At 38.2% G+C, this 121,298-nt stretch overlaps 3 protein-coding genes and 1 non-coding gene across 18 annotated transcripts in view; 1 reads left to right on the forward strand and 3 right to left on the reverse strand.

The window, feature by feature from the left end:
* LOC101925922 (inositol monophosphatase 1) overlaps window positions 1-22,416 on the reverse strand; it is a 24,331-nt gene extending 1,915 nt beyond the window's left edge. The window contains exons 1-9 of the transcript XR_006700435.3: window positions 22,281-22,416; window positions 19,460-19,546; window positions 18,635-18,768; window positions 17,120-17,224; window positions 14,201-14,246; window positions 11,797-11,905; window positions 8,872-8,980; window positions 2,506-2,657; window positions 1-1,122 (exon numbers count right to left, since the gene is read on the reverse strand). The exon at window positions 1-1,122 is cut by the window's left edge and continues 1,915 nt beyond it. This is a non-coding gene — a transcript (inositol monophosphatase 1). The remainder of the gene's footprint in view (window positions 1,123-2,505; window positions 2,658-8,871; window positions 8,981-11,796; window positions 11,906-14,200; window positions 14,247-17,119; window positions 17,225-18,634; window positions 18,769-19,459; window positions 19,547-22,280) is intronic.
* A 4,093-nt stretch (window positions 22,417-26,509) lies between these two features.
* Window positions 26,510-28,769, reverse strand: SLC10A5 (solute carrier family 10 member 5). The gene has a single exon (XM_073999053.1). The coding sequence runs from the start codon at window positions 28,696-28,698 to the stop codon at window positions 27,367-27,369; it is 1,332 nt and encodes a 443-aa protein (XP_073855154.1). The 5' UTR covers window positions 28,699-28,769; the 3' UTR covers window positions 26,510-27,366.
* Window positions 28,770-35,134: 6,365 nt separating this feature from the next.
* On the reverse strand, window positions 35,135-66,420 carry ZFAND1 (zinc finger AN1-type containing 1). Of its 15 annotated transcripts, none has more exons than XR_012416479.1 (9): window positions 54,767-54,842; window positions 51,751-51,793; window positions 50,801-50,840; window positions 48,540-48,667; window positions 48,357-48,448; window positions 47,466-47,587; window positions 44,152-44,225; window positions 36,759-36,914; window positions 35,135-36,661 (listed from the first exon to the last, which is right to left on the reverse strand). XR_012416479.1 is itself a non-coding variant. In XM_073999057.1 (9 exons), exons 6-9 carry the CDS (start codon window positions 48,391-48,393, stop codon window positions 36,491-36,493), a joined length of 486 nt encoding a protein of 161 aa, XP_073855158.1. In that variant the 5' UTR covers window positions 48,394-48,448; window positions 48,540-48,667; window positions 50,801-50,840; window positions 51,751-51,793; window positions 53,959-54,117; window positions 54,789-54,842; the 3' UTR covers window positions 35,135-36,490. The 15 variants fall into 15 exon arrangements, 13 of the variants coding, with proteins under 13 accessions (XP_073855158.1, XP_073855157.1, XP_073855156.1 ...); XR_012416480.1 differs by having other exon boundaries at window positions 54,687-54,842; XM_073999057.1 differs by lacking the exon at window positions 44,152-44,225 and adding an exon at window positions 53,959-54,117 and having other exon boundaries at window positions 54,789-54,842.
* Window positions 66,421-66,508: 88 nt separating this feature from the next.
* Window positions 66,509-96,015, forward strand: CHMP4C (charged multivesicular body protein 4C). Its single transcript, XM_005563628.5, has 5 exons — window positions 66,509-66,841; window positions 87,884-88,061; window positions 90,181-90,295; window positions 93,301-93,454; window positions 93,639-96,015. The coding sequence occupies exons 1-5, from the start codon at window positions 66,652-66,654 to the stop codon at window positions 93,701-93,703; spliced, it is 702 nt and encodes a 233-aa protein (XP_005563685.1). The 5' UTR covers window positions 66,509-66,651; the 3' UTR covers window positions 93,704-96,015.
* Window positions 96,016-121,298: the final 25,283 nt, after the last annotated feature.

The following is a 121,298-nucleotide window of genomic DNA, read 5'->3' on the forward strand; positions in this document are numbered from 1 at the left end:
ATGACCACTAAGAAATATTTTTAAAGGCTGAAGAGAATCCAGCGGCAATGAAGTTAATTAACAAGACTAAGAGAAAAATAAATAGTTCAATATTAACAATACAGTATATTTGCCAGCACAATCAAATCAGTATAAACACCTACTGAACTTAGTAAAATGTTATATTATATCTAATTATGTCAGATATCTGATGAGAGTGCTTTGTATTATAGAAATAGTTTCTTCTCTCTTATACAGGACTTTAAAGCAAATCCAAACTGACAATTTAACTGTTTTGGAAAATGTATTCACTGCAGAAATGCCCACAATAAGCAATGCTATCTGATGGCATGGTAATGTGAAACATAAAAAATTTAACTAGATAATTTTTATTTCAAACCTGAAGCAAAAATACAGAATGCTGAGTTCATTACTTTATGTATCTATTATAACTAGGAATTACTACCTTAAAAATATTCATTCTCACAATGTTTGTTTTTAGTTGCCCAGACATATAATGGGCCAGGTGCTATATGAACACTGAAGAATAAAACACAAAAGGTTCTCTGCAAAGAAAAAAATGTTGGCCTAGGGTACTCAGTATGTCCTTACAAATTTAATTATATATGGTTTTTGAAACTAAAGAGAAATGTTTTTCCGAACAGTTAACTTTCTAAGTGGGTGTCTCTGCACCTATATAGTAAGTCAAAATTTCAGGGGACCATAGATATTTAGAAACACAAAATTGCTAATTGACTATTTCAGTTGATATTATATTTATCAACTGTACTTCCTGGGTATGTTTTCTAAAGTACATCCTTACGTGCAAAATGTTTTAAATCAGTGAAACAAACATTATGTCAATTCTTGCAAACCTAGTCATAGTAAAATAAGGAAAAAGTTCCAAATTTTTAACCTGGTCAAAGAGAATCTAAACCAAGCATATCATACATCCAAAACACATATCCATCGATGAGTCACCAAGTCTGGGGAAAAGCAACTGGGATTGACTATGAGGTTGCCGTAATTAATCTTCATCGTCTCGTTGCAAAGGTATAACCTGAATTTCTTTGGCTATCCTTTCTGCTAATATTCTATTATTTGCAGCAATTACTCTTCGTGACATCAAATCAAATGGTCCACCTAAGAGCAAACAAGTATGAAAAATAGTTTTATCTGGTACAAAAATAATTCATTTAAAAAAAGTATAGCAATATGTACTATGGTCACATAACATTTTAATACTTTCAGTTTTCTTAAACAAAAATCTACTCTGTTACATTTCTACAACGTATAAGCTTAGACAATATATAACTAAGTTTCTAAGCATAATTTTTGAGCAAATAATGAAGTCATACCAGTTAGAAAATGTCATATTTTCTCTATTTCTATTTTTGTGCATTCTTATTACCTCTTTATTGTTTAAGAATCTATGGACAGGGCCGGGAGCAGTGGCTCATGCCTGTAATCCCAGTACTTTGGGAGGCCAAGGTGGGTGGATCACGACGTCAGGAGATCAAGACCATCCTGGCTAACATGGTGAAACCCCGTCTCCACTAAAAATACAAAAAAAAAAAATTAGCTGGGTGTGGTGGCGGGCACCTGTAGTCCCAGCTACCTGGGAGGCTGAGGCAGGAGAATGGCGTGAACTTGGGAGGTGGAGCTTGCAGTGAGCCGAGATTGCACCACTGCACTCCAGCCTGCATGACAGAGCGAGACTCCATCTCAAAAAAAAAAAAAAAAAAAAAGAATCTATGGACGACAGAAAATGTGAATCCAATGGATTTTCATACCACTGTCCTTCCCAATTCCTTATTTCTTTGTTGCCTTTCTCCCAGATCACTGGTCAATTCTTTCAACCCAGATTCACCCTTCAGTTTAAAATTTTCACGATCAGTTGAAAGCAATTATTTAATTTCTCTAGTCTCAACACAGAAAGTGATGGTGGAGGAAGTCCATCATCAACTATCACCATTGTCACCTTCAAAGAGCTCTGGGTATAAGCCTCAGACTCAGTGACTGTCTGGGCCAAGGGTGTCCAATATTTTGGTTTCCCTGGGCCACACTGGAAGAATAAGAATTGTCTTGAGTCACACATAACATACACTAGCACTAATGACGGCTGATGAGCTAAAAATAAATTTTAAATCGCAAGAAAACTCATTATGTTTTAAGAAAGTTTACAAAGTTGTGTTGGGCAGCATTCAAAGCCATCCTGAACCACATGTGGCCCATGGGCTGCAGGTTGGACAAACTTGGTCTAGGCTTTTTCTACAGCCTTTCAGGAGTACCTGAAACTCACATTAGAAAAGGATTAGCCATTTATCATTGTAAGTCTCACATTACCATTACCTCTTATCCTTACCTCTATCTCCTAAAGTTTATTTTGATTTTGCACACAATTACATAGCTTGTTTCTGCTTCAAAAGCTGCAGTATAACATATATCAAAAAGTTTTTTAAATTTTACATATGGAGAAAAGTATAACAGATGTGTGGAGATCTGCTTCACTCTCCATAATTCTACCTGTAACATCCATTAGTACGCCACCAGCTTCAGTAACAATAATGCCAGCTCCTGCAACATCCCAACAGTGAATTCCCATTTCATAATATGCATCTGCTCCACCAGTTGCCACAAGGCACATATTAACAGCTGCTGTTCCAACACTCCGGATCCTAACAAATAGAATTTAGAAATAAAATTGGAAAAAATAATCCATGCAAGTAAGATATTCCTCCTTAACTTCACTTTAAGTGTCAACTGGAGAAACTTGGAACAGTCTAGAGGATAAAGATTTTAAGAGGTGATATCTAATTGTAAAATAAAAATATGTATAAATCTAATTATCATGGTATATTATATAAATCACAAAACCCTCACAAAGCAATACTTTAATAAGATAAACATTAAAACAATAATTTTTCATAAAAAATAAAGATAATGGTTAATTCTACAATAATGAAATGCAAGTATATTAATATTTGTCTAAATCCAGCTACTAACGCTTATATTATTTTACACACATATACACATACCCACAATGCAAATAGTCTCTAGGAGGTGTAAAATATCATGGTACGGGTCATTCTCAACTGGGTGTGCGTCATACATGTGCCTAAAGCAACAACAGCATGCCAGGCTCTGCACAGACCTAACCCTGCCGTGGAAAATTACTGTAGGTTTGCCCTCTCATAGCACCTCTTCCTTGAATTCAAGTTAAGTTGAATATGACTACACTTGATAGCAATTGTAGCAATAATTTATTCAGTAAAGAATCATCAATGTTAAAATTAATGGGTGAAAGTCTGATATTTACAGAGTGTCAAAGTGTCTCTCCACAAGATACATAATAAGTACAATATAAAAATAGCATCTTTACAATGGTCTACCATTACCAAGTGATCCAAGTTATTATCGCTCAAAATGGGACAAAAAGAAATGTGCCTGATAAAATGCACTGAGAAGGACAGAACATTACTTTTGTGGCATTCCTGCCAAAAATCCATGATCCAAACATAATCATTAGGAAACTAGACAAATTCAAATTCAAGAGACAGACTGCAAAATAACTGGCCTATACCTCTGAAAAACGTCAAGGTCATAAAAGACAAAGACTAAGCAAGTTCTAAATTAAAGGAAATTGATGAGAAATGACAACTAAATGCAATCCATGACTCTAGACTGGACGTTGGATTAAAATGTTCAAAATTTGAATAAAGTCTTTATATTAGATTATGTATCCATGTTAATTCCCTTTTATCATTGTACTGTGGCTATGTTACACAATGTCCCTTTTATTAAAGACATACACACTGAAATGTGTATTTAGAAGACAAACGTCATCATGTCTGCTAGTTACTTTCAAGCGGTTTTTACACAAATTCTTTCTGCAACTGTTTAAAGCAATGGTAATAAGGGAGTGAGTTCTGTTCAATGAGATCTTTCACAGTTTATTTAAAAACATGGGAAACTGATGACTAATGTGGCATTTGTTTTATATCTCAAAAATAAAAACCAAAAAATTGCACCTAAGTACATCCTTTATGCCAAAGAAATTTTAAAAAGGATTAGAATAACATAATGTCATTGATTTGGCATGTTTTCCGTCATATGTTTTTGAAGCACATCAAATCTGAGAAAGTACTAGTAAGTGCACCAAATTGCCACAGATGTTTGTTTCCCAGATAAATAAAATCAAATTAACTTTAGTGGCAGTTTTTTAGTTATAAAGAAAAGTGCATTTCCCCACTTCTCACATGAGATATGTGATATTTGATATCTCATATCATAGAATGCAAATACCAAGGTCTTTCATAATTAATTCCCTGGTATTCTATTCAGATACAGAATCCTAGGCTAGCCGAACAACAGTGATACCTACTAGTGGTGCTTCCGTCACTTCTAATGAGCATCATGGGATCTCAAGCAAGCGGTCTTGCAATCAGCAAGAGAATATTCTTTTATGGAAAATATTATGAAAGGATTACCAAACAGATTACTTAACTACCAGGTAATTAAGACTACGGTGTAGATTCTGCACTATGTGTTCTGAATCTTATCTTATGTGGTCCTCCTATACAGCTGTGGTCCACCTATATAGCTAACATGGTATATTGTAAAAAGGATTACGTTTGATGTCACAAAGATTTGAGTTTGCTCCCATGTCATGTCATCAAATAAAGATTCCAATTTATTTTAGACAAATGTAGTAATGACTACAGCTAATATTTGTAATGACTACAGCTAATATAAGATAGCACCTAGCAGAGTGCCTAGCATATAAAATGTCCATAATAAAAATAGCTAATTTTATGATAAAATTATTCTCTAAACCATAATGTCAGAAAATATCATATACCATACATAGTGGATTTCATCTGCATGAATTCCTGAAAATTAAACAAAGGAAATGGATTCAGAATAATGTACTTTGCCTCATAAATGTTGGTTCTTAGGAACTTATTAGACTGTTTCTGCTTGTTTAAAGCATTCATTCAGATTATAACTCTCTTTAGTTTAATTGTTTTGTATAAGTAATTCTGAAATCCCATTGCAAAACTGAAGAATCAGCTGAATGCAAAAGATTATAAAAGCAATCAGTAAGTTAGTACTTCTTAGTAATATTTTCCTGGTTATACTTTTGAAAAAAATCTGAAGTAAAAATTAGTTTTTATTTCAGCCAACAGCAAAATTAAAGGTTAAAGTTGTAAACCTCTTGCAGTTTTTTTATGAGTAACATAACCTTTTTATAGCCTGTGGTTACAGTCCTTGCTTCAAGACAGCAGAGTGTAGCAGCAAGTTTATTGCCTTTCCCTCAAGGGCATCATTCTGGGAGGTTCTGTAGCTATTTGACAGAGACTCTCTTTTACTTTACTCATTACTATATAGACCACATATGCATAGTACATAATTAGTTTGTACATAGTCCACTATATTTTGAAGGGTCTGACTCCTAAGAGAAGTGCAATATTGAAGAAAGAGAAATGATCTGGGAGCCAGGATTCTAGTCATACTTCCATCCAGCTGTGCCATCTCAAGCAGCCACATCACCTACTTGAACCTCAGTCAACTCATCTACAAAATAAGGCTGGATTATTAGATATCTTTGATCAGTTCTAAGACTCTTGTAACTCAGTGATAATTTTCACAAAGAAAAAGATAGAAATATTAGGTGGTGAAAATATTACCTGCTGTTATTCACAATCACCATATTTTGTTCAATAAAGGATTTTTATGATTTTTCATATAAACAACTATGGTCAAAGAAATAATATTTAATGGCCGGGTGCGGTGGCTCACGCCTGTAATCCCAGCACTCTGGGAGGCCGAGGCAAGTGAATTACAAGGTCAAGAGATCGAGACCATCCTGACTAACATGATGAAACCCCGTCTCTACTAAAAATACAAAAAATTAGCTGGGCGTGGTGGTGGGCACCTGTAGTCCCAGCTACTCTGGAGACTGAAGCAGAAGAATCACTTGAACCCCCGAGGCAGAGGTTGCAGTGAGCCGAGCTTGCGCCACTGCACTCCAGCCTGGTGACAGAGCGAGACTCCGTCTCAGAAAAAAAATAAAAATAAAAAATAAGATAGTGTTAACTGTACTAAAGTGACAGACCTCAAACCTTTAGCTTTTCTTGAAGATTTAAGGATAAAAGTAAGGATAAATATTTCCTTTTAATTTCTTCATTTATTAAACTGTCATTATAGAGGGACTCTGAGGTTTGGAGAATAATAATGGCATGCCAATTTGGAACTCCCTATACATCTCCTGGAAAATAATAAAATGAAATCAACCAGGAGGAAAAATAAAACCCGTAGGACCCATTCCATCAGTTAGAAATCAGGAAACACAAACTCTCAAACTACATCTAAGTAGAAGAAAAACAAACATATACATTCTAACAGAGCACCGGAGGCCCAAAGATACACAGAGTAGGGGAGAGAAGGCAGAAAAGACTTTGTGAGGAAGAACAGGGAGGAGCAGAGGACCCACAGGGAACAAAGACAAAACCACCCTCAGAAAAGAGTCAGTGAGACAATAAACACAAAAACAGAAACACTGAGCACAGATCAGCACTTGGTAATTCATAGTCCTGGCTACAGGTAAGGGGCTAGAAAACATGCAGAACCTGACCAGGCAGCCTCAGAGAAGCTGTGATTCTGAAGGAGAATCAGGTAAGATAGCAGAGATGGTACTCCTTGGAAACAAGTGAAGGAAAAGTAGGAACTAAGAGTGAAAACTTAAGGATCCTGCAGAAATGAATGATAAACAAAAGACAAGCCAACTCTATCTACAACCAGTAGATATTCATAAAAGAAAACGCACAGGAGGGCACAACTGGCAAAATAAGATATTCGGAAAGCAGGAACCCTAATCACAAAATGAAGTGAAAGTAGAAAAAATTAGACCACATTCACACAAAACTACTGCAAAACATCAGATGCTGTTAATAAAATGATTTTGTTTTTTCTTTTTGTTGTAAAGTCTCTCCCCCAAAACCAACAATGAAGGGGAATAAAATGAATATCAATCCAATCCGAATTAAATACTTTCAAACAAAAACTTGTGAATACTGAAAAAAAAGTTACATCAGCGATACAGAAACTAAGAGCAGAAATGGACCAAAATACATACATAAAACAAGATGGCTGAACTCAGGAAAGAAATGGGGGGGGGGGAATAAAAGACAAAACTATGTCAGGAATGAAGAATAAATTACAAGGTGCCAATAAAAGAATAGATGAAAAGAAAACTTAATAAAGAGAAATTAGGAAAAGCAATAAAAGAAAGAAGTAAAAAGAAACAGAGAAAATGGCTGAAATGAAGACACAAAGGAGATGGAGCATTCCTACTGGTGTCTTTAAAGAAAAAAATAACAGAAGTGCACGAGTACTTAAACTATATCTTAAGGAAACTTCCTAGAAATTAAAAAGACATGAGCCTATATACTGAAACAGATAACTGACCCAGAATGAGCAATTCTAAGATACATCCTTTAAAAACTGTTAGCCAACAATTAAGGGGGGGGAAAAAAACAGCCTCCAGTTAAAAGATAAAAGCCAAGAAAAATTAGATTTGCATCAGATTTCTCAAAAACAATATAGAAAGCAAGGCAACAGTGAAAGAACATTTTCAAGAAATGTATACTTTCATTAAGGATACTATACCCAGCCAAGCTGTCCTTCAAGTCTCAAGGCCACAGAAAAGCATTTTGGAAAATACCCAAACTCAGGGAAAACTGTGCACATATCCCCCAAGGAATCTACTAAAGGATGAACTTCTACTAAGAGGGCTATGCCCTCATGAATGGATTAATCCACTCATGGGTTAATAGATTAATGAGTTATCATAGGACTAGGACTGGTGGCTTCATAAGAAGAACAAAAACCTGAGCTAGTATGCTTAGCCCCACCATGTCACATTGTGTGCTGCCTCAGGACTCTACAAAGAATCCCCACCAGCAAGAAGGCCCTCATCAGATGCAGCCCCTTGACCTCGGACTTCTGAGCCTCTATAACTGTAAGAAATAAATTCCTTTTCATTATACATATACATTACCCAGTTTCAGGTATTGTGAGCAACAGAAAATGGACTAAGACAGACTCGTGTTGTGAAAATTTAATATAACTCTTCAGTAAAAGAGGAAATACAAGCAAATTACAGAATTCATGAAAAATAATTATAATGAAAATAAGTATCAGTATTTATGGGATATAATGAAAACAGTGATCAGATGAAAATTCATAGCCTAAATACCTACATCAATAAACATAAAGGAATTAAAATAAATTTTCTAATCAAAAAGGAAAAAAAAGGAAACAAAGTAAACCAAAAGAAAGCACGAGGATGAAAATAATTGCACAGAAAAGAAAAAACCATCTAAAGTTAAAATCCTGATTCTTTGAGAAAAAACAAGGAAAAAAGCACAAATAGACAAAATAGGTGACAAAGGGGAAATAACCACTGATATAGAGAAGCCAGAAATTAATTACAAGAGTCTATCTTACAGACTTCTATGCAAATAATTTGAAAACTTAAAGGAAGTAATTTCATAGGCTGTGGAAATGTTCCAGATCAAATAAGGCTAAGGAGACACGACAACTAAAAGTAATAATGCTGACTCTAGACTGAATCCTACTCTGTTGGAAGGCAAATCTATAGAAAACATTAGCAGATTAACTGACAAAACTGAATATGGATGACAAATTAGATAAAAAGTATATTTATGAAATCAATGTTTTCATGGTTATGGAACAGAATCTCCCTATTCTTCAGAAACCATGATGTATATAATTCATTCTAAAATGGTACAGGAAAAAAAAAGGTGTGTGTATGCACGTACACATGTATACAGAGAGAGAAAGAGAGAATAATGGTAAAGAGCTTACCCATGAACAGGAATGCAAAAAAGTTTTTCCATATTAGAAAGAACAATTCTTACAGTCTCTGGTGTTCTGGAAGAGCCCAACTCAGTCACCAAGAGTGATTTGGTAATATCTAAAAAGAAAGAGTTAGGTTTCAATATTTAGAATTCGGGAAAGTATCTGACACTTGTAATTCAGAAGAAGGCATTTGTATCCCTCTTCCTTGTTTTATCGTGTTTCTTTATAAGCGTTTAAATAATAAAATACTGATTAATTAATTATCCCCAAGTGATCCTTTTTACAAGCATCAGAGTCCAGCTGCTTAGGCCCTTCCTGAAAAAGTATATAATGTAACCAATTTGCCTACATACACAATACCTTTAGTGGGAAACAGCAAATGCCTTAAATATTTAAAAAGGAAAAAGGAGAGATTAAATTCAATAAGGGATTTATGTATAGATTTGAAAGAAAACAAATTACAGTAAAATTACAGTAAAAGTAAAAATTTTACTTTACAACAAAAGTAAAATTCTCTGACATCCATTTACAAGACTGACAGGTTATCCAAGGTTTTCCATTTGAAGCTCAGGACACACCAAACACCCCACATCTCACCTCCTCTCACCAGTTGAGATGTATGTTCACCAGCTGTGGCTGTGTTTGAGCATTTCTGTAACTGTTGTACTACTTCTAATAGTTACATAATTTAGGGCTGGGTACAGTGGTTCACACCTGTAATCCCAGCACTTTGGGAGGCGGAGGTGGGCAGATCACGAGGTCAGGAGTTCGAGACCAGCCTGTCCAACATAGTGAAACCCCGTCTCTACTAAAAATACAAAAAATTAGTTGGGCATAGTGGCGCGCACCTGTAATTCCAGCTACTCCAGCGGCTGAGACAGGAGAATAGCTTAAACCCAAGAGCGGAGGTTGCAGTGATCCGAGATCACTCTACTGCACTCCAGCCTGGGTGACAGAGCAAGACTCTGTCTCAGAGGAAAAAAAAAAAAAAAAAAAAAAGGGTTACATAATTTAGTACTTTGTAAAGTGAAGAACGACTATGCAAAGGAAAAGAGTTGTTTCTATGAAAGCTACCATATTTCTTCAGGTCTAAGATTTGTATTTTCTCACATGTTGACATCTAGAAAAATAAGAATGCATCCTCCATTTCATGGGGTCTTAGATTTTAATAAAAAGGAAACAGCCTAAAAATCTGCTCTTAAATTAAGTGTTTGATTGAGGGGAAAAAGTATAAAAGCCTAAAAAGATTCTAAACTCAAATTGTTTTGCAAGTACTTTTAAGTTCTTGCTGCACTGAAAAGAATCTCAAAGTGCAAACTGTGGAAAATGTTTGATGTGGTTTATGGAAGAACAGTAAGTCAAAACTTCAATAAGCTGTGATAAAGAAAAAGAAAAGTTTTAATCTGCAGAATGCCAGTACCTTTAAATTATCAAGCTCAAAGAGGCATTTAAAATATACCAGCACACAGTCTCACTCCCCTGGAGTTAAATAATTACCACTTGAAGCCACTTGCTATGGGGGCTCTAGACTCATTGATGCCAAGCAGCCATAAAATGCCATACACCCTATAATTCAACAGTGGATAGCCAATCACTAAGCAATGTTATTTCTGTAAACAAATGAGAATTCCTGAAGTACAACTTTTCTAATCATCCCCTCTCCCAGTGTGTCCCTTTTTCTTTAAAAACCTGAGCCTCTGCTAAGTTCTCTGGAGCACACTCCAAGGTAATCTAGAAGTGTGTCCTGGGCTGCAGTCCTCAACTTGGGCCCAAATAAACTCTCTACATTAATTTTGCCTGCGCTTCCTTTTTTGAGGCCGACAGATGTAATAGAGAAGGAAGAACTTAAATTGCCATTTGGCTCATATAAAATATGTCTCCTTTTCAGTGATTCCCAGCTTTAATGGGCTTTTTTCCCCCCCATTTACTTCGTAGTAATTGGTCCTAGAGGCATCAGATCAGAAGAATTCTATAAAGAATATTAGATGCAGTAGATAAAACATAAACCATGAACTCCACAAGGACAGTGTGAAAGGAAAATAAATCTGAGGACCCAAAAATCACTAAGCCAAGGGAAAAGTCAAGCTGGGAACTGTGTCAGGCAATCCTGCCTCCCATTTAATTCCTAAATAAGACACCTACAAAGGCAAAAGAGCTACATACCTCCCTTACAATTTCCCCACAAGGAAATTCCTTGTGGACCTCAAGATCTTTACCCTAAAACAGTTCTGGCTGAATTTTGCCCTGGCAATGTAGACTGATAGCTTATCTTCACAGGTGTGGGACAGAAAGTCATCCCTCTGCTCACCTGAGACAAATTCATATCTGATCGCTTCCTCTGCCCTATTGTTTATGTAAAAATGCAGATTCACTGAGCCAGACTCAACTGTGTATTTAAAGGCTGATTACAGACTTAAAAGAATGTAATCATTTGTCATTTATCTACCTATAACCTGAACACCGCCCCCTTCCCCACTTCTAGTTGTCCTGCCTTTATGTACATCTTACACATATTGATGTTTCATGACTCCCTAAAATGTATAAAAGCAAACTGTATCCCAGTCACCTTGGGCACATGTCGTCAGGACCTCCTGAGGCTGTGTCATGAGTGCATCCTTAACCTTGGCAAAATAAACTTCTAAACAGATTGAGACCTGTCTCAGATATTTAGGGTTCACAATCGGAAGCCAGTCTTAATCATCTTCCTATCTCTATCACAAAATATAATGTTGAGCCTGAAGTGTTTGCTCAATTACATTTCTTTCCCTACTTCCACTCCACATTCAAAACTGAAGTAAAAAAGAATAAAGAGATAATAAACACAATTTATGAATCAGTTAACACTTGGAGAATTCCACAGGTGAACATTAAAAAACAATAAAATATTGAGTACACAATATGAATAGCACCAAAAATTGGAATTAACCCTACCTTCTTGTTGTGAAACTTGTAGTTTTTGACCATTACAAAAGGCACCTTTTCCTTTTCTGGCAGTGTACATCTTGTCTTCCACACAGCTGTACACAACTCCAAATTCTATCTGCAGAGGAAATCAAGTTTCCTTTACCAAACCTAAGTATTTTTCACATACTTTTTTCTAAGAAAATAACAAGGCAAGCTGGTATACCGACTAATAACAATGGACTGAAATGGCTAAACTGTGGGATACTTAAAATGTTAATTTCCAGACTAATTAAGAGAAAGAGGTCACCAGAACTGATATTCTTGACTCTCCTCCCATCCAAGTCCAGCTCTAAGAACACCCACCTTACCTCTCTTCCTCCTGCCTCAGAAGACAGGGCTTTCCTCGTTTCCAAGTGAACACTTCTCCGGTGTTAGGACTCCTACCCTCACAGACATTCTCTCAAAAACTGCTCCATCAGCTGATTCCCTCGTCTCTTGGATTTTTCTTCTTACACCTTCTCATTAAATTTCTCTCCTCCTTACAAAACTTTTGAAATGTTATTCTACCCTTTTCCCTTCCCTGCCAATGAGTAACTTTGCATCTCTTATTCTCCTCTTAATATATTACAATGTGGCTTCTGCCTAAATCACTCATTCTTCTGAAAGTCCCACAGAGAATATAAACAAACTTTGTTTATTGCCTCAAATGCCTTGTCTGACGAATTGGAGCCTGCTGGCTCAACACTTATTCAATACTTAATTTACTACCTTCATGTTCCCAGCATTATTCTCTTAGTTCTACCTCACCTACTAATTCGTCTCAGAGTTATGACTTTAGAACATTCTTTTCTGCCTCACCCTGAAAAGTTAGGCACCTCAGGCTTTTTTCTTCCTTCTCCCATTGCTTCAATTTCCCTTTTAGCTCTCCATATTCACACAGGTTGGTTCTTTCCAGTCCACAAATTCATTTTGGCTCCCATCAACCTCATAATCGGGGGAAGAACCTATGGTTCCAAACTTAGTCTTGCAGAATTTCAAAGACAAAATCACTCATTGCCTGATCACCTCCCATTCCTTCCCCATAAATCTCTTTCATATTTAATCTTAAAAATACTTCCCAATTTTGCATTTCCTTGGCTATTCTCACTGCCTATACTTAGTTCAGAATCACCCACACCCCAGTATAATCTCTACATTGCTAGAATTATCTGTCACTTTCCACTTCAAAACCTCTACTGGTTCCCAACTACCTAGAAACAAAAACAATTTTCTTGCATGGACTGGCCACAGTGCCTCACAGTAAGGCCAAACTAACCTCTGTCCTGGCCACTTGGAGCACTTCCCTCTCCATGAACATCTCACCGTTCCCCACACATATCATGGTCTTCAATTTCTCCAAGCTGTTCTTTCTGATTAAAACGCTTTTCTCTTCCCACCCACTCCCACCCCCCTGCCGCCAATCTGGAAAACCCCTAGTTTTCTAAGGGCCGACTCACATGACCAACTTCTAAGACCCCTGCTGTTATGAAGATTTTACCAACCCACTCTCAGAAGAACTGGTGACATCATGTGTTCCCACAGTATTTTTTTTCACGGTTCCACCACATATCATCTCACCTGTTCACACATCTAACTTTGTGCTGAGCTGTGAGTTCAATGGCAGGGCCAGCACATAGCCCAGAGCTGATTATATACTGAATGCTCACTTAGCTTCTTCTGGACATTCTCACTAATTAATACAACCCTGAGGCTAAGCTGTCATTTGTCTAATTTGTGTTTTACGTTCAGAAATGTTATAACTGCTTTTATACATGTTGATTTTACATTATGAAAAGTTCCTTGAAGATAGGTAGGTAAAATGTTAGTAACCACTCTTCAGTGTTTGACCAACTAAGTAGCCAAATGCAAGGAAATGCTATAGCTATGTGTTTTATTCTGCCAGACTTTAGACATAAGTATTTGGACATAAGACATAACCTGAACTATGTGTAGGTTCCTAAGGAGAGTCTGTATTTTCCAGCTATGCTTTGGCCCCTGCTACTTGCTGGTTTCTAAATGTATTTCTTAACTAACACCTACTAAAGCATTCCCAGCTCAAATCTCACCTCTTCCACGAAGCATTTTGGATCACGTATCAACTGCTATCCCATCTGACTCTATCACATATATAATGGTTACTAAATACTGAGTTGTATTTCAGTTACTTGTGTATATTTTCTCCTTACAACTCCTGCTTCTTAGAATACATTAAATTTTATTCAATGGAAATGTACCATGAAAATTTTAACAGTCCTGTAGCTTATATTCAAAATAATGCAGTTATATAAATCAAATATATAGACAAACCTGAATTTATTATGAAAACACATTTACTTTTTCTCAGAAAATGAGAGCAAGGCATATAATCAAATATACGTTTAAAAAAACATACCTTTTTATTTACAGCAAAGCCAATTGAAACAGCTACAAAAGGAAATCTTTTTTTAAAAAAAAGGACAAAACACAAATTAACCAACATAGAACTTTTGCTAATAAAATTAATCTTTTCATAATATAAGTGTTCTTAAAATTTTTCCTATAAGAAGTCTCATCTCCACTCCCCACAAAATCTAAGATGCAGAACAGTTTGTACAGTATACAACCCTTTGTAAACAGGACAAAGTGGAGGTATTATACACACATACCCACACACACACACACGTTCACACAGGACGCTTCTACAGGCATGAAACATCTCTGAAAGGATTCACAAGAAACTCCTAACAGTGGTCATCTCCAGAGATGGATCCTGGGAAACCCGAAATAGAAGTGCGAAGGGCATTTTGCACCGCGTTTTCTATCTTTTGAAGGTCAAATTCTATGAATATAGTAGCTATGTAAAAATATTTTTTCATGGCCGCACACAGTGGCTCACTTCTCCCAGCACTAATTTAGGAGGCCAAGGCAGGAGGATCACTTGAGCCCAGGAGTTTGAGACCAGCCTGGCTGGTCAACATGGCAAGATCCTGTCTCTACAAAAAAAAATTACAAAATTATCTGAGTGTGGTGGTGCATGCCTATAGTCCAAGCTTCCCCAGTAGGCTGAGGCAGAGGATCCCTTGAGCCGAGAAGGTGAAGGCTGCAGTGAGCCGTAATCATGCCATTGCACGCCAGCCTGGGTGACAGAGACGCTGTCCCCCTTTAAGAAAAAAAAAGCCAAAATTGTAAAAACTTTTAAATCAATTTGGTTAAAAAAGAAAACCATAAAAACTTTTAAATCGATTTGGTTAAAAAGCATATATTTTAGTGATTTTTTCTTTTTCTTTCTTTATCTTTTTTTTTTTTTTTTCTGGAGACGAAGTTTAGCTCTTGTTGCCCAGGCTGGAGTGCAAAGGCATGATCTCAGCTCACTGCAACCTCCACCTCCCAGGTTCAAGTGATTCTCCTGCCTCAGCCTCCCAAGTAGCTGGGATTACAAGCACGTGCCACCACACTCAGCTAATTTTGTATTTTTAGTAGAGACAGGGTTTCTCCATATTGGTCAGGCTGGTCTCGAACTCCCGACCTCAGGTGATCCACCGGCCTCAGCTTCCCAAAGTGCTGGGATTACAGGCATGAGCCACTGCGCCTGGCCTGTGATTTTTTTTCCCCTATGTCCTAGATCATGATAAACACAAATACTGCAGTGGACAAAATAAATGACTGTCACTTGTCTCTACTCCAACAGCAAACTTTAGGCTTGGCCTCTGAAAAGTAGACTTTGAGCCAAAATTTTTCCATAGCTGCATGATAGTCTGAACACAGGTTGTAACTGCTGACTCACAAGACAATTAAGATCAAGGAAATAGACAAGATCAAGGTTCAACTATTGAAACTAAAGCTATTGAAAATAAAAACTTTTAAATATGTAATAAAGTTTCTAACAAAAATAAGATATGATACACAGTGTATTGTACAGTCTTTTCTTCTGTGAAAACATATTAGCATCTTTCCACATTTAAAAGATACAACATTCTATCACATATAGATTCTAAACCTTAGCTTTGTAGACTTCAAGAATTGTATATATAGTACGGATGTGTATGACTACATGGGAACTTCAAATATGACATCTATATGTAATCCCACCAGAAGCAGCTACTAATTTTAACTCTCACGGGCAATTCCATCAGGCTTTCTTCTAGTAATATCATATACTTACTCTGTGCCAGGCACTATACTAAGTTCTTATATGAATGTACTATTCGTAGAGTTGAGTTGCAATTCTACGAGGCAAGTACTATTAATATGGCCTTTTTATAAATGTTTTTTAATACTGTGGCCTAGAAAGGTTAACTAACTTGTCTAAGGTGAAAAAGCCAGCAAAAAAGCACCAGAATGCAAGTCTATTGATCCTAACATCCAAGCAATTTTTTTTTTTTTTTTTTTTTTTTTGCTGGTCCCGGCCCCAACCCCATCCCCCTAAGGGCTAAGGGGAGGGGCCTCCCCTGCACTTTTTAACCCTGCTTTTCACTCCTGGACTGAACTCATTCTATGTCGACAACACTCTCCAAGAGTGACTGCATTAGTTTTACTAAAATACATTTTTTTTAACATAGTTTAAATTTTTAAAATTTATTTTTATTTTATGAAAACATATTTTTGGCCAGGTGCAGTGGCTCACGCTTGTAATCCCAGCACTTTGGGAGGCTGAGGCAGGTGATCACCTGAGGTCAGGAGTTCAAGACCAGCCTGGGCAACCTGGTGAAACCCTGCCTCTATTAAAAATAGAAAAATTAGTCGGGCGTGGTGGCAGGTGCCTGTAATCCCACCTACTTAGGAGGCTGAGGCAGGAGAACCGCTTGAACCTGGGAGGTGGAGGTTGCAGTGAGCCGAAACCGTGCCATTGCATCCCAGCCTGGCCAACAAGAGCGAAACTCCATCTCAAAAAACAAAACAGAAACAAACAAAACATATTTTTACATAGTTACTACTAATAGATCCATATTAGTAGATCCCTATAAATCTATGGTATGTGCCACTCAAAGAACAGAAAATGGCATTCAGGGCAAAGTGCCCTTCCCACTCTCAAAGCAGCAATGTTGTTTGCTTCCCTTTTTAGATAGCGCCAACAGCGGGAAAAAGAATGGTGAACAGGGCACTTGGCACCACAGGACAAGATCACATTAATATTTCTTTACCTCCTCCATATCTGATAAGTCTGCATAATACATTTTGCTCCACTATTACATTTTATATACACTTTATTAGAATAAAGAAGCATAAACAAAGTATACAATTTTCTAAAGTGTACATGTTCCTAAACAGAGTATCTACAGGTCAATCCAGTTAATATGCAAAGAGTAATTATATTAGAAATTTAAAAACATACCTATGTACAAAGTTAGTTGTTCCATCAATAGGGTCAATGATCCATGTGGGGTTGTTGGTTAAGATACTTTTTTCCCCAGCTGCCACAGATTCCTCACCAATGAAACTAAAAGCAAGCAGGACAAACTTTTAATCTTTACATTGATTTCAACAATTTCCAAATCATAACATTTCCTTAGCTACACAGAGTACTATAAAACATAGCAGGCCAGGCGTGGGGGTTCACGTCTGTAATCTCAGCACTTTGGGAGGCTGGGGCGGGCAGATCACCTGAGGCAGAAGTTCAAGACCAGCCTGGCCAACGTGGTGAAACCCTGTCTCTACTAAAAATACAAAAATTAGCCAGGCATGGTGGCAGGCACCTGTAATCCCAGCAACTTGGAAGGCTGAGGCAGGAGAATGGCTTTAGCCTGGCAGGTGGAGGTTGTAGGGAGCTGAGATTGTGCCACTGCACTCCAGCCTGGGTAACTGAGCGAGACTCTGTCTCAGGAAAACAAACAAAAACAAACAAACAAAAAAACATAGCAAAAGTCTGTACCCTACACTTTTCTATTGTTGCTTCTTCTTCCTTCAGGTAAAGACTGATAAATGTAAGGAAGTTTTAATTTCTTTCCCGCAGAAAAATTTCAAAATTCAAATTCTAAGATGTTATACCAGGGTAAGGTGCGTCCACACACACATTTGCAGCAGACGAGAAATCATTAAGGAAATGTAATGATGTTTAAAATAGGGGCCAGGTGTGGTGGCTCATGTCTGTAATCCCAACACTTTGGGAGGCCAAGGCGGGCAGATCATGAGGTCAGGAGTTCGAGACCAGCCTGACCAACACGGTGAAACACTGTCTCTATTAAAAACACAAAAATAAGCCAGGCATGGTGGTGCATGCCTGTAATCCCAGCTACTCAGGAGGTTGAGGAAGGAGAATCACTTGAACCTGGGAGGTGGAGGTTGCAGTGAGGCGAGATCGCGCCACTGCACTCCAGCCTGCGTGACAGAGCGAGAATCTGACTAAAAAAAGGTCCAGACACTCTCTAATATTCTCCTCCCTTCAAGAGGCAGAGCCTAATATCCCTTCCTTGAGTGTGAGCTATGCACAGATACTTGTTTCTAACCAATAAAGTGTAAGTGACAGTATACAAAACTTTGGAGACTTGTTCACAAAATGCCCCTCTAATTTGCATCTGGTTCAGACTGTTTCTCCCTCCCTGTGCCACCTGCACCGGACCAGATGTTAGCTTCCACGTTGTGAGTTACTCTGTAAAGAGGCTACATGGTAAGGAACTGAGAGAAGCTACCAGCAGACAACTCCCCCAGGAACTGACATCTGCCAACAATCACATGACTGAATGGATCCTTGAGTTCCAGTCCAACCTTCAGTTGACTGCAGCTCTGACCAACACTTTGACTGTAACTTCATGGAAGACCTTAGCAAGACCCATGTAGTCAAGCTACTCTCATATGCAGAACCCCAAAGGTGAGATAATAAACATTTCCTGTACAGAATAAATCAAAATACCTGTGAGATGGATACTTTTCCTTTATGGAAGAGATAAGCATTTTTTCAACTTTTTGGTCTGTAGCAGTTACCAAATCAACTGGAGAACTTTTCAGCATAACATTCATTTCATTTTTTAGAGCTTCACAAACTACCTAAAAAGAGGTTTTGGTAAGCAAATAGAAAAGGCATAATTTTAAACAAACAGATAAAAATACATAAATGGTTTAAGACATTCAATCTGTCTTAAATAATATTCTTTAAAGACATTCTTAAAAATGTCTTACATCTATAAAATAAGCCTTTAATAGTTACGTCTTTCTAAAAACAAAAATTATATAATCTTACATCTTATTTTAGATTCACAACTGTCATCACAGAAAATTTGATCATATAAAATCAGGGTATATGCTCTATTTCAAGTATTTAGTAAAATGAAAATAAATGTAGATTGATCAAACTATGTATTTTATTTAACAAGGCAGGCTGAGTGTGGTGGTTCACACATGTAATCCCAGCACTTTGGGAGACCAAGGTGGTCCAGGAATTCAAGACCAGCCTGGACCCTCATCTCCAAACAAAAATTTAAAAAATGAAAAGTAGCTGGACATGGTGGCTCATGCCTGCTGCAGTCCCAGCTACTCAGGAGGCTGAAGTGGGAGGACTGCTTGAGCCCAAGCCTGGGAAGTTGAGACTGGAGTGAGCCATGATCCCGCCACTACATTCCAGCTTGGGTGACAAGCAAGACCGTTTCAAAAAAAGAAACCAAACCAAAACAAACAAAACAAGGCAACAACACAGTGTCCCCACCAATCACATTATAACTGACAAAATCTTAGCTCATACCTCTCCAGCTCGTCTTGCTAGAGTTACTGCATAATCCATGCATTCCTGCCAAGGATCCGCCATCTTCTGAAAATATTTGACAAATATCTGTACAAAGTAGTTACAACTGTCTTAGTACTCTTAATTATAGAATAGTTAGTTCACAAAAGCATCTTAATTAGAAACAGACTGTCATTTCAGGATTCACCCCCTGCCCTAGAGTTTTTCCCAAGATTTATACCTATACCCAGTAAAAAACATTTCTCACCTAAATTACCTCATTTCTATATTAAAATATTTTCATAATAAAGACTATTCTATGAAATTGTTTCCCAGTGTGTCCATACCATATTACACTTTAAAAAAAAACAAAAAACAAAAAACATTCGTTTGGAGAATAGATAAGAAACAACGCAAGAAATACTTTAAAAGTTAGCATAATATTTGGGAGGAGAATAAAGTGAAAACAAGAGAAAGAACACTGGGAACACTAAAAAAGAACCTTGAAGGGAAACAGCAAAAGGTACTCAAAAAATTACGTGTAAAGATGAAGAACTTAAGGCTCAGAGATGAGAAATAATTTTCCCAAAATTACAGACAACTGACACAGAACTTGAACTCAATTCTGATTTTAAAGTCCATTGCTCTTTGTATTATAACATTCTGAGAAAGGAAAATTCCAGGACCAAAAAAATAATAAAAAAGCAAATTTGTTTCCCTGAGTTTCAGAGAGGGGGGAAAAAAAAACGAACATGTATTTGTGTTCCAAACTGTCCAGCTTTCCACTGACTTCTGAAGACTAAAATAACTCACCACTGGCTTGATCACACTCTGAAGTCTGCATCTAGCACAGTAAAGCTTTTTAAGCTGTCAGACTAAAAACTGTGGCACCATTTAAAAAGCAACCCTAATTTTGTCTCCTTTCCAATAGAAAATAATAGACACAGAGTCACATCTTGAAGACTATTCATCTTGGGGCCCACATTATAGGAAAGAGGACAGGAGTGGAAAGGAAGGGCAAAAGACCCACACGCCAAATTTCTACCTGATAAAACATTTTTTAAAATTTTGTTTTAAAGGAAGCCACTCTGTGAGTCATATAAGCAACTCCTTCAAGCTCTTCACGAATTGTTTCCAAACTTTTTTTTTCCACTCTTACTCCCATTCTGCTCCACTAGTCTTAACAGAACTAGATGTTCTCAAGCTGTACCTGCTTTCCTGCCAGAAACAGCTCAAGCCACTCACACTCCTGCCTTCTAACAGCACTAATGTAACTCTACAAATTCTTCAGGACCCATTTCAAAAGCTACTGTCTCTTCTAGGGATTCTCCACCCAGAAGTCACTATGTCCTTCACCCTTCAATAGATGTTTACTGAATACCTATTATATGCTATACACTGCACCATGGGGAGGAAAATCAGGTCCTGTTCACACTTTCCAGGAGGGACTCAATATTAATAAAAAACTAAAGACTACATGCAAAATAACAACTGGAATAATAAAAGTTAAGGAGGAGAAGTGCAATCAGAAGCGTCTAAAAGGGAGGTTTCACCTGGACTTAGGCATCAGATCAGGTTTCCCTGAAGACAAGATTAAACCAAGAGGAGAAGAACAAGTGAACACGCATGAACTCACTCAACTGCAGGATGCCTGGTGCATGAAGACTAACTGAAGGGCCTAAGTGTGACAGCTCAGACTAAGGGAAACAGGAGGAATAAAGCTGGGGAGGTAGTGGGGATCATCCCCTACAGGGGTCCTTACGGATAAGACACTGATTGAAGAGGCTTCAGGAATCACTTCATTGTGGCTACTGAATAGAAGGGTAGAAAATGGGTGTGGATACAGGGTTAGCAGATTTACATTCAGGATGCAGTGGTGGGAGGATACCTGATGATTGGCTGAAACCTGGGAGGGAAGCTTTGCTGTTAGAGAAGTTAAGAGAGTCAAGAGATACCTGTTTTGAGGAAATCAGTAACAGATTGGCTACAGAGTACCAGGGACAGGAAGAGTCCAGATTTCCCACTCTGGCAACTGTATGGATAATGGTCACAGTCTACTGAAACAGGGAGCAAGAAAAAAAGAGTCAAGTTTGGGATATAGGTAGGAGTTTGAGAGATCAGGAGTTTAATTAGCAGAAGATGAGAGGCCTCTGTAAAATCAAAAGATGTCAGTTATGCAGCTAAATCATGGATCCGTAAAATCAAAAGATGTCAGTTATGCAGCTAAATCATGGATCCTGAGCGCACAGGTATGGCCTGCAGATAGAAACATGTAAGTTACTTGAGCAGACAGCAACTGAGGTCCTGAGTCTGGACATCGTTGGATAGGCATGACTGACAACTGCGTAGAAATGTGATCCCACAAAATCAGTATGATCCAAATGGAGCAGACTGACTGTGGAAACCCAGCAAGGACTGTCTTCAGATTCATCTTGGCCTCTGTCCAGCATTCCTTTCTCCTGTATATGGGGCAAGACCCCTACTGAAATGGGGGTCTTAAGATCTACAACCAGACAAGGTAGGTCAGAGAATTTCTTCATGGTCAGTTCTAAGACAGAAAGGTGGGCCAAGATTCCTGTCAAGGGCTATGGGAGTTATGAGCCAGGAATGGTGGATGAAAACCATATATATATACACACACACACACACTTAAGATATATACACACTATATATATACTATATATAAGTAAATATACTATACATAAGAATATTTATATACTATGTATAAAGTATATAAGTACATTTTATATATCTTTTTTTTATATAGTTATATATAACATATAGTTATATCTCTATAAATCACAGTATATTTATTGATGGGCAGGGTCCGTAGTTTACTCACTTTCATTTTCCCAAAGCCATAAACACCTGAACTGTTTCTGCTGTTTCAGTCCTGGTCACAGCCTTCCAGTGTGGGAGCCAGGCCACCTGTCCCAGCAGCGCGACTGCGGCAGCACAGGACCTGGGCGCTGCCCCATCACTTAAGAGTGACTACCTCGGCCTGGGGATGCACCAAGTTTCTCGGAGCTTTTCGGAGTTGGGGACATGAAAAGGGGCAATTATTCTATAGAAGCCGCCACAGAGGTTAAGTGAGGTCGCGTAAGCGAACCGCTACTCCAATGTCGGAACTGTTCCTGGTCGCCCAGGGTAGCTCCGGATAACGCGGCAGGCAGGGGTCACCCAAAGGCGGCCTCCGCCCTAGGCGCCTACCGCGCACAGCGCTCGCCCCCGCCCCTGCGGAGGGAAGGGGCCGCTCGGGAAACACACAGCGCCCGCAGAACCCGGAGGGTGTGGCGAGGGGAGCGTGAGGAAAATAACGGTCTCACCTTGGGTTGGAGGACGTCCGGCTAGCTCTGTGCCTGGTGTTACCACGCTCGGCTCTTCCGGAGGTAGAGGAGCTACTCGCAACAGGAAGTTCCGCCTTTAAAAACTCGGTTCCTGAGGGGGCGTGGTTGCTTTGCTGGGCCCCGCCCCGAGCTGCGCCCTGCGAGCCTCTGCCAGGCCCGGCCGGGTTCTGATCCGTGCTGGAGCATCAGACACTGCCTCTTCTTTATCGCTTCCGGTTCTTTTCTCCTGCTTGCCTTTTCATCTCTCAAGTTTTAAAAATTACTTCTCTATTTTGCCGTTTTCTTCTTTCATCCTCCATTCATTCACAGTTTCCCATTTAGCTTGCTTTCTTCTTTCTCCCATTTACTCTATAGTACTATTTTGACAAAACCCAGATTGCAGATATGATTCCGATTGTGCAGTTTTTAGGTGCTAACCTAAAGCTGGTAAACCTATACTAGATTAAAAAATAATAATAAAAATAACTGATCACCAGGACCATCTGCCCAATTATTGATAATTTTCTTACATACTATTTATTGAGGACTTACTATGCTTCAATCAATTGTGTGGTGTTTTTTTGTTTTTTTGAGACGGAATTTCACTTTTGTCGCCCTGGTTGGAGTGCAATGGTGCGATCTCGGCTCACTGCAACGTCCGCCTCGCGGTTTCAAGCGATTCTCATGCCTCAGCCTCCTGAATAGCTGGGATTACAGACGCCTGCCACAACGCCCGCCTGATTTTTGTTTCTTTTGTAGAGACAGGGTTTCACCATGTTGCTCAAGCTGGTCTCAAACTCCTGGACTCAAGTGATCCGCCTGCCTCGGCCTCCCAAAGATTATAGGCATGAGCAACTACGCCTGGCCGAATTGTGTTTTTATATGCATTATTTTCCTTAAAGTTTTAACAGTTTCTTGAAAAAGGTATGATTAGCTTTGTCAGACAGATGAGGAAACTGAGGCTCAGGGTAGTTAAGTGATTCGTCCTCAGGTCACACAGCAAGAGCAGAGAGTGAAACACACTGAGTTCAAAGTTTTGGGGTTCAGAAAATGATACCCCACAATAAAGGCATCAGAAGCAGCCTTAGAAGCAAAAATTTTTCTGACTCCTTTTGCTCTCCTATCTCTGGTCCCACATTCTTCCCTAGACTAGTCACAGAAACTAGAATTCCTCTTTCTCACATCAGGTCCCAGAAATCAGGATCCCTTTTTTATAAAGCCAGCCATAAAACGTTAAAATACTACTCTAGGCCGGGCAAGGTGGCTCACGCCTGTAATCCCAGCACTTTAGGAGGCCGAGGTGGGTGGACCACGAAGTCAGGAGATGGAGACCATCCTGGCTAATATGGTGGAACACCATCTCTACTAAAAATACAAAAAAATTAGCCAGGCGTGGTGGCGGGCGCCTGTAGTCCCAGCTACTCGGGAGGCTGAGGCAGGAGAATGGCATGAACCTGGTAGGTGGAGCTTGCAGTGAGCCGAGATCACACCACTGCACTCCAGCCTGGGTGACAGAGCGAGACTCCATCTAAAAAAAATAAAAAAATAAAAAATAAATAAATTATATATATATATATAAAAAACTGTAGCATTCTCCCTGTTTCTATGTAAAATCTGACCACAAAGAAATTATATGACTCACCCTGTCTGAGTTTAGGTCATAAGACCCCCATTCCAAAGAGGGTCCTATGGAGAGAGGCCAAGAAGAATCTAAGCAGACAGGTCTTACTGGATTTCCCCGTCTAATAGCATTAGATTATACCCTCTTTGTCCAACCATATTCTACACAGCTGTCCATACATTGTTGAAATTAAGCATAAAATGGACTGCCCCCTTATACCTTTGGGTCTTCATTCTGAAGGCTCCCAAGTCACATAAAACTATGATGAAATAAAATCCTTTTCTTCTATTTATCTGCCTTTGTTGGTTGATGTTCAGCAAACCTTCAGAGGACAAAAGGGAAGTTTTTTCTTTGGCCCTACAAAAGTTTACACACTGGGAATATATGGCACAATCAGATCACATTATATGAGGTACAAGGACTAGTTATGGTCTTAAAATGTTTTTTCTTCTTGAAAGAGTTGGCCAGGTGCAGTGGCTCACGCCTGTAATTCCATTAACTTTGGGAGGCCGAGGCAGGTGGATCACCTGAGGTCAGAAGTTCAAGACCAGCCTGGTCAACATGGTGAAACTCTGTCTGTACTAGAAATACAAAAATTAGCCCGGCATGGTGGTGGGTGCCTATAATCCCAGCTACGCAGGAGGCTGAGGCAGAAGAATCGCTTGAACCTGGGAGGTGGAGGTTGAAGTAGCTGAGATAGCACCATTGCACTACAGCCTGGGTAACAAAAGTGAAAACTCCATCTCAAAAAAGAAAGAAAGAAAGAGTGACATCGTGGTACATACATCATCATAGTGCAAAAAGCATCGCACAGATATAAGATGTCCTAGCTACAACTGGACCAGGAAAGTAAGTTAGTTATTTGGCTTTTCGCTTTAGTGTTTCTCTTTATTTAATCAAAAGACAAAATGTCACCAATATGTTTCAAATGAAATGTCATAGAGACGAGTGATTTGGACTGGACTCAATTCTCACACCTCACAAGGACCAACACACGTCTTTAATCAAAAAAGAGTGATGCTTTAGGTATCTGGCTTGGATGCCTATCAAATGATACTTTAATTTTCTTAAATTAAAAAAAAAAAAAACAAAAGGCTTCCAAGGCTAGTTTTTCGGTTCTTCATTGCCAATCTTCTTAAAATAAAAATATTGCCAACTGCATGCTGACAAGTGTTCATTCGTAACCAACTAATATTTCCCAAGTTTTGGCAGAAAAGTCATCAGTCATCTAAGTTCATGTAAATGAATACGGTTTCAGTGACTTGAAAAAACTGCTAAAATCAGCATAAACAGTTTGAAGTAAAATAAACTAAATATCAAATAGCTTATCCCTTCAAATTAAAACTTTTCAAGCTTCCTATGTCAGGTGAGCAGGAAGTCCAGTTTTTCCAAGAGGCCTCACCTCAACGTCTACTTCACATTTGTTCTCAGGTAACTCAGTATTTTTCAGTCTGAAGAGGCTGTTCTGCTTCCAAATGCCTTACTGAAAGTGAAGGAAGTAAAAATCTGCTGATGCACAGGGAAGTCTTAGTGTTCAGGCTCGAATATAGCAGGGCTGGAAACTGGTCTCACAAATCTAAAGGATCTTTTCTCTGATGCTCTGAAGGTAGTTCACATGGCTGCAGAGACCTCAGTACAGGATGCATGGCCCTTGAGTTCCCAAAGGGGCAGTTTTTAAAACTACAGTCCCATCTGCAGCCATTGTTCCTAAACCTAAGAATATCTGCTGTGCCCAGGTGGTTGTGGGTGGGAGGGGACAGCAACACAAACTCTGCTTCCTGGCATGATGTCCAGCTCCTCACTCTTCCAACCTTCCCTAAGGAGACTTCCCTCTTGGAGGGAGCAACTGAAAACTTCTTTAGTGATTATGATATATCCTAGGTATTTAAAGAAGGAACACCTATATAGCAGACATTTGGTAAATTCTCACTCAGTGAATGAATTTGTAAATTTCTATTTGGAGCTCTCATTAGCACATCAAAATGAGTATGTTTTAAAGTAAATGTGGCATCTCTGCCCTCAGAGCTGAGCTTTCTCCTGTCTTCCATCTTAACCTACCAAAGGCATTACTGTTTACCCTGCAACACGGGGTCAGCTCTTCGACCTCGTTTCTCTTCTGTCTTCTTTCTTTCTTTATAGTGAATGCATTTCCTACAGAAACAGCCTATAATTCAATTGCCAGTGCTCTTCTCAATTCTCAGTGCTATCACTTTTTTTTTTTGCACTATATTGCTTCTTCCCTAAACCTTTCTAAATTGGCTTGTGGCCTCTCTCTCCACCCTCTACTCACTGTCAGATTAATTTTCCTAAAATCTAACGTTGATCATATAGGAGACCACTGAAAGTATCATATTCACATCACAGCCTACAAAACATTCTCAAACCAACACAGTTGCAAAGTTGTCTCCTTCCGGCCAGGTGCAGTGGCTCATGCCTGTAATCCCAGCACTTTGGGAGGCCAAGGTGGGCGGATCACGAGGTCAGGAGATCGAGATCATCCTGGCTAAGACAGTGAAACCCCGTCTCTACAAAAAAAAAAAAAAAAAAAAAAAAAAATTTGCTGGGCGTCCCAGCTTCATGGGAGGCTGAGGCAGGAGAATGGTGTGAACCTGGGGGGCGGAGCTTGCAGTGAGCCGAGATCGTGCCACTGCACCCCAGCCTGGGTGACAGAGCGAGACTCTGTCTCAAAAAAAAAAAAAAGTTGTCTCCTTCCTCTGAACTTTTGTGTTATAATTTCCACCACTCATTGAGTACTTAGCATGTGCGGATATGTGTGTGTGTGTGTGTATGTGTGTGTATATATATAGATACACCCACATATACATATATGTGTGTGTGTGTGTGTGTGTGTGTATTCTCTACCCCTAATGTCAGATTTTTAATTAGATTATAAGTGGCTTAAGAGCAGGTATCATTGTAGTTATTCTTTTACTCTCCCACAGTGCCCTACCCAGAGTAGGAATTCAGTAATGCTTTAATTGTTAGATTAGGGAATTTCTTTTCCTTTTATCTTGTAAGAAAAAGATACATCTTTTCTTAGCCTTGTAAACTAGAATGATCAGTAACATTTCACATCCAGAACACATGGCTACTGTAAAAGGAGCCACAGAAGCTAAATTGGCCTTGGACTGTGGAAAAGACAGCTGAATAATGGCAAGGGCTAAGAAACTATTTAACATCCCACTTTCGATAGCAACAGTTTTACAAACAGGAAGAGGCAGCATACAAACTTTAGCAAAGGAGTACCCAAACAGCAAACCCAAAGCAGGAACTAAGAGACCCAATAGAATCACCTCTAGGTTATCTGTTTTTAAGAACATTAATCCCACTGCGAAAGTTAAATAAATTCCTACAAACATTAAAATAAAACTCAGAGGTCTAATTATTCTCTCTAAGAAGCTTGCTTTTTCAGGTATTCTACGCTTGATGACTATTCCAATTGATACCGGTACAAGTATGAAAAGGAGTGTTGACACAATTTTAGAAACAGGAATATGGAATGTACCTGACAACCCTAATATCTTACTGTATATATAAGAATTGACAGGCATCATGATCAAAGCCAAAAATGTTGATGTGCAAGTCATCAAAATGGCCAATGTGAAATCTCCATCTAGAAGCAGAGCAAAGAGATAGCCCCCACCCCCTCCTGGACATGTGCAGGTCATTACAACTCCAAAAGCTTGCGCCTCACGCAATGCCACAATCTGAGACAAAAGAAATCCACAAAATGGCATCAGAAAAAACTGTGTAGCTGCCCCAAGAATTACTGGCAAAGGTCTCTTCCATACTGTTTGAAACACCTGTAATTCAATCTTGCAACCAAATGCACACTTATTCAATAGTATTAGTGGTAATATAAGCATTAGGATATTTCTATCAATAGGCATTGATGCCTGGAGAAGACTGTCCTTTTGTTTGAGCACTTTGACTTTCACATTCTTGATTTCTTCAATGAGTCTTTCTTGCCTACCTTCGGAATCCCAGAGTTGAATAGTCACATTTGTTTCTCCTTCTTCATCTGTCACCAGATTTATGGTAAAGTCTGTAGCATCTGATGAGATCTTCTTGGTCACATTCACCATTTGTAGTATTTTAGGATCTTCTATTTTCACAAAGAGGTGGCTGGAATTAGGCTGTTTATCTTCGTATCTTGAACTTACAATGATGGTTTCTTCAGTCTTTGTGAAAAATAGTATTTCCGTCTTCTCTATATTCAGAAAACTGAGAGATGACATCCTTGCTTCTTCTATAGTCACAAGCAGCAAAAGTAGAACAATAAAAAGTTTTCTAATCATTTTGAAAGCTGACATAAATCATATATGCAAAATCTTTTTTAAAAAATGAAAGAACATTCTTCATGCAGGTGTTCCAGTGACAGACTGAGGGTGAGTTAGATAACAGTTGTTTTTGCAGGATCAAAGTCCAGTAGGAGGGACTGTTGTACTTTTAAACAAATATATAGCCATCTAGGCAGCAACACAACTGGTTTAACTTGTGATTAAGACAATTAAAAAGCCCTGGCATTTAGCAGATTCGATTTATCACAACAGAAATCTAATCTCTTCCTCTTGACTTCCTCATTTCTGCTTATGCAACAAAACAAAACAAAACAAACAAATAAAAAAACAAACAACAAAAAAACCAGCCCTCTATTTACTTGAATTTAAAGCTTAGGGTCATCATTCGTTAGTTTTCTTGTTTAAAAAAAAAAAATTTTTTTAAAGCAGTCAGGATCAAGAAATCTGTAATAGATACTGAGGACACCTAGAGTTCAAGTGTTACTATTTTCTTCAATCAAGTCAAAGTCAAATAAATACTCACTGAATGTCTGTTTGCCTAGGGCATGGAGTTGGGAGCTGGCCACCCCATAATGATTAAGCCAGATGCAGTTGCTGCTCTCCTGGAACTTAGTGGGGTGACCCAATATCACAAGTTAGAAAACTGCAGAGTCCAGACACAGGCCTTGGCAGCATCCCTTGGCTGCTAATAGTTTTCCTACATCTCTGAAGGATGATTGAATCTGTCAAGCAAAAGCTGACACTGATTTTTGTATACTTAAGTAGGAAAATAATTTCCTGAATGGTTACCAGATCACTTGGGAACATAGGGAAAGTAGGTAGCTGGTGCCATGGCCAAAGGTACAGGCTGGTTAAGGGACCACAGCTCCTGGATACTTGGACCCTGACGCAATGGGGCAATGGAAAGACACTGGCATTGATTCCAATCTCTTATTCCTTCTTTGTAACACTAGTCTCTGTTCAGTTAGGGGCAAGGGCATTCAATTGACCCAATTTGGTCATATCCCTCGGTTGCCAGGAATGAGAAAAAGCATCAGGCTTTTTGGGTTTCAACCCATAGACTCACACAATTGTACATTTCCCACACAAGGAGTGGGTGTACTGATGCTAAGCAGCAAACCAACCAACCAACCAAACAACTGTTTACTATTAAGCTTACAGATGTAGTAGTCTCCAAACACATGACCGTTTCAGCAGCTCTTTCATGTAATCATGATGCAATGTGTTCAAGGTAATGCCAGTTCATATTAAGTATTTTAGATCATTTTGTTTTTCAAAAATGTGAAACTGTTTTTGTCATTTTAACGAGTTTTATAAAAGTATACCGTTTATGTTGGTTAATCTTTCAAATGCAATAGACCTTAGATCTCATAAATTTTATTAATATGTACCACATTAAGAAAAACAAGATCCACTGTACCAATGGTGAGAATAGGGAATGGGACTGTTCATTGATATTTCAGTTAAAACGTCCCTATTTTAAAATGACAAAAACAAAACAAAAAACAAAAATGTCATAAAACCTAATTTATCTTTACGGTTATGTGACCAAATATCTTGACTCATAACTTTTGTTGCCCAGGTCGAAGATGTGAGTATATCAATTTTTCTTTCCCTTCAGGACTCTATCTGCAACCCTTTTAGTTCTTTGGTTTCTCCAAGCCCTTTCATTTGAAAACTGTGAAGAATAAAGCCTGACAAATTTAGGAAAACTTTGATAATCTATCATTCATCTATATAAGGGTTCTTCAAAATTTTCAAGGAAAATATGTGTTATAAAAAAGTGTGAATTTCAAATTTTTTTTGCACCAGAATAAACTGACTTTTTATAACATGTCTCAACAGGATCTAGTGAGGGACACTAACAAAGATAAGACATTTAGAAAGAGCTCTTTTATCAGAGAAACATGAATTCTGATAAAATTGAAACAAGAACACACATCGAATTTATGGTGAAGTTTGGGTGGAAGAATGGTGAAATCACTGATGCTTCACGTAAAGGTTATGAGGACAATATCCCAAGGAGATCTGCAGTTTACAAATGGATAACTCATTTTAAGAGACGAGACAATGTTGAAGATGAAGCCAACAGCAGCAGACCATTCACAGCAATTTGTGAAGAAAAAATTAATCTTGTTTGTGCCCTCATTGAAGAGAACCAGCGATTATAGCACAGACAATATCTAATATGGTTTGTCTCTGTGTCCCCACCCAAATCTCGTGTGGAAGTGTAATGAGAGGAAGTGTTGGAGGAGGGACATCTAGGGAGGAGACTGGATCATGTGCATGGTTTCTGATGGTTTAGCACCATCACCCTAGTGCTGTCCCATGATAGCGTTCTCATGAGATCTGGTTGTTTGAAAGTGTGTAGCACCTCCCTTTTCACATGCTGTCTCCTGCTGGCCATGTGAAGATGTGCTTTCTTCCCCTTCTGCCATGATTTTAAGTTTCCTGAGGCTCACAGACATGCTTCCTGTACAGCTTGTGGAACTGTGAATCAAGCTTCTTTTCTTTATACAATACCCACTCTCAGGTAATTCTTTTTTTTTTCTGACTGAGTTTTGCTCTTGTCGCCCAGACTGGAGTGCAGTGGCGCTGTCGCGGTTCACTAAACCCTCTGCCTCCCAGGTTCAAGTGATTCTCCTGCCTAAGCCTCGTGAGTACCTGGGATTACAGGCGTTTGCCACCACGCCCAGGAAGGTTTTGTATTTTTAGCAGATACGGGGTGTCACCATGTTGGCTAGGTTTGTCTCGAACTCCTGACCTCAGGTGATCCACCCGCCTTGGCCTCCCAAAGTGCTGGGATTACAGGTATGAGCCACTGTGCCCGACCTCAGGTAGTTCTTTATAGCAGTGCGAGAATGGACTAATACAATATCCAACACCATAGATGTCTCAGTTGGTTCAGCTTACACAATGTTGACAGAAAAATTAAACTTGAGCAAACTTTCCACGTGATGAGTACTGAAACTATTGCACCCAGATCAGCTACAGACAAGAGTATTTTTGTTCTCTCTGTGGGTTTTCTACTTAAAATTTCAGTTGCCTTTCAATAAAAATTTTAAACAAGTGGGATCAAGATCCTGAAGGATTTCTTCCAAGAACTGTAACAGCAGATGAAACATGGCTTTACCAAAATAATCCTGAAGATAAAGCACAAACAGAGCAATAGCTACCAAGAAGTGGAAGCGGTCCAGTTAAAATAAAAGTGGACTGGACAGTCAAAAGCAAAGGTCGTAGCAACTGTTTTTTGGGATGCTCAAAGCATTTTTCTTGTTGACTTTCTGGAGAGCCAAATAACAATAACCTGCTTATTATAATGGTGTTTTGAGGCTGGGTACAGTAGCTTATGCCTGTAGTCTCAGCATTTTTGGAGGCCAAGGCAGGAGGATCCACTGAGGCCAGGAGTTCAAGACCAGTCTGGGCAACATAGCAAAACCTACCTCTACAAAAAGAAAAAAAAAAATTATGAGAGTGTTTAGAAACAGGCAAAGTTTTAGCAGAAAAATGCCCAGGTAAGCTTCACCAGAGATTGCTTCTCCACTAGGACAATGCTCCTGCTTATTCCTCTCATCAAACAAGGGCAATTTTGAATTTTGACGGTAAATCATTAGACATCCACTTTAGAGTTCTAATTTGGCTTCTTCTGACTTCTTGTTTCCTAATCTTTAAAAAAAATAACTTCAAAGGGGCACCCATTTTTCTTTAGTTAATAAAAAGACTGCAATAATATGATTAAATATCCAGGACCATCATTTATTGTGGAATGGACTAATTGGATGGTATCATTGCTTACAAAAGTGTCTTAAACTCGATGGAGCTTATGCTGAAAAATAAAGTTTATGTTTTGTATTTTTATCTGTTTTCTTTTTTGAGAAAGGGTCTCACTTTATTGCCCAGGTTGGAGTACAGTGGCAAGATCATGGCTCATTGTAGCCTCGACCTCCTGGGCTCCAGTGATCCTGTTGCCTTGGCCTCCCAAAGTTTCAGGATTACAGGTGTGAGCCACCACACTTGGCTTTTTTTTTTTTTTTTTCGAGACGAAGTCTTGCTCTGTCACCCAGGCTGGGGTGCAATGGTATGATCTCAGCTCACTGCAACCTCCACTTCCCGGGTTCATGTGATTCTCTTGTCTCAGCCTCCCAGGTAGCTGGGATTACAGGCGTGCACCACCATACCTGGCTAGTTTTTTGTCTTTTTAGTAGAGATGGGGTTTCACCACATTGGCCAGGCTGGTCTTCAACTCCTGACCTCAAGTGATTCACCCACCTTAGCCTCCCAAAGTGCTGGGATTACAGGCTTGAGCCACTGTGCCCAGCCCTGGCCTATTTTTATCTTTCAGTTTTTCCATGAACTCTTTGAAGTTCCCTAGCATTTGCTGCCTGATTTTTTAAACTAGAACCCATTTGTATTATATTGTTATTTCCACTACTTACGTAAATTTAAAACACTTTTACTCTCTTTGTGGATTTCCTACTTAAAATTTTGTCTGCAAGCAGGTGGAAAGATGCTAGAGTGGAGTGGGGAGAGTGAATCTTTAAAATTTTTGTAAGCATCCTCAACTGAAAACCCTAATAGAAAGCCTGAGAAAGTTGTCTGCTGAGTAATTTAGAAATAGAGCACTAGAAACTGAGTCTTTTCTTTCTCCCACACCTTGTTCTCTTTAGGAGATGGCTCCTGCTGCAGGCACCAGTCCCAGTACTAAGGATGCTAGCTCCTGTCTCCACCAGACAAGTTTGCTCCACTATCTGGGACCACACCTAACTTACCACCAGTAAGCCTGCTAATATTAATGAGTCCTTCCATCCAGACTGCCTTGCCTTTTTACTATCTAATCATTGATAGGACTTCTTCATTCTCCTTAGGTTTAACTCAAGTCCTGTCAGCCTTACTTCCCCACTTCTCAACCTTGTTATTATTTTTCTGGCATAGTTTTAGTCAACTGCATGACCATGTGTTGATCTTCTTGTATGTGCAAGCAATTGTGATAAACATTACGGTATTAGTTGTCATTAAAACTTATTGGTATCTAGGGATATATTTAAGTTTTATACTTTCTGATAAAAGGGTTATTGGAACATAAGCACACTTATTATCTACTAAATTAGCATCTGCTACACTACTTTGCATATAAGTGCAAGCATAGCACATTTTATGGCGCTCCATTTTATGTTGCATCAGATTAAATCAAATGCAGTCTTTTTTGCTTTGTCACCCCGGCTGGAGTGCAGTGGCACAGTCTCGGCTCACTGAAACCTCCGCCTCCCAGGTTCAAGTGATTCTCCTGCCTCAGCCTCCCCAATATCTGGGATTACAGGTGCCCATCACCACGCCCAGCTAATTTTTGTATTTTTAGTAGTGACGGGGTTTCACCATGTTGGCCAGGTTGGTCTTGAACTCCTGACCTCAAGCGATCCACCCACCTCGGCCTCCCAAGGTGCTGGGATTACAGGTGTGAGCCACCATGCCGGGCCTACCAGAGCCATTTTTCTAATAGCATGCATTTACTTTGTGTATCTGTGTCACAGTCTGGTGATCCTCTCAATATTTCAAACTTTTTCATTATGATTACGTCTGTTATTGTGATCTGCAATTCATGATCTTATACTTGTAGATGTGGTGGAAATGGCAAGAAAACAAGAAGTAGAAGTAGAGTTTGACAATGTGATTGAATTGCTGCAATCTCTTAACAAAAGCTGAATGGATGAGGTGTTGCTTCTTATGGATGAGCAAAGAGTGGTTTCTTAAGAGGGAATCTCGGACAGACATTGTGGCTCATGCCTGTAATCCCAGCACTTTTGGGGGCTGAGGTGGGCGGATCACCTGAGGTGGCGAGTTTGAGACCAGCCTGACCAACATGGAGAAACCCTATCTCTACTACAAATACAAAATTAGCCAGGCGTGGTGGCGCATGCCTGTAATCCCAGCTACTCAGGAGGCTGAGGCAGGAGAATTGCTTGAACCTGGGAGGCGGAGGTTGCAGTGAGCCGAGATCACGCCATTGCACTCCAACCTGCGCAACAAGAGCAAAACTCCATCTCAGAAAAAATAAATAAATAAATAAACAAACAAACAAATAAATAAAATATGAGGGAATCTCCCCCTAGTGAAGATGCTATGAACATTGTTGAAATGATAACAAAAGATTTAGATATTCCATAACCTTAGTTGATAAAGCTGTGGTAGGGTTTAAGAGGATTAACTTCAATTTTGAAAGAAGTTCTACTCAGGAAAAAAATGTTATCAAAAGCATTGCATGCTACACAGAAATTTTCCTGAAAGGAAGAGTCAATCGATGTGGCAAACTTCACTGTGGTCTTGTTTTAAGAAGTTGTCACAGCCACCCCCTTCTTCTGTAATTACCGCCCCAGTCAGTAGCTATTGAAATTAGGCAAGACCCTGCATCAGCAAAAACACTACAAATGGTTGAAGGCTCAGATTATTAGCATTTTTTGTCAATAAAGCATTTTTTATTTAAGGTATATACTTTTTTTAGACATAATGCTATTGCACATTAAACAGACTATAGTATAGTGTAAACATAATTTAATTTTTATATGCCTTGGGAAACAAAAAAAATTTGTCTGGCTCAATATACTGCAATATTTGCTTTGTGTGGTAGTCTGAAACTGAACCCACAATATTTCCAAGGTATACCTGTATGTATACACATCTTCATTGTATTAATCATGGCAATTAGAGACAAATCTCTACGTTTCATGGGAACTCAAATAACTATGCTAATGAATGAAAGTATAAGAACATAATAAAAGTTGGAAATTATCTCCATTCCTCACATAAAAATATGAAGAATTAGAAAGGAAATAAACCAAATGAGCAATCCAAGTTTATTCCTTTTAAGTAAACCTATAGCCACTACATATGTCCATGACAATTAGAATAGAAAAAAACAAAAGGACAACTAGAAATAATTTCTATTCTGTCTATATAGTAGTAGTTTTGGGGGTATAGATAGTAAACACTAGTCAAGAATACTCGTCTAAATTTGTTGGTAAAATGTAGTCACCATTTGGCATGTGTTTTGCTTTGGTATATAATGAAGTTGAGCTATCCCATCTTTCTTCTCATATGTAATATAGTCACACAAACAAAAAAGATGAATCTCACTAGAGGTGAGTCTTTATCAGAAATATGCCCCAATCTAGTTAGGTAATAGAAAGAAAATTCTTTTCTTCTCCTAGGTCTAAGATTCTTCATGTAAAAATTATAAGACTGAATAAAGATGACCTCTAAGTTTCTATAATTCATGTACATATATCAATTTATACATCATGACGTACATAGACAGCAAGGCTATACTTTCTGGCTCCATGATGCTAGGCTTGGCCACATGACTTGCTTAAAGCAAGTATGATACATGCATCTTTTAAGAGAAAACTGAAGTGTATTTCAATCTCTTTCTCTCTCTGCTAAAACAATGACAGTGTCCCAAAAGAGAGTCCTTCCTTCACCTTTGATCATGGTGAGAAGATGACACAGAGCAGTACCACAGCCAATCAACAGCTGACATCACCCACCAGGAAATACACCTTTGTTTTTGTCACTACAGCATAACCTAATGAAAACTAATATAAGAATTTGCTAATAACTGAGGATCAGTACACAGTTAAACTTAAAACAAAAAAATTCTAATAGAAAACTCATAATTTAAAATGTGACATAAGGGGAAATAAGTTAAAAAGCAACTTTAAAAAATTACAAAAACAGTATCTGTAGTAAAAGAAACGGACTTAACCATGTAATAGAATTTTCCTTGTGATTTCTGACTTGAATTATTGAATGACTATTCCAAGTAAGATTCAACATTTTTACAGAATTGTTCTTCATCATTAAGATATTCCAAGATTATATTTCCACCATTATATAAAGGACAATCCTCCTTAGCAATCCAGGTTTCCAAAGTATGATCCAAGGGTAAGGCTTCTCCTGAAGCAATGTGACACAGCCTTAATTTCTGTGAAGGGAGAAGTAAGTCATACTATAGTAAATGAACACGCTTGAATGGAACATCATAAAACCTTTACGGAAATAATACTATAACGAGATGTTACCTTAGCTGTTAATTTGTTATTGTCATTTTTAAGACTGGCTAGAGAAGCGGCAAAGTCTATGGCCTTTCCAATGCTCCATCGGTGGCAAAAGAACATTGGTTTGCTCTTCTCTTTGCTCCCTTTAGGTAAGAAAACCTGAAAGTAAATTCTTTCTGTCTGTAAAAAGAAAAAGTTAAAACAACCATTACATAGACAAAATAGACATCAGTTTTTGTCTGGTATCAACCCTTCCTCTCCTCTTCTGGTCAGAGCAGAATTACTCTCTAACAAGGTATCTGCTATTTGGAATACTAATCACAGTAGCCAAAAAGACACATAAATGCATGGGCATAGGACCAAGACCCTGGCCAGGGTGATCTGTGCAAAGACTGGCATGTGGCCTAAGTTAGGCCAATCAGGGTCTGTTCCTGGGATTTTATGTTCAATAGCTTAGGAGACAAAGAGCAGTCTCATTTATTTATTTATTTATTTATTTATTTACTTATTTATTTATTTATGAGATGGAGTTTCGCTCTTGTTGCCAAGGCTAGAGTGCAATGGCACAATCTCAGCTCACTGCAACCTCTGCCTCCAGGGTTCGAGTGATTCTCAAGCCTCAGCCTCTGAGTAGCTGGGATTACAGGCACGCACCACCGCACCTGGTTAACTTTTGTACTTTTACTAGAGATGGGGTTTCACCATGTTGGTCAGGCTGGTCTTGAACTCCTGACCTCAGGTGATCCACCTGCCTCGGCCTCTCAGAGTGCTGGGATTACAGGCATGAGCCACCACACCTGGCCTCTCCTTAATTTTTTTAAGTTTTATCAAATTAAACCTGGAGCTGCCTGCAGTGAACCCTGTCACCTCACAGTCATTCCTGAACCAATATGGAAAAAGTTTCCTCAAATGGGAAAAAATGAGGTCAATGGAGAAAGAGAAATAACAAGAAAACAGATGAACTCTTTCAACATAATCTGAGTTCCTGAATTTATTCATCCCCTAAGACCAGATCAATTCATTATTCCCCATTATATGAGGGAAAAAGTTTGTTTTGGTTTTCCTAGTTGGAATCAAGTTTCTGTCACTTGCAATCCAAAGATTTCTAACACATATAACATTTCTTTTTGTGTGAAAGACCTCACTATGTATTTAGACAGAAGGACTTTTTGGAACAAGGAAACATTAAAAAAAAAAAAAAAGAAAAAGAAAAAAAGATAGAAAAAGACCTCCAAACTCCAAGTACCTTATCAATGAAAGAAAGGACTTGGAAAGGATTTCTCTAGTATTCTATATCCTATCTGCCCTCTCCTTATATTGTATTTTCCTGCCTAATTAAAAAATGGATGGCTGAGCATGATGGCTCATGCCAATAATCCCAGCACTTTGGGAGGTCAAGGAAGGCAAACTGCTTGAGTCCAGGAGTTCAAGACCAGCCTAGGCAACACGGTAAAACTCCATCTCTACAAAAAGCACAAAAAATTAGCTGGGTATAGTGGTGTGTGCCGGTAGTCCCAGCTACTTTGGAGGCTGAGGTGGGAGGATCACTTGAGCCCAAGAAGGTCAAGGCCACAATGAGTGGTGAACGTGCCACTGTTCTCCAGCCAGGGCAACAGAGTAAGACCCTATTTCAAAAACAAAAACAAAAAAAAAGCAGGAAAGAATGAGTAGGAGCAAAAGTCTTGGCCTTTTATTCTTCACTGATTCCTAAAAACTGCTTTTTAAAAGTGCTGGCTTTACAGGTCAATTCTTGCTAAAACAAAAATTTTGGCATAACTGGAGCATCTCTAAGTTGTGGGGGAAAGATCACAATTATTCTGAGAAATAATAAACTCAACACAATTCCCATCTCAGCACTAAGGGATTTGGATCTGTTGAAGACAAATCCAACAGTAGGGTGTGTTATTACAGGTAACAAGTATTAAAAGAAAAAACAAGAATCACTGGAAATTCAAACTGTGAGCCACCTCTATAATCAAATATTACTTGCTCTAAAAACAAAGTAGCAAGAAGATAAATACAGAAAGAGACAATAAGATATAGCCTTATCTTTTTTTTTTTTAAAAAAAGATAAATATGTATGAGGATCAAAAATGAAATGGAAATGCAAGGTGATAGGCTGGCTGAGTCACAGACTCTCAGGGCACCAGAAGAAGAGGAGGTCAGCTTATAGGTAAGGAGGAAGTAACAGCACCACAGGGAGATATGTATAAAGCTCCTGGGTCAGGCTCCCTGCTCGGAAGCAGAGGAGTGTGTGGGACCTCTGCTCCAGGAGGGGCAGCTAAAGTTACTGCTGAATGCTGACTTAAGTATAAAATTGCTAGACAGGGATCTGTGAGTGAGAGGAAGGACAGATATAGGAAGAACCTCCTATTCGAGATGAACATGTTAAATTTAGTAACTGAAATTTCAAAACAAACTGAAGATTAACTCATTATGGGCAAATGAAGACAGCTGAACTTTAAAAAGACATTAAAAAAAGGTATTTAGGATGCACAACTAGATAAAAAAGGAAACAAGAAGTTATAAAACCAAAATAGGCACAAATAAAACATAAAAGACATGAAGATCCAAGTCAAAAAATGAAAATTAAAAAATAGTTTCTGGAGTAAAACACTCAAAATTTATTATAGATAAGCTTCTATAATCCTCAACAGAAAGGCCTAATGTATTATAAGATGGATACGAGGAAGTCATCCAGAATACCGCATGAAGAGATACAAGATAGAAACAATTATAGGCTGGGTGCAGTGGCTCACAATTGTAATCCCAGCACTTTGGGAGGCTGAGGTGGGCAGATCACTTGAGGTCAGGAGTTTGAGGCCAGCCTCGCCAACATGGCAAAACCCTGTCTCTTAAAAATACACAAATTAGCCAGGTGTGGTGGCACACGCCTGTAGTCCCAGCTACTCAGGAGGCTGAGGTGCGAGAATTGCTTGAACCCAGGAAGTGGAGGCTGCAGTGAGCTGAGACTGTGCCACTGCACTCCAGCCTGGGTGACAGAGTGAGACTCCGTCTCAAAAAAAAAAAACAAAAACAACTATAGATCCCCAATGTATGTCGACGAGAGATTCAGAAAAGAATAAATGAAGTAGCACTATTTAGAGAGAAAATGAGTACAATTTTCCAAAAAGTCAAAATCTACAATGTGGCAAACCGAATAATTAAAATAAATCCACACGTAGAAACATTCCACAGAAATTGGAAAATATCACAAGAAATCTTAAAAGCTACCAAAAAAGACAGACTACTCATAGAGTAAGACTGACACAGATGTTCCTCCAATAATAGATGACAAAGTATATTTAAAGTGATGAGAAAGTTTAATAGACAATCTAGCTAAAAGTAAGGGCAAAATAAGGGCATGTGCAAACAAACAAAAAAAAGACAGATAGAGTTTATTACCAGAGACCTTTACTGAATGAACTGCTAAAGAATGTAATTTAGCAAAAATAAAAGTGAGCCCTAAGGAAGGAGAAACGAAAAAAAAAAAGTGTTGGTAAATTTTAATAGCTATTAATTTTTATGTTAAAAAAAGATGATGGGATAGGAGAGGGTCAACTGGATAAAGCATTTCAAACTCGTATTCAGGAGGATATACTACCAACTAACTTTAGGCTTTGAGAAAAACACTGATATTTAATTATATACATTAAGAATGTAAGCACATAGCTGTTACCACCATTATCATTTTAGGATATTATATTGGAGATTATAGACAATGTAGTATGAAAAAGGAAATAATGAGTATAATTACTGAAAAAAATTAAAGCTATTCTTATTTGTTAATGAGGTATAATTTTTAACTAGAAAATTGAAAAACACTAGTAGAAAAAAACTTCTAAAATTAATAATATTTTGATGATGTAGCTGAATAATATGAGTATACAGAACTCAAGATTTTTTTTTCTCTTTATTAGTAACAAGTACTTGGCAATAGAAGTAGGGAAAATATTCTGTTCCCAACCTAAACAAAAACCATAAAATATGTAGCAATGAAAATAAGGAATACAACATAAAAGAAGAAAAATATAAAATATTACAGAAGGGAATAAAACATCTGAATAAATAAAGACATATAAGGTCCTTGAAGAAAGACAATGTCATAAAAATGTCATTTCTTCCAAAACTAATGTATAGCATATAAAGCAAATCCAATGTGAATCCTTCAGGAACGGTTCTGAGTCAGGCCAAAAGCCTAGAATTGCTAGTAGATACTGCTGGGAATTCAAACTGTACTTCACCTAACTTCATAGAAGTAAGACTATGCTGTGTTATCTGTTGCTTTTTATAATCATACTCTCAGTTTCCACATTTTGCTTTTAAAGAGTCTAACTTCTTTAACAGGCTATGTTGAAGTCTGTTATTCACAACCTTGCCCCATTATGGTAACCTAGAAATCCTAAGAGTGGTATTTTTCAAAATCTGGATATAATAATCATAACATTCAGAAGGATAAATAAATGCTAATAAAAATACTAAGAAAAAATGGAAAAATACGGATGGGACTTGCATGATCTGATATAGAACATTCTATAAAGCTATTGCACCAAATCAATTTGGTATTAACTTATGAGTAAAAAATGAGTAGACTGTAATAGAAAATTAAGAAATAAATCCATATACAGAAAATAAAATGTTCAACTTTTCATGAAGGTGATATTTTGGTATTTCAATCCAATAAAACATAGATAACTTATTAAATAATCAGTGATGGCAAAACTACCTAAACAACTGGAAGAAAATAAAATTAAGCCCTTAGCTCACATCATATGCTAACCAAAAAAACAGGTGGATTAAAGATTAATCCAAAACAAGCCAGGCTCAGTGGCTCACGCCTATAATCCCAGCATTTTGGGAGGCTGAGGCAGGTGGATCACCTGAGGTCAGGAGTTCGAGACCAGCCTGACCAACACGGTGAAACCCTGTCTCTACTAAAAATACAAAAATTACCCGGGCATGGTGGCGCATGCCTGTAATCCCGGCTACTCAGGAGGCTGAGGCAGGAGAATTGCTTGAACTCAGGAGGCAGAGGGTGCAGTGAGCTGAGATCGCACTATTGTGCTCCAGACTGGGCAATAAGAGCAAAACTCCGTCACAAAAAAAAAAAAAAAAAGGCTAATGCAAAACAAAACCAACATACAAAACCCAAAGGAAAACCACAACAGGAATGAAAGAAAAGACAGAACTTGGAAAATTTAAATGTAAAATATTGCTATGTCAATTAGAAATGTAAATAATATCAATATACTGATAGCTTTGAAAAACAATTTACAAATAATGATTATAGATAAAGGATTAACATCTTTTATAGTCTGAGAGCTCCTATAAGTTGACCAAACAAAACAAATAGAAAAATATCCCAAAAGAAAAATGACCAAAGGATACTATTCAATAACAATTCAGAGAAGGGCAATTCCAAATGCCTAAAAAACATATTAAAAGTTGTCCAAACTGAATAATAGTCACAAAAATACAAATTAAAGCAATTATGAAATATCTTTGTATAGCCACCAGACTGTAAAATATTAAAAAGAATGCTAACAGTTACTGGAACCCATGGAGAAAAAGGGTACTCTCATGTTTGCCCACAAGAGGCAGTATACGGAACTGGTTAGAATGGCAGGCTCTTACCAAGTTAGTGCTCTTAAAAATACTTAACTCCAGATTACTCATCTGTGAAATTCGGACAAAAATATATCTCAGAAGAGTTGTAAGTACTAAAGGTGATTAAAAAACTAGAGCCACAAAACCATGCTTAGTATAGGCAATCCGTCAATGAAGTTCGATTTGAAATGTGAATTGTAATTTCTTTGTAAAGTTGTTTGACAATTTTTATTAAAATTTAAAATATGCATACCATTTGACACAGCAAACACACTCTTGGGAATTTATCTCACAGAAAGAAAAGTACCACACAGGCTACTTAGCACAGTAGCCAAAACTGGAAACAAAGTGAATGCTCATTAACAGAAAAATGACAAAATAAGCCACAGTACACCCACACCACAGAAGAGGACGCAGTTGGAAAGAAAATGATTTAGGGCCACACCAACTCACTTGAGGGAATTTCTACTAGGCATTAAGGAGAGAAAGATATATAATCTACCCCAAACCTGCTTTAGTTTTATTTATAGCCCTAATGACTACACAAACTATTATATATTTAATATCTGTCTCAGCCCAGTGGCATATAAATTCCAGGAACTCTGGATTCATAAGGGCAGGAGGGATTCTGTTTTATTCACTACTGTATTATCAGGTCTTGGTATATAGAAGGCATTTTTTTTTTAAGTGTGTTGACTAAATGAATGATACCATTTTTATAAAATAATGACAGAAAAATATTCTTTATGCCTTTGCATACATATACAAGTAGAATACATTTTCATTTATGTAAAATGATATACACACATATATATACACACACATAATACATACTTACACATATATGTATATACATGGATACAATACACAGGTATATATTATACATTTATGTATAAACACATAGACACCCACATATATCTCTAGTATGTCTATATTTATACACACACAAACATTAATAATAAAGGGAAAAACTTTTATCTACAAACTTTATAGAATGCTTTATGATATATTGTTAAGTGTGTGAAAAAGGTGATTTGTGAAACCAGACTGCCTAGTTTCAATTCGTAGTTCTCCACTTACTAGCTATGTTAATAGAATGTTACTCTTTTTGGGTAAGAGTTAATAGTGCATACCTTATAAACTTGTTGCAAGGATGAAATGTTTTAGAAGACTGTCTCAAAGTAAGTCTTGTAGAAGTTTTCACTGTTATCTTTCAAGTAATAGAAGAATTGCAAAGTAATGTAAGTATTACTGAATACCTAAGACCAGGTCTTCTCAACTTTGCCACTATTTACATTTTAGGCCAAGAAAAAATTCTCTGTTGTCGGCCTTGTCCACTACAATGTATGAATTTAACAGTATCTCTGGCCTCTACCAACTAAATACCAGGAGCACCCCATTCCCAACTGTGATAACTAAAAATGTCTCCAGACATTGCTGAATGTCCCCTTAAGGAGCAAAACTGCTCTCAGTTAAGAACTGCTGCTTTGTGGGATGGAAATGGATGAGAGACACAGGAGTATGTATGCTTTTTCTCCATATGCATCTTTCGATAGTTACACTTGTTAAAAGCTTGTACTACCTTTGCAATTTAAAAAAATCAAATAAAATTTCAAAAAAGGAAAATATCAGGGGTAGTCAATAAAATAAGAAAACTGTAATCAATCGTCTCTAAGCCATCAGAACAAATTCAATACAAAAGGAAAGAGAAAGAGTCAAAGAAAAAGGGGGATGAGAAGAAAATATATGATGGAAGAAATATGTTCAAATACACCAATGACCATCATAAACAAGAAAGGATTCAACTCACCTACAAAAGAGAGATACTATCAAACTGGTTTTAAAAAAACAAAGTCCAGCTATATGCTGCTTACAAGAGACACCCTAAAATGAAACAACAACAAAAGTTGAAATATAAACGGATGAAAAAATTACGCACTTGTTAAATATTCACCAAAAGAAAGCTAAACAATATTATAATTCAAAATAGGATTAAAGGCAAAATTCATAAAGAACATATAACAATGAAGAAATTCTATGCACTTGATAATATATAACCCTACAAACCATTAGAGTTATATAAAAAAATTAGCAAAACCACATCCATAGTAGAAGATTTTAACCTGAGAAAGTGATAAATCAAGAGGATCAAAAATTAAGTACACACATACACATATGGTACATATAGACAGAGAGAGACAGCAGATGATAAAGCAAACAGGGCAAAATATAAATAATTGGTACATTTGGGTAAAGAATATGGAAAAGTTATTTGTACTATGTTTGTAACTTGCACGTGTTTGAAATGGTATCAAAATAAAGATACTAAAAAAGTATATTGTTACACCTAAACAAGTATATTAAAAATACTCAAGCCTGTAATCCCAGCACTTTGGGAGGCCGAGACGGGCGGATTACGAGGTCAGGAAATCCAGACCATCCTGGCTAACACGGTGAAACCCGTCTGTACTACAAAATACAAAAAAAAAACACTAGCCGGGTGAGGTGGTGGGCGCCTGTAGTCCCAGCTACTCTGGAGGCTGAGGCAGGAGAAGGGCGTAAACCCGGGAGGCGGAGCTTGCAGTGAGCTGAGATCTGGCCACTGCACTCCAGCCTGGGAGACAGAGTGAGACTCCGTCTCAAAAAAAAAAAATAAAAAATAAACAAACTTGCCGGGCGCAGTGGCTCACGCCTGTAATCCCACCATTTTGGGAGGCCAAGGAGGGCGGATCACGAGGTCAGGAGTTCAAGACCAGCATGACCAACATGGTGAACTCTTGTCTCTACTAAAAATACAAAAATTAGCCGGGTGTGGTGGTGCACACCTGTAATCCCAGCTACTCATGAGCCTGAGGCAAGAGAATCACTTGAACCCAAGAGGCGGAGGTTGCAGTGAGCTGAGATTGCCCCACTGCACTCCAGCCTGGGCGACAGAATGAGATTCTGTCTCAAAACAAAACAAAACAAAAATAAAATAAATAAATTACCATTCTATGTGAAAGGCTGGAAAAAGGACATTAGGGAAAAATCTAAACAAAGCAGAAGGAAATAATGAAAAAGCAACAATTAGTGAAACAGAAAACAAACGCAGAGGTCTTTAAATCCGAATCACGGTTGTTTGCAAACACTAAGGAAAAATAAGGATAAACTTGTAGCTATTCTGTCTAAAGGGGAAAGAAGGAAAAGTACAAATGAAAAATATTAAGAAAGAAGTAGAATGACTAAAGACACACAGAGACTCTGAAGTATAACAGAATAACTTGAACAACTTGATAACAATAAACTGAAAAATCTACATCAAACAATTTTTTGGAAAAATATTTACCAAAATTGACTTCAGAAGAAATAGATTATCCAGATAAAGAAAGGTGTAACACATTGGCATAGTATTCGAAATTCTCCAAGAGTTACTACAACTGAGTGTTACGAAACCTTCGAGAACAAATGATTCCCACCCTCTACAACTACCTCAAAGAATAGAAGACAGAAAGCTGCTCAACTAATTTTTGAGCATAATCTTGCTATTAATGTCACGAATACACACTAAATAATATGTTAGCAAATCAATTTATCAGTGTATTTTAAAAGAATTATATACCAGAGTCAAGTGATTTATCCTGGAATATTTGATGATCTAATGACAGAAACCTGATTGATAAAATTTATTACATTGATGAGGAAACAATGATCTTACTAGATGTAAGAAAAAAATTTACAGTAAAGTTTAATATCCATTCATAATGTAAATTCCTAGCAAACTAGGAATAGAAAGAAATAATAATATCAAGAAAAAGGCTACTAACACTAACTTACAGTATATCTAATACTTGAGGAAACTTTAGATACATTTGCATTAAAGTCAGAAACATGATGATTCCTTCTATTGCCCATATTATTCAACATTGTTCTGAAGATCTCAACATTAAGACAAACAATGATAATGAGCAAAAGAGAAGAGAAAATCTGCAGAAAAAATCTACAAAAATTGGTATTTGGAGAAGATATAACACCAAAGAAAATAGCCCAGAAAAATCTACAAAATATGGGAACTATTAGGAATTTATTTGCCAGATAGAAGGTCAACATAACATTAACCAACAATAGTTAGGAAAATGTAATTTTTTAAAAAAGGTATTATTTATAATGACAGCAAAAATTATAAAGAGCCTAGGAATAAAACTAAGAAAAGGTATATAAATATTTATGGTAGGCATTATAGAATGTTACTTCTATAATTACACATAAAAGAAAACCTAAAGAAAAGTTGGAAAGATATACCACAGACATAGATAGAGGAGTCAAAATTCTAAAGATGTCAACTGTCTCTAATCTAAAATTCAGCATAATTCCTATCAAAATCATAAATTCACAGAACAGGGCAAAGTGATCCTCAAATTTTTATGAAGGAATAAATGGCCAAAAATAGACATGGTTGAAAGCACTAATAGAAAGAGTCAAATGAGTACAACCACTGACAACAGGAAGTTGACCTTATCTAGTAAAGCTGAAGATCAGCAAAGCCCATAATCCAGGTTTTCTATTTCCAAGTATATTCCCTAAAGTAGCATTTTTTAAACTGGGAGTCTCAATCCATCAGAGGTTGGAAAATCAACCTAATAGGTTCTGACTAACAATCTTTAAAATAGAATAACAAATATCATAATATAACACATATTAAGGGTAAGTACCACTCAACTAAATTGTGTTAGGTATTGGGTTGTTATATAAAATAACTGATATTGTGAAGTTTTAAAAGAACAGTCCTAGAGAAACTCTTCTACATATACACAAGGATGGTCACCACAGACAGTTTATAATAGCGAAAAATTGAAAAAAATCTGAATTTTGTTGACTACATGTCTCAGTATGGATAAACGTTAACAGCACATCCCAAGTGGGAAAAAGAAAACCAACACGAAGAAGGATACATATGGTTCACTGTCATGTCTACAAAGTGAAAAGACTCATAAAACTATGTATGATTTATGCTGACATATACCATGCAACATTAAGAATGATACATACTAGGTTTAGGTTAGTTGTTAATTGATGGGAAGGAGGAACACAAAGAGGACTTCAACTATATTTGAAATTTTTGTGTTTTAAAAAATCTCTAAGACCAACCTGTGGTAATGACTTATCACCATCAGCATGCATCTTTAATTTCATCAATGCAACCTTTGCAGCTGTTTCACTATTTTTGGCACCTTTCCGTCGTTTACTTGCTGTTTCTCCTGTCTTGGAATCTAAGAAGTGTAAGCATGTAATCACATAAAACTTTCACATTACAAATAGAGTTTCATTAAAAAACACTTATTAATTATGGCCCTGAAACATATATAAATTACACACAAGAGAGATATACAGAGACCACATTCATTGTATAGGTATTGTATTTACATGGTCAATGGAAAAATATCATTGAGATTGATCTAAGCAATCACCACATCAAAAAATTCACTATAATGTGCTTCTTTCCAACTTAAGCCTACTCAACCTAAAGCAGTCATTAATGCTTCTACAGACAACCTTAGATTTGCATATGCAAGATTTTAATAAAGGTACTATCCTTAATACGGAATAAAAATTCTGAGCTAACATACTGGCAGAAAGACTGATTTAAGTCACGGATACATTTGTTTCTGTTTCTGGTATCTCTTATTATCAGCAGTATTCACAGCACAGCTGACTAGGTTTAGAGTTTAGTCTGTAGAGAAAGCAGCTGACTACTTTAATCTCATGAATACAATTTCTAGCCCGATGGTTAACTAGCTAATCTAAGTGGCTCAGCAAAAGAGATAAGTACTTACGGTGGAGTACTTCCAAATAATTTCCAAATTTTCATTGTTCAGGTAGACCTCATAAGATATACTGTCACAAGAATATCATCAAAATGCAAGTTAATACAAATACCACTAGGGCTATTAATGATGCCTCCCGTAACTGGAAAGTAGACATAAGAAGCAGGAACTCTGGAACTAGGAAAGCAACAAAACACACTTTCTAGATACTTACCAATAATGTCTTTAACAAGCTTCTGAGTGGCAGCCATTCGAGGCTTTGGGATTTCCAGTTTTTCACACTCATGATCTGACTGATGACGGTGTCTATGAGCAACAGAAGAGTGACACTAGTTCATGTGTTTGTATAGGACTTAAACAGATATACAAAGTGTGAACAGCCTAAGTGATCAATCACCTCAGGCAAAAATTCTTCTCACAATGAGGACATATAACTGCCACAAGTTCTCTCTCAGCACAGTCTTTGAATGAGCATGGGTAAGATGTATGTTGATCTGTCTTCAGTCTCTCATTGATTACAGTCACCTGAAAATGCAAAAAGGACGAAATGTATTACATTTCAGACCTAAACCAAATCAATGTGTCTATTCTAGAAGGCGGCATTCATATTATTTTTGCTTAAACTTATTAGAGCAAGTTACTTACTCTCACATAAAGATTATAATGAATGTTTTGTGTGACAAATGATTACTATGCTGACTGTTGCACATTTTCATAATTTTCCTACTGTGTTATATTTGTCTTCTAAGTCAAGTTGAAATGACTATTTAATTACGCTGTATAATTTTAACTTGCTTTGTAACAGTCTCATACAAAGATGCTCCCATGATGTGCTCAGGTAATTATCTCATCAACCCTCAAATGGCAAGTCAACCTAATTTCCACACTAATTTTAGGAGATGAAACAACTCAGAGAATAAAACACTTAAAAATATTTATTTATTCCTGAGATAAAAGGTTAAAGACAGTTTTCGTAACCATATATTATTCTTTATGCCCTATTTCATATTTTTATTACCAGCAAATACTCCACTACAGGAAGAAAAGATTTTATAAGACTAAAAAAAAAAAAAAAGTCTAGATCAGCCAGGCTATTCTGAGCATTAACAAACCAAGTTTCTAAAGATGAGTAAACTTAGGGAAATCATTGCTTGAAAACCACAACCAAAGGGAATTTCTTTTTATAAATAATAGTTACACCTTATTGAAATTAACTTAAGTATCTTTTTGAACTTGTTGCAATGGCCTAATGATGTTTCAGTATTTAATTAATAGAATCTAATTATCTGAGAGACAGTCAGAGAAATCAAATTATATCCTAAGAAAAAACAAAACACAGGATATATTTATAAACTGCAAGAAACATCAGTAAGTTTTATTGTATGACTGAATATTTCCTCCAATTAACGCTGCATAAAATCAACATGCTAGGTAATTTTAATTTTCCTCAAATAGATCAAGTAAACTTCAAAGAATCAAATTTTGACCGATCATTTAAACTTGAAAGAATCAGATTTCAACTGAATCTCATGTAACATTAATAACTTTCTATAACTGAGAAAACGGATGTGAAAATATTTGGTAAAGCACTTGGTAAATGGTGGGCAGGAATAAATGTCCACTGAAAAGTGTTAGAACACATTGAACATGGTGGGTTTAGCTTTCTCTCTTCCTCTTGGAATTGAACTGCCTTCAGGAGAAAGCCTAACCTGGTCCAGTACTGCTGTGACTGCTGGGCAAGTCTCCCTAATTCTGGATTTTCTTTGCAAACCCATTTGGCTCTATGCTGAGCTTCATCATTCAACTTATCTTTACCAGTAATAAGGGTAATATTTTGACCTCTATATGCCAGACCTTTCTTAACTTACGATTTGTACAAAATTAGGGTAGGAATTTTATGACTATAGGTTTCTTCCTGGTTGTCTTAGGCCGACTGAGCCAGAATGATTTACTACCACAGACCCTATCAGCGGGCATCAGTGAAAATGAACACAACAGTGAAGGACACAGTGAACTGGAGGGAATATACAAGGAGGACATTAACTTAAGTGTATATTTATAAATATATAGCCTTAGATAGGTGCGGTGGCTAACGCCTATAATCCCAACACTTTGGGAGGCCAAGGCGGGTAGATCACCTGAGGTCAGAGTTTCAGACCAGCCTGGCCAACATGGTAAAACCCCATCTCTACTAAAAATACAAAAGTCAGTCGGGCGTGGTGGTGCATGCATATAATCCCAGCTACTTGGAAGGTTAAGCCAGGAGAATCACTTGAACCCAGGAGGCAGAGGTTGCAGTGAGCCGAGATCGCGCCACTGCACTCCAGCCTGGGCAACAAGAGCAAAACTCCATCTCAAACAAAACAAAACAAAACAAAACAAACAAATAAATATATAGCCTTACACTGTAAGTGGGCTACCTAAACAAATGTTAAGGAATAAGAATTATGAGGATAAAAATTTACAAATACCAAGTAAAACAATTTTTTTTTCAAACAGAAAAATAATATAAATGAAGCAAAAGCCTGTTTACCTAATCAGTTTAGTGTGCCAAACTTTAATCTCCGTGACACTGACTGGCTTTAAATCTAATCAAATTCAGAATAAAAGTACATAAATACAAATACATTTTATCAGATCGGAAAAATATTAACATACCTCAGGACAACCATGAGACTCCCTGCTTCTGTGTTCAAGGCTTAAATAATAATGGCAAGTGTTTATTTAAATAACATGCTTAGAGATAACTGCAGTAATTTGTGATATTTTAATGTTCAGTATTCTTAAGATACATTATGCTCATACTACATCAATAACTTTGAATATGAGAAAAAACTGAAATGTCAGATAAATTAAAGATGGAGCATCTATAGTCTCAAAAGTTTTAAAACACAAATATTCAATTTCAATGAGTAAAAACAATTCACCACACTAAATTACGTTTACTTTGAATACTTTAGGGTACATGAAAATATAAACGTATCTTTCAGCTCTTTTTATTTCTAAAAGATCATCAGTAGTAAAATGTGAAGAGTGTTCTAATTCCAAATAATTTAAAAATATACATTACTTTTATTTACTTCCAACAAATCATTTTGAATTACATTCTGAAAAAAAATCATTCTTTCAGTGCCCTATTTTGTAAAACAAATGCTTGACATTTTAAAGTTTAACTGTAAGGAAAATCCATTTTCCAAAATTCTTGATTAATTCCCAGGTTTTACTTGGCATGTAATGTAGTCAAATGCTGTGATTCCTATTTTAAGGCATTTAGAGGTTGGGCTCTTTTCATTTTATTAATTAAAATAAAGAGTAATAATTATAACTAGATTTTTACCATATTCTTTATATTATGAATATTATTTTCTCCTTGTAATTAAAAGACAAAAATATAACTTTTATATAAAATTCACATACATAACCCCACTTTTGGAAGTTTAAAAATTAGTCACATATATGAAGAAGTAATCAGAGCCTATAACTATACAGAATATCAATAATCAATGGCTAAAGTAACAATTACTTTAAATCATTCTACTTTTCAGAAATAATCTCATATTAATAAACATTAAAATTACTCCCAAATCCTACATGAAAACTTAACTTACCAAAATATTCCTGAACAATCATCACACACAAACGGAAGAAAATCTAAAATTGAGAGAAAATGTATATACTGGTCAGTATCTGATTTTGATTTAGTTTTCTTAAGCAAGAAAGCAACCTCTATGGAAAAATTTCCCATTTTGATTAATATCCTAGTGTAGCAAGCACTATGTAACCACTCTAAGAAAAGTAATCACTTCAATAACTGTGACAGAAAGCAATTGGATTAACAAAAGGTATTAACAGATGTTGCTTGTACCTTTACTAAGTCAGACAAAAATAAGTTCTAGTGGTTTTCTTTTTCTTTTTTTGTTTTGTTTCCCAGATTTACTAGGTGTTGTTTTTGATGACTGTATACTGCAAAAATTCCGCATTTGGAGTTAAAAACCTGGGATTCAATTCTGATTCCACTGCTTACTAATCTAACAATGCTAGGCAAGTTACTTAACAATAAAGCTTTGGATATATATATATTTATATATATCCAATAAATATATATTTATATATATATATATATCTGTGTACTAATATATATCTGCGTGTGAACAACATATATATATATCGCCAAAGCTTGACTATATTCAAATACATTTATATTTATATATACATCTATAAGATTTATGGTATTTCAAATATATATAATTTGATGTAATATATAGTAGTATAAAGTATATGTGTGTGTATTTCTATATATGTATGTAAATAAACATATACAAAACCAAAGCTCTATTATTGGGTAAGAAAAAATAGAAAGATATAGACAGGTAGATACAGAGGTATAAAGAGATAAGCACATCCTTTCTGTGTATATATGTGTGTGTGTGTATCATGTGTGAATATATCTATATCTGTATCTATGCTGTAGGCCACACAGACCTCATAGTGTACTTATAAAAACCAAATGAGATATATATAAAAGATCAGAATAGTAATACGGTAACTATAATTAATAAGAATAATACAACAATTAACTTCTTTTGAGTACACTCAACTCAGAACAATACTGCAAGGCGTCGTGTGCGGTGGCTCATGCCTGTAATCCCAGCACTTTGGGAGGCCGACGCGGGCGGATCACCTGAGGTTGAGAGTTTGAAAACAGCCTGGCCAACATGGCGAAACCCCATCTTTACTAAAAAATTTTAAAAAACACACAAAAAAATTAGCTGGGCATGGTGGTTCATGCCTGTAATCCCAGCTACTCAAGAGGCTGTGAGGCAGGAGAATTACTTGAACTCAGGAGGCGGAGGTTGCAGAGAGCCGAGATGGCGCCACTGTGCTCTATCCTGGGCCACAGAGCCAGACTCCATCTCAAAACAAAACAAACAAACAAACAAACAAAAAAGAACAATACCGCAGTGACTGGGTGGAGATGTTTAATATTTTGAGACTTTTAATAATGAAGTATTAGATGCAAACCAGAAGGACCCAGGGGAAAGAGTTAAGTCAAGACAATTTCCCAGCACCTGATACCATCCTTCAATCCCTCCAGAAGGGAGATAAAATTTAGGATATACACTTGATATAGTCTAAATCTTAACTGCTTTCCACTAGTCTCAAACAGATAGGCCTGGCCTCATCTCAGTTATTGACACTAAAGAGATAAATAGCTGGAAAGGAAAATGAACTATGTCATGAATGGCATATAATGTGTATTGGGACTCACTAGCGGGGGATCAGGCATAGACACACATAATTTACAGTCAAAACCCAAATGGGATGGGTGCAGCACAGCAACATGGCACAAGTATGCATATGTAACAAACCTGCACATTATGCACATGTACCCTAGAACTTAAAGTATAATAAAAACAAAAACAAAAACAAAAAAAAACCCAAATGGCTAAGCTTCCACATGAAAAAAGTCACACTGTCTTGTTATTACAGCCAGTGGTGAAAGATACATAGATAGAGGGCTATAAGTAACAAGAACCTAGAAGGGATTGTCACCTGTGCTATCATGCATGCCCACAGTAGAAATCACCAATCAATTATGGAACTCCACTGAAACTGGGCTAAATCTCAGAGTCCCTGACACTGTATTCAGGCACTTGATACCAATGACTGAAGTGGCAAGGGGAGATTAAACCTGTTTGCTACCTTATGTAGTGTGTGAAACCTAGTAACAACGACTGAGCAGTCTGTGTGGTTCTAACGCTCCAAAAACTTGCCTTTTCCAGGTGTATAGCATCCTGAAGCCAGTGCCACATTACCTTGGAGTAGGTATATCCCAAGGTCTCTCAGTACAATGGGGAGAGCTCATCGCCATATTATTAATTCTCTCTAAAACGCAGCTTACTAGTTGGAAAGGTCTTCTGTGTAAATGACTGTAGTTTACACCCTTATGTGGTCCAAGCACCAAAATCAATAATCTGTAAATGTTTGTTCAAACAATAATAATGAGAATCAGGGAATGACAGAGCTAGGAGAGCATGATGACCATTTGGTGGAATAATCTGAGGATCAGGATGCCTTTGAGAATTTGATAAAAGCTAAGGAAGTACCTTCTTCCGGACACAAATCCACGTGAATACCAGTTGGGCGAGCTGATCTCGCCCAACTCCTCCTGACAGCTAAGTAACAGATAAGTAAACAAAACGTTTGGGAAAGTGGCTGGCCGTAGGTCGCAGTGGCAAAGCCAAAAGACAACACTCTCAGACCAATCCTACGCGTCCCATCCCAGCGCTCAGCAGGGTAAGTGTGCGCCACGTGACCCAGCAGTGGGCTTCGTGCACTGCTCGGACACGGCACACTCGAAAACCAAAATGAACATGCAAGGTACGTTTTCAGGAAAGGAATGGCTTCCTTCCAAGGATACCACAAGTCATTTCAAAGCCTCACGGCCAACAAACACACGCACCAACCGATCTCACTGCAGCCCCAGAAGAAACGCTCCCACCCCGCTCCTCAGGCTCTGCCCAGCCTTGTGGCCTCCCCTCACCCGCCGCCACCATCCGCGGAGCCAAAGCGGAGCCCCGGTATCCCGTGGCCGGGGATGGGGGTTGGGGGCTCCCCGATCACCTCGCCGCCGGCAGTGCTCCACCTGGCAATGCTGCCCGATGTCCAACTCCGCCATCTCTCCGGGGCCGCAAGGGGCGGGACACAGCCTGACGGGCCGGGCAATGAGCGCGCGCGGCGCCTGACGGGAGAGTGGCGGACCCAGAGGCGGAGTCTACAGGTGGGGGCGGGGCCCGGAAGCCAGCTGTTCGCTGTGTTCTAGGTGCGTTCGCAGTGACCTGGAAAGGCCACTTTCTGTAAGTGTTCTCGGAGCGGAAGGCCTCTCGCCCAGTCCTTAAAGAAATACTCACCTGCAGCTGGGCGCGGTGGCTCACGCCTGTAATCCCAGCACTTTGTCAGGCCGCGACGGGCGGATCACCTGAGGTCAGGAGTTCGAGACCAGCCTGACCAGTGTGCAGAAACCCCCGTCTCTACTAAACATACAAAATTAGCCGGGCGTGGTGGCGCATGCCTGTAATCCCAGCTACTCGGGAGGCTGAGGCAGGAGAATCGCTTGAACCTGGGAGGCGGAGGTTGCAGTGAGCCAAGATTGGACCATTGCACTCCAACCTGGGCAAGAAGAGCGAAATTCCGTCTCAAAAAAAAAAAAAAAAAAAAGAAATGCCCACTTGCCTTTCTGAACGATTGCGTACCGCGGTTCCCTGCTTACAACCACGAAAATCAGTAACGGCTTCACAGAAATTGTCTTTTATTTATTTTTTTAAAAGTTAATATAACTCCAGGAACCAGAACAGTGCCTGGCACACAGTGTTGCAATCATCAAGCAGAAGAGACAGACACTGGTTATTCAATTCCTGAGCCACCCCTCAACCAGTGTTACTTGATTATGTAGTGTAACATACATGCCCCTTGCAAAACAGTCATCAGGGGTTTTTAAAAGTTAAGTTAATGTTTCTTTTTCTTTATCTTGTCCTTTTTTTTTTTTTTTTTTTAATTCTGTTGGTGGGTGGGTGGGGGGTGGGGAGAAATCTTAACTCCTGAGACCTTGAATGTGTACTGAACCTTACAGAGTTCCTCAAAGAACTCAGACTCATTTAGCACAACTACCTGAAGAAAGCTTATGGGATTCCACTGGGAGGTAGGGGAGTATCAGGTGTCTGGTGAGTCACTGCAAAGGTACTGAAGGAGAGGTACTTCTCAGTGGGTTACATATGAATGCCATTCCACCAATGTGATGCCAGGCACCACTCAGTGTGGATGGGTGACAATCACCCAGCACTTTTGACGGGAACTAGAAAAGTATTCTATGCCTCCCATATCCTTCTGGGGATTCCCAATCATTAATCATTGAGGTAGGGGGAAGGGTGACACTAGGAAAGAGTAATCATTACTTCTGCATTTGCTCTTGAGTCAATCTATTTAAGATTTCCATCTCAGAATTGCTTGAGTCTCTGGAGAAACTTTAAATTTTAGAGCTGTAGGTAACCTAAGATGTCATCTGGCTATCCCAGCCTCCATAGCTTTTCTTTTATTAAGATGAGAAAACCAGTTCATAGACATTAAATGATTGGCTCAATTTAGTGGATGAACCAGGACAAAAAATGCAAGTACTAAAGACTTCTGGTATTCTTGGATCTAGGGATCAGCCGCTTACCTAGATTTTATGTTTAAGTTGATCAGATCAATCAATAACAGGTTTCTTGGAATTTTACTAGGTGTTTGGAATGTTCTAGATAGGTGGCAAATATATGTTTTGTCAGTCCAATTATTCTGGATATATTTTTATTTTTTTCAGTTCTTGGACACCTCATGGAACATCAGATGATTAGAGTAGCCAGGATTGCAGTTGCTGTCACTGCTTTCTCTATTTAGTCTCCTTTGCTGGTTTCTTCTCTAGGTGCTACTTAAACACATCTATTTCACTATGTTTATGTCTTTGGTCCATTTATCAATTTACATCCTCATACAAGTGAAATTCCCATGGCTGGCCGGGCGCGGTGGCTCACGCCTGTAATCCCAGCACTTTGGGAGGCCGAGGCGGGCGGATCACAAGGTCAGGAGATCGAGACCACGGTGAAACCCCGTCTCTACTAAAAATACAAAAAATTAGCCGGGCGCGGTTGTGGGCGCCTGTAGTCCCAGCTACTCGGGAGGCTGAGGCAGGAGAATGGCGGGAACCCGGGAGGCGGAGCTTGCAGTGAGCCGAGATCGCGCCACTGCACTCCAGCCTGGGGCGACAGAGCGAGACTCCGTCTCAAAAAAAAAAAAAAAAAAAAAAAAAAAAGAAGAAAGAAATTCCCATGGCTTCCATATTAAAGCCTCTCATACCCATATTCTCAGTCCCGAGAACATTTTACCAAACGTGAAGTAGCTATTTCCAACTGTCTGATAGATCTATCTATGTGTCGTCATTTGTCATGGTGTCTTAAGTCCAAAATGGGATACTTTCCTACCATATCATCCCCTTTCTAACAAAGGCAGCCTACCACATACTTGTTTCATTCAACCGGTCAATCTTGGATTTATTCTCCACTTCTCCTTTCTTACTTCTCATGGAAGTAGCCATTAAACACTAGCAGTTCTCCCTCAGATATGTCTCTTAGGCCAGGCGCGGTGGCTCACGCCTGTAATCCCAGCACATTGGGAGGCTAAGGCGGGCAGATCACCCTGAGTTCGGGAGTTCAAGATCAGCCTGACCCACATGGAGAAACACTGTTTCTACTAAAAATACAAAAATCAGCCAGGCGTGGTGGCATGCGCCTGAATTCCCAGCTACTCAGGAGGCTGAGGCAGGAGAATCGCTTGAACCTGAGAAGAAGAGGTTGCAATGAGCCGAGTTCAAGCCATTGCACTCCATCCTGGGCAACAAGAGAGAAACTCCATCTCAAAAAACAAAAAAAAGAGCTTAGTCTCTGTAGTTATCCTCAGTGACTACCCTTTAAAAAAAAGTTATGATTACTGAAGAATAACATTTAAAAATTAAAATTAAGAGGGGGAAAATGCCTAATGTGTTGTTGTACATTTGAAAAGAGGGCAGTGATGTTTATATTAAAATTCCATATTATAGTGATTATTTACCATAAGTTATATTATTATGTATAGATTTTAAATCTGTCATATGAAAAATTTCTGCTAAATATAATATTAATAAATGTGGATAAAATAGAACATAGTTGTTAATTGAGATTATTATCCCTTAATGTGAAATTTACAAAGTGTTATAAACTAGCAAGTGTGACTTTGAATTACAGGTCAGAAAATATCTCTCTTTCCATCCCACTGAGGGCAGGGTGTACTTTACCACCTCCTTAATTTCGAACTTGGTCATTAACTTGCCTTGGCCTACAGAACATTGGCCAATTTGACCCAGGTAGAGGCCTTACATGAGGTTTGGCTTGGCCCTTGTGCTCTAGTGCTCCATCCATGAGAGGAACATGCGGCAAGTAGCTACTGCCCTTCAATCTGGGCCCTAGAATGAACACATGTGGAATATACCCAAACCCAGCCCACAAACTGGAAGCAAGTTCAGTCAATCCATAAACTGAAGAAGAGCTACCAAGCCAAGTCTTTTTCCAGCCCAGTGAGATCTCATTAGACCTGCAGATCTGTGAGCATGAGTATAAATCCTTTTGTTGTATGTCCTGAGGTTTTGGGGTGTTTTGTTACACAGCATCATCATGGCAATATCTGACTAATATACAAGCAATGAATAAAACAAATAAAAAGTGAGATATTCCATAGTTCACATGACAGAATCATTTTTCCTTTCTGGATATCAGTCTGTCTTGCACATCATGTTCAAAATCAAATCTTGAAGAGTCTAAATTCAAATTTTAATAATAACAGCTGCAATTCTTATTATTACTTACTATGTACCAGGCACTTAAAAGGATTATTTTATTTAATCTTCACAACAACACTTTTAGATACTATTATCCTCATTCTATAGAATAGCTTATAAAAATGACTCAGCTCCTGCCTCCCTCTCTCCCACATATAAAACTACTCTCTCCTTTCGTGTCTCCACTGACTTCTTACTTATTTGGACTTACTAGTTGTCCTCCTGCCCAACCTCAGGGACCAGTCTCATAGTCTGGAATGCTTTCTTCTCTCCTCACATTTGCCTGGTTATCTCCTCCTCATCTTTCAGCTCTCAAAAGAGGGATCTAGTACCTGCCCCAAGTTGGATCAGGTCTTTTGTTCTATGTACTGATTTCTCATTGTTGCTTTAACAAATTAGCATCAACCTAGTGGCTTTAAACAATACAAATGTAGGCTGGATGTGGTGGCTCATGCCTTTAATCCCAGCACTTTGGGAGGCCAAGGTGGGCTTATCACCTGAGGTTCAAGACCAGCCTGGCCAACATGATGAAACCCTGTCTCTACTAAAATACAAAAGTATTAGCTGGGCATGATGGCAAGTGCTTGTAATCTCAGCTACTCAGGAGGCTGAGGTGGGAGAATCACTTGAACCCGGGAGGTGGAGGTTGCAGTGAGCCAAGATCATGACGTTGCACTCCAGCCTGGGCTAAAGAGCGAGACTCAAAACAAAAAAACAAACAAAATAAAGTAAAACAAAACCCACAAATATTATCTTAAAATTCTGGAGGTCAGAAGTCCTAAAATCAGCGTATTGACAGGGCTGCATCCCTTCTGAAGGCTCTGGGAAAGATCCAATTCCTTGTCTTTTCCAGCTTCTAAAGGTTGCCCAAATTCCTTGACTCATGACTCCTTCCTCAGTCTTCAAAACCAGAAAGTGGCATCCTCAAATCTCTTCCTCTTCCTCACCAAACCTTCCCATTTTTCCTTTTGCCATGTCTGTCTCTAACCCTTCTGCCTTCCTCTCTTAAGGACTCTCGTGATCACATTGGGCCCACCTAGATATTTCAGGATAATCTCATTTGATGAGCCTTAACTTAATCACACCTACAGAGTCCTTTTTGCCGTGTAAGGTGACAGAGTCACAGGTTCATGGATTATAATGTATACGACTTTGAGGGCCATTGTTTTAACTACCGCAATATATATTCTCAAATTTCTCATAGTATTTCCATAGCATTTATCACAATTTCTGAGTTTATTTTTGCATGATTATTGATTAATATCTGTCTCCTCTTTGTCACCTGAGAACAAAGACTGTGTCTTATTTATTACATCTCTATCTCATTGCTCAATGCTTGGCATATGGTAAAACCTCAAAAAATATCTGTCCACTGAATCAATGAATGAACAAGTCAACACTGATATACACTGCCTCCCGTGTGGTTATACTTTCAATCAGTATTAATAAATATGTAAAATTCAGAACAAAGAACATGAACATGGTAGTTTGTTCACTGTGGTTGGCCACTCAAAACCACTGGGAATATTTTGCTTGGTTCTGAGAACCATACTTCAAATGTGAAAGAGGCAAATTGGGGCATATATTTAAAGGAGGGCAGCAGTATGGCAAAGGAACTAAAAACCATTACGTAAAACTGAGAGTTTATAATGTTTAGGGCTGAAGCAGTAGGGATGAATAAGGGTGTCAAGCAAAGGAAAACCTATAATCAAAACTGCAATCCCTACTATTATCATGGCAGCAGTTATGTGTGTGAGTTTTGAAAAGCATGGTTTTTTTAAGCAATAGTTTGCCTTCGCAGGTAACTTTGTAACATTTTCTCAGGTAATTATTCTTTAGAAAGATAAATTTAGTACTTCTGATAAGCATACATAAGATTATTTTGAAATGATGTCTTAAATTGCATTTTGGCACTAATGGGATATTCAAAATAATTAATCTAACTATAGAAAAAAAATCTAACTATAGAAAAAAAATAGCAACAACACCTACTATTAACTTTACTCCTTAAAATTCTCACCAATGAAAAGAATCAAATATTTAAAAATACGAACTAGTTTCTCAAGGGTATATTTCCTTCTTCTTCTTCTTCTTCTTCTTCTTCTTCTTCTTCTTCTTTTTTTTTTTTTTTTGAGACCGAGTCTTACTCTATTGTCCAGGATGGAGTGCAGTGGCACGATCTTGCCTCACTGCAACCTCTGCCTCCTGGGTTCAGGCAATTCTTTTGCCTCAGCCTCCTTTCTCCTGCCTCAGCCTCTCGAGTAGCTGGGACTACAGGCTCGCGCCACCACGCCCGGCTAATTTTTTTTTTTTGTATTTTTGGTAGAGACAGGGTTTCTCCATGTTGGCCAAGCTGCTCTCAAACTCCTGACCTCAGATGATCCACCTGTCTCGGCCTCCCAAAGTGCTGGGATTACAGGTGTGAGCCATCTTGCCCAGCCTAGAGAGTATATTTCTTATAAGAGGAAGTCATTGCCTCCTTCTCTAATGCTAGGTGCAATATCTGTCCAAAGTTTTTTGTTTTTTGCCCAAATTAAGATGGGCCAGACATTTTGTGAGAGTCTTTGCATACCGGTTCTGAGATTTGATGCTTTGATTCGTTTTTGTATTATCAGAATGATAACACAGATTCTTGGATCTAGGAAATGTGTTTCCAAATATTTTCATATGCTGTACCATCATTTGGATATTTTACCACTTACGTTGTATTTCTTTATGCATTCATTTATTCAACAAATATTGATAGAGTGTCTACAGTGCGCCAGGCTCTGTTATAGGAATTGGGAAAATACTGGTGAAAATAAAACAAATAAAAATTCCCGCTCTCAGGGCCAGGATTCTGGGGATGGTGGGGAAGCAATGGAAAATAAGAATTTAAAAATGCAAAACAGTGTAAGATAGATAGTGGTAAGTACTATGGAGAAAAAGCTGAGAAAGAGGATTAGAGTTCTTTTGGGGTACAGAAGTGAGACAATAGGGTTGCAGTTTCTGATATGGTGGGACAAAAATGTGATAAAGATCTAAAGAAGGTGAAGAAGGGAATGAAATAGGTGTCTGGTGGCAGGTTTCTAGGCAGAGGAGCAGCCTGTGCAATGACAGTATGCTTGGTGTACTCCAGCCAAAGTGAGGACACTGGTGTGGCTGGAGCAGAGTAGATGGGGATGTATGGATAGGGAGACAGAGGTGAAGTAAACTTAGGGGTCAGTATTATTTCATGTAGGAGCTTGAAGACATTTGTGAAGACCTTCGCTTATAATTGGAGTGAGGTGGGAAGTCACTGGAGGTTTTCGTCTCCGTCTCCATCTGTTTGCTATGTAGGGAGGCTGTAATAGGGTCAAGGTATTTGTAGAAGAGTCAGAAGTCTAGTGGGATAATCTGGGTGAGAGATGACAGTGGTTTGAAGCATGGTGCTAGTTATATTGGTGGTGGCCAGTGGGCAGGTTTCCATCATAGTTAGAACTCACGGGATCTACTGATGGATGGGATGTGGGTCAAGGTTGATTCCAAGGTTTTTGGCCTGAGAAAAGGGAAGCCTAGAGTTATTAACTAAGAGGTAGAGGAGCAGGATTGGAGAGATTAGGTGTATTTCTTGATTAGGTACAAATCTCATGTGATTGTACTCAGGTATAGTGAAACTCTAGAGGTAAAGGAAAGTGTAGAAATCAATTTTAAGTAGGTAGTACAGTAAGAGTAGCATTGAAGTGGGGGCTATATTTCACTTCATATCCATTAAATGGTTTACATTTAAGTCTAATGAAGTTCAGGATTTTTTTTTTTTTTTTTTTTTTTTTTTTTTGAGATGGAGTCTTGCTCTGTTACCCAGGCAGGAGTGCAGCAGCATGATCTTGGTTCACTGCAACCTCTGCCTCCCAGGTGCAACCATTTCTCTGCCTCAGCTTCCCGAGTAGCTGGGATTACAGGCGCCTGCCACCATGCCCGGCTAATTTTTGTATTTTTAGTTCTCTGCCTCAGCTTCCCGAGTAGCTGGGATTACAGGCGCCCGCCACCATGCCCGGCTAATTTTTGTATTTTTAGTAGAGACAGGCCTTCATCATGTTGGCCAGGCTGGTCTCGAATTCGTGACCTCAGGTGATATGCCTGCCTCGGCCTCCCTCCCAAAGTGCTGGGATTACAGGCGTGAGCCATCGTGCCCAGCTGAACCTTAGGATCTTTAACTTCTTTCTGATCAAGGATGAACAAAGGTATGAAACACACGAATAAAGAGCTATGCAGGCAAAACCCAGTCATAGGCACCATCTACCTTCATTATGAGTTATGATAATCAAACTTTTAATTTTGCAAAATTGTAATTTTTTAAATCATAGCGACTTTTGTACTCAAGTGTGACTGAGTATTATATACGATGGATATTTGGTTCTAAGAAACAGAACTGCTGATAAAAAGAATGTGTACACGCTTGTTGAGCTGCTTAATAAATAACTATTTGATGATGGTTCTGCAGTATGTTTAAAGGCAATCCTTCTTCTGTTGCTTTAGAGAGTTCATTTGGCATTCTAAAAATGGACATAATTTCAGGGGGTGGCCAAAATGTATCAATTAGCCTGACAGCTAGGTCTTTTTAACAGATCTATAAATTTCCAATTTCCTTTGCCCTCTTAACCATGGTAAATCATCCTGAACAAGATCGTTCTTTTGAACAACAGCCTCCTTATTAGCTGAGATCAATTGAGATTAGAAAATGAAAAATACACTAGATGCTAAGAACTCTTTATGAAACCACATTTGTAGGATGAGTATTGAATGAAGATTAATGTGTTATTTTTGGCTTCTAAATCACTGATTTAAAAATTTATTTTCTACATCCCACTGCTGGATTAAACACTAATATATATTTGGTTGGTTTACTTGCTTGCAAGTATTATCTTTTCCTCTTTGAGCTTATGGATTAATGGAAGGAAATGATTTTTAATTTAATTGTATCTTGCTTTGCACACCACATGTGTTTCTGAAAGAGCTACACACTAAATTGGTTAAATTGATTATTTTTTCCTATTGAATTACAAATTAATGACTAGCTTCTTTGTTTTAATGTCTGATTGATTTTCATTTGCTTTTTGAATAAAATACAGGATTCTTAGCACATCATGTGATCTGGACTTATGTGATCTGGACTCTGTCTACCTTTGTAGGCGACCTCACCACACTCTCCTACTCTCCTCTTCTATCTCTAAGCCCCAGCGACACTGACCTTTTCTCAACCCCTAGTAATTCAGACTCAAGATTTTTGCACAAATTGTTTAAAAGTTTTAATTCTCCAACATTCTTTGCTTTATTAAAAATTTAGTACACATAGTACATTGCTTTCTTAATTCTCCATCTTCCCTTAGCTAGAAAGTAGGCTCCAAAAATGAATGTATTTTCGTCTTTTTATTCACTGCTGAAACTCTACATCTAAAAGTGATGAATAAATGAATGAATAAATTGATAAATGAATAAGGAATTCCTTATAATGGAATAAAAACTTCCCTTCTCTAAAACCAGGTAACTTCTATTCATCATTCAAATTCTAGCTTAAATGTCACTTTTTCAGGCCACTCTTCTATGACCCTAAGACAAGATCGAGTTCCTCTATTATTTATTCTTATAGATCCTATACTTTTCTATATAGTTTATTAGAACTCCAACTTATAAAGTTTATTATTTGTGAGATAATTTGCTTAATTTCTGTGTTCTCCCCTAAGCTGTAAGCTCTGTCGGGACAGAAAATGTTTCTTACTCTTACCTGTATCCCCAACACTAGCACAATGCCTGGATCATAGAGACACTCAATAAGCATCAGTTGAATGAAACCATAGATGTGTGGATTAAGCAACTCCTCAGTTATAACTTTGTCTCTCTGTTCTACTGTCCAATGTTCTCACAACAAAAAAAGTAATTAATGAACCCCAAAAGAATGCCTTAGTATTCTGGATAAGTTCTTATTTCAATGCACTCCTCCATGAATTCAATAATGCTTGGAGGATCCCTTAAAGATAATGCCTAATAATTACCTCTTCACCCCATGCTATTTAATTAAACAAATACTTAATGAGTTTTTCCTCTAGTCCAAGTTGCACAGAGGGAAATAACATCATGTAAATAGTGAAAAGACCATGCGTTTTCAAACAGAAAGATCTCTTTCACTTTTGCTGCCTATTAAATTTGGTTATCAACTGAGCCTTGGGTTCTTCATCTGTCAAACAGAAATAGCAATACCTATTTTGCAGGGTTTATGTAAGGATTAGTGATAAGTATATGTATATTGACAAGCCTGACACATAGTCAGTGCTCAAAAGATGGCGGCTGTTATTACTGTCACTGGAAAGTAAGCTCTTAGAGGGCAGACTACACTTACATTCCCCGTACCTTACACTCAATAAAGGCTGGTTAAACTGACTAGCAATGGGAACCATAGCAGAATATGTGCTACTTCTCAACTCTCAAGGGCCTTAAAATTCTAATCAAGAAAATACACTCCAAAACATATTCATGAAATATTCAGATAATAAAGAAAAACAATACTTATTACAACCTATAATATACATGAAATTAGAGCAAAATGTGTGTTATAGACCATACATGCTTTACATGGCCAGCCAGGAAATGATAGGCGGTGGCTGGCTGCAGTTACTGTGAAATGATGAGTTCACATTTTTGTGTGTTAGAAGATGCATACCGTAAGCCTCCTATGAAAGTGTTCAATTTCTTTGGCAAAATTTTATGCTATCTATGCCAATGTTGGATAAACAGATTAACTTGTGGCTTTATGTTTGTATGCTTGCAGACAAAATTGGGTTATCGATCTTGTGTATCAAGGTGAACTTGTCAGAGGAATGGGTGTTTTTTTTTTTTTTTTTTTTTTCTTAAACAGTGGCTGGCTAACCATTACAAATAGGTTCTGATGATGTTGGGTAATACTGCTCAAATAGGGCTGTATTATGCAGAGCACATGGCAATCCTTGAAAACTAAAACAGACAATTCCACTTCTTTGTAGTGTGCTTGGCACAGGTTTGCAGTTGTATTGCATCATCTATAAGCATTACATATGGCTGTCCTTTCATCTTACCAAATTCTTTGCCAGCAGATCTAATAGATGGGACTGAGAAGTGAGCATGAACAAAATAATGTTTCTCTTCTCCAGGATATTCTCTACTTTTTGTTCCTTAGGTATCTATGTAATGGCATTTGACACAGAGCCAAACACAAAGGCAGCCCCATTTAAGGTTTTTGATACATTGACGATCATTCAGAAAACTTCAGATTCCTAGTTATAGAATTGAGTCCAACCACCAACACACTTCAGAAGTCCTGACGTTAGGAAAAGAGATGGCCACCATCTTTAACCCACTTCAAGTCCTGTAAGGATGATCTAGAATCTACTTTGTGCCAACTAGCGGCCAGGCACACATCAACCTGCCCAGACTACCAAATGCAGAAACAAGCCCAGTAGGAGCAACTGCTCCTAGGTTGCCCACACACCTGCATCCTAGTGGCAACAAATATCCTGGAAGCCTTTGTGTCCACACACTCATACCTACATGACATACGCTTAGAGGAAAAGATCTGAATATTCTTATTCACAAGAACAGAGGCCTGAATACAGGAACACTATGCTCACGCACACACAAAAGACACGCATGGAATAAAGCATTTTGCGTATCCAGCCTTGCGCACTTAACACTTTCAGGTCCTGCACAAGACCCCTGGACATCGGTTTGCTTTTCTTTGAGCCGTTCACAAACTAATTCCTCGTTCCTGGGAGAGTCCCTAGTGTGGTTTAAGCCAGCTTCCCACGGTCTTTGTCGGTCTTTTCAACTTTTCTCTGCTCTCCCTCAACTCCCAGAGGGCCGGGTGGCGCCGGCCAGCCGACGTCCCAGCGGTGCCCTCCCCGCCCAGCCGCTGTGCCGCGGGGCGGGGCCGAGTTGGCAGCCAGGAAATGCCCTGGAGTGTGTGTCACCTGTCCAGGACGACTTGTTGATTCCCAGGAGCGCCGCCTTTCCGGTCTGGGTCCCCGAGAGGACTGCTTTGCTCACCTGTCCCCTCGGCACGGCCCGGGGGAGCTCCCGACAAGTCCCCGGGATCGCTCTCCCTCCCAACTCCACAGCAATGAGCAAGTTGGGCAAGTTCTTTAAAGGGGGCGGCTCTTCTAAGAGCCGAGCCGCTCCCAGTCCCCAGGAGGCTCTGGCCCGACTTCGGGAGACTGAGGAGATGCTGGGCAAGAAACAAGAGTACCTGGAAAATCGAATCCAAAGAGAAATCGCCCTGGCCAAGAAGCACGGCACGCAAAATAAGCGAGGTAGGCTGGGATCTGGCCCACAGGCAGGAGCCCATCTGCCTTTAGCCCTTCCCTTGGGGACAATCGGCCCACACCACTGAGGTCCCCAGATGGCCGGGTTTGCTCTTGCAGTCTTTTCTTGGGACTGGTACTGACTCTTAGGGCCCTGACTAGGGTGAGCTGAGCTAGACGCTGGCACTTATGGCAAAATGTAAGCGGCCGCTAAAAATCCCAGTAATCAAGATGAACAATACTTTAATGCAATACCTAAAGGACTCAGAACCAATGCCAAGAAAGAAATGATGAAGAAAATATCAAAATTTTAAATAAAGATAGGATTGGTATTTTTTTTTTATTTGCCTCTAGGTCTTATATTGTTATGTACAACACTTCTTTATTTAAAATTATTTTTTATAATGTGATGATTTGTTCATCGTGGATTTTTTAATATTAATTTTGAATTTTAAAAATATTGCATTAAAATATTATCTGTCTTGATTACTGAGTGTTTTTGCACCCCTGTAAATTTTGCTCCTGGTTCAGCTTTTTCTAGGCCAGCCTTGCTGACTCCAACACTAACTATCAAGTTTTCTGCTGTATGTTTGTATATTAAATTACACATTTTAACTTGCACGTAAATCTTCAGCAAAGCATATTCTAGCGCATTGTGGTTTACCTTGCTCTTCAGCTGTGGAAAGCTTTAGTTGGATGTTCGGCAGTTGAAGTCTTAAAAAAAAAAAGAGGAATTAAATATTAAATTTCCTATCACTGACTTTTGGCACACACCAGGGACTTTGAGTTAATAATAATTCTTAATGTTCCTGTTGCACCTCGAACACCTGTTCTTTGCCAGAGTTAATTGATTGCTTCAGTATACAGCTCCTTCTATAGGAATACCACCAAACAGCACCTGTGGCACAGATAAAAACTCAGTGAGAAGTTGAAGTGATTTGCACTTGTAATACAGGTTAATGGCAGACCCAGAAAAGGAAGTGGCAATATAGGACTCTGCTTACCACCAAACCCAAATATTTGCATCCTCAAGTTGGGCTTCTTTAGTCATAATGAAACCTTGGGAAGATTTTGGCTCAAGGATTTGGCTACAGGATGCTGCCACTGTTTAATGCAGGAAAGGAAGGATGTCTCAAGGAGCTGACCTTGAGAACTCTGCCTCTTCCCGTAAAAGTGTGACAGCTGAATTTATGCCTACTTACTACCAACAATAAAAAGGCTGTTTTATTGCGTATAACTTTTGCCCATATTCTAGCCTGTTTTAGAGGTAAGTACTGATTTCTACTTTTACTTTGTGTCTGAAAATATTCTGGGAAGTTATTCAATGGCAATTTCTAAAGAAAGACCATGTCATTATGGCTTGCTAAAAATGTTGTTGGTCATTTTGTAACTTGGCCCTTCCTCTTCAGTTTGATACACACTCTGACATTTGTTTAGTGTCTGTCAAGGGCTTTCTTCCCTTTGCCATCTATTTGGATCTGTGTATAGCTTTGTCTACCATGGTTGCTCAGCAAATATTGGTGGTGGTTGTTGTTTTGAGACAGAGTTTAACTCTTGTTGCCCAGGCTGGAGTGCAATGGCATGATCTCAGCGCACCGCAACCTCTGCCTCCCAGGTTCAAGCGATTCTCCTGCCTCAGCCTTCCGAGTAGCTGGGATTACAGGCATGTGCCACCACACCCAGCTAATTTTATATTTTTATAAATATAAAATTAGTAGAGACAGGTTTTCTCCGTGTTGGTGAGATGGGTCTCGAACTCCCGACCTCAGGTGATCCACCTACCTTGGCCTCTCAAAGGGCTAGGATTACAAGCATGAGCCACAGCGCCTGGCCAACGTTGGTTTTAAAAATCTGAAAAATTGACCATTTCCTTTTAGGAAGTGGTAAAAATGTAAATTTGCTTTCAAAGATAGAGTGCAAAATAATATGGGTTTTATTGATTTTTTTTTTCAGAAGTACCCTTCAATTGGCAATGCACAAAAAATGATCTCAGTTTGACTTTATGAATAAAGACAAAAAATTTAAAGACAGTGCTAACTAAGACTATCAATCTAACTTCCTTAAATCAAGAAAGTTATAGATGCAAGTATGAAGAGCACATAACTTGGGGTTTTTTTTTTTCTTTTTTTTTTTGAGACACGATCTTACTCTGTCGCCCAGGCTGTAGTACAGTGCCACGATCTCAGGTCACTGCAGCTTCCACCTCCTGGCTTCAAGTGATTCTCCTGCCTCAGCTTCCCAAGGAGCTGGGATTACAGGCGTGCACCACCACGCCCAGCTAAATTTTGTATTTTTAATAGAGATGGGGTTTCACCATGTTGGCCAAGCTGGTCTCAGACTCTGGACCTCAAGTGATTCTCCTGTCTCTGTCTCCCAAAGTGCTGGGATTACAGGTGTGAGCCACTGCGCCCAGCCCTAATTTTTAATAGAAAAGTCATTAACTTTGTCCTCGGAAGCTTCACTGGTGTTAGTGTCTGGAAACTCCCAGAGCTTCTAGAGTGACTCTAGGAGTAAGAAGAGGCTGATTAGCATGAGGTCATCTGTAATCTAAGCTATGGAAAGAATTCAATCTTAGGCCCATGCATTGGTAACACGCTCAGTATCAGTACCTTCCAAATAAACCGGATAACTTCATATACTTCATAACTTTGCATACACAGTTACTGTCTTCTATTAGCCACCAAGTGATATAAAATAGTAAAATAAAACCTGATATACTTAGTACTAAATGGTCCCTGTGTGACACAATGCCGTTGTTAGAATGGCTGTAATTTAAATGATAATCAGGGTGACATAATTTATGTGCAATTGAAGTTTTATTATTAGAGATAGCTGGTCAGCTAATGTATTCTCTGAATGGCCAGCTAACATTATACCAGAGAAGGCCACACTCCTAGTCACTTCAGATTCTTCAAAGATCAATTTCTCTACAACAACAGAAGCTTTGACAGCATTCTAAATGTCAAAAATGAGTTTGACTGGTAAAATGAAAAACTTTTAATTAGCATAATAAATGTTAGAAATGGGGCGGGACATGGTGGCTCATTCCTGTAATCTCAGCACTCTGAGGGGCTGAGGTGGGCACATTACTTGAGGTCAGGAGTTTGAGACCAGGCTGGCCAACATGGTGAAACCCCATCTCTACTAAAAGTACAAAATTAGCCGGATGTGGTCGCGCATGTCTGTAATCCCAGCTGCTTGAGAGGCTGAGGCAAAAGAATTGCTTAAACCTGGGAGGTGGAGGTTGCAGTGAGCAGAGACGGCACCATTGCACTCCAGCCTGGGCGACAGAGTCAGACTATGTCTCAGTAAACAAATAAATAAATAATAAGTAAATAGATAATTGTTAGAAATGGGATCTCACTGGTGAATTTTTTTTGAGACAGAGTCTCACTTTGTCACTTAGGGTGGGTTGCAGTGGTGTGATCAGGGCTCACTGCAGCCTTGACCTCCGGGACCCAATTGATCCTTCCACCTCAGCTTCCTGAGTAGCTAGCACCACAGGCATGCACTACCACACCCAGCTATTTAATTTTTTTTTTTTTTTTTTTTTTGTATAGGTGAGGTCTCCCTATGTTGCCCAGGCTGGTTTCAAACTCCTGGGCTCAAACAATTCTCCTACCTCAGCCTCCCAAATTGCTGACAAGAGCCACTGGGCCTGGCCTCACTGGTGAAATTCTAGGTATTTTAAATATGTGGATTGCTAAAACAGTTTAGAGACACTTCCAATACCCTCGCCACCCCACCCCCAGGTATAAACAGGACGTGAATCTACTAGGTGTATAATTAACTTAACACTAGAATGGTGCCTGAAACTAGATCTCAAATCAGTGCAGTGTTCAGTCTTTAGTTTAGGTGGGTTTCTGATGGAGTGCACCTCTAACAGGGCACAGCACCTACCAGGGAATGTTGCTGTCTTCCTCAGTGAGCCTTTCATGCAGGGTGAATGGGAGCACCTAAAAGTACCTAGAGTTGGGACTTCATTGAGCTCATGGGACAGGTTGGCAAATTATTGTTATATGCTTGCCAGTGTATGTTTGTTTAATAATGTGTATGCAGAATTTAGTCTGAAATTTGCTTTCATTACAACTCATAGCAAGGTAGTACAGGGGTAGCTAATTCTTCTCCCTTCAAATTTATTTGGCAGTTACCATCATCATCTACCAAAAAGAACCTGAGTAAACATGAACAAATTGATTTTGCAACACTTACTATCCAAGGCTCTGTTGATCCAAAAGAGTAACAGTTGGAGCTTGAGTTATAATTTGGTTAAAAACTCTAGGAGGCCAGAGATTCTTGAATGCAGTTTATTTAGATTACTATGCTATAATTCTTGCTTTATAGGTAGCAGTCTACTTTGTGGAAAAGCAAACTTTTAATATATTATTTAATTTTTGTTCTACTTCTTCTGAGCACTGTATCTTAAAGTCACCTGGATGCATGGGGCCCACCCCCATTTATTCTGATATAATTGACTGGAGTGGGGATCAGGCATCTATTTTTTTTTAAAGGGCCCCCACCTGATTCTGACCTGTGGGCCAGGGTTAAGGATGGGGAGCCTAAATCCATAGGAATGTTAATGAGGTGGAAAAACAAGATCTGTTGCTATACCAGTGCTTCTGACTTCAGGGTCTAAAGGGTATCAATATCTCAGCACACTGTAGAACTCTCCTGCCACACTGATCACACTGATCTGTCAATACACACCTTACAGGTCACTATTCCAACTTTATTTATTTATTTATTTATTTTTCGCTTAAATATAATATCCCTATCTATTTTTTTACACATTTAATGGAAAGTATCTTGGTGTTGTAGTTAAGAGCCTGGGCTTCAAAGCAGACAGCCAAATAAAGTCTTACGTTTGATTTCCATCCCTGCCTGGCCACTTAGTAGCTCAATGACCCTAGACCAATAATTTGGCTTGTCTAATCCTGTTTCCTTATCTGCATAATGGCAACGATGACATAAATCCTTGGAGTTGTGGGGATGAATGACATTATTGGGTAAAGCATTTAGTGCAGTGCTTTAGAAACATTAGCTCTTGGTATAAACTAATTACATTTTAAAAAGCTGTACTTGGCCCAGTTTTTGGCCACATTTTGTCTTCTGGAATACCATCAAATAAATCTACTTCATCTGTCCTATGAAGGCCTTTCACATATTTGATGACAGCAATCAATTCTTCAAGTCTCCTGTTTCTTGCCTACCTTTTCCACCCTCTCAATGACCCCTTACCCTGCTGAGGTTTTCTCACTAGGGGCAGGTCAAGGATGAGGCAGGTGAGATGCCTAGGACACAATTGTGTGACCCTGAGAGTGAGTGCCTCCTTGTAGTTTGCACCCTACATGCCTCTTTTTCCCTCTCATCCTAGTCCTAGCTCTGTTGCTTGCCTTATCCCAGACTTAGCAGCAACTTCAAATATGTAACTATGTGAAAATGAGTGGATCTAGTCTGGCATTATTTGTGGGCTGATTAGGATTAAGGGTTGAAATGGAGAGAAAGCAAATTTGGCCAAAACCTCTACTCAGTGTCATTACACACGATTCCAGTGAAAATTGGGTTCGGAGGCTGTTCTATCTCTTCATCAGGTGTCCCTTTGGTGAAGTGAGTCTCCAGGACAGAGTCCTCTATTGAATAAGCGCTCTCACTTTGAAGCCTGAGCTGTATTGGTAAGGATGAATTTGCTTTCAGAATCGTGATGTGGACTTGATCTTCCTTGGAGAGAAGGAGTGTGCACAATCCTACTTTTAGCTCGTGGGAAGAACCTCCTCAGTCTCTTAATTTTGCTTTTTATTATAGTTGTCATAGAACTCAACTCTGCAGTCCTCAGACACTGCAGATCAGAAGGACATCTGTGTAAAGAGAGTCAGCTAGTTAGTTGAATGTCAAACTAGTGATAACAAAACCATGGCTCAGGTTAAACAACACAGCCATAGACTGCAAGAGATTGATGGAAGTTCCCTTGGGAGATATAACTTACCTAGTAACCTCCATTCTTAAGACAGTCTCTCAAAATGTGGTACTCAGATCACCTGCATCAGAATTCCTTCTATATTTCACTCATAAGTATTCACTAAAGATTCTAATTTAGTAGGTTAATTATAGGGTCCAGAAATCTGGACTTTGAACAATTAACTCAATGACTGCTCCCCAGTTTGAGAATCTATGAAGTATTATTCAATGAGCTATTAAACTGGAAGGGATTACTCTCTATTTATTCTGTTTTCTTCCTCACCCATTTTTATTGTTTTTCCCTTCCTCCATCATCACTCAGATAATTGGATGAAATATCTTTCCACCTTTCCCTCTGCTTACTCTTTTTTTTTTTTTTTTCTTTTTGAGACGGAGTCTTGTTCTACCAGGCTGGAGTACAGTGGCATGATCTCGGCTCACTGCAACCTCTGCCTCTTGGGTTCAAGTGATTCTCCTGTCTCAGCCTCCTGAGTAGCTGGGACTACAGGTGCGTGCCACCATGCCCAGCTATTTTTTTTTTGTATTTTTAGTAGAGACGGCTTTTACCCTGTCTCAGACTTATCCAGTATTCAAATTAGAACCAGGCATTAAAATACCTTGTTTTGTGTGCCTTTGATTGTCTGATTATTTTGTACCATACTCAGTATTCTAGGGCCTGGGGAAAAAAGCAAAACAAAACAAAAACCAATGAATGAAAAAAAACTCTTATCCCTGGGGCATTAACAACCAATACCTAGGCCAGATCTTACTCCCAATCAACTACCCCTCTCCTGGAAAAGATAGATCAGTGGAAACATGATCCTCCCCTCAACCTTCATCCCTAATTTCCCTCCCTTACCAGAGGCTCCACTTGGGCTTTCACCCCACAGTGGGGAAACCTGAGACATGGGCACCTAGCCCCGGGGACCCTCTTCACTTAAGCTGTTGTTTTAAACGCTGAGCTTTCCCACCTCCTCCCTCTCTTCTCTGAGATGTTGCAAGGATCCAATATAGACCAACACTGCCCTTGCACACTTAGGTACTGGCCAGCACAGAGTGGCCTGGGCTTGTTATGTCTTTTGTTCTGTTAATACAGTCTCAATTTGAATATGATTTTTCAGATACCCATGTCACTTGCTTTTTTCCCATTGGATGTGGAAAGAGTTAAAACTCCCAGCCAAATTACTCTCCCATGGAAATCAATATGTTCAGCTGCATTTAGTATTTGACATTTATTTCTATTAAATATCCTCTTATTTTTAGTTGTTTTAGAATTAAGATTTTAATTCCAATTTTATTGTCTTATATGCAAGCTATTTCTTTGAGTTAAGTTAGCCACAAATTTGATCTGCAGCCTCTATTGTTGTTGTGGAAGTTGTTGTTAAAACATTGAATAAAACAGAACCAACGACAGAGCCTTGGCATGCCACCAAAGACTGCATTTCAGGATGGCCTTTGCATGATAGCAACCGTGTTTCATCAGCTGAGGTGGCAGTCCCCAACCCTTTTGGCACCAGGGACCAGTTTCATGGAAGACAATTCATCCATGGCTGTTTCGGGGTAGAGGGGATGGTTTTGGAATTAAACTGTTCCACCTCAGATCGTCAGGTGTTGGATTATTATAAGAAGTGCACAACCTAGATGCTCGCATGCGCAGTTCACAATAGGGTTCTGCTCCTTTGAGAATGTAATGCCGCTGCTCTTGTAACAAAACGTGGAGCTCAGGCCGTAAGGCTTGCTGGCCTGCCGCTCATTTCCTGCTTTGCAGCCCAGTTCCCAACAGGACACGAACCAGGGTTTGGGAACCCCCAGAGCTAAGGCGTAATCCAGTTCGACAGATCAACACTCAATGAATTCAGGTGTTCATCTAGCTATAAATACACCTGACCCACATTTCTAGTCCTTATCATCTTATTTCTCCAGCTTTTTCTCTTTTATTCAGCAATGCCCTCAATATTCCTTGTGAATAATATTCCTAAAACTGAACTGTATTTACGCACCTGGGGTTCACAAATGTTGGCTTCTGAACTGAGAGTATGTTACCTTCATCAGATTCTCTGGAGAGCTTTTAAAAAATGCCACACCAGGAGATTCTGTCTGGAGGGATCTGGAATAAGGTTCAGGATCTTGGTATTCAAAGACTGGGTGATTTTGAAGTGTGTAATGTTTGGAGGCTAGTGGATGGTCTACGGTTTTTCCTTGAGTCAGTATCCAGCAACCAAAAGAAAAGAAGCCTATGAAATTATTTTGGTATTTTTCATAGCTGTGAACTCATATTGGCTTAGAGTAATCATCATCTTCTAACTCCTCAGAAACTGGAGCATTTTTGTTCTAGAATTTTGCTTTTAGTGTGTGTGACACAGTTTGCTGATGGATTGTAGCAACTTCTAGAAGAGCAATTGCTACTGTTTCTTATGTTATATAACATTACATCTAGTTTTTTTCATGAATTTGGAGCAGTATTGTAAATATTTAAACATTTATTATTATTACTCATTTAAATTCCACAAGGATGAAAAGCACTACATTTGGGGAAATATTTACATCAAGCAAATAATAAAATTCCCTTCATTTATACTATTTTGCAGTTTATTGAGTCAGCCAAAATAAAGTAGAATAAGTTAGAAAAGGTATTACTAACACCATGATTATGCCAAAGTAATGGGATTTACACAGTTTCAAGGAATTATGGCAAGAGAGTACTATGAGCTTACCTAGACATGTGCTTAGTACAACTAGTTTATTTCTCGGTATTTAGGACTACTTATTTCAGGTGATTTTTTAAGATAACAGAAAAGTACCACATACTCTAACCAGTGATAAGTAAGACAAGGGATCTAATACTCAGTTAAATAAAAATTATAAGGTTTGGCTTTGGGGGTCAGCTTTGGAATGGGTAAGAATTATCTATTTTGGCATTCATTTTTTGTACTATGCCTAAGTACATGTGAATCTGTTTGTACTTTTAAGGAATAAAATTATCATAAAACTTAAAATATACAGATGATGTTATTTTTAAATATCACATTCTCAATCTGTTTTAGTAAACTTAACTAGTTTCGTTTTTTTTTATTGTTTTGTTTTTTTGAGACGGAGTCTCGCTCTGTCACCCAGGCTGGAGTGCAGTGGTGTGATCTCAGCTCACTGCAAGCTCTGCCTCCTGGGTTCACGCCATTCTCCTGCCTCAGCCTCCTGAGTAGCTGGGACTACAGGCGCCCACCGCCACACCTGGCTAATTTTTTATATTTTTAGTACAGATGGGGTTTCACCGTGTTAGACAGGATGGTCTCGATCTCCTGACCTCATGATCTGCCCTCCTCAGCCTCCCAAAGTGCTGGGATTACAGGCGTGAGCCACTGCGCCCGGCCATTTGATAGAAGTTTTAACAAATACACAGTTAGTTTAAAAGTTTGCAGAAGAAGAAAAAATAAAATTAAAAAACCCAAACAAACAAAAGTCTGGGTTAAATATGAAACACACAGTATGCCACTCTTTGAATAATTGACTTTTCCTGTACTAGACATTTTGATTCTTTACTTCAAGCAGCTGGTACTGATAGGGAATTGCTGGTTGGAAATATTTAGGACCCTATCCAAAGCTTCTAAGATCATGGTTTAAAGCAGTAAGAGCTATTATACCTAGACCAATGGCTCTTCTAAGCACTGCTAAGCCCTTTTTTCAGGTATTTCTAATTTGTAGGAATTTCCAGGTAGCTAGAAGGCCCCACTACTATTGCTCTGCACAGCCTCCATCATCTCTTCCCCAATGTAGGAATCTAGTGACTTAAAACACCAACACTGTAATCACTACTTGCAAAACAAGACAAGCCCCCAAAAAGCACGCAAATGAGAATGGTAATTTTAAAATTACAGGCAAGGAAAAGTAGGTCATTTTCTGTTAACAGCTGGGAAGCCTTGCATTAAAAGTTAAACTCTTGATTTAAAAATTAAAATTCAATTTCAACTATCTCGCTTAAATGAAATAAAGTTTACATGTGTATGTTTAGCCTAGATGGAAATTTGGAGGAGTAAAATTACGCAACTAAATATTTAACACACACTTTGGACATTTTATTCTTTATTTAAATATGAAGTCTTAGTGAATCTTTTTGGCTCTATCACATGGTGTTATATGCTACATAGTCATACTGGGCGCGTCTCATTTGCTGTAGTGGTAACGTTGTTCAACAGGCCTTGCTTGCTTAGCAGTGCTATTTACATTATCATTTCTTTCTCTATATTTAATATGTATAAAGTGAAAGCAAATATAACCTTGGAGTTGGAACAAAGATATTACTGTAACTCAAAACTTCTACTGTGTTAACTGTAGAAAAAAATTATGATCGTGGTCAATTAATTTGCAAGTATTTCAAAGACCCCATATATAAGAGCCTATGCTTTATTATTTTGTGAGCAGTTTGAAAATGTTTATTTATGAAAACTATATTGATTTGTTGGTGTTACTTGTATTTGAAAACATTAAAGAATAGTATAGTTCATCACCAATTTCAAGGTGAATCTATTCTTAAAGAATTTCAAATACTAACAGTCAACTTGAGGAACTATACATTTTTAAAGATTTTTTGACCTTAGGGTCTCAAAGGAATAGTCATAGAAACACAGACAGTGAGACCTGAAAGGGGCTAAAGGAATACAGTTTTCTGGTTCTTGAACTTCAGGTGGTAGAGCACCTGCAAGCCACAGGCACAGTACTATGAAATATTGCTGCATCATATGACTAAGGAATACATTTTTACAAGTAGATAATAGAACCATATTAAATATATATATTATATATAATAAATTACATCTGTAGGTACACACATCTACTTTGTAAAATTAAGCATAATCAGCTATTTCTGGTTTTTTTCTGTTAAAATTTGCTGGTTTCATATTTATACTTAAAAGATACTCTAGATGATAACAGGCCCACAAAGTTTACCAATTTGTGGGGTTATTAATAACATTAGCAGCAAATAAAAAACTCATTTATTCAATTAGTTATATATTCTGACTGGTATCAAACAATTAATTGGGTTTTTACAAAGAATATCAAATAGATTTTAATTAATGTATTGGTATGTTCGTCGAACATGTTAATTTCTCTTGCCCAGCAATTGACTTCTGAAGCAATTAATTATAAGAGATGAGAATTTCAGTGAGTATTTAAAATAAGTCTATTATGCAAGCATATCTTCCTTTTTTGACAACTCAAGGCACTTTTAGATCATGAACTTCCCTTCTCAGATTTACCTTTTTTCATATTCTCTTGCATGATATCCTGGTAGCGAGAAATGCCTCATCTTCAAAAACAACCTCAAGCTCTTTAGAATGAAGAGCATCATTTCTGCTGGAAAATAACCTTAATTTCCTTTGCCCATTTGCTATCTCTCTGGAGAAGAGAGAGGGCACTGATCATCTTTTATACTTTATAGTATTAATCAATCACCTTTTTTATTTTTTCTCCTCTTTTATACTTTATAGTATTAATCAATCACCTTTTTTAAACATGAAATTCAGTCCAAAGTTACTAGCTTGCTTGTAGCAATATTGAACTTCCAAATGCCCTTATAATATCTCTTATTTACTTTCTGAAATCTCATTCCTTTTTACTGCTTTCTCAGGCATCTGCTTTAGCATTATATAATCCTATATATCACTGTTGTGTGTTGGTCTTCTTCTAGATTGCTATTTACCCTCCCTGTGACATTTAATATTGATGAGACCTCCAGAAATATGGAAGTTACATATAAGATTCAGCTGCTGTGGCAAGCTGGAGTGCAAATCTTTAAAACGAAGATGTGCTCTATATTTAAGGTTTATAGTTCCTAATTTCTAATATATCTCAGTCAGAAACTTTTCATTGGTATGAGATTTGTAGTAGGAGAAAGGGTTGGCGGATGGAAGGAACCTGTTGTGTAATACCTTTTTATCATTCATGTTCTTTATTTACCAGTGTGTTGAGTATACATGTAGACAGTCACCGGGAACTTTATCTACATAGAAGACATGTAACCATATTTCTTTCCATATATGAAAAGAAACGGTAATGTAAATAGAACTGTTCACCAAGTAAGGCCTGTTGAACAAGGTTACTGCTACAGCGATTTCTGCGAAGCCTTCCCTAACCCTACCAAGAGAGCCTGTAAATTATTCTGCGTACCTATTGCACCTTGTACATCTATCTTCTTATTATCCTCTACATCTTCTCTACTACTTGAGGTGAAGAATGTAACTTACACATGTCAGTATCCCTAGGAACTGTGCCTATAGCATAATAGGTGCTGGATAAATGCTTGCTGAATGATGAATAGGTGATTGCCCATTTCATATTTTGTCTCTCTCTCAGACTGTAGCCTTATTTCTTTGTCCCTCCAGTGCCTAACACAGTACCAGACATGTCATAGATCTTTAATACATGCTTGTTAAGTGACTGAAATAAATGAATACAGAGTATTTTTTAAAAGTGAAGAAGTTCAGTGAAATTCATAATAGGATGCCTCTGGCCACATGGGTGTTAAAATTTTCTAATATTCCCCCAGTTCTTTTCAATCTAACCTGTAACACTGAGCAGATGTATTTTGTTTTTATTTCATTTGGGAAATGTCTATGATGATGCTTATTCAGATTGAGCTTTTTGAAAACCAAAACAATTGCCATAAATAGAAGGTATTGTTTAATTAATGAGGTGATTTGTATATGGGTAAGAACAGGGCTTACACTAAAGTTCCTCAAATAAAACATGATCACGAGCCTTCCCAGTTAAAAGCAAAAAATGACATAAGCAATTATGTGTGACATGTCTCTTAAACATTCTCATATCTGGGCTTACTCTTCAGAGCCTCATCTTTTAGGCCTTCTCTAGAGATCATTCCTGGGACAGAGAAGAGCTATTATAATGCAGTTTCATATTTCAAAAACAGGTTTGTCTGTGTTCACTAGATATAATGATTCCTAAAAGGTTCTTCCTGTGTGCTGACTAATGGATTAACAATACAGACATTTATGTACCCCAAATGAATGAAGAACAAGTTGACTTTTAAAACCAAAACGCCCTATACATTACATGAGCAATGAAACTGAAACTCTTTTCTGCTAGTTGAAATTATTTGGCATAAGTGACTGAAAGCCTTCCTCCCTTGGCAGCATAGTGGAGTTGCATAGGAATAGTTAAATTTTGGTTCAAATGGGTAATTTTTGCATTTTAGTTCCAATCCCCAATGGGCTGCTGTAAGGACTCTTCACGTATCCTGTTAGCAATAGTACATAAAGGACGTTGTTTTGCAACTCTACTGCTGAAGGAACATCACTATTATGCAAGGAGACAAAAACCCTGGCTGTTTCTCTACCACAGAGCAATACAGTAGATTCCTTTGTCTTAGAAAGAATGTTGTCCAGGTCTCACCAGCTGCCTAAAAGCACATACAGGAGTTTGGAAGATTGAACTACACCTTCTATACAGGTTAAATTTCACAGCTCTGAAAATGTCCTTTTAGGCCAAATCAGGAATAATGCTTGATTTGCAGCACTTGTTGCATGCCTTTGAAAATATACAGTTGCTTCTTTCCCAAATTGTTTATTAGGGAACAAGGTTAAGTCCTGTCCGGCTCATGACGTATCAGTGGCATCATCATTTCATATAAGAAACAGCTCACTGAGAGACTCACACTTCTTGGCTATTTGAAACAAAAGCCTCCTGTCTTAATGTTTGGGAGAAGCTTAACGTGCCAGGCAGAAATCACAGTAAATGTCAAGTATACTAGGCTTTAATCCAGCCATGCAGAAGTTACTGGTTTCATTCACACAGGTTTTTAGAAAAATTTAAAATAGCATGTAAAAATTGGGGAATTTTGCACGGAAATCCAGATTTCTTGCTTCTTTTGAACATGTGGTAGGCTGGGACTACAGGTCTACAAGGCAGCCTGGCACTGAATCCCAGCAGTGCTGCTTCCGTTAGATCAGGTTTATGATCCCAGGTCACTGGGGTCTCCAGTTCTTCCTCTTGACTCCCTTATACTGAGCCCAGTGTCTGTTGCTCTGTATTGCCACCATTGCACTAGTTTTTATTTTTATAGAAGAGAGACATTTCTTTTTCTTTCTTTCTCACAGGCGAGAAAACAAAGAAGGCCTTTTCCCTGACCTTCTAGATGCTTCACTTAATTTCATTACCTGCCTGGCTCCCTCTGAGTTTGGGACTCTGGTTGGGCCAATATGTATGGGAATTACAGTGTAAATTGAGATCCCAAGTGTTGGTGAATTTTAAAATTTTTCCAAAATATTTTGAAAAGCAGAAACCATATTAAACATAGGTGTTTAAAATTATGCCCAAACCAGAACTTATTATTACTAATGACTAACAATTTCATTAGTCATTAGTGAGGTTCAGTGTCATACCATGAGAGTCCCACCATGTGGTTCTGACAACCTACAAAGGAAATGATGATGATAAAGATCCCTAATATTTAGTAATCACTCACTATGTGCCACTGCACTAAACAATTTATGAATGCTATTTCATTTACTTCTCAACAACCAAATGAGTTATATCTCCATTTTTCAGTAAGCAACTTATGTAAAGCCACATAGTCTTACATATGAATGAGGGAGCCTAGATTTGAAGGTAAACAACTCTAGCGCATGATGTTCTATCGTTGTCTTCTAGGTACTATTGTTCTTGTCAATCAGGTGGGGGAACGTCACTTAAGATGAGTTCAGGTCATGCATCACGATTATTACACACAGGTATTAAGTGGTTTAGGTAGAATTAAAACATAGGTCTAGAGCTTCAGAGCTCCACCCTTTATACCAAATTGCTTTTCTAGATTTTCAGAAGATTATCTAAAATTAATTTTTACTAAGAAATATGACATTTTTTAAATGGAGAACTTAAAAAATTGCTCAAAAAAAAATATGATGTCTTAGGGTCGATGGGTACCAGTTCGGTTCCAAATATGTATAGATACTGAACCAGCCTGACAAGATAGGGAGGACATGCACTCTGAACATTCTACTTCCAGGTATGTTGGGTGGAGATGTATATTTGCAGTTTAGCGTCTTAGGATACTCTGCTGAATAATAATGTTGGCTGTACCTATTGAAATGTAGAAATGTTTTGTAATATTATGTTTCTGTTGTGATGAGGTATGGTAAAACAAATGGGTAATTTGTTATGTGGTAGTCTCAGAAATAAGATATGCAAGCTCAGGGCTGGGCGCGGTGGATCACGCCTGTAATCCCAGCACTTTGGGAGGCCGAGGCAGGTGAATCACGAGGTCAGGAGATCGAGACCATCCTGTCTAACACGGTGACACCCCGTCTCTACTAAAAATACAAAAAAGTAGCTGGGCATAGTGGTGCATGCCTGTAGTCCCAGCTACTTGGGAGACTGAGGCAGGAGAATTGCTTGAACCAGGGAGTCAGAGGTTGCAGTGAGCCAAGATTGCACCACTGCACTCTAGCCTGGTGACAGAGTGAGACTGTCTAAAAAAAAAAAGCAACCTTAGTAATTATGAATGTTGTATAAATTGCTACTATTTATTTACTTGCTACATCCCTGCCATTCACAGGGACTGTATAAGATGTTTTCCATAAATTATCACTAGTTCTTATAATCACCCAGCCTGATATAATCCCCATTTTCAGAACAGCAAACTAAAGCTCAAGGAAGGGATGTGACTTGCCCAAGAACACACATCTATGAAGTCATGGAAGAAGGATTTGCACTCTGGTGTCAAAAGGCCACACTCTTTCCATTATACCATGCTGTCCTTGTTCTATGTGCAAAATTATCAAATTTATTCACTGACTATCTATTCATTTTATTTCTGTAAAATGGCCAATATCTATTCTTGGGATTCTTGTGAGAATTAAATGTGATAAATCACATAATGCACATAAAGCATGATTTAGAGTATCTGGTGGAGGGAATTTCTAAGTGGCAAAGTGTTCAAAGGGAAGCAGAGCATAAAAGTTTGGAAAATTTGCAGCCTGATGGTGTAATAGAAAAGAAAATCTCATTTTCTGAGGAGAAATTCAAGCTTGCTGCAGAGATGTGCATAAGTAAGGAGGAGTCCCATGTTAATCACCAAGACAATGGTGAAAATGTCTCCAGGGCATGTCAGACACCTTTGTGGCAGCCACTCCCATCGTAGGCCTGGAGGCCTAGGAGGGAAAAATGGTTTCCTGAGCCTGACCCAGGGCCCCCTGCTGTGTGCAGCCTAGGAACTTGGTGCCCTGCATCCCAGCTGCTCCAGTTAAAAGGGGCCAAGGAGGCTGGAAGGGAATCAAAGGGCCCAAGGTACAGATTGGGCCATGGCTTCAGAGGGTGCAAGCCCCAAGCCTTGGCAGCTTCCACATGGTGTTGAGCCTGCAGGTGTGCAGAAGTAAAGAATTGAGGTTTGGGAACCTCTGCCTAGGTTTCAGAGGATGTATGGAAACACCTGATGTCCAGGGAGAAGTTTGCTGCAGGGGCAGAGCCCTCATGGAGAACCTCTGCTATGGCAGTGCAGAAGGGAAATGTGGGGCTGGAGCTCCCACACAGAGTCCCCACTAGGGCACTGTCTAGTGGAGCTTTGAAAACAGGGCCATCATTCTCCACACCCCAGAATGATAGATCCATCAACAGCTTGCACTGTGTGCCTGGAAAAGACGCAGACACTCAATGCCAGGTGTGAAGGCAGCCAGAAATGGGGCTATACCCTGTAAAGCTCCAGGGGCGGAGCTTCCCAAGGCTGTGGTAGACCACCTTTTGCATCAGCATAACCTGATATGAGACATGGAGTCAAAAGAGGTCGTTTTGGAACTTTAAGGTTTAATGACTGCACTATTGTATTTTGGACTTGCATGGGGCCTGTAGCCCCTTTGTTTTGGCTAATTCTCCCATTTGGAACAGGTGTATTTACCCAATGCTTCTACACCCATTGAACTTGCTTTTGATTTTAGAGGCTCATAGGCAGAAGGGATTGCCTTGTCTCAGATGAGACTTTGGACTTGGACTTTTAAGTTAATGTTGGAATGAATTAAGACTTTGGGGTCTGTTGGAAGGGCATGATTGTGTTTTGAAATGTGAGGACATGAAATTTGGGAGGGGCCGGGGTGGAATGATATGGTTTGACTGTGTCCCCACCCAAATCTCATCTTGAATTCTAGTCCCCACAATCCCCATGTGTCATGAGGGACCAGGTTGAGATAACTGAATCATGTGGATGGTTTCCCCCATCCTATTCTCATTATAGTGAGTTAGTTCTCACAAGATCTGATGGTTTTATAAAGTGCTTCCCCCTTTGCTAGGCTCTCATTCTTCTCCTTTGGGCTGCCATGTGAAGAAGGACGTGTTTGTTTCCCCTTCCACCATGATTGTAAGTTTCCTGAGGCCTCCCCAGCCCTGCAGAACTGCTAGTCAATTAAACCTCTTTCCTGTATAAATTACCCAATCTCAAGTATGTCCTTATAGCAGCAGGGGAATTGATTACTACATTCTCCTTGTAGCGATTTTTCACCTCCCTGTTTAGCTGTATTCCTAAGTATTTTATTCTTTTCATTGGTAAGCCTCTGTTGAGTGTGATGTTGTAAAAAGGACTTTAAGCCATTTGACTTACAAAATTATTTCAGTTCTTTCCTAAAAGACAGATTAAACAAATTTTCTTCTATAAAAAAGTTTGTATATAACAAGGAAAAAAAGAAAAAAAAAGAAAAAATGTAAGTGCTGTTCATCAAGAACTTAAATTGTGGTGTTATACCTGGAGAGGGAGTTGGAGCAGAGCTTGAGGATCCCCAAACCTCCACAGTGGGCAGGAAGGGGTGAGGAAGGACTGTCACCACTTATAAGAAAAATAAAGATGTCCCATACCTAGAGGCAAGCCTTTCTTTGGTAACCGTAGTAATCCTCTGCTTGTGTACCTGCCCCACCTTTTTCTTACAAAGAGCTATGGGCAACCTTCCCTTTAGGAGAGAGGCCTTGTGGGGAAACACTCTCACATAACGACAAGATGCACAGCCACTTAAATGAACTCTTCCAGTCTGTCATAATATTTATAAATATGAACCTATAATAGATCAGAAGAATTTTGAGGAAAGGTAATTGCATGAAAGAGAAGAATCAAGATAAGCAACACAAACAATGGAACCCAGGAGAACAGAGGTAATGTCAGAAATAAAATATGTTACAAATAAAACTAGTGTTAGTATCTTCAGGGAGATTAAAGAGGCAATTACATCTATAAAACAAGAATAGGCTGCCATTAAAAAATGAGCAACTAAAGAACAAGTTTTTAGAAGTTAGAAACATAATTTTTTTTAAAAAAGGTAAAAAAGTAGAATGAATATTGCTGAAGACTAAATTAGTGATCTGAAAATAAAGTCAAGGAATTCTCCCAGAACATAGATCAAAAAGACAAGGAGGGCTGGGTGTGGTGGCTCACACCTGCAATCTCAACACTTTGGGAGGCCAAGGGGAGTAGGACTGCTTGAGGCCAGGAATTTGAGACCAACTTGGGCAGTATAGCAAGACCCTGTCTCTACAAAAATATTAAAAAAATAGCTGGGTATAGTGACATGTGCCTGTAGTTGCCGTTACTCTGGAAGCTAAGGCAGGAGGATTGCTTGAGCCAGGAATTCAAGGCTGCAGTGAGCTGTGATTGTACCACTGCATCCAGCCCGAGTGACAGAGTGACTCCATGTGTCAAAACAAAAAATATATAGGATAGAGCCAAAGAACACAATGTTCGTCTTATATTATGGCATTTCAAAAGAGAGAAAACAATGTTTTCAGGGTGTGTGTGTAATTATATATATAATTAAATAAAAATAATAGAAATTTCAGAAGAGAGTAGACAGAAAAACAGGGGAGAAAGGAGTGATAAAAAATAATAGGATACAATTTTTTCAAGTTGAAGGAAGATTTGAATCTTCAGATTGAAAATACTCACTGAATGCTCAGTTGGAAAAAGCAAAAAACAAAAGACACATACCTAGATGCATACTGGTTAAATTTTGTAACTCCAAAGTGTAAAAGAAAGTCTTTAACATTTTTGGAGAGGAAATAAGAAAAGAGATTATCTGCAAAGGGATGAGAATAATTTTATTATCAAGCTTTTAAAAAGTTAGCTATTCAAAGATAATCTTTTGAAGTATTTTGAACCTAGCATTCTGTAAAAATCCAAACTGTCACTCAAGTTTGAGGCAAAATAAAGACATATTCAGACTTACAGGCATTCAAATAATTTATATCTATGCACCTTTTCTGGAAAGTGTAATACTGTAAGTTTTACTCCAGTAAAATAAAGAAGCAATCCAAGAAAGAGGACAATATAGAATACAAGAAGCAATAGTAAGAAATTTATAAATGATTGTTAAAATTGTGTCTATGAAGCTTAGGACAATTGTTAAGAAAGATTTCCTTAACATTGGAAAGTGTAATAAAAAAAAAAAACTCTGTGAATCATCAGGGACTAATAAAATGGCAGATTCTTTCAGTCAAACCTTTCAGAGTTTGGAGTGGGAAGGGAATCTTATTTGGGAACAATAAATTAGAGATACTGATTAATTTTCAACATAGAAGAAAACTTGTTTAATTATATGTGTCTTAAGGGTATCCATTAAGAGAATAAATTCAGTATATACAATTGTCCAACAATTAAAGGGAAAAAATGAACAAAGAAAATTTAATGAATCTATATAAAGACAAGAAAGCAGAAAGAAAACAAAAAGCATAACACAGAAAACACAAAAAAGATGACAATAAAGAGATGGTATTAGATGGCATACCAGTTACTAACTACAATAAATAAGACCGAGTGAAAATCTTACTTAAGTAACAGAGACTATCTAAATGGGTCAAAAACAATCATAAAAAGTAAACACGCATGTAGAGTAATATAGGTGTCTTTAATATGTATATAAAATCGAATAAAAACAATTTTGAAATAGTGGTGTATGTAAAGATTTTTACAGACAAATTGTAATAAAAAACTGGCATATTAACTTAATAAAACAAAATGGAATTCAAGGCAAAAAAGAATGAATGGGATAGCGAGTAATACTTGATTACAATAAAAATCCACCAAGAAAGTATAATGGCTATGAGTCTTTGTGCACTGTAGAAAAAGCACTGGAATGAATCAATCAAATCTGTTGCAATTACAAGTATAAGTGGGCCAAAACAGAAGAGAGAGTTCTCTCCAAAATCTCTGTTGTGATAACTTACCTGCTTTACACTGCAACCATAAAACCATTTGAGTTCTTTTGCCAATTCCATTTAATTATCACTTATTTTCGTATTAGCATTCTGCTGCTGCTCTTTTCGTGCTCTCTTCTGAAATGCATTATGAAAACATATATTTTAGGGCCTTTTTTGGTTGCCTTCCAAGGTGCCACAGTCAAGAGGGCTCTACTTGTTTCGTGGTTTCAGAGTGAGGCAAGTTAGGTTATCCTACTAAAACGTTAATGGGAAGATTATTTGGTTATCATTTCTCTGAAGGCCCTGCTCTTTTCTCTCACCATTGTGCCATCTGATCCTTGAATACAACTCTAGCAGTGCTGAATTCATGGATGCTCACAGTTAGATGTAACCTCAATAGCCATCTCAAAATAATTTCAGACCAAGACATACAGCTCAGCATTCTAAGTTCTTGTTCCAGCTGCCACTGTCTTCCTTTAAGCAAGTCACTTCACTTCTCTGGTCTCAATGAACTTGCCTTTAAGAAAATGGAGCTAGAATCAACTGTCATTAAGGTCTTTACATTCTCTAAAGGTTTGCTTTTCTATTGAGTGATTTTTACTCATATTTTTATCCTTTTTCTAAAATCTGACATTGACAAAACATTTCTATGGCATATGTTTTGGAATAGGAAAACTGACTTTCCATCTGCTTACACTTGCCAGATCTTTGGAAGAAAAGAATATTAAAATATTGGAGACGATACTAGTTGGTGTAGGTAATTGAGAGGACAATGTGAGTCATTCATTTCTCAGGTTTATTTTGGTATATTCATTGGCCTTAGGTACAAGCAGGTCTAAGTCCATAGTGGTGCTGAGCAAACATCTCTTGAGTTAGTGTCTCTTTCTCTTTCCTAATAAATATAGCTTCTCTCTTATTTAGCTGCATTACAGGCACTAAAGAGGAAGAAGAGGTTCGAGAAACAGCTCACTCAGATTGATGGCACACTGTCTACCATTGAGTTCCAGAGAGAAGCCCTGGAGAACTCACACACCAACACTGAGGTGTTGAGGAACATGGGCTTTGCAGCAAAAGCGATGAAATCAGTTCATGAAAACATGTGAGTGACTCTGGTCTTCCTCTGAATCATAAATTCCCTCAGTGTTGGGAAGAACTTTTGGAACCATATGATGATTTTGGCAGGAATGGGTTTACTCATTTGAGGCTCTTTGACATGTTGAATAAAATACGTCTCAGAGAAAGATTAAAGGTTATAGCAACAACAACAAGAAAGACCATGAAAAAAGAAAGGGCATTCATTTTTGCCTGTAATGTTTCCCGGTTACTTTATGATTGCTGGAAACTGTACCTCTAAATATTTTAATTCTACAGTTTAAAAAAGGCTTCAATTTCAACCTGTGTGAGGGTTTTAGATCTATGGGATAGTGGCTGTCAAACTTTGGAAGGAATCAGAATCACCTGGAGAATAAATAAAGAGAACACAGATGCCCAGGCTCCTTGAACTTGCAAAGTGTTTGGGTCCATGTGATTCTGATGCTAACTAGTGTCTGAGAACCACTGACACAGAAGAACAGTCATGAGCATGGATTTCGGGGTCAAATTTTCTGGGCTATAATCCCAGGTCAACTGCTGACTATCCCTTGGGCAAATTACTATACCTTATTCAGTTTCCTTATATGTAAATTAGAGATGATAATAGTACTTACTTACCTCGTGGTTATTGTGGGATTCGATGAGATACTAGATATAATGCACTTAGTATAGTTCCTGGCACAAAGTGAGCACTCAATAATTAATATTCACAATTTGCTTTACATTCACACTGGGCAATATGTCTGGGACCTGATCCTTTCCTGATACTGGACATGATAGTGGAACCTGGGCCAAGGATGCACAAGAGCAATGAGTGCCTAAGAGATGTAGACACATTTCCGTAGAGTGGGAAAAGGTGAAAAAGGTGGCAGTTGGGGGCAGTGAAGACAACCGTGCCAACATTTTCTTTTCTGAATAATTCATTAACAATCAGCCTTCATTTTGACAGCTTCAGGGAGACATTAGATTCATTATCACAGTCAAAATTCTCTACTGCTTTTGGATACTAAAATGTATTACAAAATCAGCCTTTCTCTCCAGGCAGCTTGGCAGCATCATACCATTGTATTACATTTGAGAAAAATTTGTTCCCAGGCCCAAAGTTTAGCGATACATTTCCTTTTAGAAATAAATATATTTGTTTTATATTTATTATAAATAGGATAATAAGGTTTAGAGATAAGGGATGGTCATAAGGAGGTAAAAGTATTCTTTTGGATTATTGCATGAAAATATGTCAAAATAGCTCTTATAGAATCAGAGAAACTCACAAAAAAATTACTTCCACTGGGAATCAAACTTTTGATATTTAGACTACTTAATAATGAGGGACATTGTTACTTCTCTTATATCCAATCTGTTTGGCCTAGTTTCAGAGTTGGAGGAATTATTCAGAGACAAGCTACTTTAGAAACATTCCAGAACCTGGCATGTAGACACTGAGATGCTTAGGCGGGTGTTTAGCAGCCAGTGAAGCTCAGGTGTTGGAAAATGTCTTCAAAGCGGCTATCCATCCTGAGCCAGTGGCTACCTAGATTTATTTGCTGCAGTTGCCGATTCTTCTGAGGGCTGTATAAGTTTAATCCTGCTCTCTTTAGTAACCTCTCAGGGCATCACCGCTATGGGAAAACCCTCAGGGAGCCAGGATCTCAGAGCTGCTAAGTGTTACAGAAAATAGATCTCTAGACCCAGCGTTTAGCTTCAACAAAGGGCTGCTGTCAGATAGGGGCTCCTGAGAGCTGCCAAAAGCTCATTTGGTTCCAGTGGTCCTGGTGGTCTGTGGCAGTGTTTCCTGCAGAGTTGATACACAGCAGCATGTATTTAAATTTGTCATATGCCCTACCAGACAAAATTTCAAAATGGGTCTATAAATACTGATAGTTATAAAATACTTTTATTTTTAGTGAGTTCCAAATGTAATAGGTATTTACTTAATGTTTGTAATATATGGATTTTTAAGTTTTAAGAATATAAGTGATCTTTAAAGTTTATAAATATCATCAGGAATATATATCCTACTCAAATAACTAAGAACGTATATTAAATGAACTGCCTTTTAAATATAGGATTATATCTAAACTCATAAGTTAAAATTCTAAAATGTTCAACAAAATATGATTTCCCAGGGATCTGAACAAAATAGATGATTTGATGCAAGAGATCACAGAGCAACAGGATATCGCCCAAGAAATCTCAGAAGCATTTTCTCAACGGGTTGGATTTGGTGATGACTTTGATGAGGTACGTAAGCCAATATGAAGAATGCAGGATTGTGGCTGCTGTAAAGAGTAGGTTCCCGTCGTATACAGTAGGCAGCTTCCCTTACTACTGAAAGAACAAGTGATATTTGTCAGAAAGGTACTTCCCTTAAGAGAAAAATAAAGTGTTAGTAGCTCTGATTTAAAGGAAAGATTAATATAGTTTGGCAAACAGCCACCTAGTTAAGTTTTCAGCTATTAAGGAAAGAACAGCATGTGATTATGTAAAGTTAGTGACTTTTAATGGTTGAAGCCTAAACAGCCCCATTACGAGGAACTGAGTGCTCCCACATCTGGGTAAAACAAAGTAGACTTTGTCATTCTGCATGAAACAGACGTATCATGCTCTGTAGCTGTTAAATTAGAGGTTAGGCTGCCTCTGTTTATTACTCAGACTATGAAACCAAATAAATGTGGAGTGGCATTATTAACACACACATTCCATTTAGATTAATCAGTCCAATAATACAGACAGACTATAATTATAATGATGATGTCTGCACTGTGAATTTCAATTGTTCTGCTCAAAGCACACACAAGTGGGACTACTACAGATATTACTACTTAGGAATATTTCCAAAGCTTGGATTAGCATGGCAAAGAATCCAACTTCCTGCATATATGTGGTATTAAAAATAATACGTTTAGCAAGTAAGACCTGGTTCCGTGGAATCCCCAAAGATGAGAATGGGGTATCAACACCTTTTAAAAATGGTGTAGATTGGCCGGGCGCGGTGGCTCAAGCCTGTAATCCCAGCACTTTGGGAGGCCGAGATGGACGGATCACGAGGTCAGGAGATCGAGACCATCCTGGCTAACACGGTGAAACCCCGTCTTTACTAAAAAATACAAAAAACTAGCTGGGCGAGGTGGCGGGCGCCTGTAGTCCCAGCTACTCGGGAGGCTGAGGCAGGAGAATGGCGTAAACCCGGGAGGCGGAGCTTGCAGTGAGCTGAGATCCGGCCACTGCACTCCAGCCTGGGCCACAGAGCGAGACTCCATCTCAAAAAAAAAAAAAAAAAAAAAAAAATGGTGTAGACAAGGAGTCAGCAAAAATTTGGCTTGCAGGCCAGATTCTTCCCATGACCTGTTTTTGTACATCCCATAAGCTCAGGATGGGTTTCACAATTTTAAAGTGTTGTAGAAAACGATGACAACAAAGGAGACCATGGGGTAGAAGAAAACATGCAGCCTGCAAAGCCTGCAATATTATTATTTGGACCTTTACAGAAAAAGTTTTTCAACTCCTGATGTAGACTAATAAGCATCTAATGAGTACATTATGATATGGTGGAAAGGACTCTGGGCTTATGTGGACATCTGGGCTCTATCGTTTGTTAAAAACTTTGTGTAAGTCCCTTTTACTTTTCTGACTCTTAGTTTTCTTATCTATGATAATGAAGATTATTGGATCACTGGATTATCTCCAAAACATCTTAAGTTCTAAAATTCTTTTCTCAATGGTCTTAGTGTTTGGTACCTAAAAGATGAAAATGGTGGAGGAGACAATTGCTCAGTTGTTAACATATTGCTAAAGAAAATATTAATATGTTTCTGCTGCTGTTGATAATGATGACGTATTATTGGCAATTCTGGGCATACATTCGGCATAGGATAGCTTGTTTTGCCGTTACTATATTTATGGTATTTGTCCCTAATTGTTTTGTGAGCAGAAATAGGACACCAGGGTATTCATTCTGATGCCATTTTATTCATATGGCCTGTGGAGATCCATCAAGTACACCACTATATTGACTGTGCTATTTCATACGGCCCAATGCTATACACCTTCATATTTTCTTTTCTTTTTATGAGGTGAATTTAATAGAGGTCAGACAATCTTTAGTTTGCTGCAGTTCTGATACCCACTGCTTAATCAAATGTTGTGTTTGGCTTAAATATCTTCTCTCTTTCCCCACATTACCCATTCCCCTTTACTCTTTCCCCACAATACTCACATTAATATTGGATAATTATTTGTTTATGTGCTTTCCTCCCACATTTGAGTGTAAGCTCCTTGAATATAGGGAGTGTTGATTCAACTTTGCATCCCAGCACTGGGTTCAAAACCTGTCCAGGAGTCAGTGCTCAATAAATTTGTTGAATAATGAATGAATGATTCTCTCATTTGTTATTCTTCCATGAAAGAAAAATCTACTTGTTTGAATATAAGGTGTCCCAAGTCATTTCTAATAGTGAGGACCTCATAATTCTGTCAATGACAAGTTTAGTTGTGACTCCCAAACGCTCTCTGAGAGGGGTTAGACTCCGCTTGAGGACTTATGGAGCCAGTGAGATCTGAACTATCTGAGTCATCTCAGAATTGGCATAAGGTGACTTACATCTTTAAGGTCTCAAACTAGCCTTTTCTCTCAAAAGTTTTTGGAACAGAGAATAGTTTAAGATTAAATCAGACTCTCTCAGACTATTGCTAAAAGAAAGAAATACGGTATACCTATCTTGAATTGAACTTTTCTTAACCCAGATGCACAGCATAATTTATATTGGCTTTGGTGATTTGATAAAAGAACCATAGTATCTTTGATTCTTTTTACTCTCTGTGCGTTATGGTTTTGCTATACCTGTTGTTTTATTTTCTACAGCATTCGCCCAAAGAAAAACATTTATTTCCACCAATTAACATTTTGTGGATTCTAAACAGTAGAAAAGAACACATTGGAAAGATGACAGGCAAGGTGTAAATTTCCCAGAAACTGTGGGGAGGTTATATATTCAGCTAGCACAAATTACTTGAATGGCTGTTTACTGAAGTATTAGAAGATTAACTACAACAAATTTGCACAACCCAGAATATTCATTTTTTAATCATTGCTCAGTGTTGCAAAAAAGACTTAGTTTTAAAATAAATATTCCATTTCACTGGGTTCTCACATATCAATTGGGTAGCAGATGTTCTTGTTATTGTGTTTGAGGAAACCCACGTCTTGAAACGTTAACTTCGTAGTTCTTCCTTTCTCCTGTGTTCAGGATGAGTTGATGGCAGAACTTGAAGAATTGGAACAGGAGGAATTAAATAAGAAGATGACAAATATCCGCCTTCCAAATGTGCCTTCCTCTTCTCTCCCAGCACAGCCAGATAGAAAACCAGGCATGTCCTCCACTGCGCGTCGATCCCGAGCAGGTCTGTTACCCAACTCAACGACATGTGGTCAGAGAGTTGCCTAAAATGATAGCCAGGCCAATCCTTTTTAGCACATGTTTTTGATTTCATATTGAACATATTTTTATATGTAATTCATACCTGTTTTCTATGCTGAAAGTGTGAATCTCACCAATTCCAAATTTTTATCTATTTTATGTTCCAGCATCTTCCCGGAGGGCAGAAGAAGAGGATGATGATATCAAACAATTGGCAGCTTGGGCTACCTAAACTAAAACGCATTTTTTGATACGTAAATTAATGAGCTATAGATAAAAATACAAAAAATGTTTTTGCCAAGTTCAGAAGTTAACAAAGACTCTGTTTTATAATCATACTGAATGAATAATTGTGTTTTAAGCCTCCTAAGTAAAAGTAAAAAATGCGTCATTTGTATACATATACTCAGTGATGGAGGCCGGGCACGGTGTCTCACACCTGTAATCCCAGCACTTTGGGAGGCTGAGGCAGGTGGATCACTTGAGTCCAGGAGTTCGAGTCCAGCCTGACCAACATGAAGAAACCCTGTCTCTACTAAAAATACAAAAATTAGCGGGACATGGTGGTGGGCACCTGTAATCTCAGCTACTTGGGAGGCTGAGGCAGGAGAATCGCTTGAGCCCAGGAGATGGAGGTTGCAGTGAGCTGAGATCATGCCACTGCACTCCAGACTGGGCAACAGAGGGAGATTCTGTCTCAACAACAACAACAAAAAAGATGCATTTAGTATAGCTGGGAAAAATAACATTATTTCCTATGCAAATGATGTGTATCCATGTACCCATGGTAAATGTAAATATACTGTGTCTCTTTTGGGAGCAACTTCTAGTAGAGGAGTCTTTCATGAGTCTCTACATAAGTAGTTTCACTTGAGTTTTGCAGTTTGAAATCTTAAAGGAGCTTTAATTGACATTTATTATACCAATTAAACTTGGAATGGGGCAATGGATGCATTTCCCAAAATGTCTGAAAGCACTAACAGCTTACATTGCTGAGTGAGAATCTCCTGGGTGTAATTTAGCCACTTAGGGATCTGCGTGAACACTCCCAGGCCGTTATGATGCTGTTATGGCTTCAGTGTATAAATGCATGAGTGTTGTTTCTGTTCTGTTTGATGCTCTCTTGTATATTTATTTACACTTTACAGAATATTCCTTGTAAATACATAAAAATATTGGCAATTAAAAGTGTGTATTGAACAAAATGTTGGCCATTATTATTTTTAAATGAAAATAAATTACAAAATTATGGATTACCCATAATAGATCATGGACCATCAAATGACAAATATCATTTAATAAGATATTTTAGTATTCTTGCCAACATTTTGCTTGCCAACATGGTGGAATGGAAAGAGCACTAGACCTGATGGTAGGAGTCCTGGGTTTCAGTCCCTGCTCTGACACTAACATGAGCCATAGACTCTCTGAGCCTTTGTTTCTTCACTGGCAAACCTAAGAATTGGACTGGATGATTTCTAATGATTCCATCCTGCCACAGACCTTTTGCACATTCTGTTCTCCTTGGCAGTCTTCCTACCCTGCACAGTGCAGGTACCAATCTTACTTATTCCTTAAATCTTAGTTAAAAATGTCCTTGTTTTGGGAAACTTTGCTTGATTGCCCAGACTAACTCAGATTTTCCCATAAATAATGGTTTGCTGTTGCAGTGCTCTGCCTTCTGTTATTTCTTACCATGGTTTATATTACATATTTTCTTGAATGATTCTTTAATTATTGTTGCTCTTCCCTGCTGAGCTGTGCTAACCATGAGGGCAGGGACTGCATTTCTTTTAGTTCAATAGTTGATTCCCAGCATTCTGCAGTTTCTCATCGGCAGGCAATCAGTCAATATTTATTAAATGAATGGCAATTAACTGTTTATATCTTTCGGGCCATGGTAGAATAACAGGATCTAGATTTACCTTATACTCTTAAACAACTGGAAAACTGGACAAAATACAGGAAACAAAATTTTTTCAGACATTGGACAACAGGCAGCACTGGACAATGTTTCCTGGGAAGAGAAACCAGTAATGTGAGCACTTCCATGGCCCCAGCCCCTGCCTACACAGGGAAAGGGAACCCAAGTAGAGCCTGGTAGTCTTGCTGAGTTGAGAAAATTTGTGGGGAAGAGTGCTAGAAAGGAAGTTTCTGCAGAGATTGAGATTGAGAGAGAGAAAGAGAGAGAGAAAGCCATAAGCCAGAGGGCATGAGCTATCTATGGTCTGAATGTTTGTGTACCCACCCCCTAAATTCATGCATTGAAATTCTCACCCCTAAAGTTTGATAGTATTAGGTGTGGGACATTTTGGGAGTTGATATTATGAATGATTAATGAGATTAGAGCTCTTATAAAATAGGCCCAAGGGAGCTCATTCATAACTTTCCTCCATGTGAGGACACAGTAGGACACAATAAAGAAGGTGCCATCGATGAACCAGAGAGTGAGCCCTCACAAGACACCAAATTTGCTGATATCTTGATCTTGGACTTTCCAAACTCCAGAACCATGAGAAATAAATATCTGTTGTTAATAAACTACCCAGTTGATGGTGTTTTGTTATGGCAATCCCAGCAGACTGAGAGAGAGAGAGAGGGAGACAAAGAGAGAGAGAGAGAGAGACAAAGAGGGCAAAGTGGTGGTGGGGGGATGGGGGAAGAGAGAGAGGGAGAGGCCAGAACTCTGGAACTGAGCAGAAGAGTACTTTCAAATCTTCCTCTGAGAACCAATCTACATACATGTGTGAGGAAACTACTGACATCAAGAAGAACTGCTGGGAAGACAGGCGGATCAATCTCCAGAGCACACACAGGTCCGGGAATAGCTTATACACCCATTAGCCAGAGTGGAAAGACCTCCTAATACAGGAGGAATTAGGTTCAGTTCTCAGAAGGGTATTGCTTCAGTAGTGGGGCCATATTATCCCTAGACTAAAGAGCAGACCCCACAAAGCCTGAAAGCAAACCTCAAAAGTATCAAATGATTCCAATTGACTAAATTGCATCCCAGAACAAAGCCCCTAAATACTTAAAGAAATATAAAAACTATCAATTAACAATAACACAATGAATAAAAGCTTGGCACCCAATAGCATAAAATTCACAAAGTCCAGCATTGACTTTGTTCAATGTTCAAGCATGCCAAGAAGCAGGAAAATACAATCCAGAACCAGGAGACAAACAGTAGGAACAGACTGTGAAATGACAAAAGGCAAGATTTTAAAACAGCTGTTATAAGTATACTCCATATGTTCATTAAGATAGCTGTAATGAATATACTCCATATGTCCAAGAAAGGAGAGGAAAGCCATGATCATGATGAAGAGAAACGTGGAAAATATTTTAAAACACCCAAATTGAAGTTCTGGAGATGAAGAATACATGATCTGAAGTGAAAAATGCAGAATATCATGGATGGCATTAACAGCAGATTGGACACTGCAGAAGAAAAGATGAGTGAACTTGAAGACATAGTAACAGAAACAATTCTAATTAAGATACAGAGAAAGAAAAACACTAAAAAAAAAAAAAAAAAAAAAAAAAGACAGGAAAGAACAGAGCAAGAGTGAGCTGTGGGACCATATCAATCAGCTTAACATGCAGGTAATTGGAGTTCTGAAATGGTGATGGTGGGCTGGGTGGATGAGGGGCGATTTGGCAGAGGAAATAATAGAAAAAAACCTTTGAAGAAATAATGGCCAAAAAAATTCCAAATATGTTCAAAATTATAAACCCACAGTCCAATGAAATTCAACATACCTCAAGCAGAAGTCCCTGTATTCTTCAATAACAAAAGTAATTGTGGAATGTTAAAATGTCGAAATCTCATGAGTGAAGTCTGGGACTTGTCTGAATATCTCTCCTTACTCTAGTTAAAATACACATGCCTACCCAGTTTAGCTAGACCCGTGAGATCCAAAGAGAATCCATTAACCACGTGAAATGAGCACTCAATAAAGGCTAGTACAATTGAGAAACTGAATTTATAATTCCATTTAATTTTCATTAGTTTAAATGTAAAAACTGACACGATTCATTTATTTAAAAACTTTAAGTGTGTTCAGAACACCTTGGGTATTTTATTTTCTTTCTTTCTTTTCTTTTTTCTTTTTTTTTTTTTAATTTTTAATATGAGGTTTCACTGTATTGCCCAGGCTGGACTCAAACTCCTGGGCTCAAGCAATCTTCCAGCCCCAACCTCCCAGGTAGCTGAGAATATAGGCATGTACCATTGAATCTACTTTTTTTTTTTTTTTTTGAGATGGAGTCTCGCTCTGTTACCAGGCTGGAGTGCAGTGGTCTGATCTCGGCTTACTGCAACCTCTGCCTTCTGGGTTCAAGAGATTCTCCTGCCTCAGACTCCTGAGTAGCTGGGACTACAGGCGCATGCCACCACACCCAGCTAATTTTTGTATTTTTAGTTGAGATGGGGTTTCACCATGTTGGCCAGGATGGTCTCGATCTCTTGACTTTGTGATCTGCCCGTCTTGGCCTCCCAAAGTCGTGAGATTACAGGCATGAGCCACTGCGCCCGGCTGAATCTACTTTGTTAACTGTAAAATTTATGAAGTCTTTATACAAACCAAATACTTCAAATGGAAATTTGCATCTCATTTAAAATGCTAAGTGTGAAATATGCATTGGATTTCAAAAACTTAATATATTAAAAAGAATATAAAATATCTCAAATAATTTTATATTGGTTACATGTTAAAATATTATTTTAGATGTTTTGGGTTAAAAAAATATATTGTTAAAATCGATTTCACCTGGTTTTTAAAACTTTAATGTGGCTCATGGGAAATTTAAAATTACATAAGTAGCTTACATTATTTTTCTATTGAGTATTCCTGGCCAAGACAAAATCCTAGATACTGGAGAGTATACAGATAATGTATGACTTGAAATACTAAGATGCTAAAATATTAAAAAGAAATGTTTATAAAACATGATACTTTACCATGAAATGAAATGAAAATACTTTGACATAAATCATAATGCTGCTCCTCTGTTGACAATAAGGAAGAATTGAAACATGAGAGAATAGTTGTAAAAGTAGATCATCTTTGGACTGAAAGTTATGAAAAAGAATAAAGATATTAATCAGATATCTAAGAGTATTTTTGGTAAAGCATCCTTAGAATGGGTAGACTTGTTTGGAAGTTATAAATTCTGGTATGTTTGCTAACAACTGGTCCTACTTTTTACAGGGGCACCTCAGTGGTAGACCTCAGTTTGGGCAGTGCTGGATAACTAGTCTGTTGGTATTCTGCCTTTTTAAATAAAATGTTTTCTGATAAATAAGGTTTTTTGTTTTTTCCTTTTTGGTTGTTGAAGTGCATTCAATATAACTTAAGAGAAAAATTTGTATTTATTGGAAGGAATTTGGATATTCCAGAAATGAAAACAATGTTTAAAATGCAAATCTGAGGAGGGTCACAAACCAGGGAGGCTCTGGAGGTCAGGGTATCTCTGGAGTTACTCCTTCTGAGTATTCAACTTTAGGGAAAGTAAGCTATCACCATTGTGAGTAAGCTGTTCTACTCAAGAGTCAAATTCCAGATGCAGAACATTTGGTTGGCCAAGCTTGGTTTATGTAACGGCCTCTGAAGTCAGTCATCTGAACCCTTATAAACTGAGGAGCAGGAAGGAGGGTGACTAAAGTATAGTGAAGATGATCCCACCTGAAGAAAGGGGAATGGATGTTGGCCACCTAAAACCTAAAAACACCACTTACAACAATAAGTGTCCATGCAATAACGGAGAATAATTACATCTGAATTGCAGTATTTCCTCATTCTTGGCAAACATAGAATCTGAGCAAAGACTTCTTTAGCAGAAACTGGGGTAGCAGATAATTTATACACTGCAATTGTATGTGTCTTACTAAAACAAGATGGACAATGTATTAAAGTTAGCAAGCCTAGCAAAAAGAAAGAAGAAAAAAGGGAAAAACCCAAAGAAGCTAGGACTAATAAAGATATCTTAGTACCATTACATGATGTCCTTAGAGAATAAATTGATAAAGTGTTAGCCAATTTCTAGTTCATCTCTCCACTTCCTTTCCCCCATCTCCTGAATTTAAGATGGACATTAATGTTTCCATTGGAGAAAGTGTTTGTTAAAATAGCTAAAATCCTCTTCTAACTTCAAATTCACTTTGCATCTTTTGTTTGTTTGTTTACCAGAAGTGTTATTGCACTATATACAGGATACTTGAGCTATTTTTTCAGAAGAAAAACGCTCAGTATACATAAAAGGAGTATAGACGGCAAAGCAATAGAGTTGTTATTTAGAAGAGAGATGTACAAACTATAAGCAAGTAGGCAATGCTTCTGATTACGAACTATTCTTCTGAACATGTCTAGTACTCACAGTCTATTGGAGGCAATATCTACCTTATTTAATTATGATATCAGAAGAATTAAGTGTTGCCTTTCAAAAGTCAGAAAACACTCCAGTTTAGGCTTCTCTGTGGTGCACTGAAAGAGTGACATGTATGTGATTGATTATTTTCATTATATAAATACACACATATACACACATGCATAAATATGTATGTATGTATGTAATCTATGCTTAGATGCAAATTTCATATACTCTGTATATATCGATACAATATGTGTGTGTCCTGTGCTCTTTTGATAGTCTGCTGCTCTTTGTCTTCAATTGTTTTCTTGTACTTCCTTACTCCAACACTTGCTCTTCTTTCATTTGCCTCATAAATACAAACCTTTCCCACATTTTCTATGATTTAGTTATTTGTGGTCTCTCCCTTCTATAGTCTCTGTAGATCTTATTTTAAATTATAGCTTCAACTATCACTTCTATGGGAATGATTTAGAGTTCACACATAATTTCGTTCACTCAATCAATATTTATTAAATATCTATTATACCCTGAGATCCAAGCTAAGTATGAGGATTAAAGTTTAATAAAACATGGTCCCTGTCATCATGTATGTTTATAGCCATGACCTCTGTCTCAAGCTCCAGTCAATTAGAACTTAGAACTTAGAGGTATCTTCTAGTTTTCCCGCCATCTCTTCAATAGCAGTATCTTTGTCTTAAAATCTATTTTGTCTGATATTAGTAGAGCTTCTCTAGTTCTCTATTGGTTACAGTTTGCATGGAAACTTTTTTCATATTTTTACTCTTAACATATATCTGTGCTTTAATCTTAAGTATCTTGTACACATCTTGTAACGTATCATGGTTTTTTAATCTATTCATCAATTTCTTTTTCATTTCTTTCTTTTCTTTTTTTCTCTCTCTCTCTTTTTTTTTTTTTTTTTTTTTTTGTGAGATGCAGTTTCACTCTTTTTGCCCAGGCTGGAGTGCAGTGGCACAACCTTGGCTCACTGCAACCTCTGCCTCCCGGGTTCAAGTGATTATCCTGCCTCAGCCTCCTGAGTAGCTGGGATTACAGGCGCCTGCCACCATGCCTGGCTAATTTTTGTATTTTTAGTAGAAATGGAGTTTCACCATGTTGGCCAGGCTGATCTCGAACTGCTGACCTCAGGTGATCCACCGGCCTTAGCCATCCAAAGTGCTGGGATTGCGGTGTAAGCCACCTTGTCTGGCCAATTTCTACCTTTTAATTAGGGAGTTTAATGCACTGATATTTAATGAAAGTACTATATCTGCTATTTTCCTTTTTGTTTTCTGTATGCTTACTGTGGTTTGAATGTTTGAGTTCCTCCAAAATTCATGTTGAAATTTAATCCCCATTGTGGTATGATTAAGATGTATGGTATTTTGGAAAGTGATTAAGTTGTGAGGGCTCTGCCCTTGTGAATGAGATTAATATCCCTATAGAAGAGGCTTCAAAGAGCTGCCTGGCTCTTCAACTCTTCTGCCATGTGAGGACACAGCATTTGTCCCAGTTTCCTCTTTTGTTCTTCTGCCATGTGAGGACACTGTGAGCAGATGCCCTCCCCAGACACTGAATCTGCTGATGCCACGATCTTGGACTTCCCAGCCCTCAGAATTGTGAGAAATGAATTTCTATTGTTTATAAATTATCCAGTCTGAGTTTTTTTGTTATAGCAGCAGAAATGGACTAGAGTGATATGTCTGTTTTGTTCATTAATTCCTCCATTTGTTCCTTCTTTTGTGTTAAATATATTCTGAAATTACATTTTAATTTTTATTTAATTTAGCTGACCACTAATGGAACAGAGACTTCAAGGGGTACATACAGTGAAGAGTAAAGACTTACAAAATTAGTTTAGAAAAGTAATTAAATAAACAACTACAACAAGAAGCAACAACAAACACTATGGAATGGGTTATAATATTCAAATATATATTATTCCTAATATTGCTTTCAGCAAAAAAATATGAGACACAGAAAGAAACCCAAGAAAATATGGCTCGGGCACAGAAAATATATTCCACAGGAAAAAGTATTATTTAATTTTTTTCCTTACTACATATTTTTGGGTTATTTTCTTAGTGGTTCCCTTGAAGATTACAATTAACACCTTAATTTGTAAAACACTAGTTTAGATTAATAAAAATAATTTCAATAGTATACAAAAACTTTATTACTATAGAACTCCATTCTTTCCCTCTTTTATGCTGTATAAATTACAGATTTATACATTATGTGCCCATCAACTAAGATTTATAATTACTGCATTATGCACTTGTTTTTTAATAAAATTTTAAAAGGAATTATAAACAAAAAATGCATTAATACTGTCTTTTATAGTTATTTATGTAGTTACCTTTGCCAGTGTTCTTTATTACTTTGTATGGATTCAAATTACTGTCTAGTGTCCATTTATTTCAGGGTGAAGAACTCCCTTTAACATTTCCTGTAGGGAAAGTCTGCCAGCAATAAACTCCCTCAGCTTTTGTTTATCTGGGAATGCCTTAATTTCTCCTTCATTTTTTTGAAGAACAGTTTTGCTGTTTTGGTTGATGAATTTCTGATGAGTAATCTGTTCATCTTTAAGTATCTCTTGTACATGATGAGTCTTTTTTCTCTTGCTGCTTTCAAGATTCTCTTTGTCATTGGCTTTTCACTGTTTGATTACAATGTATCTGAGTCTCTTTGAGTTCATCTTATTTACAGTTTGTTGAACATGTGAGATATTTATTTTCATGTCTTTAATTTGGAAGGAATGTGAACATTATTTCTTCTTTCTGTTCCTTTCTCCCCTCTTTTTGGGGTTCTTATTATGTATACATTGGTAAGCTTGATGGTGTCACATGGGGCTCTTAGGCTCTGTCCACTTTTTCTTCATTTTCCTTCTTTATGCTCCTTACACTGGAAAATCTTAGTTGTCCTGTCTTCAAATTCACCGATTCTTTCTCTGCTGGCTCAAATTTCCCATTGAATCCCTCTGCAAATTTTTCATTTCACTTATTATATTTTTCAACTTTGGAATTTCTATTTAGTGCTTTTCAAAGAATTTCTTTCTCTTCATTGGAATTTTCTGCTAGGTAAGAAGTTTTTCTCACACTTTCCTTTAGTTCTTTAGAAATTGTTTTAGCTCTGAATATATTTGAAATCAATTAATTAAAATCTTTGTCTAATATGTCCAACATCTGGTCTTCCTCAGGAGCATTTTCTATTGATTGCTTTTTTTCATATGTATGGACCATATGCTTTCTTATTTCTTGGTGTGGCTCATACTTTTTGTTGAAAAGAGGATATTTTGAATATTATGTATTTGAATTTTATAACCTATTTCTTAGTGCATGTTTTTGTTGCTTCTTTTGTGGTTGTTCATTCAGCAAGTTTTCTGAACTAATTTTATGATATCTGTATTCTTTGTTCTATATTCCCCAGAAGTCTCTGTTCCATTAGTGATCAGCTAATAATTAGACAAAGATTTTCTTAAATACCTGGAACTAAAATATATTGAATAATACAAAATCTGTATAAAGTGGTAACACTCTCTGCACCTTTTATCAGTTCCCAATGAGAATCTAAACGATTCCTTAACATTTCGGAGAGACTCTTGTTGCCTTGAATGTGACATACAAAGTCTGCACTACATGGGAAATAAAGCTTATATTTGATTTATGCTTTCAGCTGTTCATGTATCCATCAACAAATACTACTTGATGACAGGTGTTGTGAATTTACACAAGACACGGATCCTACTGCTGCATTGAACATTGCTTGCATGTGTCTATATGGTAGAATGATTTATATTCTTCTGAGTATATACCTAGTAATGGGATTGCTGGGTCAAATGGTAGTTCTGCTTTTAGTTCTTTAAGTTCTTTTAGGTCTTTACTACTTTCCACAATGGTTGAATTAATTTACGCTCCCACCAACAGTGTATAAGTGCTCCCTTTTCTCCAAAACCACACCAGCATTTTTTTTTTTTTTTACTTTTTAGTAATAGCCATTCTGACTGGTGTGATATAGTATCTTACCATTGTTTTGATTGGCATTTCTCTAATTATTATTGATATTGGGCTTTTTTTTCATATGTTTGTTGGTCACACGCATGTCTTCTTTTTAAAAGTGTCTGTTCATGTCCTCTGATCAGTTTTAGTGGGGTTGTTTGTTTTTATCTTTTAAATTTGTGTAAGTTCCTTATAGATGCTGGATATTAGACCTTTGTCAGGTGTGTAGTTTGCAAATATTTTCTCCTATTCTATAGGCTGTCTGTTTACTCTGTTGATAGTTTTTTTTGCTATGCAGAATGTTGATAGTTTCTTTTGCTGTGCAGAAGCTCTTATGTTTATTTAGGTCCCATTTGTCAATTTTTGCTGTTGTTGCAATTGCAAAAGCACTTCTTAACAAGCCTTATGTACTCTTCTCTCCATCTCAGACTCTGCTCCCCAGGGAATCCTGTGACACTCACACAGCTAGTAAAACATAGGTACTGAGCACAGACAAATATTTGAGCACACTCAAATACTGAGCACACTCAACAAATATTTGTCAAGTCACTGTTTCATCTGTTTTTTTGTTTAGTTGGTTGGTGCCATTTGTTTATGGTACTTGTCCTCAAGAACTTCACAATCTAATCTGTTGGCCATGAAGAGGCAGGAAAATTATATTCTAAAGTGCGTGGTTTTAAGATGAAGTCAATAAATCTAAGTTTAATTACTTCAAACAGGACACAAACATTCTCTAAGCTTTGTTTTATTTAACAACACTTTCAGAAACCCAAAATTTTAGCAATGATATTGTAAACAGAGTAAACAGACAGCCTACAAGATGGGAGAAAATTTTCACAAACTATGCATCTGACAAAGGTCTAATATCCAGCACCTATAAAGAACTTAAATGTACAAGAAACAAAAAAAAACAACTACATAAAAAAGTGGGAAAAGGACATGAACAGACACTTTTCAAAAGAAGACATATATGTGGCCAATAATCATATGAAAAAACAGTGTGACATCACTGATCATTAGAGAAATGCAAATCAAAACCACAATGAGATACTATCTTACACTAGTCAGAATGACTATTATTAAAAAGTCAAAAAATAGCAGATGCTGGTGAGGTTGTGGAGAAAAAAGAACGCTTATTCACTGTTGGTGGGAGTGTAAATGAGGTCAACCATTGTGGAAGAGAGTGTGGCAATTCCTCAAAGACCTAAAGACAGAAATACCATTTGACCCAGAAATCCCATTATTGGGTATATACCCAGAGGAATAAAAATCATTCTGTTATAAATATCCATACACGTGTGTGTTCATTGCAACACTATTCACAATAGCAAAGACATAGAATCAACCTAAATGCCCATCAATGATAGACATGATAAAGAAAATGTGGTATATATACCATGGAAAACTATGCAGACAAAAAAATGAGTGAGATTATATCCTTTGCAGGCACATGGATGAAGCTGGAGGCCATTATCCTTAGCAAACTAACACAAGAACAGAAAACTAAATACTGCATGTTCTCATTTATAAGTGTGAGCTAAATGATGAGAACACATGGGCACAAAGAGGGGAACAACACACAATGGGGCCTATTGAAGGGTGGAGGGTTGGAAGAGGGAGAGGATTAGGAAAAATAACTAATGGATACTAGGCTTAATACCTGGGTGATGATATAATCTGTATGACAAACCCCTATGACACAAGTTTACCCATGTAACAAACCTGCACATGTACCCTTGAACTTAAAATAAAAGCTAGTAATCCTAGCTACTTGGGAGTAGCTGAAAGAGTGCTTTTAGCATTGGTATCTTTTAAAGAAAGAGAAGGAACTGAGACTGGATAGAGGAAAAGTTGCATCTCAAAGGAGGCCTCTGAGCTGACTTCATGAGATGCTCTGAATTGACAACCCAGTTGAGGTAATCTCTCCTAGGGGTCAGTCATTGAACTTGCCTAGAGGGCATAGCCTTGGGTAAAGAGTACCATGGACAACAGTTCACACAGATGAGGCAGTAAGGCCTTTTTTCTTTCCTTCCCTTCCCTCCCTCCCTCCCTCTCTCTCTCTCTCTCTTTCTTTCTTTCTCTCTCTCTTTTCTTTTCTTTTCTTTTCTTTTCTTTTCTTTTCCTTTCCTTTTCTTTTTTTGTGAGATGAGGTCTTGCTCTTGTCGCCCAGGCTGGAGTGTTATGGCGTGATCTCAGGTCACTGCAACCTCCGCCTCCCAGGGTTAAGCAATTTTTCTGCCTCAGCCTCCCGAGTAGCTAGGATTACAGGTGCCCACCAAACTCCCAGTTAATTTTGGTATTTTTAGTAGAGATGGGGTTTCACCATGTTGGCCAGGCTGCCTCAAACTACTGACTTCAGGTGATCCATCCGCCTCGGACTCCCACACTGCTGGGATAATGGGCATGAGCTACCATGCCTGTCTGGTCTTTTCTTGAAGGAGGATTTGGAAGGTACAGTACAGCTTCCACCATGGTGACCTCAGATAATTTAACTTTGTTGACCCTTTGTTGACTTTGTTGGCCCTCATTTTCTTCATTTGTAAAACAAACGTTAAAAATATCTTCATAGGGTCGGTATGAAGATTAAATATAGCCATACATGTAACATCTTTGTAGTGCTTAGCAGAGGGTAATAAGTGTTCTCCATTATCATATTTTCTCAACTTCTCCAACAAATATAACAATCTCTCTGTAGGGCATTAGGTTTTCAGAAATGAACATCAACAGTTTCTGCCCTCAAGAAATCTAGTAGGGGAAGAGGCAGACACATAAAGACAATGGAATGCAATGTAATCTGTGTTCTAATGTTGCCTGCATGCCTTAAGCTGACCTCCTGGATTACCTGTTGCCTAAGCTGAGGACTGAAGGAACTAGCCTGAGGAAGTGGTGAGCAGTAGCTAAGGCAAGGAGGTGTGGAAAGGAATGTTGATGTCTAGGATGGCTGGAAGCTTGGGTGAACAATGGCGAGTGGGAAGAGATGAAGCTGGGAGGTTCTAGGAGCCAGACGATAAAGGTCTTGATATCCTCATGTAGAAGTTTGAATTGAGGTTGAAAGCACTGGGGAGTCAACGATGGATTTTTAGGTGGTGATCAATTTGCATCGTACAGAGCTCAATCTATCACCGAAAAACAGAATTTACTGGAAAGGGACAACAGGGAGAACCACTGAGAAACATGATGTAGAAATCATCATGGCAGAAGATGATGAAAGAGTGAACTGAGAGTGGCAATAGGATTTGGGGGAGGTCAACGCGGAGGGAGGAATTATAGTTATCCCCCAATTATTCCGGTTTGGGTGGTGCAGCAGATGGTGGTACCATTTTCTATGAGATAAAGGATTTTAGGAGGAGGAGCAGATGTATGTGGGAGGAAGAGGATCCGTTTGGTTTTCAACATTGAAGTGGAGATGTTTAATGCCAGTTTATTACTGTAGGGCTGGCACTCAGGGGATAATCTGTAGAACAGACAGGGTTTGGAGTCAGCAAATTACTTCTGTGTAGAGAAGAGGATAGAGTGGAGGGGGATGGCTAACATCCAGTTAGTGGAAATCGCAACCAAGGAAGAGAAGTTGGATAAGTAGTATAAAATCCAGCAAGTTTCTCAGTTTCTATGATGTGTTTTGACATTATAGAAAAATGTCCAGTTTTCAGCTAGTCAAGTAGCAGCTTTCTATATTTAAAATTCTTTGAGCAAAACCACTTCTTTCAATATACTCTTCCTCTAAAGAGAGGTACGGAGTAAATAAGAGAGATTTTATTTTTCCAAAATAAGGTGACAAAAAGTTATTAAATATAACCCTTTCAGAAAACTAGTTGAAGTAAAAAAAAATTGAGCTAAAGAATAAGGAAAATTTTCAGAAATTAAACAGAATGTGAGAGAATAGAAAAGGGTAATATAGGGAATAGTTCTGCTATAGAATTATTAAAATCTGTTTGAAACAAACATATCTCAATGGTGTGTAGCTGGATTCCTAGTGAAAAACAGATAAAACAATAGAAATGAATAAACTTAAAGTTTATTAAAATTCAACATTCTCAGTAATAACCTTTAATATTTCGAATATGAAAATTTCTAAGGAAAAGGTCAATTTCATGTTTCTGCCTTATGAAAATAAAGGGGGAAATTTACCAAAATATTCTACAGTAAATGAAATACACTACTATTTAGGATGTTTGAGACCTAGATAAGATGAATATCCTGATGCAGCTAGGACGCCTTTTTAGATGAGCTAGTCACCTTGGGATATGGCTCATTTAGGTCAAGCAAGCGCATAAAACAGCAGCCCATCACCAGGACCTTGGGACTTTGTATTTATAACGTTCCCGACGTCTCCCTTCATAGTTTTTTCCTCTACAAAATGTTGTCACTGCTGCCTCTCATTGTTCCCACTAGGCGGCGCTCTAAACTCATCGTCAATGCGAGGACCAAACGCCAGCTAAAACCGGCTGCAGGCATCTCCGTTGTGCAAAATTGGATTTATTCATCGAAACTTTAGAATGGAAAATAACTATTTCTAAACGAGGCAACAAGGCAGGCCATATGGTTTAACTGAGTCTGAGAGTATATGGTCTTTGGAATCCTGTTACTGGTCGTCTCCCTCTAGAGTGTATCATCTCAGACCAGGAAGGCAAAGCTGCAGGGGCCAATAACAGGGCTGCGGTGACACCTGGGGGTGGCCCGCTCCTCCTCAGTGCTGGTGCCTTGGGACTATAGAACATGGGAGATGCCTTGGTCGCCTGGGAAGTCTACTATTGCTTCTCAAACAGTTTATGAGACCCAAGGATCTTGCCCAGCCCTGCGCATGCGAATAGAGGTGACTTCTCTAGCCAGCATCCTCAGAAAGAACGCTTTTCACCCCAGGAGAACAGAGGGGAGGCCAACTACGGGACTGTAAGTGGCTGTGGGGCTCACATCCCAGTTAATTCAGAGAACAGCTCCCCTCACTTCGGAGGTTGCAGGCACTGAATTAAGCTTTCTGCATTTTTCATTGCATTTCATCTTCACAGGAGTCTTTTAGCGTGTATTATCTCTACTTTTATAGATGAGGAAATGCAAGTTCAGAGAGCTTCCTTCTAGCTTGTGAGTTGCTAGGGTTTGGGTTATGTATGGTTTTTCTGTTGTTGCTATAACCAATTACCGCAGACATAGTGGCTTAAAACGACACCAATACATTATCTGACATCTCTGTAGATCCGGGTTCCCTTGGCTAAAATCAAGGTGAGGTAGCATGCATTCCCTAGGGGAGGATCTGTTTCCTAGGGCAGGATCTGTTTCCTGGCCTTTTCCAGCTTGTAGAGGACATCCGCATTCCTTGGCTCATGGCTGCTTCCTCCCATATTCAAAGCCAGCAGCTCTCTGAATCCTCCTTCCATGGTCATATCGCTCCACAACCATAGCCAGGAAATGTTCTCTGCTTTTAAAGACCTATACAGTTTAATGAGGCCTACCCAGTTAATCCAGAATAATCTCTCAATCTCAAAGTCCTTAACTTTTATCAAATTGTCCAAGTTCCTTTTGGCAAGTAAGGCCACATATTTACAGGTTCTGGGGATAAGGATGTGAACATCTATGGGGGGGAGAAGACATTATTCTGTCTACCATAAGCAGGAACGGTTTTTTTTTTTCTTTTTTCTTTTTTTTTAAATTTTAGAACTTACTTCTTAAAGCATATAAGCATTAAAATCGAGTCATAGAAAGAAAACCGATAGGGTAAAATCTTTTATGCCAACGATGAAGTGTGAACAAATAAACAGGAAAATTACAAGATCCTATAAGTAAAATACATGATACGACTTGAGTACAAATCACAAAAATTTGAAGCAAGAATAGGATAGCCAGGAAAAACTGAATTCATTTGTGATTTAACGCTCAGTCAAATGTGGAGGAATTGACTGTGAAGACAAAAACAATTATTCTCACAATTTAAATATATTTAAAGATGAGGTCCATGCAGAGAACAACACATACTGGTCTTCAATCTTTCTTTCTTTCTTCTTTCTCTCTCTCTTTCTCTTTCTCTCTCTTTCTCTTCCTTCCTTCCTTCCTTCCTTCCTTCCTTTCTTTCTTTCTTTCTTTCTTTCTTTCTTTCTTTCTTTCTTTCTTTCTTTCTTTCTTTCTTTCTTTCTTTCTTTCTTTCTCTTTCTTTTTTCTTCCTTCCTTCTTCCTTCCTTCTTGCTTTCTCTTTCTCCTTTCTTCCTTCCTTCCTGCTTGCTTTCTCACTCTCTCTCTCTCCTTCCTTCCTTCCTTCCTTCCTTCCTTCCTTCCTTCCTTCCTTCCTTCCTTCCTTCCTTCCTTCCTTCTTTCCTTCCTTCCTTCCTTCCTTCTGACTTTTACGTTCAGAGGGTACATGTGGAGGCTTATTTTATAGGTGAGTTGTATGTCTCAAGGATTTGGTGTACAGAGTATTTCATCACCCAGGTAATAAGCATAGTACTGACTGGTAGTTTCTTGATCCTCACCCTTCTTCCGCCCTCCACCTTAAAGTAAGCCCTGGTGTCTGTTGATCCTCCACTCCTTTTTTTTTTTTTTTGTCCTTGTGTACTCAATGTTTAGCTCCCATTTGGAATTGAGAACACAGTTACTTAGTTTTCTGTTCCAAGCAGTGAAGTTTAAACAGACAATTGTAGTTTATTTTCATGAGTTGTAGTCAGTTTATGAGAGTAAGATTCTGTTTAGTATTTTGATTTTATATAAACATGGAGATAAGATGTAAGACTTATTTCTTGTTAACATGAAAGCTTCTAACCAATCTGTATAGTACCTTCTGAAAATCTAGCTAAATGTGATTATACAAGATTTATTTATTAAACTCCTACTGTCTCTCAGGTATATTAATTATGTCGTGGTCATACAATGGTAAAAAGATAAGGTCTTATCCTTTAATACAGTTGAAAAAAGGGAATTATATAAACAGATAAGTGTAATGAAGTAATATTGGTGCCACAAGAGAAACCTGCACTAAAGAAAGTTACATCGAAAGAGAGTTTAAGACTAATATTCTACAAGTTCTCACTCAACCATCTTCTCACTGTGCTTAGTCAATGTCTCACTTGTAGCCCCTGTGACAAGGAGGAATGAACCTTCCCTAGAATGTGTTATATCCACCTTAAACTATCATAACCTTTGATTACTATGTCTCTGTTCTAAATGTTGAATGTCCTGTCTGAATTTGGAAGGAATCTCTGCAGATTGATAAGACGGTGGAAGGTTCATCTTCTGGTTTGTCTGCAGGAGGAAAACAATTCTTAGATGAAGATTCCTTCACTGAGATAAGTCATGATCCACCCATGGTGTGCCTCCTGCATTTGTGCCTGTTGGGTCTTTGTTCTTCAGCTGAGGCTATGACGTGCTCATGGGGCAACCACTACATTGGCTCGTTAACCCTCTCCCAAGACCTGGCACAGAGAGGGTGAAGAGCACTGGCTCACTCTCTGCTGCTAAACCTGAAGAGCAGGGGCCTCAATTCTTCTTCAGGAACCTGTCCTGGAAGTGAACGTTGAGTCTGGGGACAGAAGTGGGGAGTTGTGAAGAGAGAGACCTTTTTAAGAGTGGCTGTGAGGCCGGGCGCGGTGGCTCAAGCCTGTAATCCCAGCACTTTGGGAGGCCGAGACGGGCGGATCACGAGGTCAGGAGATCAAGACCATCCTGGCTAACACGGTGAAACCCCGTCTCTACTAAAAATACAAAAAACTAGCCGGGCGAGGTAGCGGGCGTCTGTAGTCCCAGCTACTCGGGAGGCTGAGGCAGGAGAATGGCGTAAACATGGGAGGCCGAGCTTGAAGTGAGCTGAGATCCGGCCACTGCACTCCAGCCTGGGCGACAGAGCGAGACTCCGTCTCAAAAAAAAAAAGAGTGCCTGTGATGTCAGGGGAGGGTGCTGGATATCGTCTTGCCCCACCTTTTTCCTATGTCTGGTGGAGTTTCCTAAGTAGCCATTTTATTCTGCTGACTCACCCTCTGACTCCTGGCCTTATTCCATCCTGGCTCAGGGTCCATGGTGTAGTCATAGCACCTAATGAGGTAGCGTTTGTTTTAGTGAGATCAGGATGACTCTTCATTCAAAAGCTTTTGGGCCAGTGCGTGCGTGAATGGCATTGGAATGGGCAGCAGTTTCACTGTAGGGAGGTGGGTATGATGCCTGCAGCTTCCTCAGGCTGGGTGGAAGTTGTTGACCCTTGGTTGATGGTATTAAAATGTGACTCACCAATCTCCTTCATCATCCCAGGCCCAAGAGGTAGAACTGGAACCTGGAATCAGGGACAAGACTGAGAACTCTCCTTCCACTGGCTGTGGTGGGAGTATAATTCACAGATAACTGTCCTGATCCATCACCCATGAAATGTTCACAGATATAACCAAATACAGGAGACATTTGTATGAAATAAAGTATCATGAGGCTGGGAGCCAGAGAGCTTTGTTTTCCACTCACTGTGTTCATGTCACCTTGCTGGTTTGTGATTTCATCTGTAAAATGTGAGGTTTGGAGCAGAAGACTTGGCAGGCTCCTCAGGCATGACTGTTCTAGGGTTTGAATCTGGCAAGGTAGATGGTGTCGGCAAACTGTCACCCTACAGCCACTTCAGGAGAACTTTCCAAATCACAGTTACTTCTGTGGAAATGGCAGGTTTGCTATGAAAGGAATTTTTGCCCTGAGGGTCAGTGTTGACATCTACTTTCTAAACCATTTCTAGTTATGAGAGCCCCTAGATCCATGTTACTTGAGAGCAGATTATAAAGTATTAATTGACTGGGATCTAAGACTTCCATATACCCTATTTTGAAATATTGGATACTGGCCACAATCTGCTTGTGTAACAAATATCTATTGAGCCTCTGTGGTGTACACGCCAGCACTGTGATGCAATAAGCAGTGAAGTGTTGCTCAGAGTCAGCCTTCAGTGGTAATGGACTCAAGATAAATGAGTTCAGCCCAAGGTAGTAAGTGGTCCACCACAGGAGGAGGTTACGGGTGCTACAGGGCTAACTTCCTGGTTATTATGGAGTGAACAGAGCATGCAGCACTGGGATACAGCATGTCCCGAGCTGGGGCGCTGGGTGAGGATTGGTTGGCAGAGGAGACTGGAGAAGTAGCAGGTTAACAAAGGGCCTTGTTCATCATAGCAAATGTCAAGCCCATGCCCTACCATGCAGTAGATGGTCAGTAATGTTTGCTGATTGAATGTCTGAATGTATACAGATTATAGAGTGTTGAGTAATTGAAAGCAATGCCTAAAATGTTTCTGAGGTCTTTGTAGACAGAACCCAAGGTCAGCAGACATTGTGTTTTTGTTGCCATCATTTTTCTAGAAACTCCATGCACATGAACAGTAATCTCAACATGTACAGGTATATTGATTGAATTGAAGGGAATTCTTATTTCAATATCTTTAAATTCAATTAACTTTCTTAGAGTGTACCCTTCCACTTCAACAGAAGCTAGTGACCAAAAAAGTGGAATCAAGTATACTCAAATAATATTTACTTTTAAACATTTTAAAGTTTAAAACTCCTGATGTAATTGGGTGAGGAACCAACTAATGCAGAAAGGCACACTGTATGCTTAGTCACAGTGACCATTTTGTATCTTGAAAAATTTAGAAAGTGCCTTCCATATCAGCTTTTTACGCCTTGACAATACACAAAATCAATATTATTTTTCTGATATGTTTGAAAGGTGAGACTGAGCCAAAAGAAAAGTGTTTCCAAGAAAAAGCTTGAGGGAATTTGTTACCTGACCTTAAATAGATCAACTTCCTTAATTTTACTATTTCTTTATGTCCTTAAATACCATTCTTACTTGTTTGATGCATTTACATAGGAAGTTTCATTTTAACTTTCAGTTAAATAAAATAATTATTAAGCATCGCTTAATAAAACAAGATTTACTGGAAAGCCTTCAGAACCAGGAGGTTGAGATTTCCCTAGCTTTTTGGCTTTCTTCTTCTACAGAAAGAAAACGTACAGCAAATGTTGTGTTTGAGGGGTTTGAGGTGGGAAAATGTTTGGAACACCCATTGAACTGAAAAAGACTAGTATGGCCAGTGAATCAGAAAAAGCATGACAGGAGATGAGATTGAAATGATGAGCTCCAATGTATTGTCAACATGGGTGCAATGAAAATGTATTTCTGTGAAGTTATTTATTCAAACACAGAGACCATCATCACCAAGTAGGTCACAAGCTACTGTAGGACTGTGGGTAATTCAGCATTGCAGGTAGCTTTTTCTTGTTTCCAGACTGTGACTGAATTGTTATCTTTTCATAGCAGCTTAGCGGGCACTGGATGAGGCATAAATCTCTGACTGGCAAACATTTTTATGTGGGCATGGAAAACACACACTGCCTCACTTAGCACATGCACAGCGTCCACACTGACCTGCAGCTGCAGTGCTGTTTCCTGAGCCACAGCAGATGCCAAGTGCTCTGTTGAATACTTTACATTCTCTTTACCTGTTCTTCTTTCAATAAACCAGACTGGTGGGCACTAGTATTGCCTCCCTTCAAGTGAGGACAGAGGCTCAGAAATGCAAAGGAATTTGCCCCACTTGTTAGAAAACAGAGTCCAGACTTGAAATCTGTGGAATTTTAAAGTATACTCTGAGCTAGAACTAGACTAAGAGGCAGGTGAGCTTGGAAGGTTGTGGGCTATAAGAACTGGGGAAAATCAGAAAACAGTTTACAGACATAAAATGCTTAAAAAAGTAAAGTAAACTCAACAGATTTTTCTTTTTTGGGGGGGGGGGATGGAATCTTGCTCTGTCACCCAGTCTGGAGTGCAGTGGAGCAATCTCGGCTCACTGCAACTTCCGCCTCCCGGGTTCAAGTGATTCTCCTGCCTCAGCTTCTTGAGTAGCTGGGATTACAGGCCTGCGCCATCATGCCAGACTAATATATATACATATATATATATGTGTGTGTGTGTATATATATATATATATTTGTATTTTTAGTAGAGACAGAATTTCACCATGTTGGCCAGGCTGGTCTCGAACTCCCAGCCTCAAGTGATCTTCCCTCCTCGGCCTCCCAAAGTACTGGGATTACAGGCATGAGCCACCAAACCCGGCCTCAAAAGATTTTTTTAAAAGGTGTTGAACAAGGTATTGTAAATATATCCATGTAAGCAACATCAACCCTTAATGAGTAATTATCATCTAGCTGAAAAAGAAAAGGCAACTGCCTTTTATTTTATTTATAGTTTTTAGTACATACAATAAAGGTCTTATTTAGAACGTAAAGTTGTTAACATACTACAAAAGCAATTTCTCTAAGATCCTACTAAATAAATCCCTGACACACCAAGTTGAAGGATAGAGGGCTGGCACATACCGGATTATAAACCTTCCAGACTGAATGAGTGCTCTCTTGCTTTTGTCTGGCGCAATTTTATCTGCCATATTCTCCTGGTCATCTTTCTTTTCTCGCAGCTGCTTGAGTACACGTGATATTGTTAACTTTTGTCTTATTTTACCATGCATACTTTTATTAATTCAATTGGAGGCAAACTCTCACTTCTTCCTCTGTCTTCTAACTCCTCTTCAGCCACCACAGGAATATTTTTATTCTATTTTAAGTAAAGGCACAGCCCTCATTTTGATTAACAAGCATAAAATTAAAGCTAGTGATTGATAGACTTATGCAAAAAAAAATTAAAACCCTGTGCGATGTTTTCATAAGCCCCTGTGCAGCAGACCATGATATAAAAGAAGCCCTTACAAGGCACTAGGTCAGCCCTTTAGGGTTGATATGCTTCACCCCAGGCTCATTACACAAAAGGCAGGGAAGGACGCAGTGGTTGCGTTGCTTCTGTGCACTGTGGGAACCACCAAACTTGCAGTCAGCTTCCATGAGGAACCAGGAAGGATTTGGGAAGCTATCTCTTTGCTTACTTGTATCCTCAAGGCCTAAATCTTTTGCCTTGTTTGTTGAACTATTAAGTTGAGGTGGACAACTCTGCCCTACTGTAAAAACTCTTTGTGTTTGACGTAGCTTACTCTGAAATCCCCCATTAAATTCTTCACACAAGTCTCCACTTACCTTTTATTTCGAATTAAACTGCTTTTTCCAAGTCCCATGCATCTAGATAAATATCTGTAACTATTATTTCATTATTCTTGTTTAATTGCTAGTTCAAAGCCATTGTGTCCTATTGAAAACATTACACAGATTTCCAGTATTTCATAGATTAAAAAGGTGTTTTAAGTTTAGTTTGAGAAAGCACTATTTACTAATGTGTAACTTGGAAATGAAGTTAGAACAAAAGTCATTTGTAACCTGGGTGGACCCTGTTTAAGCCTTCAAAATTTAAGATTAGGGTGAACAACTGAAATAAAATGGTTAGTTAATGAATGACATTAGATCTGTTCACCAATATCAGTTTAATAAAATATTTATGCCATGTAGTTTAGGCATACAGATGGACGACTCTTCTGAATGGCCAAAGATAATGGTAGTCAGGACAGGCTGAATGTCAGATTCTACCCATTCGTGAGTGCCTACCATGAGACAGGCTGGGTTTAGCATATTCACACTTTATTTAGGCCACAGCAATGCTATAGCTTGGATGGCATTATCTTCCTTTTATAGGAAACAGACATGTTGAGGAATTTGCCATAAGTCAGCAGATGGTGGGGCAATATACATATTAGTTTTTATTAGTTTAAAAGTAGTATTTACAAATTATGAACATGCATATTGTAGAAATTGAGAAAATACAGATTTATGAAAAGAAGAAAATAAAACTTCATAATTTCATCAAGTGGAGATAACCACAGGTATTATTATATTTATTCTTTCTGTATACAAATATATACATGTATATCTTTTTACTTGTAAAACTGAAATTATAGTTTTGTAACTTGCTTCTTTAATTTAGTGGTTGTCTTAGTCTGTTTTCTGTTGCTACAACAGAATACCACAGACTGGGTAACTTATAATGGAAAGAAATTTATTTGGCTCATGGTACTGGGTACTAGAGGCTGGGAAGCCCAAGAGCATGGCACTGGCATCTAGTAAGAACCTTCTTGCTGCATCACAACGTGGCAAAAGACATCACATGGCAAGAGAGAGCAAGGAATTAAATTCAACCTCAAGTCCTTTTGTAATCAGCATCAATCTATCAATGAGGGTGAAGCCCTCTTGACCTAAACACCTCCCATTAGGCCCCACCTCCTAACATCATTGCAGTGAGGATTAAATGTCCAATGACTGCTTCTTTGGGAACACATTGAAACCACAGAAGTAGTGTATCGTGAATATCTTTAATCCTCATTTTTTATTTTTTAAACTTTTATTTTAGGTTCGGGGGTACATGTGCAGGTTTCATGTATAAGTAAACTTGTGTCATGGAGGTTTGTTGTACAGATTATTCTGTCATCCAGGTACTAAGCCTAGTACTCATCGTTATTTTTTCTAATCCTCCCTCTTCTCACCCTCCACCCACAAGTAGGACCCAGTGTCTGTTGTTTTTCTCTTTGGGTCCATGTGTTTTCATTGTTTAGCTCCCAGTTAAAACTGAGAACATGCAGTATTTGGTTTTCTGTTCCTGTGTTAGCTTGCTAAGGATAATAGCCTCCAGTTCCATCTGTATTCCTGCAAAGGATATGATCTTATTCTTTTTTATGACTGCATAGTATTCCATGGTGTAAATGGACCACACTTTCTTTATCCAATCTGCCATTGATGAATATTTAGGTTGATTCTATGTCTTTGCTATTGTAAATAGTGCTGCAGTGAACATACACGTGGTATGTCTTTATGGCAGAATGATTTGTATTCCTTTGGGTATACACCCAGTAATGGGATTGCTGGGTTGAATGGTATTTCTGTTTTTTCTTTGAGGAATCTCCACACTACTTTCCACAGTGGCTGAATTGGTTTACACTCCCAACAACAGTGTATAAGCATTCCCTTTGCTCTGCAATTTTGCCATCATCTGTTGTTTTTTGACTTTTTAATTATAGCCATTCTGACTGGTTGAGATGGTATCTCACTGTGGTTTTAATTTGCATTTCTCTAATGATCAGCGATATTGAGCTTTTTTTCATCTGTTGGCTATATGTAAGACTTCATTTTATTGGGTACAAAAGAGTTTGCAATTTTATATGCCATACAGTATTTAACAAATCCTCTAAATTCTTGCAACTTTTTAGTTGAAGTATTTGTGATAAATGTAATGCACATCCTTTGAATTAAATCTTTACATATCACATATATGTCATTAGTTTAAGTTCATAGAAATGTAATTGCTATGTTAAGGCTATGAATGTTTTTAATGGTTTTGCTACATATTGCTAAATCAGCTCCAGAAATATACTTAAAGAAATTTGCACTCCCATCAGCAACGCACAGAGTTCATTTCCACATACTCTAGTGAGAATACTGTTTTCACAACACATTCTTGCCAATGTAGTGTCTTCTTGTAGTTGCAATTATATTTATTTGATTGCTAGTGAGATCAGTTTTTTTCATTCTTTAAATTTCCTCTTTAAAGTTTGCTTTATTTCTTTATTGATACATTGCAATTATACATATTCATGGAGTAAAATTTGATGTTTTGGTACATATATGTTATATAATAATCAAAACAGAGTATTTAGCATATTCATTTTTACCTCATACATTTATCATTTCTTTGTGGTGAGAACATTCAAAAGCCTCTCTTATAGTTATTTTATAATATACATTGACTTACTGTTAACTATAGTTAACTATTGTCACCCCGCTTGCAATAAAACTCCACAACATATTGCTTCTATCTAATTGTAACTTTCTCCAAGTTGACCAACAGTTTTCTGTCTTCCCTTGCTTCCTCTCCTCCTCAGTCTCTGCTTCTAGGATATCAACTCCTCTTTTTTTCAAGATTCCACATATGGTGAAACCCCGTCTCTTCTAAAAATACAAAAATTAACTGAGCATGGTGGCGCGTGCCTCTAGTCCCAGCTACTCGAGAGGCTGAGACAGGAGAATAGCCTGAACCAGGGAGTTGGAGGTTGCAGTGAGCCGAGATCATGCCACAGCACTCCAGCCTGGCGACAGAGCCAGACTCTGTCTCAAAAAAAAAAAAAAAAAAAAAAAAAAAAAAAAAAAAAGAAAGAAAAAGAAAAAGAAAAAAGAAAAAGGAAAAGACTATTGTAATCGTTCATTTGAGATAGTTTTGTGACAGTGGAGATGAAAAGAAATGGATCGATTTAAGGTATAAGGGAAATAATCCCCACACTCTCCAACCCTGAAATACACACATAATAGGCCTGCCACAGTTTTCCCTTTCTCTATAAAACTGCTCACACTCATGGCACCCTGAATGCTTGTGACTAGTAGCATCCTTTTTAGGACACCTAGGTATTCCTATTCCCCCCAAGAGAGATGGATGATTACCACGAATTTGTTTCCAAATTTATGCATATCAGCTGTATTTTAAAAATTTTAAATAAGTTTATTAATAGTATATGAACAATACTACTTGAGTAGACTGGAGCCAAACTTTTTGCTGGGTATGGTCTTCTATCTTTTAAGAAAATAACTAAAATGTGCTAGAATTCTGCTTTTTGACAATCTTTGTCCTCCTTTTTGGCCCTCACATCTCTATAGTTTACCAAGCTTACCTCTATGAATTTACCATGAATATCTGTGCCACATTAACCACAGTGATGCACAGTCATAATGTGGTTTGCTGGAAAGACTCTCAGAAGTTAAGGCACCTTTGATTAGTCTAAAAGATATTTTGCTCTCCTTTGGCTTTCAAGAGAAACAACTTTTCTCCTTCGCTAACAAAATGTAAACTATTTTCCCAGACAGATGTTTCTTGTTTCACACAGATTATCCTGTAGAAAAAGCCATATCTGAACTCCTTGAAGGGATCATGTGTTTCTTAATAATTTTTATTAAGTTGTGCCAAAACATGTTTGTTGAATGAACAAATAAAGGAATAAACTAATCTTTGGAACTGAGAAACATCTTTGTAAACATTTAACGATGCTATATGCATACTCTACTGTTACGGACTGTTTATGTCTCCTCCCCAATTTTATGTTAAAGCACTAACCTCCAGTGTGACTGTATTGTAGATAGGGCCACTAAGGAGATAAATAATTAAGGTTAAATGAAGTAATAAGGGTGGGTCCCTGATCTGATAGGAACCATCTAATTATAAGAAACACAAAAATGTTTGTTCAACGCTTCACTCACACAAAGAATAGATTATTTGAATGCACAGTAAAATGGTGGTGGCCTACAAGCTAGGAGAAGATAGTTCAGAATGAAACTTACCTTGCCATCACCTTGATCTTGGACTTCCCAATCTTTAGAACTATGAGAAAATAGATTTCTGTTGTATAATCCACCCAGAATGTGGCATTTTGTTATAGCCATCTGAGTAGACTAATACACATACACACACACACACACACACACACACACACACACACACACACACACACACAGAAAATACAATAGACTGCTTTCTGTTTCATACATATTTTGTTTACCAAAAGGAACCTCAGAGGTAAGAGACTTTGAATGTCTGATATTCTCTCCTCTTTAGCTTTCAAGAAAACCATTTTTTCCCTCCTATTGTCTTTGCTAACAAAATGTCATAGACATTTGTCATAGACAAAATAGACTTTTTTTGAAAAACTTTCTTTTTTCTGAAGCTTTAATCAAAAATACAATTTTAAGATAGTCTTTATCTTGGTACAATTGACAAAAAACCTACAACTTCCAGCTGCTTGGCAAGTGGCCAGAATCTTTGTGATTCTCTTACCCTTCCCTCAGACTCGTCACACTCATGTTTGCAGATGGTTGCCATAGGAGCTCTGAACATCATCTGAGATCAAAATGAGAGGAAGGGGGAAAGGCTGTATCAGCAGCATGCTTGCCTTATGGGAACAGACTTCCCAGAAGCTACCAGCAGACTTCCATTTATCTCATTGGTCGTAACTGTGACAGGGTCAAAGCTAACTGCAAGTGCAGCTGCAAAAACGAGTATTTAAGTTTTTCTCATTCCTATCTAAGAGGTGGCAAAGCAGAAGAGGAATATAAGTATCTGTAGTGTTAGCCAGTGAACAGTCTGCTATTCAAAGAACTGTTATAGAAGCGTGGACTAGCAGATCAGCTCATTCTAGAGTCCTCCAGAGTTATAGGCTTAATAACCCAAATGTGGGGCTTTACATTTCACACCTTAATCACTATTTGACTACTGCTAATGTCTTTGATTACAATTAGCTAGGCTGCAAACATTATTTAAGGTCTATACTTACTCTCACCATGTCTACTATAATAAAACATTATTGAGTATACATTGGTTGCATTGCTTATTATTTTATGTTGAGATGACACTGATCTAATTTTCTCTAATTATATACATAAGAAAGTGACAAGTGAGGTCTGTTTTGATTTGAGGCTGAAAACCATGATCGTGACTTCATACTGTGTTCTAGTCAAAAATCCACCTATAGC

Source organism: Macaca fascicularis, chromosome 8 (assembly GCF_037993035.2).
Source record: "Macaca fascicularis isolate 582-1 chromosome 8, T2T-MFA8v1.1".
NCBI classification, from domain to species: domain Eukaryota; kingdom Metazoa; phylum Chordata; class Mammalia; order Primates; family Cercopithecidae; genus Macaca; species Macaca fascicularis.

Excerpts from the sequence above, each read along its gene's own strand:
- SLC10A5 (XM_073999053.1), bottom strand. The coding sequence starts at position 28,698 with ATGTCAGCTTTCAAAATGATTAGAAAACTTTTTATTGTTCTACTTTTG.
- ZFAND1 (XM_005563630.4), bottom strand. The coding sequence starts at position 54,821 with ATGGCGGAGTTGGACATCGGGCAGCATTGCCAGGTGGAGCACTGCCGG. Across the intron at positions 50,841-51,750 it reads GATTGTTCAGGAATATTTTG|CCTTGAACACAGAAGCAGGG; the intron begins GTAAGTTAAGTT and ends TTATTATTTAAG. Across the intron at positions 36,662-36,758 it reads ATAACAAATTAACAGCTAAG|AAATTAAGGCTGTGTCACAT; the intron begins GTAACATCTCGT and ends CTCCCTTCACAG.
- CHMP4C (XM_005563628.5), top strand. The coding sequence starts at position 66,652 with ATGAGCAAGTTGGGCAAGTTCTTTAAAGGGGGCGGCTCTTCTAAGAGC. Across the intron at positions 66,842-87,883 it reads CGGCACGCAAAATAAGCGAG|CTGCATTACAGGCACTAAAG; the intron begins GTAGGCTGGGAT and ends TCTCTTATTTAG. Across the intron at positions 88,062-90,180 it reads AAATCAGTTCATGAAAACAT|GGATCTGAACAAAATAGATG; the intron begins GTGAGTGACTCT and ends ATGATTTCCCAG.